This window comes from Hippocampus zosterae, chromosome 5 (assembly GCF_025434085.1).
Source record: "Hippocampus zosterae strain Florida chromosome 5, ASM2543408v3, whole genome shotgun sequence".
NCBI classification, from domain to species: domain Eukaryota; kingdom Metazoa; phylum Chordata; class Actinopteri; order Syngnathiformes; family Syngnathidae; genus Hippocampus; species Hippocampus zosterae.
The window spans coordinates 375,235-516,926 of record NC_067455.1 but is presented as its reverse complement, the minus strand read 5'-3'; the positions used below and the strand labels follow the sequence as shown (position 1 = coordinate 516,926).

General features: G+C 51.1%; 5 protein-coding genes and 1 long non-coding RNA gene across 6 annotated transcripts in view; 3 read left to right on the top strand and 3 right to left on the bottom strand.

Moving 5' to 3' along the window:
• Positions 1 to 70,266: 70,266 nt before the first annotated feature.
• On the bottom strand, positions 70,267 to 87,264 carry LOC127601046 (uncharacterized). The gene is made up of 3 exons (XR_007962477.1): positions 86,935 to 87,264; positions 82,705 to 82,788; positions 70,267 to 70,917 (listed from the first exon to the last, which is right to left on the bottom strand). It is a non-coding gene; the product is annotated as an uncharacterized LOC127601046 (long non-coding RNA).
• Positions 87,265 to 88,757: 1,493 nt separating this feature from the next.
• Positions 88,758 to 91,666, top strand: pou3f1 (POU class 3 homeobox 1). The gene has a single exon (XM_052065969.1). It carries the CDS (start codon positions 88,868 to 88,870, stop codon positions 90,086 to 90,088), a length of 1,221 nt encoding a protein of 406 aa, XP_051921929.1. The 5' UTR covers positions 88,758 to 88,867; the 3' UTR covers positions 90,089 to 91,666.
• Positions 91,667 to 106,100: 14,434 nt separating this feature from the next.
• Positions 106,101 to 108,223, bottom strand: utp11 (UTP11 small subunit processome component). Its single transcript, XM_052065993.1, has 8 exons — positions 108,015 to 108,223; positions 107,730 to 107,791; positions 107,547 to 107,649; positions 107,346 to 107,471; positions 106,990 to 107,083; positions 106,743 to 106,873; positions 106,536 to 106,646; positions 106,101 to 106,277 (listed from the first exon to the last, which is right to left on the bottom strand). The coding sequence occupies exons 1-8, from the start codon at positions 108,072 to 108,074 to the stop codon at positions 106,194 to 106,196; spliced, it is 771 nt and encodes a 256-aa protein (XP_051921953.1). The 5' UTR covers positions 108,075 to 108,223; the 3' UTR covers positions 106,101 to 106,193.
• Positions 108,224 to 110,972: 2,749 nt separating this feature from the next.
• On the top strand, positions 110,973 to 123,650 carry fhl3a (four and a half LIM domains 3a). Its single transcript, XM_052066011.1, has 6 exons — positions 110,973 to 111,163; positions 120,479 to 120,659; positions 120,946 to 121,120; positions 121,894 to 122,063; positions 122,180 to 122,366; positions 122,980 to 123,650. The coding sequence occupies exons 2-6, from the start codon at positions 120,504 to 120,506 to the stop codon at positions 123,129 to 123,131; spliced, it is 840 nt and encodes a 279-aa protein (XP_051921971.1). The 5' UTR covers positions 110,973 to 111,163; positions 120,479 to 120,503; the 3' UTR covers positions 123,132 to 123,650.
• Positions 123,651 to 126,867: 3,217 nt separating this feature from the next.
• Positions 126,868 to 131,204, bottom strand: rspo1 (R-spondin 1). The gene is made up of 5 exons (XM_052066023.1): positions 131,007 to 131,204; positions 130,493 to 130,690; positions 129,876 to 130,016; positions 129,275 to 129,466; positions 126,868 to 127,531 (listed from the first exon to the last, which is right to left on the bottom strand). The coding sequence occupies exons 1-5, from the start codon at positions 131,095 to 131,097 to the stop codon at positions 127,389 to 127,391; spliced, it is 765 nt and encodes a 254-aa protein (XP_051921983.1). The 5' UTR covers positions 131,098 to 131,204; the 3' UTR covers positions 126,868 to 127,388.
• Positions 131,205 to 141,002: 9,798 nt separating this feature from the next.
• The window catches only part of gnl2 (guanine nucleotide binding protein-like 2 (nucleolar)), a 5,771-nt gene continuing 5,081 nt past the window's right edge, over positions 141,003 to 141,692 (top strand). Inside the window, exon 1 of the mRNA XM_052065930.1 lies at positions 141,003 to 141,231. Coding sequence (XP_051921890.1) covers positions 141,168 to 141,231 — 64 coding nt within the window. The 5' untranslated portion in view covers positions 141,003 to 141,167. The remainder of the gene's footprint in view (positions 141,232 to 141,692) is intronic.

Sequence of the window (141,692 nt, the reverse complement as noted above, 5' to 3'; positions counted from 1 at the left end):
TGGTCGATTGTGTCAAAAGCGGAAGACAGATCTTAAAGAATGAATATTGATCTTTTCGGGGGGGCACGGGGTGGGGGGGGGGGCTTTACTCAGGCGACCTGCGGGAGGTCAGTCGGCGTAATGAGAGCGGCGGATGTCTGGCCGTGGGATGGGAGCCATCATATCATCTGCGTTTGTGCCATCCACCCGGCCGACCAATTTGAACGCTTTGGCTTTGTTTGTTGCTGTACTTTTTGACTTCTTCAAGATGTGTACAAGTGTACAGATAGATGGCCATTTTCATACTTTTCATTCTTGTTCTAGAGTGCTCTACAAATACACTTGAGTTAGGGTCCAGGTGAGATTTCATCGAGCCGTACTCGTTTCTGGTTGCTTTGCAAGATAGGACGAGGCCATATCGTGTATTTTTTGTCAAGCCGTTGTCGGTCTAAAAGCTGTCCATTTTTTTCCCCCCGTGCGGATGAAATGCAGAAAAGCAATCCAGAATGGCTTTCTTGACTAACTTTAGCGTGTTTCCAAAAGGTTGAACAATTCTGTTTTCCTGTCGGTGGCCCGCCAACAAAAATTTTTGGACAGCGGGAAGATGCATACCTGTCAACTTTTCAGAGCGCCAACCTGTATAAACTACCAAAAAAAAATCCCTATAAAGAGCAAAAAAATCCTTACAACATTCATTCATTCATTCATCTTCCGAGCCGCTTGATCCTCACTAGGGTCGCGGGGGGTGCTGGAGCCTATCCCAGCTGTCTCCGGGCAGTAGGCGGGGGACACCCTGAGTCGGTTGCCAGCCAATCGCAGGGCACACAGAGACCAACAACCATCCACGCTCACACTCACACCGCGGGACAATTTAGAGTGTTCAATCAGCCTGCCACGCATGCTCTTGGAATGTGGGAGGAAACGGGAGTACCCGGAGAAAACCCACGCAGGCCCGGGGAGAACATGCAAACTCCACACAGGGAGGCCGGAGCTGGAATCGAACCCGGTACCTCTGCACTGTGAAGCCCACGTGCTAACCACTGGACTACCGGGCCGCCTCCTTACAACATACCAAAGCATTTTATATGTCAAAATAACGGCCCCCCCCCATGAAATTTTTCAATATTTAGTGTCGATCTCCATCATACAACGTCTGCTTAATGTCTAATCATCATTCAACTTGGTGGCATGACTGTGATCAGAGTTGCATTCCTGCGTTACTTTTTTCACCAACTCCAAATCATTTGGAGTTGGTGAAAAAAAAAACATTCGGAAAATTCGGAAAATTTTCCGAATCTTTTGTGCGATGCGGCCATAGACGTAAGATTCCCCACAAAATCCGTGTGAACTACGGCTAAACCGTATGAGTTGACGGGTATCAAGATTTGTTCTGGTCCTTTTTGGTGCCGTCTTTGGAAACATTTGAAGGTCTTTGAATTGCTGTCAGAAGGGAGTACAATTGGACACGCGCAGAATGAAAGGGAGCAAATGCTCGCTTCTCTTCCTGTGCTCTCTTTCCGTCTCACTCTGAGTGTGTGTGTGTGTGTGTGTGTTTCAGTGGCTTGCCGCAGTTCTGGTTAGGTGCTTTGCAGGCTTGGTCAGAGGCCCGTGAAGCACACTCTTGCATCCCCAGCCTTGCGTCTTTTGTCCCGCTTGGCGCTTGACCGTCAATTGGGCCCCTTGTGTGCGAACACACACACACACACACACGTGCGCGCGCACACACACACAGGTTTATGGTAGAAGATACTCGACACCCCCACGTTGGCAGACAACGCCGCCGCCGCACTCGTGTCGGTTGTCACCGCCCGGGGACGTCTCATGGTAAGGTGAACTCAAAGTGAACCTGCTCCAAACATAAATAACATCGCTGGAGCATTTCCCCACCCGCTCCCTCTTTTTCTTTAGCCTCTGTCTATTTTTTTTTTTTTTTTTTTTTTTTTTTTTTAGTTGCCTTCCTCTTTTCATGTGAGCGCAAATAGAAGCACGGACGCCAATGGAGCCTACACGGCTGGCAATCCGCACGCACGCACTGCAAGTCAACTTGAGGAGCGCCCGAGCGAGGCCACCGAATTAGACGCCAGTTTCCGAGCGGTGTTGGAAAGATTCCATTTGATTCAACGATAGATTCTGACACGAGTCACGTTGCATGCCTCAACTGTTCAGTTACGACGTTTGAGCGATGCGCTGTTATTTCCGATATTTCCTTGAAGGAAAATGTGGGGAAGAATCGGAAGTCCGCAAAGAGTTCTACACTTGTACCTGCGTCCTCTATCCTAACACAAGAGGCATTTCTTGATAGTGCGTTCCCATTAGTGCTGTTTACCTGTCAGGGCTGGCTGCGAGAGAGCTTTGGGAGGGGGGGGGTTGGTAAAAAAAAGGACTCGGGACGGTTAACCGCTAATGGATGTTTACAGCCTCCCCAAATACCACCACTGTGTTTGCCACCACCTCTGCAGCTAAGCGCTATCCGCCATGTAGCTCGCGCAGACAGGCTAATTGCTACTGCATTGAGAGGCCAATCTGGGCCCTATTTGATTAACAGGGTGGGGGGGGGGGGGCGGAGATCACGGTTAAGGACAAAGTGTGGGGGAGGAATATGGTATTAGGGACTCGGCGGCTAGCATTTGGGGCTTGCCGAATCGATAAGTCCAAACGGGGGGCGGGGGGGTGTTCTCGGGACGGGCTGAGTGCAGATGTCGGGAGCTAAATGGAGCCCTGAAAGGGGGTACGCACGAGGGTCGTGACGTCAAAAGGATCTCTGAGAGTACTATTAGTGGTAGCGGTGAAGGGTAATGGCGCCATTAGAGCTCTAAGTGAGGCTAAATGGCTCAGCTACGGTGAAGAAAGCGGCGCACGCCGCCATGCAAATTGGCGATGGGGCGTCTTAATCGCCCGCAGATCCTTGAGCAAAGCGCCGATAATTGTCGGGATAGAGGACGAGCCGGAGCTGACTTCTTGCCGGACTCGTTTGTCTGCTTTCTCGAGGCCGGCAAACGCGGGAGGCGCCGCTCCTCCCGCTGACGGTATGGATCGCCTATCGCTCTTGGATTCCGCGCTCCCCCGGGGAAGATCAATTTGCGCCTTTATTAGATTATAACGGAAATCTTATAAGTGGCTGGATTAACCGTGGAAGGTATTTATCTGTTTATTGAACGGTCCGGGCTTGTAGCCTCACTCCTCCTTAGCTCCTCGCCGTCTTCTTCCCGAATCCCCGACGAGAGCGCTATGCCGACCGGACTCGGGCTGCACTGACATTCGCATTGGCGTGGTGACCTTTGACATTCTGACCAAAGCACCTCATGAGCTACAAAGTCTGCTAGCGAGAGTTTGTTAAGCATGGCGGGGACGCGGCCGGTTGCGGCAGGCTCATGTGACGTTGCGTCAAAAGCATGCCGCTAGCCAAAAGGCAAGCTGTTTGTTTGCGTACGCCGCTAGCTCGACTGCCAGGCAGTTGCCATGGTGACAAATCATTCTTAAAGGCGCTATCCACGGTATATCGGTACGTGTCGGCTACATGTGGCCGCATTTCAACAGCTAGCCAAAGTCAATCTGTCACGAGCGTCTTGCTCCTTTATTACCGTCGTCTTGACGGCTTACGGTGAACAGCTGCGACGGATCAGCTCGACGAAAAGCTGGCTTTTGCAAAAAGACAAATTGACTGGTGCCAAATTCCACTTGAGGTCTTCCAAAGGTAAACGAGGCATGTTGCCCATGTTTTCATTTGCTAATTCCATCGTTAGCATGTACTGCTATGCTCATACGTAGCGCTCCGAGCTAGCCAGTTTCAAGGATAGCCGAGTCGTTCACTGCCAAGTTGTCCTTACTACGCTCTGATCGTTCAAGACCCAAAAGAAGACGGCCTTTTGTCAGCCGAGTGCGCTGCCGAGGGTCCGACACGACTAATGCCGGGCGCTAGCGCTTTGCTCGTCCACCGCGTCTCCGTGCGGAGGCGTGTCATCAGCTCAGTATGCAACAGTTAGACGCCAGTCCCACAAACTGCTGCCATTGTCCCGTGTTGCTGCCGCATAGAGATATTGAATTTTCGCCCGGCCCCGGAATGACCCCAAGCACCGACAATGGTTTGGTTGTGTGACCAAAACAAAAATGGAGACAAGAATACGCATGTATTTAGATGCTAAAAACCTCAAATGGTCTTCAAGGGAACGGATGCGTTTTTCACTGCGGTTGACCATTGGTGATGTTTGTTCTAAACATCTTTGCATCTTGTAAACCAGCACACACATTCAGAGTCATTAATTTGACACGTTTTTGTTTTGCACGCGCGGACCCGCCCCATCTGATTAATTGCGTTCCCCCTACACCATTATTAAATCGCTGAGGCAAATGTACCACATACAATAAATCCCTCTCGGCCCACAATTAATCAAAAAAGGCAACGGAAAGAACCAAACCGGCGTCAGCTGGAGCCGGGCAGGTAGCGCGCGGCGGTGCTAAATCAACTTTATTGCACGGCGAGCAGCTTTGTTCTTGGCGCTGAAAAGGGCGGCCCTCGCCATCGGCCGGCGGATGGGACGCTTGGCCTCCCGGTTAGTTGGCGTGACCTTTTTGCGCCATTGATTGGCGGCGAGGCGGACGGGATGCCAACAAAATAGAGCGCGTGGTGGCCCGCTGATTTGAAGGCAGCAGCGGACGCCCCCCGTCAGCCCCGAAACGTCTCAGCCTCTCCCTTTGAGAAGCCCTTTGTCAACACCAATGCTCACATTCCGCCACAAACTTGCCCCGTGGTTGATGAACGAAGATGCGAGCGCTCCTGTGATGACCCAGAGTGACAGAGTTTTGAGTTTGGGCGCCGGCTTGTTTCCATCGGGCTCAAAAGTGCTGATGAGAGTGCCCCGTCGTCCGCCTGCATAATGCATGCGCCTGATTAATAGTGTGCGAGGGCGAGCGCAGGAGATGATTGCGCTGGAGCCTTTAACTTCACCTTATGTTAAACGCTAATTGATTGCAATGCATTTTAAACGCTTTCTAATTGGCGATTAAAAGTGCACCCCACACCCGCACCTCTTAAAAAAAAGGCGGGGGGGCGGAGGGGGGAGGCAGGCCCGATTCCGGGCTCGGTTGCAGAGTGCGTCGCCGATGAGAGTTTAAAGGGCATCGTCCTCTTGGCGTCCGCAAGCAAATGTCACGCTTGTCTGTCGGCGCGTCAAGCAAATCAAAGGCGCGCGGTGGCCGAGGCATGCTAAGTGACAAGTGACCTTGCCGTGGTGATGGAAGACCCACCCCCCCCCTCCCCCCCGGTTTCTGATCCGGCAGACGAGGAAACCCCGTCCGGCGGCCGCCTCCGGATCGACGCCCGAGCAATTAGAACACGAGATGGCGACTGACACTCGCCGCGCTTATCAAAACGCAGCTCCGAGTGCGCTCATGAATTCAAATGAAATGCGGCGCGCCCGACTCCAGACATGCCGAATGATGCTCGAGGCGGAGGTCAAAAGAGTTTTTTTTTCCAGACAAAGGCGAAGGATTGACTGAGCGCGGAGCTCAGCCAAGAACTCAAACAGCTGAGACTTCTTTACAGCTAAAAGACGACAACAAATTCGACACCCCCTCCCTAAACTCCAGTTCCGTCCAATTTCACCAGCCCTCGCCCCCAAAAACTTTCAAAAAATCAATTTGTGATTTCTCTCTCTCTATATATCTTTATATATATATTGCGCGTCGTCCCGCACGCGGTCTGTCCTTCCGTCTGTCCCTTTTCAAAACGTACCGACTTCACCGCGCCGCTCAGGCAGTGGCTCACTACGATCGCGCGGGCATCTTAGCGAAAAAATGTTGTCTGCCCACAAGCATTGCAATGAAATTGTTAGTTATTTAGTAGAGCTAAACATCTCTTTATTTTCGCGATAAGCAATAATGATGAACAAAAAGTTGAACCAAGCAACAACACTTTTGTGGGCCAAAGGCCCACCTTACCAGCCTTCCACAGGAACTAGCTGATGAGCCGCCTGGAGGGCGGCGAACCAGCTAGTATATACATAATTATAATGTCCTTTGGAAACATGGCAGCTTTCTGTGAAATTGTGACGGATTTTCCCTTTTGGTGCCATCGGTCAGATTTCATTCCTGCAAAGTACGCGTCTTGACTCGATACAGCTTGAGAAATGGCAGCCCGGACCGGCCCGTGGCGATATTTTCGACTGCGTTTGCATCCATTTCCCGTTTACAAACACGCGCGTGGCATTCTCTTCCAAATTCGGCGCTAAGAAATGCAGGCACACAGCGGCAAAAGGCTCCTCCCTCGCCCTCCTTGCAAATTACCAACGCAAAAGAGCCGACGCTCCCGTTTTTTCGCAAGCTCGCGCGCGTGCGCGGATACAAATGTGAAAAATCCCATTTACTGCGATGCTACGTGACTGAACATCGCTAGTCTAGCGCGCCCCGCCCGCTCTCTCTCGCCGCGGTAATGCCGCGTGGGATTTGCGAGGCGGCGCGGGCAGGGGGGGGGTGGCGAGCGCGGAAAAGGGGGCCCGGGCGCCTCGGATCTCTCGGTCATGCACCCCATTAGGTCGCGGCGCTATCAAAGCCCGAGTCGGCTGCTCAGCAGCGGGCTTTATGCCCGAGCACACCGGCGGAGACGGGGCCAGAAATCAGCCCCCGCCGCCGGGATGGGCCCATTTATTTTGGGAATTAGGATGCGGGAGGAGGAAATCTCAAGCTAACCGTCGGGTCACAAAACCCGAATAAGTTCACGTCTACTTGCGCACGTGCGTGTTGACGCGCACACACACACACACACACACACACCTGGCTTTGTCCCTAATGGTGCATTTTTTCTTTGAGGATTTCAGTTGCGGCGAAGCGTTTCAGCGTGCAAATGCATCTCCAGACTGAAGAATAGGACTCAAAAGCAAAACAAAAAAACATCCTGGAGAGGATCATTTGCCCTAAAGACAAACAAAAAATGATGAAAACGGGCAGAATGAGTCAGCGCGCCGCCTTGTGAATAGCCACTAATGTGTTTGGGTTTGGAGATAACGCGCACATGCACGCACACATGCGTGCACACTGCCCCCCCCCCCCCCCCCCCACACTAACAACAACAAAAAAGCCAATGACAGCTTTCACTTTGGCTCGCCGCTCGTCGTCATTGTCTCGGCGCGGCGCGAGGGCCACTCGGCTTTTCACGGCGCTGCCAACACGCGCGTATTTGCGGAGGTGAAGCTAACGCGCTTAGCCGCTGTTTTGCCCGCCTCGCTAATTCTTCGCCGGGACTTAGTTCTGGTGCGGATTTGCTCCCTCTGCACCCGGAGCGATGTGCCTGAGCGCCGACCGCCATTCAACGCCGTCCCTTTCTGTGGGCGCTGCTCTTCAGCAAAGTAAGATTTGCTTTGCTGGGGGAGCTCCATAGCTCCCCCCCCCCACCCGCCCCCCTTTTGATGATCTTTGGATTCCTTTTCTTCTTTCAGCCCCCTTCCTGCGTCTCATCCTCACGCACATCCAACCTGCTGGCTTTCTTCTGGGATGCCGCACTTTTCTTTGCGATGAACTCTTCTTGTCTGACTCCCAGATTTCTTTTTAACATCACGTCACCAATGATTTCAAATGCGGAAGACCGCACAGACGGCAAGCGGGCGTATCCGCTCTTCCTGCTCTTCTAGTCAATGGTGCAATCTTCTACTTCAACGCAACAATGTCGTCACCGACAAGAACTCTGCCTCCTCCAAGGTGGATGTCTGTTGCAGTACCAAGACCGACCTGCGTGAGGCAGCACGGTGCCTTGGCGCGGCGGCCCCCGACCTTTTATTTGTGACCCGTTGAGACACGCCGTCAGCGGGCCGCCGTCCATTCTTGTCATTGCTTTTGAATTGCCAGTTTTAAAGCACTTCTACCGACAACTATGATGATTATACTTCCAAAATGATGACGAAATATTTTTTTTCCCCCCATTCGCTTCAAAAAGTGTGATTGTAGTGTACCACAAATGTAGACTAAAATAACACCATGGACTTTGAAGAAATGGACCAATCACCACTACTGAGTATGCCTTATAATGTAAACGGAATCGTTTGAGTTACGATCGTCATTAGCATCATTGCGACTTGCTAATGTGACTTTGCGCGCGGGTGCTACTTGTTCCGACGATTCAACCGGTTTGTGGGCTGGCCCTTGTTTTTGACATGGGAGCACGCAAAACTTCATCATAATTCAAAACTTCTCATGTCCAAATGGCTTCGTCTTCCGAAGTCATCGTTGCGTGTTTAGCTAGCTGTCCGTTTGGCCAATCGGTGACCATTACTTTCTGCGTAGCGCTAGAGTCGCGCGCACGAGGTTGAACGTTGGCGATTGTCGGCCCGATTTCTGAGCACATCAAGACTTTGTTCTGAGCGCAGCCCACCTGACGGGTGTTTCAGAGACATCAACCAATACAGTTTCGGCTCCTCAGGTCTCCGCTCGTCTTTTAATATTCACGCCGGCGGCATCCTAATGTCCTAATGCGAGTTGGAGCACAGTACACTACGATCGTGGTTTTTTTTCCAGATGAACATTTTCTCAGCCGATTGAATTGGGAAATCGCTCTTGACATGCGCTCCAACACAAGCTCACCAACCAGGTGCAAAAAAAAAAACCCACAAAAGCGGCAGAGAGACAGCAAAGCGGACGCGACACAGTCAATGAAAAAAAAACAACAACAAGTGTAAGTGAGCAAAGGTTGCTCATGCGACTGCCAGCGTGCTCTTTATCCCTTTAGCGAAGCATGCGGCTTTTCCGTCTGCGGGAGGACTTGGGCGTGAAATTCGGGCTAAGCGTCGCACGGGAGCGGCGGACCGTAGAACAGGGATGAGCCGGGATTAGGGGCGTGCGAGCGGCTGCCTTTATCTGCACCTTGTCGGGCGTCCCGCCAACTGTGCGGTGCCAGGCCGGTCGCTGTCCACTCGCAGCGGGAACGGCGAAAAACCCCTCCACTTCTTTTCGATACCCTGATCCTGCTGATCTTCCATCCTGGTTACGCACACACACACACACATATATATCCATACACACACACACTCTTTGTGTTTGTTGTATGGTGGTGTCATGACATTCGGGCTTTTGTTTTTCGGCATGGACGTGACTTGTGGTTGTGAATTCGTCATCCGAGCCAAGCTGAGCCATTTGTAACATGCTATCCTTTGCCTTGAGTGCTCCTCGTCTCAACTATTTTAATTTTTTGGGGGGGGGGGGTCCGGGGGGGTCCTCACCTTAATGCCAGCACGCTTTTCATCCGCAGTCAATAGCTATTGAGCTGTTCATGAAAGGGAAATGACAGCCAGTTCATAACTTCCAAGCTCGATCAATATGTCGTTCTTCAAAGACCCACCCACCCCCACCCCGTCATACCCTCCAGTTGATCCCCCAGCGCTGCCTTTTCAAGCAGCGCATGCCTCATTATACTTAGTTGGGATTACATTCCAAAGCATGGGTCTTTGGGCTGATGATGATCCAGTTCAAGTCAAGCATTGGTTTTGATCCACGAGGACGATACAAATTGTAGATGCCATCAAAAATGAATACGGTACGGCGCATATCGTGGGTTTTTTATTTTATCATGATGATTTTTTTTTTTCAGTTTCTGCACAATATCAACATCCAAAATGGGCAACGCCACCTAACCGGATGCATGACAAAAGTGCTGACCCTGAGCCTTGAACACATTCGGTGTCGTAACACATGTAAACTAGCAATTAAATGCTTAAATACGTCGTCGATTATTGGGTTGATTTTCTATGACAATATTTTAACGTTTGTATTTTTTCCGTATGTAACGTTTGGTCAACATTTAGTTCGAGGCAGTGTCTTGGAGGAGCAGAAAAGCCGCAACAAAGACCCCCATCTCTCTGAAAACACCCGCGCACACACTTGCCCCCCCCCCCCCCCCAGTGTTGGGTCTGTCAATAGAGAAGGGCCACGTTAAGAAAGCGGCCGAGAAGTACCTAGCTCATGAGAGGAGGTCGCCCCCCCCCCCCAAAAAAAGATTGATAAATCAGTTTTGCTTGCTCTCTCAAACACGAGCGAGGCCCCGAAATGCTGGTGTCTGTCCAGCCAGCAGGCAGCTGAGCCTCAAGCTCGCTCGCTCTCTCGCTCTGTCGCCGTGTGTGTGTCTGATGCGCTCTCCCTCGACCTCCCGTTCAAAGGAAAGTTGGCTCCTTATTTATGTGCAAATTTGCTCTTAGGCCCTACGAGGGTGGCGCGCATGCTGAATCTCTCCTTTCTGGGCTTTAGCAGATTATCCCGCTGCTCCCTTTGGTCCCCGTCGCCCTAAGCCCAGCTGCCCCGACCTTTTGTCATTGAGACTTTTCTCTCCGCGCCGTGCTGTCTTTCTTTACCTCCGCGCCACCTACCCCCTCCTCCGCGTCCCTCCCACCACCGGGGCCCTCCTTCACTCCGCCGCCATCTCCCGTCTCCCCTCCTTCGCTCCCTCTCAAAGGGCCATTATATCGCTCTCGTCACGGACAAAGGGCCCCGGAGAGACAGAAGGGAGAAAGAGGGAGAGAGGGAGGGAACACTTGTGCTTTGCCTCTCGCTCCTTCCTAATCGATGAAAGTGGACCGCATGGAGCTCTGAAGGATAATCGATACCCCCCCACCCCCTCCCACACACACACACACACGCCTTCTTTTTTTCCCTAACTGTCCGATTTGTTGCTGAGTCTGATAAAATGCAGTAAGTGGTGTGTGTGTGTGTGTGTTGTGTGTGCACGTTGGAAGTGGACACCCCCTGATTGTTTCTGTCTTAGGGTCGGGGCCTGGTTTGGCATCGTTTGACCAAGTGAAGCTGACCTGAGCAAATAAACCCATGTTGTGGACTCTAAACTGCCAATTAGCTTTGTTGGTTGGCATTAAGATGGGAGCCAGGGGCAGCAAATACAATGAAAACCAAAGGGGCCCCCAAATTGAACCCTGCGGAACACCATACGGGGCAGAGTGGGCCTCAGAGCAACCAATGCCAACACAAAAAGCAGTGGTCCTTCAAAATGATTGGTCCGGTTACAGGAAGCTCCTTTGAACTCCTTCTACAAGACAGATGCGTGATGGTAAATGACATCGCTGACATGGAAGCCATCCTGCATGCGCACAGCATACGTTTTTTTGACATGATTGATTGGCGCCTCCTCCTCTCCATCCCAAGAGCAGCCTTCGCATCCCATTCCAACTGCTGACGCACGCCTCCGCCATATTCCCTCCAAGCCAGGTTAGCTTGCCGAGCAAACAAGAGGCTAAAGAGTGGGCTCTTCCCCCCTTGCCCCCCCCCACTCCCGCCCCCTCCCTCCTCCGTGCTCGCCGTGTGAGCACACGAAAGGATTTGGGAAGCCTCGGCCTCGCTAAGCCACTTCATTGTATTCTCCTCCATCGTCCCTCCTCGCCCTCCCCCCTTACGTCTTTGTTTGGCCGTTCCCACACTGTCTCGCTCCGAGCTGCCGTCTGCGCCGCACAGGTCAAAAAGCAGCGTTGTCATAGAATTACGACATGTATGTTTGACCTGAAAAAATTATGCAGATTTTTTTTTTAATTGCAAGGGAGCTGTAATTAATGTGGGTGAGGGTGGGGGAGTGCAAAGGGGGCATCCACTTGGATGTGTTCTGATTCTCCAAGCAGAGGTTCTGAACCTTCAAGTACAGTCATAGCACGGTTTTCGACAGTATTCAAAAACCGAAACCACGCTCTTTAAAAAAATAAACTAAAATAACAGTTAAATCTTTTCTCTAAATCCTTTTTTCTCCTTTTAGTACACTTTTTTTCTCTCATAAATCTAATTTAAAATACAGATCCATAGTGTCGCCCGTGACCTTAATGGTGCAGTCAAAGGCTGATCAAGAAGTTGCCTACTGGGATGCTTGAGTTGATCCCTTCATTCCAATGTCTTCAAAGTGAACATTGTTTTGAAGTGTACCGGGACGATCGGATGCCGATTTGTGTGTGTGCGGACACACATCTTAGCATGTCCCTCACCGCTACACACACACACAGACACTTGTCTTAACTAGATATCGAACAGCTTCCCGCCATCTCCTCCCACCCGAGCAGAGAGAAACAATTACGGCGGGCGGCGAGATGACAAACGCCGCATCCTCCTCGCTTTGCTCGGCTGGGGCTGTTAAACGTATGCGGTAATTACCTCTCGCCGGCAATCCCTCGCTGTCACTTTATTAGCTCGCCCCTAACAAGGCGTTTTATGCCATAAACAGGCGCCGATGAAATGGCAATTAACCTTGCAAATGGGTATAAATGAGCGTCCGCCGTCCACGCGGGTGTGGGGGACGTGTGGGATGGGATGGGGCGGGGCTAGCGGCGGGACGCTGGCGGGGCACGCCGGCGGCCACGGGCGAGCCGCTCCCACGCTCTTTGTTGTGTCTGCGCCCGGGCAATTGCTTGGGTGCCTATTAACCTCATGCCCCCCCCCACCCCCTCGCGCTGGCGAGCCGATTCAAAATGACAGACGTAGCCTGGTGACACGGGCGGCGAGAAGTGGTTCCAACAGGGGCTTCAGGACACGGGAGCGGCCCCCGCCGCCCACCATGTCTGCATAAATAAAGAGGGGCCGGATGAGGCGAACGCATGAGCGACGTGGCACTCGTTTTGGATTTTGCTGTTGCTAAGGGCGCCGGAATTGATGGCTCGGGATTTGCCTGGATTCGGCCGGGCGGAAAGTGTTGCCGGAGCGCATCCATCCACCCGTTTTGTCTGTGGTCGGCTGACGGGGGCGGCAGTGTCGGCACTTTCCCCAGCCGCTTCATCAAAGTCTTCCTTGGGATCACGAAAGTCATTGCAGGGCCGACGAGCCGGTGCGGTCGTCGACATTGTACCCAGAACACCTTACCAGCCTGGTGCTATATCAAAATGGGACAAAATATATTCAGATATTACAAATGATACATTTATTGGTTTTTGGTTGTCCGGTGGCTGAGCCTCAGCGGCTTTTGTTTTGGGAGCTCAACCGCTAAGACAAGCCTTTTGAAAATCACTATGTGTGTTTCCAGTACCAAATACATGGAAATCGTCAGCACATCTCCATATTTTCAAAGCACGTGTGTAGATCATAGCAAGCAAGTTAGGCTGGCGAGCTGTTGTCCAGTTCTTCAACATTCCTTCTCACTTTTTCGGGACTAAGTCGTGCTGACTTTTATCCCTGGAAAAAGGCCATGAGGAAAAAAAAGAACCTGTCACTTCACATGAAAACATCCACTTTGCTGACCCCCCCCCTCGCCCCACTACCGGGCCCACGGGGGCCTTACCTGTCCTCCCATCAAACTCTCACCACACATCGAGAGCTAGTGGGAAGAAGACGAGGATAAGCGCAGGAGCGCTAGCCCGGTGAGGATGAAGCGTGGGATTTAGAATCCTACGGGTCGGGAGGGATGGCAGATAGTCTCGCCCCAAAGTCGTGCGGATCACATGAAGCTGTCAAGCAGGGCGCTGCGAGACGAGAGCGGAAACGAGAGCCTCGCGGACGAGAGTCCCGGCTCCGGCAGAGCTTAGGCGGAGGATCAGGCTTGTTTTACCACATACTGTCAAAGGGTCGGGAAGAAGTAGGAGGAAGCCGGGCGTGTGTGTGTACGTGTGTGTGTGTGACCGGAGAACCAATCAGTGGGAGAGAGAATTGCAAGTTCGAGACTAAAAGGAGTCCCAACGAGAAAGGAGGAAACCGCCATGCAAAGTCGGCCAATGAAATGGACTTTGAAACGTGAACCTTTTCGGCTTGCTCACGACGAGGTTCCACGGTGATCGCTTTCTTGGCCCAATTGTTTTCCAAGCAGATCGGGAACAGGGACGTGCGGTCAGGGGAGGCAGGTGAGGCACAGCCTCACCTCTGAATGCGCATTGCATTGCGCAATCATCACAAACTGGGTTGATACATGCCACTTGGGCCTTTTCTGACTTTGAGTGGGGGAGGGGAGGGACCCAAAAAAAATTGCTTGTTTTGTCGTCGGTAGGACTACCCCCCCCCCCCCCCCCCCACACTTCGGATGACCGCGAGGGGCCCCGGCAGCTCCGATCCCGGCGTGGATTCGACGGGTCACGCCAGCCGCCTTTTAACACGTCGGGAGTTGCGTTAAATTACGCAGAAGGAGCCAGCGAGGCCTTGTCAGGACGCGGCCCGGGTGTTGGCGCGGGGGCACGGCGGATGGACGTGGCACCGCTCTCATGCCCTGCGGAATCTTCTGTCAAGACTCATGACCGCACCGGGCAAACGCACGCGTGCGCAGCGAGAGGCGGGCGGGCGTGAAAGGCCGAGCCAGCCAGGGCAAAGGCGCGCTCCTCCGTTTTGACTTTTCTCCGAGCGCTGCGACTGGTTTGAAGAGAAACCTATTAAGCCTTGCGACCTTGCACCTCGAAGGGCTCCCTTCATGCCGTCGAAGGGCCTTTGTTTGCGCCAAGGTGCTGCCTGATGCGAGTCAGCTGTCGGCCAGATGCTCCGATATGCTCTGTCAATCGCCCCAAAAAAAAAAAAGAAAAAAAAAAGCCTTGAGCTGCAAAGTTTGCACTCAAGTTTTTTTTTCTTTTGGGGGGGGGGGGGGGGGTCGTGAAGTGCACTTTATAATACGTTACAAATCCTTTTAATAAACGCTTAATGACTCTAAAAGGACATTCCTCGAACTGACTATTAACTGCTGCTTATGCCTTTTCAGTCACGCCTAATTGCATTGGCTTATTTTTATTATTTTTTTACTCTTGCCGCTGGTTTTTGTTCTTGTTTTGCGGGTAAAAACACTTCCGTTCCGCATGGCGATTCACTCTGCCGTGATTTTATTTACAGCTAATTGTCTTGAAGCCCAAGTGCTTTGCCTCACCCGCAACTGTCATGTGCACGGTTGCCGCGACCTTGAAAATGTGGAGAGGGAAACAAAACGGGAAGCTCATACAAATAAACGACAAACACAAAGGAGGAAATAAACAGAAACCAAATTTGTGTTCAAAAATCTTTTGAAATGAAAGGGCTCAATGGAAATATGTTGCCTATTTCGATATTCATTCAAAAAAAATTGTATAATCAGTGTACAGTTATTATCATGACTGTATGTCAGTGATTTATGATGATTGTGAAAAAAAAATCAACCAAAAAAGCTGAATTTAACAGCGCAACATTTTTTGCTGGACTATTTTATGTTCATTTAAATTTGGGAAACACATTTTGTTGTTTTCAATAAATATTTCTAAAAATGCAAAAAGGAGGATATAAACCAACACCAAGTTTATATCCATTTTTTAAAAATTAGGAACAAAAAAGTATTCAATTATTGCTTACCTATTTTAGCATTTACTTTAAACATCTATATCATTGCATATTTTTTTTTGTAACGTTTTGATTTTTGTACAATTATTGCATATTAATGATAGATGATTATGATTATTGTTAAAAAAAAGAAACACAAAAATGCTGGATTTCACTCCACATTTTTTGCTGTCCTGTTTTATGTTTACAAGAAATTTATTTTTCTCAACAAAATGTAAAAAGGAGTAAATAAACCAAAGCCAAATGTGTACAAAAAAAATTTAATTCACGTATACTAGTAATAGATGATGATGATGATTATTGTTAAAAAATAAATCAGCTAAAACAAACAACAAATGTATCAATTAAACAGTGCACATTTTTTTTGCTCTCCAGTTTTATGTAAACACGTTTTTAACATTATTCTAAAAAGAATTGGCACGTTTAATAATTATAAATATGCTAATTGCAGACGTTGCTAAAATAAAGTCGTTTTCATTTTTATGCTTGATTATATTGACAATATGTATTGTAGTGTCGCCGATTAGATTTCTGGATTTCATACGTTTGATTTGTTTTCTAAACAATGTCGTCATCCCGCATTTCACGCACAGTTGTCTGACGTCATAAAAGGCGCACAGATGAAAGGAGACAAAAAAAAACGAATGTTGTGAGCGCAGTGCAAGTTGAAGGTCTTCAAGAATTACGCAACTTCTGACTGCGGCTTTGAATGGAGCATTTCAACGAAGATGACATCAAAACCGCGTTGGCCGTCCCTTGAGTCCTCCGCGTGCAAATTTCGATCACATGTCGGCGTCTTCCTTCCCGTTGTGATTATAACGAAGCCAAGAGTGGCGCGTTACCTGTGGCGAGCCAAAGAGATAAAAGCCGAGGTATTTGTCCGCAGGCTACTGACCGAGCGCACAAAGCGCTCTTTGTTGTGTCCAACCCGAATACTTACTGACACGTGGCCGCCGTGGCCGCCGAGAGTAATTCGCCACGATTGGCCGCCTCTGCTGGGAGGCATGACTCCGGCCCCCCACCGCCTCCCCGTTGCCGCGGGGCGGCGTGGGAAGTCGTTAGCCTTGTCTGCTTTGGCGCCCCGGCGCCCGTTGGGACCAGTGATCGTGGAAGGCGATCAATATGTCTTCCAACAGTTGGCGTGGCCGTCTGTCCGCCCGCCCGTCCGTCCGTCCGTCCGACGTCGCCGTCTTGTCACGTTCTTTGCTCTGAGCGCCGCGTTAACGCGCTCATGCTAGCATGCGCGCCCCAGCATGTGCTCCTCGTTGCTCACTTGGTTTTGACACAAAAGCGCCCTCGGGCCAAAGTGGAGAGTGCGAAGGGATGCTTAGCCCGATTTCTTTCCCTCTCGATGCCCGTGCGGACGCCCCGCAGGCGAGAGAAACTCCACGTCGCGCGGCCTTCATTGCTCGCGTGCTACGTTAGCCGTCCCTGAACGCTTCACGGGCCATTGTTTCGACTGCATTTTCTCATCATCAAGGGCCGCGGACATTCTTTTGTGGCATTAAAATCGCCGCTCCTAAACCTTTTTTGCGCTACAGACCAGTCGCACGAAAAGAAAGCATTTTTTTCTTGTTGTTTGTCTTAGGATGCATTTGTATATATCTATATATATATATCTATATACATCTTTCTATTATCTATTTATCGATAGATAGACAGAAATATGTTTTTATATTATCTATCTATCTATCTTTTATATTTATCTATCTATATATCTATATTTATATAAGGTATGTATGTGTATGTGTATATATATATATATATATATAGATAGATATAGATATAGATAGATAGATAAATTGCATTATGTTTGTGATGAAATGCATTGCGTATTTAATGACTGAAGTTTCGAGAAAAAAAATCGGTGACCTCCAAGTGGGCTTAACTGAAACATTTTGTTTTTGACAAGAAGCGTTATTTATTTTTTGATTTTTTTGGGGGGGACTTTGAAATGAAGACTTGCCCTCCCTGGTTAGGAGCAATAAGCTGGCATGTTGCTTCACGGGCAAGTGATTGATGCCTCGCGACTTGGCACGCCGCGCCCTCCTTTGGGTGCCGACAGCTGCTTCTCGCCCGGCCTCCCCGCCGAGAAGCTCGCTGGCAAAGGAACGATAAGAGGCGTATCCCCCCGCCGCGCCGGCAACGTGATACGGCGGCGGGCGGGGATGAAAAAAAAAAAACAGCCGCCGATTATCCCCTAATTAACACTGATACCTCCCTCATGGACGATGTCCCATCTCATCAGCGAGCCGGCGCGTCTTAATGTTAGCCGCTAACGGCCTCGCTCGCATATGTCAGCCCTCGTTAAGGGACCGCGCTGGTAATTTCCTGCCGTTTAATAGCATGTAAAATGATGACTATTTGGCTTGCCTTCCTGGGCGTTACTCCCCCTCCCCAACCCCCATCCCGCTCGCCGACGCGGCCGTATGACAGATGCCGTATGACGGAGCAGCCTTTTGGGGGAGCCTAATTGTAGGCCCGACGACTACTCCGGCTGTTTGAGGCGAGATAACTACGAGGAGCTGCGGCTGCCTCCGCACTTTGGGTCGAGTCGCGTCTTGTCCGCCTCGGGCGGAGATGACAGCGAGCGTTCCAAATGATGAAGTGGCCGCCTCCCACTCCTGACCGGGTCTAAGTTGCTCGCCGCGTTTTTACCAAGAGCGCTGTGAGAATGCGGACGTTCCAAGAAATGTTTAGCGGGAAGCAGCTAACCATCTTTTTCGGCAGCTGGTTCAAGTCTCGCTTCTCCTTTCTCAAGAGCACTTTGAGGGACGGTCATTCACTCCTTGGCCATACCTTGGCCAGGTGACCGTCACGCGCTTGACTTTGGACCCAGCCGAGCCTCCATCGGGTGTCTCCAGTCGGTCCAGAGTGCTGCCGCTCGCCTCTAAACTGGTCTTCGTAAGAGGGAGCGCATCACGGCTCCTCCGGCGTCCCTTGAAATGGCCTGGAGCCACCTTCTGTCTGGGATTCCGTCCGCCTCTGCCCGGTGCCTGAGGTCTGAGGACCAGACACGATTAGAGCAATGAGAACCAGAGGGGGGGTGGAGCCTTTTTTCCATTGCCAGTCCCACTTTGTGGACTCGACGTTGAACAAGCGCCCTCTGTGCCCATCTCTCCTAAACACACCATTTTTATTCTTTGGCTTTTGCTCCGCATGCGACTTGATGTTTAGCCCGAGTGCTTTTGCCCTTTCTACTGTCTTTGTTACAAATTCATTTTTTAATTCTTTCTTGTTGTGCGAATTCTTTGTGGACAGCGGCGGTTGTTTTCAAGAGTTTTCGAAATACACTTGAGTGGAGTTTGCTCCGACCACCTCGTGTACAGTAGCAATGGCACGTGTGCGGAGGGTTGCTTATATAACAATGAAAGCTGTCCCCGCCCGAGTTGTCGTCAGCCCCCGCAAAGTGTTGAGAATGGCGCCTCGTGCAAAAATGTCACTCAAAGCCGAAGAGTTCATTGTTATCTCGGGTGACGAGCCGCACTCGGCCAACTTCTGCGCGTTCTTGTTGTGTTGTGAAAAAAGCCAAGATAATTCTTTTTGATTTCCCGGTTTGCCGCCCGAGCATTTGGTCCCAACACCTCCCCCCTCCCCCACCCCCCCGGCCCTCACTTGATTGAGGGCTAATGAAAAAGCTGTCCTGAGCGTGGCTGCCTCCCTTGTATCCATTAGGAATAATTAGACGGGAACAATTTTGATGCCTGTAACCTCGGCGAGTGTGGCTAATGGCGTTATAAATTGCTCCTTGTCCCGGACTCCGGCGAGCGGCGGCGCGCGAATGGCGGGGGCGAGAGACGCTTAATTCAAAAGCACTCTGTCAACAGCGCTGATTTGTGTGCTTAATGAGAGCGTTTAAAACAACAGGCGCGGCTCATGCATCCTAATGGCCGCGGCGGCAGCGGGTTCGATAAAGAGGCTTGTCCGCCGTAATTAGCTGCGACAAACGCCCGGCGTGAAGAGAGCGGGGAGGGGGCGGGGCGGAGGGTCTGCACTGGCGCGCCTTATAAAAATGGCCTTGGCTCTGACTGACTTTCTTGGCGACAGTCCTCCCCTCTTGAACGGGGCTGTGACTCGCCGTTTTATTAAATTTTTTTCTACTGAACCACAAAAACATGGCGTGATTGTCAAGGAAGAAGTGTATTGTAAAGAAAGTGTCTGTTTTTGGGCGAATGACAGAGGTCGCCATTCCCCGATTGCAAAAAACCGTCACCAGGCTTTGCGCTGCATGTTGTACAACATGTCGTACGTCAGGAAGTGGCAGAAAACACGGCGTGAAAGACATAAAAAAAAAAACAAGCCACCTCGTACGACATTGACGTCAGCGGCAGCTTCAAGCGGTGAAGGGCGTCTCCACTAGATGTTTTAATCACGTGTGTCGTGCTGAAGTTCTTGTAAAGGATTGTCTGGCGGACAGCCGCCTGTGAAGAATGGACGAGGAGAGTGTGACGCGCCCCCCCACCCCCCAACCCCACCCCCCACCCCTACCCACTCACACACAAAGTAAATGCATGCCGACAAGATTAATTGAGCATTGCAGATGGCAAAGTGTGAACCTCGCACCTCTAATAAAATGGCCTTCGCGTGCACACAACAAATAAACACACACACACACACACACACGCTTGCACCGCATTAAGAGAGAAGCCTGCGTAGCTTAGCGTCCACGCGTCTGGCCCGGCACAAATGACTTGATGGGCAGTTAAATGCAGGGGTCGGGGGTTAAATGAACACTGTTGTTTATGAGGATGCACTGTGAATCCATTTGCATGCTAATACTCGCTCGCTCTCCGCAAACGCACGCACGCACGCACCGATGAAGGCTCGCCCGGTGGGCAGCTTGTTTGGAAAGGAAGAAGGAAAAAAAAAAAATCTCATTATCGAGTTATTTATGGAATGCGCGGCCCGGCAACCTTCCGTGACCTTGTTTTGTTGAGTATGAACCCGACACCGTTGGGGCACGTGACGCCGCCCCGTTTACGCCGCCCCGTTTACGCCGCCCGTTACTTTCCATTTTCAGCGCAATTAAAATGTCGCTGAATTCAGCCTGAACGCGTTCAGTCGCTCGTCCGCTCGACCGACTTGCGCGATTTACGCACGGCGAGAACAATACCTGTCAGGGACAGGCGAATTTCAACAATGCCGAGTGAAAACTCCAACCTCCACACGCAATATTAGATATTTCCTTTCAAGTCTAAAAGGGCTTGCTTATTGTCTAGGACTGTGTAGTTACAATCTAAAACAATGTATGGCAAAAGGTTGAAGGTTTCGGGGGGTTGGGGTTGTTTGTTTAGTTTTTTTTTTTTTTGAGGAGAAAACGTCTTGGCTAGCTGACAATTTCGAATGTGCCTTCATTGTTGGTCCGAGCCGTCCCTCCTTCCATGTGACGCGTCAAAAAATAGCTAACCGGGTCAGGAAACCTTTCAAATGAGGCTGCGCTCCACCTTCACCTTCACCTTCAGAATAAGGCCGCCCGACCCGGCCAACAGTTTTGAGACGCGTCACAAAGAAGCAATGACGGCTCAGACGAAGACCGAAACTGTCAGCTCGCTAAGGCTTCACGGTCTCGAACTGCCCGGTCTGAGTCTTGATGATGTCTCCTGGAGCCCCGTTGTTATGGTCTCGGATTGCGCGCTCGCCGTCGAAAACAATCCGCGGTCACGGTCCGCAACGGCGTGCGGCCGTCCGTAGTCTGTGGCCATCAAAGCCAGCGTGGTCAAATATTCTTTGCGACATGACAAAACCTTTGCTAATGCCTGGCAAACGAATCCTGTTGAAAAAGCAACACGTGGGCCAACTCCTCCAGTCCGGAATGAGTTTGGACCAGGGTGCCGTGGAAACATACCTTGGTCACTGCCAAACAGCAAAAAGAGTCGAGCATAACTCATTCACTCCCAAAGACGTTTTTAAACGTCTTTTCGGATTTGGTCCAGAATTGGATGGTACTGAATGAGTTAACTTGGACCCCAAAGTTCTTTCACTTCACGTCACGTTTTATCAGCATTCAGCAAAACGGACTTCCGGAGGGCAAGTGTAGAAGCATGCACGGACACACGTCGCCTTCCCAAATGGGACATCATCATCATCATCATCATCATCATCATCCTCTCGCAGACGGGACACGCTTCCGACTCGTCGGTATTTGCGGCTCTTTGGCCGTTTAAGCCGGTCTTTACGGGCCGAGGGACGTGCGGGCGGGCGGGAGGAAAGCGACCTAAATGGTAACAAGCTCTTTAGCCCCTAATGCTCCTGTCGAAAGACGCGGGGATCATCGTTTTCCCCCTTTTTAGCCGGCAGCCTGCCGCATCAGTCAAGGAGCGCTCATTACGCGGAAACAAACGCCGGGATTAGTCACGCACATGCTCCCTCCGAAGTGCATCTTGTTGCTTTGGCGAGGTGAGGCCTTTTATCGCCACGGACACGGGCGGCGGATTATGCTAGCGCAGCCACTTGCTTCTTTGTCAGGATATTTGCGGAGCAAACTCGTGCCAAAAGCAAAGCCATCTTCTTCTCACTCACTTGGAACAGCTTTTAGTCAATTGTGGCCTTCCGTTTTGGAATCTTCCTCTCCTCGCGAGGTCGCGCTAGCCTATTGTCAATCGACATGATTTTTTAAAAATAAAAGCAGTAAGATCACAAATATTAAATACTGCATTTGTTTTTTTTTTTCAAAATAATTTGCTCCGTTATCAAAGTAAGTCGCTTTTGTACAGAGTAAATGAGTGACAGATAACGAGTCGGGAACGTCGCCGCGGGTTGCCGGCCTCGCGCGCCGTTCGTTATTCAGTGAGCACATCAACTCCCGCGCATTCTAACGTTTGCTAGCTAAGACTTGGAGCCAACGCCGAGCGCGCTGGGCCGGAACGGACGCGAGCCAATAGCGAAGCTGCCCGCTTGTACTTTGAGAGACCCGCCGAGTGCTTTGTTTGTTCTTTTGTTTTTTGTTTTTTGAGAAGGTCAAGGCCAAGGCATTAACATTTCGGCGAGCAATTCTGCGTGCCTCCCGTCTGTTGCTGGCAAAAGAATGAAGAGTTAATGATGTTAGACGTGAATCCATTATCCTTGGGCCGGTGCTACGACTGAAAGCGCGACCTTGACCCGCCACGCTCGGAACGCAATGATGTTTTCTTCACCTTCACGCCGGAGACAAAGCAAAGCAAATTCAAGCCGCCGGCGGAGGCCGAAGGGGCCCGCCTCCCCCTCGTGCCCATCGGCGGCATGTCAAAAACGGAAGGCGGGACGCGTATCCCGTGTTGAAGGAAGTCCTCGATTTCCGACAAGTGGTCGCCGGCAATGAATTTGCCGCGTTTGGTCTCCGACGACGAGTCGTGGAACTTTTGCTAGCGTGCTCGGCAAAGCGCCTCATTTCGAGCGGCATCCATATTGAGCTGCACTCGCGAGCCAAAAGAATTCGGACAACAGCGGGCTCTGTGTTAGCTGCCGCGCTAACGGTCAGGAAACATTGTGCAACAATCAACAAAAAAAAATCTTGGCTTTTTTTTTCAGGTCTTGGAGCTGCTGGTGGGGCGGCCCGGTAGTCCAGCGGTTAGCACGTCGGCTTCACAGTGCAGAGGTACCGGGTTCGATTCCAGCTCTGGCCTCCCTGTGTGGAGTTTGCATGTTCTCCCCGGGCCTGCGTGGGTTTTCTCCGGGTGCTCCGGTTTCCTCCCACATTCCAAAAACATGTGTGGCAGGCTAATTGAACACTCTAAAGTGTCCCTAGGTGTGAGTGTGAGTGCGAATGGTTGTTCGTCTCTGTGTGCCCTGCGATTGGCTGGCAACCGATTCAGGGTGTCCCCCGCCTACTGCCCGGAGACAGCTGGGATAGGCTCCAGCACCCCCAGCGACCCTAGTGAGGATCAAGCGGCTGGGAAGATGAATGAATGAATGAATGAGCTGCTGGTGTGAATTGGCGAAATGTCCTCCAATTCTGCGGCCGCGGTTGTTCAAGATCAGCGCCGCCTTGCCCAATAGAAAGAAAGCAAACTTGGAAAGCCGGCGGCCTCGCCATCAGCTCGAGCTTTTGGAAGGCTGCCCAGCCGCACCCTTTGCTAAATCATGATCCATGGCTTGCGTCCGGCCATCGTACTCCGTCAAGTGCCTTTGGCCGGCCGGAAGAGTCATTAGTGCAAATGGCATCGTGGCACTTGTAGCATGGAAGCTGGAGGGAGGCAGTGCGGGTCTCTCCTGCACCTTGTTTGGTGTCCCCGCCTAATCCTACACACACACAGCCTCTCCGCCCACCACCACCTTTCCTGCGGAGAAGGCAGGGTGTCTCCCTGCTCCCCGTGCACTCCCGCCACGGGGCGGGAAGTGCATCCTCACTTAATAATGTATCCGAGAGAAGACGGAGCCAGGCAGCGATCTGACCCGGACCAACGCAGCCCTCTCCATTATTTAGCATTTACCGACACCTTCCAACTCACTTCGGACGAGCGACTTAATGTAGCGCTACTCCAACGGGGAAATAGGGGGTGGGGGGGGGGGTGTCGTCCTGATTGTAGGTGCTTAGTGTGCATTGTTGCCCATTGAAAGTATTTGTATCCAAAAGGTAAAAGTGTGCATGGAAAACGTTTCTTGTGTGTGTGAAATGTGAAACTTCCTGTGAGGGATGAACGAGATGCGCTTATCTTTCAAGGCCCTCACCCCCCGTGCATTTTTTTAATGATTTTTTTTTAAAAACAAACAAGCAATCAATTCATCTGTAATACCGTAACATTTATGAAACATAAATGTTTGGTAGGTTAGGCTTGACGCTAATTTGTTCAATTCGACACGTGTTCGACCAGAAAGAATGATGCTTAAAAAAAAAAAATGATTCCGACAATTTCTTTCTTTCCTTATTATTTCTATCAAGATTTTCAACTGTTGTTTGCAACTTCCATGTCCCCCGCTGACGTTATCGTGGGTCGATTTTTTTTTTTTTTTTGTGTTCCTCTTGTTTTACTCCTGACTTTTTCCAAATCACACTGCTTTGCCATTTGTGAGACAGCAGCAAGCCTGCAGCAGGAAAAAGAAGGAAAAAAAAAATCTCCTCTTCGGGTTGCGTACGAGGCTGCTACAAAATAGCAGCTAAATGCCGTTGGAGCCGGGCTCCCCCCGTCATCTTTTTTACTTGACGAAAGATATCTACCGCTGCTTTATAAATGACTTGATAAAAAGAAACACGGATTAAAGCAGAACGCAGCCTTGCAAGACTGCTGTGGGCTCGTCGCAAACAATTTATGGGCAACGGCGCACAAGCCCTCCCTGCCTCCCTCCCGCCAGCCGAGTCAAAGCCGCTCGCGTGAAAGTCCCCATGAGTGACTTCCCTCGTCTCGTGTTGCTGTGTCAAACATGCCTCACCATTCACAAACGACGTCATTTTAATGGAAGGAAAGCTTCCCGTAAGGCACTTGGCTTTGGGGTGGGCCAATCCAGCAGATCTGGTGATGATCCAGGATCATCACGAGAACCCCCTCCTTCCATCATATCACCCCCATCCTCCCATCCGCTGGCTTCCTGTCAAATTTAGAATCAACTTCAAATGACTTCTCTATACATTCAAAGCCATCCATAACCTTGCGCCCCCCCCCCCCGCCATCTGTCAGATCTTCTTCAAATCTCCATTCCCTCTCGCTCACTCAGGTCCTCATCCTCCCTCCACCTTTTTCTACCCTCTGCCCGTCTCAGTACAATGGGGTGCAGAGCCTTCAGTCAACCTTAAATCTTTCTTTCTTTGTTTATTATTTTATCTGTGTTTTATTATTGTCCTTGAGTGTTATGAAAGGCACTTGCAAATGTAATGTGTTATTATTATTATTATTATTACGATCCTCCACCGAGCGTCTCCAGTTGGTCCAGAATGCCGCCGCTCGCCTCTTGACTGCTACTTGGCTCGAGATTTCATCGCCGGCAGCAATGAAAATGTTAAAAACCAGAGAGCATGTGTCAGATCAGGTTGTTCTAGGTTGTGTTTGCACATTTTGCTCCCCGAGATCCAGAATCAAGTAAGGAGAATCCCTTTTGGATGATTTTTCTCGGGATCGCCGAGCATATTTTCCCAACAATTAAAAAGCCAAAAGACATGTCTGCGCACGGAATGGTGACGCGCATAACAAATGGGAAATATGGCAACGTCCATGTACGGGCCACCCCTTCGTGTTGTCCCTCTGCCAACCCCCCCCCCCCCTCCCCTATGGAATCCATTTCACATCATAAAAGACCCTCAAATGAATTGGACCCTCAGGAAGAGTGGCTTTCCGCAAGGAGGCTGAGTATGGGCTATTGGTTGTTCAAGGAGCCCCTCCACCCCCCCCCCCCCCCCGAAGCCCTTCCTTCCTTTTACTTTGTTACCACAATTGTGTATGAGTGTATGTATCCGTATGTGGGGGGGCAACCCACCCTTAAGCGAGGTGGATCAATATCATCTCCGTTATTAATATCAAATGCACATTACTTAGTTTTGCGTCTGGCGGCGGGCCAAGATGGCTCAGAGGGGTCCCGGCCGACAGCCGCTTGCTTCCTGCCCCCCCCCCCCCCGCTCCCCCCCGCGTCACGCCCATCAGCGGCCGTTTACCGGGACTATAATTTACTTTGGTGAGTTTTTAAGGTATTGTTTTGTCAGGACCAATCAGGGCTGAGTAACAAATGATGCGGCGGGAGCGGCGCTACCCCCACCGACTCCCGAAGTCCCCCCCTTGCCGCCACCTAAGTGACACACGTGGCCAAATTCCCTTTGGAAAGTTTCACGTCGATTGCTTTTGTCCTTGAGTGAAGTAAAGGAAGGATGATGGTGGAGGGAAGCGGACGATGCGGCGACTAACATCCCCCCCACCCCCCGACCCCCCGGTGGAAATTGAAGCTGACGCTGTCTCTAATTGTTCCATTGAACTGAACGGCCCGAGAGGAGCTAAACAAATATTGAGTTTAGAGGTGAAATTGCTTTGCAAGATGACACGCAGTATTTACCTCGGAGCACAAAGCACCGACCTCCTTTTCCACTCGACGCTTTCCACCGGCAAATTTGCAAGCGCGGAAAGGTGCTATTTCCAGCACCTGCGCCATTGCGGCTTCCCACTTTTGTTGCAGAGACCACAGAGGCTTGGAAGGCGACATTACAAATCCCAGAGACGAGACTTCAATGGGCCTCTCAGGAGGAATCGGAATCCTTTGAATGTTCCCAAAGTTTCGGAAAGGTGCCTTGACGCATGTTGGGATTCCGCTTTCCCTTGGCTTACTCCTTCTCGGCCGACCTTGGCAAAACCAAAGGAGACACATTACCCATAATCGGCGACGGCAAATCGAGAGGAGCCAGATGAGGTGGCTTGGGCATCTGATTCGGATGCCTCCTGAACGCCTCCCTGGTGAGGTGTTCCGGGCATGTCCCACCAGGAGGAGACCCCGAGGAAGACCCAGGACACGCTGGAGAGACTATGTCACCCAGCTGACCTGGGAACGTCTCGGGATCCCCCGGGGAGAGCTGGAAGAAGTAGCTAGGGAGAGGGAAGTCTGGGCTTCCCTGCTAAAGCTGTTGCCCCCGCGACCCGGCCCCGGATAAGCGATAGATGATGGATGGATGGATGGATGGATGGGCGACGGCAAAAACCGGGCCGCTGGCGGTGACGTGTGGTTGGAACGTGGGAGTTGACTTGATTTGAAACGGTGCTTCCATATCGATGTTTGAAAGGAAGCACTTTGTCCTCCCAGAGCGGAAGGAAAGACGGCGCTAAGGCTCGCAGATTTGACATTGCCAAGCGGCACTTTGGCATCTTTGTCGGTCATGAGCACTCCAGTTTCAGTCGAAATTGGTACGGCAACGGCCAGTTATTTTTGCTTCGGCTCCGTCCGCAGAGAGCGTGAGAGTTTATAAAAAAAGTCATTTGGGTAAACGGGCTGTCATATTAGCTCATAATTTCAAATCTCTAACGTCGGGGCACCACTGCATTTTGTACAATTGGCTATCAAATACTCGCCAGATCAAGCAGCAGCAATTGTTGACACTCAAATTGTCCTGCGCACGCATAGTCAGGCGGTCTTTTTTCCTCCGCTCAAATGGTCTGCTTGGAAATTCTCATGAGAACCCGCCGGGACTGTCCCGATGCTTGGCATCCGTGGCACCGCCACATCGGCTCGCACTAATGAATACTCGGGAGCCTCCGTTGTCTTGTAATCCCGTCGCGCGTCACCATAGTGGGACAGCGGATGCCCACCCCCTCCCTCTGCGTCGCACAGTTGCAACCCAAAGGCGCTGAGAAGAGGTCCAAGCGTAGCGTGGATAACAGCAATGTGTCACTTAGGATCAAATATTTATTCAGGGCTGTTTGGTATCTTGCAGTCCTGTTCACCAGTGAGGGTAGGATGGAGCGGAGAGATCGACAGGCGGATCGGTGCGCTGTTTCCGTCTGTCGCGGTGAAGCAGGAGTTGAGCGGAAAAGGCGATGCTCTCGATTTACCGGTCGATCGACGTTCCTGCGGTCCTGCGTCGCGCCCGAAAGAACCAGATCCCGGATACGAGCGGCCCAAGTGCCTTCCCTCCGCCGGGAGTCCGGGCTTATCCCTTCGAGATAAGGTGAGCAGCTCGGACGTCCAGCCGCTTCTCCTCCGTGTTGAGAGGAACCAGATGAGGTGGCTCGGGCATCCAATCAGGATGCCTCCGGGACGCCTCCCTGGTGAGGTGTTTCAGGCATGGAGGCCCCCTGAGGACGATCCGTGACATGCTGGAGAGATGATTTCTCCCGGCCAGGCGGGCAACCCCTCGGTATCTACTAGTACTACTACCGCACAATGGTACGGAAAGCCTTCCCATACTTATTCGTCATGTCTTTGTTTATCGTAGTTGCTCGTTATTGATCATACTAGTACGGCCTGTTCTACCGGAGACAAATTCCTTCTGTGTTTCTACATACTTGGCCACTAAAGACGATTCTGATGAGCTGGAAAAAAACGTCTGGGTGGACGGGGAAGTCTGGGCTTCCGCGCTGAAGTTACCGGTTAAGCGGTAGAAAATGGTTTGGTGGGGGGGGGGGGTGTTTGTTAGTGATCCACATGCCGTACATCTTGGTGAGGGTGCATAACGCTTGGCTCTCATCTCCTGTCTATGTCTAGGCTACAAAGTCAGCCTTTTGGGCTTTGCTAATTGGTAGGTGGCTGTGTTTCTTTTAATGGCATTTTTTTTGTGGGGTGGGGGCAGTGGGACGATATGTGTAAGGGGTGTTTTATGCTACATCTGCTCGAACTGTGCAATCCCCTCACACTCATTTGGCCTCCAGATGCCGCCGGCTAGCTTCTCGCTCCATATTGATGGCGGGCTAGTTCGTGGGTGCCAATGTTCAAGGGCGGGGCGCTAATTTATGCCCCTTTGAGGGATGCCCGACACCAAACATTTTCACACTTGAGGAGCGGGTTTCTCTCAAGTGTGAAAAGTGTGCAAACGAGAGTCATCAGGTGTTGAAAAGAGAGACGAGCATGGCACGCAGGTCACGGTGCGATAGCCCGAGGCTGCGCAGTGTTCCCACGGCCGATGTCGTTGTGCTCAAGAGCGTCTCTGGTGGTCGCCGATGAGTAGTGCGCCCCGTTTTGACCTCCTGGTGATGAAAGACAATGTCAGGATTATACTTGAAATATTCCGATTTCCCAGATTTCGATGATGCGGCAACAAATGACCAACTGAGCGCTTTCATTTGACGGCTTCAAAACAAAAGCTAAAAATAACCCTCTTGATCGGCTGGTTGTCCTCGAAGTGAGAGCGCCCCCCTATCCGAAAGGTCCGTGCCGTCGTGGGGGAGAGCAAGGTGAGAGCGGGCCGGCAGGTGGTTGCCGTCACGCCACGTTTTGCTGTTTGACACGAGTGCACCGTGTCAATCAATGGCTTGCAGCGAGCTCCTCCTGCGGGGCCTTGTGCTGATCGATTTCGGAGCGTGTTCAGAAGCGCCGGCGGGTGCTCTCACCCGCCCGCACGCATCTCGGCTCCCCGAGTGTGAGGTGATGATGTTTCCGAGCAACGATGCTGGATCGGCAAGCGCCTCAACGTGGCGTGAGCGCATCGACGCCTGTCTGTCATCGCTCAAGATGAATCATTTGTTGACATCCAAATGATCCCGGTGGTCCGTATGTGAGAGGGAAATGCAGAAAGAAGGGGGGGGGGACCCCAACATACTGTAAATATGAGGATCAAAATACGAAATACTTGACAAAATGATGAAATCCCCCCCTCACCCCCCCCCCCTAAAAGTTCATTTTTCGAGATCGGCGCCTCATCGCCGGGAATTCACGCCGTCAGCGGCACGTGCGTGAAGTGAGGTCACGCAAATTGTCATGCAGAAGCCGGGCTGCTTCTACTTTTATCTCCATCAGTCGCTCTCCTTTTTTCTTCTCCGTCTTTCTCCTCACCACCCCCCCTCGTACTGCCTCCCTGCACAGTGGGAGGAAGATGCATCCCGGTGCCCAGGTGGCAAGCGGGCGGAATCAATAGCGAGGCCGTTTGAAGTTTTCTGAAAGAGTTCCCGGGGAAGGCGCTCTTGTCAGGCTGATAGATAAAGCTCGCACCTCAGTCAGCCCCACCCCCCACCCCCAGCTCTCCCCGAAAGATGCGGCCGCCGGAGACGGGTGCGCCTCACCTTTTTTAAGTGGGGGGGGGGGGGGGGCCGCTAATAAAACAGCATGAATAAAACATGGCGGCCGAAGCCGCGCGCCGCATTAGCGCCGCCGTCGTCCCGCCGTCGTCCCGCCGTTATAAATGATCCCGGTGGCCCCGCCGTCATTTGGGTAAAAGCCCGCAGCCTGGCTTAAAAAAAAAAAAAAAGAGGGGCCTCGCCGGATGGATTGATACGTGCGGCGCACCTATTTATTTTCATGTTAGGCGGCTGCAGGAAGAATGAGGACAAATTAGTGCCTTTTAGTGGCGCGTGCTGATTGAGTGTGAGCTCAGGACGTTTCCGGGCAAACGATGCGACGGCAGCTGAAGGAATGGCCGGCAAAACGACGGATGACTCGGGATCACCGTCAGCCTGGTTGGCGGTCAGAGACGAGTCAAAATGGGAGCATGAGAACCAGGGAGAGAATCATTATTTCTTTTTGGGGGGGGGGGGGGGGGTACAAAATAGATCATATAAAACATGAGACTAAAATACAGTTGGACAAGTACGAAAAATAGTGAAATGTAAATGAGAAAGTACAGAATAATCGCCAAAAATAGACAAACATCTGGCTAAGCTTTGAGAACAAGAAAAAAAACAATAACAAAAGGTCTCGGGTAAAAAGCACTGACAGTAAATTTTAGAAAATGGAACAAAAACAAGAAATAAGGCAAAAAAAAGAATATCGAAATATACAACAAAAAAAATCTGAAAATAACACAAACTATTGTGATTTTAAAAGATGATTTTATTTCACGGGTTCTTCAAACAAGAGTTTAGTAATTTAAATTGGACTACTATTTTTAGAAAACAGTCAAATCAAATATTCTGCAAAAAAAATGACAAAACTAATTTGAATTTATGTCCTGTTTCATGTGAAAAATAGAAAACAAAGAGCTGATCAACACATCCAAATCATTTACATTTTTTAAAAAAAATCAAACACCAATCATTAAAAATGCAAACATTGACAAAAATAGTCTGGAAAATAACATGAAAAGTGATTAGAAAAAAAAAACTAACTGAAATTTAGATTTTAGCTGATAAAAAAAAAACAACTGGCAATGAAGAGTTGGAACATTTGAAGCAGCGAAGGGAAAAAAAACAGCATTGGCTATAAAAATAAAAACTATTGACAAAACAATGGAAACAATGCAAAGGTAATAAAATGTTAGCAATAAATAAAGTAAAATAATTTTAAAAAAATTCCGTGGGAAAGAAAATGAAACGTCGCTGTTGAGAAGCTGCGGCACCTGATTATCCATCCCTTGGCTTCTTCGGCGGGTCAAAGTGCAAAAGCCTCCGCGGCGGGGTTGCGCAAATTCGTCATTGGTCACGCAACGAAAGCCCCGCTCGCCCTTCCGCCGGAAGGTCGTTAAACGCTTGGCCGGCGTCGACAGATTTCCCGTCTGCCGCCGCTGCCCTGACCTCGTTTGTCGGGCCGCGACCGTTCCTTCCCCCGCGACCACCGGGATCCGGCGAGCTCTCCCAGCCCGGGGGGTCAACGGGGTCAAGTGGCCCGTCGCCGGGGTCAACGGCCTTCAATAACCAAGCGCACCCGACCGGGTCAAAGGCTTGACCTGGCCCGCGACCGGCGGCCGGAGAGAGAGGTCGAGCCTTCGCCGCCTCCGTTGTCACTGCGCCGTAGCCCCTCCTGCGAAGGGAGCCCTCGGAAGCACCCTGGTGGCGACCGGACTCTCACTGATCCACCCCGCTTTGAATCTTTTCCAAGAACGGCAAACCCTGCCAAGGAATTGAAACTCCGGGAGAGAGCCTTTCGGATTGCCAGCCCTGTGAAGGAACATTTTTCTTTTGGCTTGGTTTGTGTGATTTTCCCAAAATGAACCGAACGGGCTGGCTGACTTTTCCCAGTTTCCTCCAAAAGTCAAAATGCTGACTTTTGGTACTGACGTGACACCCGCTGGTGTTTTCAGACACGCCCGCAGCACACGCTGCATGAAGCCGCGTGACATCACGGGCGGGGTGCCATTGATCGCCATTCGAGGTTCCGCTTCACACGAGTGTGTTTGCTCGCCAGAATTGATGGCGGCCCCGGAACTCCTCCTTCAAACGTGCGGCCGGGCGACAGTGAAAAGTGAGATAATAATGTCTCGCCGGTTGTTCCGCCCCCTCGCCCCACTCCTGCATGCGAGTCATTAACCTGGCCTCTTCATCACCGCGGTGGCCGCTCGGAATGGACAAAAGCGGCGTCCTTTCTGGGTGTTTGTTGGTCAGGGCAGTGGCTGTTTTCAAAACAGGTTGAGTTCCAAAGCAAAAGAGCGGCAATCTCAAAAGGTTTTCTTACCTTGATGTCGACCGTACACTCGACAATCGCTTGCTTACAAATGGCAGATGGCAACCCTCGCTCCTTTGGATCGATCGCCTTGGATAACACTTCCACCGTTTGTAGTCTTGTATCGCCAACTACTGGCCTGGCATGCACATTGCAATTGTTTTCAGTCTTTTTTGCTCGTCCGAGTGAGCGGATCACGAGACGGCGGATCGGAACAGCGGACTTTGCGGTGACCCGACGGTAAAGCAAAATGCGGTTGAAGGAAAAAAAAAGTGCTGTAGAAACTGTAGAATGTGAGCGTTTTATCCATTCGGTGGAATTTGACGAGAAGTGGGAATTTTTTTTTTTTTTAGCGCTGAGTGCTAGCGATCCAGCAGAAGGGCGAAGACCGTACGCCATGTAAACATTGAAGAAGCGCCGTTTGGGCTGTCACGAAGCTCCTGCCACCTCGGAGAAGAAAGAATTTTTTTCTTTTCCTCTTCCTCAACATCTTTAAAATTTTGAATTTTTAATCCCGACAGCGGCGGGAAAATAAATGCCTCTGTCCGCCAGGCTGTGGTAAATAATTAAAATTGAAAATTGATTGTTTGCACCAGAGCTGGGATTTATGGGATAGGGGACTCCACCGCGACTCACCCCCCTGGGGCAGCCCCCCCACCCCCTCCCACCCGGACACACCGGCCTTATTCCCGTGCGCTAAGCATTTCTTTTCCACATCATTCCTCCACCTAATATGCTAAGGGGAGTGTGTAAAAGGGGCTGAGGGAAAAGAAGAAGTGGAAGAAGAGTGCTTCGGAACACCGGCTGGCCCCCGGCCTCCCCCCGTTTTGTTTCCAGAAAAAATCAATAGCAAACTATTAGTATTTATCCCCATGCCCCAACTTTCAAGGACAAGTCGCGTTTAATTTAAAATCCGGGCAACGGCTAAAGTAGCGCGTCCGCTGACTCCCCAGCTCGGGCGGCTGCCCCGCGTCAGCATCAGCTGACTAATGAATGGAGGGCGGGTGTGGGGGGGGGGCGTACAAATAATGGCCCCCGCTGTTAAATTAATGAGGGCTGAAATGCACCTGCGTTTTCTTTTCTAACGCCGCTGACCGCCTTAACTGCACGCTACACGCGGGTGTCGGCCTTCATGCTAATTCAGCTCATGTCGCCGGCACGCACATGAAGATGGATCGACCTCGCCGCCCGTGGCTCCCGCTGCATTTGCGCGCCATCAATTAGTACTCGCTCCTCTTTCCCCCGCCATACGTAACACATATAAAAACAAAAAGCACATACTCGTCAATCGTGTGAGCGCTACGATAGTCTCGGGCTCTTCGCATCATGCTGAGGCTAATGTTTTGGATTCGGCTCATGGACAACAGCGGCAGAAATAAGTGCAATCGAAACCGATGAAACGGTTCATTTCACACTTGAACTCATTTGTTGCTCTTTCTGATGTTGGCCAACTGGAGGCAGTGCAAGACACACACATGCACCTGCTCAAATGGGCTTCTCAGTACGGCAGTAATATTCTTCTTTGCAGAGGACAAAGAACGTATGCCTCAAAGTTTTGCTATGTTCTGTCGACAAGAGTATGTGTTGCGATGTACGGTATGACGGCGTAATGCCCTGCAGCTTATGGCGTATGTTGGCCTTCAGCTAACGGAGGCTATTGAGTGGCTTCAAATACATGATGTGTCATTCTTGACACTTAATCTTCAGCTTTCAGAACAGACTTATGGGCTACTCATGTTGCCTTTGCTAACTCGTACCCGCCGGCGCCATTTCTTGTTGTCTTGGACAATGCACATTCATCGACAGAGCAAAACATGCTTCCACGTTAGCATCGTCTCGTTCGTCTTGCTCCATCCGCCCTCCTTCCGTGCGTCCGATTTTTTTTCTCGCCAGAAGCTTTCAATCAGAACGGCCTCCTTTCTCAATACAGTTCAACTTTGTCACTTCTGTCCTTCAACGCTTCACTGTTGCTGCGCGCACACACCCACACACCCACACACACACGTGCGGCAGTGCAGTTGCGAACATGCAAATGCGGGCGAGATAACCTCGGTACCTCGTGTCTTAATAATTAAAAGACAGCGATATGAAGTAGTGGGGCGGGCGCTTCTTTATTTATGAGAGCAGCGCGCACAGTGAAGTGATTGTGTTGAAACCAGGCAAGTCCTTGATCCCTGACATAAGGGTTTGTCTTTTCGGGGCCACATTTGAATATCAATGCGCAGACATGATCATCACCCCTGCTAGACAGACCACACACACACACACACACACACACACACACGGGCGCAGTGAAAGCGGCAGGCGCGTTTGAGTTCAAAGACAAGACGCCCCATCAAAACCACATCAATGGTGCGATTCACCGCATGTACTCGCATGGCTAATTCACGTCTCCCAACGCCGGCCGACAAACGTCGAAGGGTCAGTTGGGCGAGTGTTTGTTCATTGGCTTTGCTTCTGACAATTAGAATCCATTGCGAGTATGATCACGCCGGGCGGGATGTTTTTCAAACGGCGTTCGTCTCTCTTGCTGCTTTAATTGTCAGCTGCGGTTCATTCTGAAGCTCCTCGAGTGTGCGGCCACGCCAATCGATGGTGGAATTGCTGCGATTCTTTTTCCCGGTCACGTCGCAGCGTTACTTGGGCCCTCTAGGTGCTAAGCAGAATATGCCCGGGGGAGTGGGGGGCGACAATCAGTCATTCCCCACAGGCCAACGGATGACAGCGGCACGAAAGGAATTCCTACGTAAACAAACCTCGAGAAATCTTCATGGCACGCAACGCTTTGAGTCTGTTTTGACCTTGAGGAGCAAGGGGGTCTCAGTTTTGGGGTTTTTATGGCCAGTCCAGCCCAATTTGAAAAGATGCCTTCAAGTCGCTAATGTCAGACTACGGCTTTGATTTGACGCTGTCATCAAACGAGAAGCCCCTTCGTTGACTGACGCGCACCATCTCGATATCATTCGGGATGACCTCGTTCTGATGCTACGCTAAGACAAAATAATAGACGAGAAGCAGCCCGTTTTTTGGGGGGGGGCATGACCACAATGTACGACCGTCGTCCGCCGCGTGCTGTCGAGCCACCGCCTCGGCAAAAAACATCCAAGTGGCTGTAATTTAGCCACGCGTCAGTCCGACGTGCGCTTTGGCTCTGCTACGCGCAGAGCGCCGCGCAGAGCCTAGCGTGCCATCGGCGTCACTACTCTTGATAAAAATCAAAGACCCGCGCTGGCATGAAAGTCGTCGGCGTTGTAGGCCTGCGGGCCGGAGCGCGATGCAGAGAGGAGGTACGAGGTGGTCTCGCAAGGGGTCTTCAAAAAAGCCCATCTTCTCACATTAGCAGGCCAATACACTTCCCCGACTGTGCCCCGGGGCTACGCGCTCATTAGATCTGCATTAGCTCCTTTTCTCCGATTCAGAAGCGCAATTGGAAAACAATATCGAGCGCATATACAAGCGCAGTCTATTGCATGCTTCATTCATCACACTCAAGACGTTTTGCTCAGGCCTCCGACCTTGCGCGGTTGATTGATAGAGTTTGCTGTTTAACGGCTAGTCATCACATTTGGCCCAGCCCGGCGACGAAAACACTCTTCGCGATTTAGGCTCGCTCGTCCATCCAGTGAATGCACTTGAAATTTGGCTAGCAACAGGACAAAATGGCGGCTTTGGAGCAAAATGGCAATTTTCCCGCAAGTTGGGCTGTGTTCCGAGCACCGCAATACATCGCAGGTGTGTGGGAACATGCTAGCCCCCTCGTCGATGCTAATGGGGCCCATCTCCACGCCTCCCGATTTCCTATTGCCTCTTTTATCCGTGTTTTGAATCGATTGGTTTCTGATGTGATGACTTTCCCATAAGTAGACAAGATGTCCACCCCCCACCAAATCTCCCGTTGGTGGGGTGAAAAAACAAAACAATATATCCTCACAATGATTCACATTGTCCCACGCAAGCAAACGAATCCCATCCCAGGTTCCATCTTTAGATTGCTACGCTCTGAATATGCGCCAGCATTAGCATGCACAGAAAGCACCCCCCCCAGCCCCCGCCCCTCCACCGCCCGCACTATTAATAGTACGTGTCCAAATCACGGCTGTCACATTAGCAGCTAATCGCTACAGCACGTTGGGGGTTTAAGTGTTGCTAACCGAGCGTGCCTGCTTTATTATGCCTTGTGTGAATAATAAAATCATCACCGGCGCACCTCTTCCGCTCATTATATCCTTTCTCTCTCTCTCTCTCTCTCTCTCTCTCTCTCTCTTTCTCTCCTTCAAGCATCGTATTGTGACTATTTAACTTCCTAAAAAACTGTCTGCGATTGGCTAGTCCTCCGAGGGCTGTTAGAGAAAGTTATGACTATGCGATGCGACCATCAAACGAGAGTTTTATTGGCCACCTCAGCTCACTCAAGACAAGTTTCAAGTCAAGTTCAAATCCCACTCCCCAAACCGCCCAGTGATATTTTTAGCGGTGTACGTATATGGTTTCGCATTTAGGTTGAGGGTGTAATCAGTGCGCCTTCTTGCAAAGTGTCCTTCCACTAAACAGCGACTTGTGTGCTAATTGTAACTCGTCAGCGGCGAAGTGCGTGAAAGCCGTCTGAGCAGCTTTTACACGTGCGGTGGAGTGCGTTCAAAACAAGTTTTTTCAAAAGTAAAATAGATTGTCGAGGCCAAGTTGTATAGTGCGCAGGAATTTTCTCTGTATCGTTCCAAAAATAAGAAAATTGGAACGATACAGAGAAGATTCCTGCGCTGTATCGTTCCAATTTTCTTATTTGTGGAACGATACAGAGAAGATTCCTGCGCACGCATTTTTAGCATGGTCCCACCGTGCTAATCTCTGTATCGTTCCAATTTTCTTATTTTTGGAACGATGCATTTTTAGCATGGTGATACAGAGATTAGCATGGTGGGACCATGCTAAAAATGCGTGCGCAGGAATCTTCTCTGTATCATTCCACAAATAAGAAAATTGGAACGATACAGCGCAGGAATCTTCTCTGTATTGTTCCAATTTTCTTATTTTTGGAACGATACAGAGACGCATTTTTAGCATGGTCCCACCATGCTAATCTCTGTATCGTTATATAATTGTCGTGGCCAGTTGTGACACTGCTTTGACAATTTTGTTTGGATTCACACTGGAATAAGTGGGAAAAATAAACCTTTAACAATATATATGTAAGCACACAATTTGGGCCAATTCTAAGCTTGTATTAGCTTATTTAATTGAAATGAACTTTTTTTTTTTCTTGCTAGCCAACCCAATCAATTCGTCGTCTGGAAGAACATCTGGAAGAACATGATCAGAGCACAGTTTCAGCACGGAAGCCCAGACTTTCCTCTCCCCAGCCACTTGTTCCTGCTCTTCCCAAGCCACCTCCTAGACGCCTGAGAGACGCAGGCTCTGCAGCGCGTGTCCCGGCTCATCCTCCGAGCCTCCTACCAGTGGGACAGGCCCGCAAAAGCTCCGGGTAACATCCGAACGAGATGCCCGAGCCGCCTCATCCAGCAGCCGCTCGACTCTGAGCCCCTCCCACGCATCCAAGCTTCTCACCCTTTCGTAGTTTAAAGCCGGCCGCTCATTTTGGTCCACTTGTAACGGCAATCTTGTTCTTTTGGTTACCGGCTGCAGCCCGTGACCAAAGATGAGGCCAGGGACAAAGATTGTATCAAACTTGCTCAAAGCTCGTGGTTAGCTCACTTAAGTTCGGTATTTCCAACTCGAAGGCGCCCGGCATTCAAGGTTATAATTTCCCCTCCTGCGAAGACGTTGGAGGTCGCTCCTCAATCCCAGTCGCCTGTCAACGCCGAGCGGCAGGAAGGTCCTTGGATTCGCCGTGATCCTTGCATGAGGTCACAGCTTCAGAGCCAGGTCCCAAAACAGCAGCGGAGGAAGCTCACTGCCCCCCCACCCCTCCCCTACCCTCCATTCCTTCCTCCAGGAAATTGATTATTGATCGCGAGCAACAACATAACCGATTGAGGGTGGCAACAAGACAGGCAGAGCGAGGGGAGGAGCACGAGAGAGAGACGGCAGGTCGATAAAGAATGATTGAAGCGTGTCACGACGCATCGGATGGGCTCGGCCTCGCACTTTCTGTTGCTGTGACCTTTGCTCATGCGTCGGATTCAGATACGCCAAGGTGGAATGCCGTCTATCGGATTCTGTTTCCCATTTGTAGGCTTTGTGAAAACCTTTATTCCAACATAAAATGAATTTGATGGGGATGGAAACGGGAAGTTTTTTTTTTTTTATGAATCGTTAGGCGGGGGGGAAAACTCAAGCCTTTTAAAATAACTTGAGCGTGAATTCACAGAGCCTGAAAAGTGTTGGCTTTTGCCGTGTTTCAAGATAATATCGTGAAAACAGGCGAGATTGACAAGAGATCTCATGCCCGCCGACGCGGACGTGACAGCTTCGCGGCGCCACGTTGACGTGCGCACATCATGCCGAGAAAGACGGAATAACGCGAAGAAAAATTGGCATCGGAACAGGGGCTTTGCGCCGATGCGAACCTTTTACAGCGCCTCGGTGCTCGAGTGTGTCAAAGCCCTGCGACGACATCCAAACGCCCCCGACCAGAGCAAGGTAAAACACCACTAAAGCTTCGACAGTCGGAGCCCGACGTATTCCGGATGAAATATTCATCGACAAAGCTCTTAGTGCAATAATTGCACATAGGACAGGGACCACGAAGCCAGCCGGGCAGACAGGCGGGGCGTCAGCTCCAAGTGGGTAACAGGGGGAGGCCACTAATTATTTAAAGGTGGTTTATTTCCATTTGAGTCTCTTTAATATCCGTTACATCCCGATTTAATCGGCCCGCATAAATATTCACAGAGCGGCGAAGAGCCCCTTGTTCAACAGCCAATGTTTATTGATTCAAGTGTTACGAGACATGAATGAAATGCAATCGCCACCGAGGTGTGAGCCTGAGCGCGGACGGTTGTTGGTCTCTGCGTGCCCTGCGATTGGCTGACGAGACCTCAGGCGGCCATTTAAACTTTTGAAAAATAATAGCATCTTAAAACAAACCCTTCAATGTACTAAGCACCTAGTGAAGCGATGCCAGAGGGGGAGCGATGCGCTCCCTTTGATGGGTTCAAGTCAAGAGATGAACAGCATCATTTTGGACCCACTGGAGACGCCGGATGGAGGATTGGCCGGCTCCAATGGCACCATTTCAAAATCACTGTCCTTCCTTTACAGTTCTCCACACTTGACGATATTTCATGATGTACTGCGCTCGGCATCGCGGCTGCCGTGTGGAACAAGTGTGTCCACTACATCGCATAAAATTAAAAGATATATTGGGGGATATCTCGATAGATATACAGCGACAGAGAGAGAGAGAGAGACTCGTAGAATATTGTTCCCTTTCACGAGACAGCTGAGCTGTAATCGGCCTGAGGGGACACTTACAGACACGTGAATATGACCCGAGCCAGACACAAAGAGATGGCTTGCGTGAGTGCGTGCGCACACACACACACACACACACACACACACCTACACACACACACAGATGTACGTATATGCAGCAAGACAGACGCAAACACAGACAGCGTGGACATAAGCAAGCCTGCGCAAGGTGTTTGATGCATGCATAAATACACTCATGCATGCATGAGCGCTCGCACGCACACACGTACGGAGCCACACTGCTACTCACCTTAATTGGCCCACAGAGCAACACTTAAGATGCCTTCGAGAGGAATGCGCTGCGAGAGGAGGAGGAGGAGGAGGAGTGGCGGAAGTGAGTGAGGGTGTGAGGAGGAGTAGAAGAAGAAGAAGAAAGCTCCCTCTGCGTAATTACAGATGCAGATTTGCCACTTGCAACATGGCTGCCTTCATTTCGCATCTTCTTGCCCGCTCGCCGCCCCTGGGGAGGTGCAGACTTTACGTGTGTGTGGGGGGGGGGGGGGGGGTGATGCATGCATGCGCGCTGCCTCGTGTGTTGGACTTGGAGGAGGCAAAAATCTAGGAATCTGCTTAACAAGCCGGGAAAGAAGGAAGCAAATTGCAAGTGTGCCCGTGTCGTCGCGTGGGCAAGTATTTGGGCGCTTTTGCCCCCATCATGGATTTGCATGACGTTAATCAATTCTTTTATGATTGTTTGCAGATTTGTTTGGGCTTTGTTGGCGATGAGCTGAATTGGCCAAATATTGTTCTCTGAGCAAAGTCTTTTCCTTTCCTTTCTTAAAGTCGACGAAGGAGAAGAAAAAAAAACACACCAACTTTTTTTTGTTGTCGTTTTAATCTTCACATAAACGACCATACTGCGTGAGATACAAATTTAAATGAACAAATCCATCAATCCATTTTCCGATCCGCTTATCCGCACAAGGGCCGCGGCGGAGGTTGCCGGAGCCTCCCCCAAGCTTCAGGCAGTGGGCGGGGGACAACCCGAACCACTCGCAGGGCACACAAAAAAAAACAAACATCCACGCTCACACTCACACCGCGGGACAATTTAGTGTGCAATCAGCCTGCCACGCATGTTTTTGGAATGTGGGAGGAAACCGGAAAACCCGGAGAAAACCCACGCGGGCCCGGTGAGAACATGCAAATTCCTCACAGGGAGGCCAGAGCTGGAATTGAACCCTGCACCTCTGCACTGTTTGGTTGACGCGTGTTGTTGAATGAATAGATTTTGGTGTTTATTTGTGTCCACTGGGTGGCGCCTCTGGTCCCTATTCAAAGCATGCAGCTCAATGCATTTTGAAAATGCCGCTTTTTTTTAAAATCTCAGCATAAAAATAACCTCATCATTCATCATAAAAATTCAATTTCACGTTCTGTTTAATTTTTTCCAATCGTTTGTGCACCCAAGGGTGCTACTTTTTCTCTTTCAAAGCATGCAGCGCACGTAGGACACCTACTCGTATCTTCATAATGGTCATGATAATTGTATTTATTCAGCACAAAAAAATATCTTGGTGTTATCTGGTGCAACGTTATCTTGGTGATTCCACTCTACTTCCAGCTCGAGACAGTGCAGGTGTGCGCCTCAGTCTCAGCCTTCAGTGGCGTGGAGATTGATGGCCAGCTCCACACTGTTAACAGGATGCAGTCGTTAGATGCCAATTTTCACTTGTGAAGTCTATCGTGAGTCTCTCTGTCTCAGTTTTATATGCTGTGTAGTCACTGCGTGCGCACATGTACACACACACACACACAGGTCCCCATAAGACCACCTGGCTTCCCGCTAGCCATCCGCCAGCCAGCGGCTCGGCCCGATTAATTATCTCAGCGCTTAATTGAATGTAGAGGGACTCTGCAGGGATGGCTCATTAAACTGATGTTTGTCTCTGCTGTTTATCTACGCTCGGCTAAAAGATACACACACACACACACACAACGAACCGGTACAAGTGAACGATGAGCCGTTTTTAGGCGAAAAAAAACGACCATGTATAGTAAGGCGTTTTTAGCCTGAAAAAAAGACAATCATGTATATTAAGGCGTTTTTTTACTATACATGGTCGTTTTTTTCGGGCAAAAAACGCCTTACTATACATGGTCGTTTTTTTTTTCAGACTAAAAACGCCTTACTATACATGGTCGTTTTTTTCGGGCTAAAAACGCCTTACTATACATGGTCGTTTTTTTCGGGCTAAAAACGCCTTACTATACATGGTCGTTTTTTTCGGGCAAAAAACGCCTTACTATACATGGTCGTTTTTTTTTAGGCTAAAAACGCCTTACTATACATGGTCGGTTTTTTTCAGACTAAAAACGCCTTACTATACATGGTCGTGTTTTTTTCAGGCTAAAAACGCCTTACTATACATTGTCGGGTTTTTTTCGACTAAAAACGCCTTACTATACATGGTCGTTTTTTTCGGGCTAAAAACGCCTTACTATACATGGTCGTTTTTTTCGGGCTAAAAACGCCTTACTATACATGGTCGTTTTTTTCGGGCTAAAAACGCCTTACTATACATGGTCGGTTTTTTTTAGGCTAAAAACGCCTTACTATACATGGTCGGTTTTTTTTCAGACTAAAAACGCCTTACTATACATGGTCGTTTTTTTCGGGCTAAAAACGCCTTACTATACATGGTCGTTTTTTTCGGGCAAAAAACGCCTTACTATACATGGTCGTTTTTTTTTAGGCTAAAAACGCCTTACTATACATGGTCGGTTTTTTTCAGACTAAAAACGCCTTACTATACATGGTCGTTTTTTTCGGGCTAAAAACGCCTTACTATACATGGTCGTGTTTTTTTCAGGCTAAAAACGCCTTACTATACATTGTCGGGTTTTTTTCGACTAAAAACGCCTTACTATACATGGTCGTTTTTTTCGGGCTAAAAACGCCTTACTATACAAAAAACGACTTCAATAAGCCTTATTTATAATGTTGGTCAAAGAAAGAAGGGAAATGGTTGACACCTCTGGGGATTGAACACCAAACAACTAGCTTGGGAAATGGTTTCTCTACACCTGAGCTACACAACCACATAACTTCTTGGGCTTTTTTTGTGTTGTCTTCAATAAAGCTGCAAATGGTGGTTAAAGAAAGACGTGACCTTTTCGCAAACACTGGGAATTGAACACCCAACTGCTGGATTTGGGACTTCAGCTTTCTACCACTGAGCTAACCCAACACAATGAACCTTTGGGTTGTTCTGTGTTTTTTCTCTAAGTTGTATATGGTGGTTAAAAAGTAGACAGTTGCAACAAACAGGGATTGAACAATCAACCTCTAGTATGGCACTCCATTACTCTACCTCTGAGCCAAAGCACCACATAGAGCTGGGTAGTTGTGTTTTTTAATTAATCATGGTCGTTTTTTTTTCGTCTAAAGCCTTACTACACATGGTCGTTTTTTTCGGGCAAAAAACGCCTTACTATACATGGTCGTTTTTTTCGGCTAAAACTTGTGAAAATGTAGGTGATTGAACAGTCAGAGGTGCTGCCAAAAAGAACCCTTTCTGCACTGAAATACAATGAAATTAATTTTGATTCCGTTTGCTGCAATACAAACCGAATACTTTGTACTTGACCATCAAGTTAATTTAAAACGTGAGGTTCACAAATTATGATAATAAACATATTTTTACAACAGTTGTTTGTTTGTTTGTTTTTTAATGTGGGTCACATATGGCTCATGAAAGATGTGGCTTGGTTGAGGTTGAATTCGGGCTGATATCAGGAACCTGTTCTAGCCCAGCGTCGGGCCGGAGTAGGGCCAGATATGATTTTACAACGCGGCTCAGATCTGGGCCAAATGCGGCCCACATCATGGATGCCAGACGTGGGCCACCGCAGGACCGTCATTCATTGAGGTATGTGGGCCAAGTGTACGTGCCGTGTCTGCCCCAGAGCTGGGCCAGACCAATTTTGCTGACTGGGAGAAAGAAGAAAAGCCAAATGCTATGGCTTGATCTTGTCACCAACGCACTCCCAAATGGAGAAATGCCACCATTTTATCACTTTGGTTTCTTTATTGTCACAATTGACTTTTCTGAACCGTGGATTCGTCCACACGCCACGAAGCTGCGAGGCGTGATGGAAGCAATACGTTATTAATGGAGCCCATATGTGATGAGATGTAATTAATGCAAAGCACTTTAGGTGTGACAAGCAAGCAAGCCCTCCCTCGGTCTCGCCATTAAGCCTCCATTGTTGTCATGATAACAAGGATTCTCTCGGAGTAGGGGGGGTCAAAAGCCTCAGTCTTCCTCCCGTCTTTGTTTTTATCTCCTCCCTCACATTGTTATCCTCAATGCCGTGGCTCGCTAATGATGTCATTGCATACACACCGATTTGTTGACTTTGTCATCAGTGGAGCTGCTTTTTTTTTCTTTTTTTTACATGACTTCAGTTAGCTTCAATGACTCCTCATTTCTATCTGATTGATTTAAATACACAACATGCAATTCATTTTGTTTGATGTGTAGTTTGACAGTAAAACTCAATTTGGAGCGGCAGAAAAAATGTCCACTAACATGTAGTGAGAAGCTCAGTCATCGCGGAGCAGCTCAGAGTTGGGATTATTCTCTTCAATATCGAGAGGTGGCTCGGGAACCTGATTAGGACGCCTCCCTGTTGAGGTGTTCCGGGCACGGAGGCCCCGGTGATGACCCAGGCAATGATGGAGTGACGATGTCTCCCAGCTGGCCTAGGAAAACCTCGGGATCCCCCGGGGAGAGCAGGAAGAAGTGGCTGGGCTTCCCCGCTAAAGCCGTTGCCCTCGCGACCTGATAAGCGGTAGAAGATGGATGGACGGATGGATGTCTTCCAAACAGCTGCTTGTTGTGAAGTGACTTGAATTGAGTTCACTGGCACCGCCGGTTGTGGTCTTTGTCCTGGTTTTCAGTTCAGGTCAGTGTTCTTCAATCGCTTTCTGCTAGCCGGAAGCATCCCGGGCGCCGCTCGTTTCCAAAAATGATCCAAAGGTAACACCTCGGTCCGCCAGCCGAACTATGCGTCAAGATTGTCCAAATCAATGTTCTTCGCGGCGCCTCGGCAACTCTGAGCTCGGGCCGGTTCCTCTAAAAGCACCTCGAGGCCTCGTCAAGCCTGCCAGATCACCCGTTTCATTCCCATCTGGGGGCCATCCATCTCGGCGGGCCGCAGCCAGGCTCCATTACTCCCAGACGAGCTGTGAAATAGCCGTGATGTGTGGGCGGGCGCGTGAGAGGCGGGGCCTCGGATGCCAGGGAATGGGCCTCCGAGTCGGCTGTCAGCTTTTAGCGGCCGACGAGGGACCTCATTGGCGGAGTCGCAATCGCCCGCTTCGGCGGCGGAACGTCAACACGCAGGAATGGCGTCGCCTTGCCATTCGAGCCGCCGCGGGGCGCAAAGCGTCACAGTGGCTGCTTCAATGGCCACTTATTTTTACCAGCTAATTTTGGTGAGCCTGTGCCTGCCATTTCACACGTCAGCATTAAGCTAGTGGATTTGTGTTCTTAGACTTTGATTGAACATTTTCTTGTTTGAAAATACTGCACGTTTGCAGAACTGCAATGTTCAATTTTTGTTCATGTGGAGTTGTCACGATTGAAGAGTTTTAGAATCAAGTATTCGGAAAGTCTCCTAGTCTCGGACAGGTATTGTGAAGACTCCCTCCGGAGCGATTGAAAGAGTCCAGAGAAGGGTTTCCGCGTGAACCACTTTAGTCCAAGTTCTCCCAACAAGGTGTTACCGTTGGTCTTTGAAGTGTCACGCGGGAACCTCGAAACACAGAAAGAAGAGTCAGACAGAGCTCACAGACAGACCGTGAATACATTTGGAAGAGATCCGGACATATTCTCGGCCCGAGTCAGGATTGACCGTGTGCCGATCAAGTCTCAGTCTTTGAAATACTGCGCCAAAGCCGCTCCCGTCAGCCCCCCTTGTTACCCTAGTCCTCGTCTTCCAGCTCAACACCAGCAAAACCCGACTTGACCGCTCTGGTATTTCACCCGGACCTTTGAGGCACGCGGTTATAAATGGCGTGGGCTGGATAATGTCGATACTCGGTGATTGGACTGAGCCCGTCCGGTCGCTAAAGGTCACGGAGGGAACACGTTGCTTGATTGTTTTCCAAAAGCAGCCCGTTGAAGTTTGCCCCGATGGAGGTCGTTGGCTTTGAAAAGCCACTGGAAGGCAAAATCATCCATCCGTCTGTGTCATTGACGCCGCATCGGGCCGCGGCGCAATCGGCGAGCGGGGCCGGGCGTCTTTGGACGGACCTTTTCGGACGCCAGACGAATGATCCTAATCACGCTTTTGGGACGCGGCATATTGATTTCATTATCGTGAAACTCTCGGCGCAATTCAATGGCCTTTGGATTATGAAAACAATTCAGGATATTTTATCCTGATAGCATTTTCTTTAAACCCCCCCCCCCCAGCAGGGAATAAAAATGAAGTTCCATTTGGATGTTTTCTTCTCATCGCGGTGATGAGAAGGAGCATTTTCATTCCGTTTGGTCTTTGGGATTCGTCGGGATGGACGGCGATTGAAGCCTTGCCCTGCGACGGCTCACCGAATGCCCGTAAAAGATCAAGCAAGCGAGCTCTCGCGGCCCGTCCATTCGGCCTCATTGTGCAAATCCACTCGGGGGGGGGGGGGGGGGGGGGCGATGAGCCGCACTTTTAATTGCAAGGTGGATCTTTTGCTGCGCTATTGACGGACACCATTCAGAGGGCGGCTGTCGCGCGCGGACGTGCGCTCGCCTCGGCGCCTCTTCAAAGGCCTTGAGTGGCGCCCTTTGTGGCTCGCCGTCCCTTTTCAGCCGGGCTCCTTTTTGTCTTAGCATTTCATGTGTCATCGAGTCGGCCCCCGGCGAGCGGGAGGATACCTGAGGCCGGTGCGGGGGTGCCCGACGAAAGGACTCAAGCCGCCCCTCAAGTGTCTCCTCTGCCGCGCTCGCCGGCCGCATCCTCCCGCCCGCTCTCCTTTCAACACAATTTATGAGAGCATCAAAGGGAGCCGCGAAAAGCCTCCCCCCCGCCCCCCACCTTCCATTCTCTTAGAAGCTGCGGCTCACCTCACCCACGCTTGCTTGCTTGCTTGCTTTCAGGCAGGTGTTGACCCAAAAGGGACACTGAGGCGCAGGAGAGAGCTGAAATGAAGGTGCGCAATGGTCTCTATTGAGCACTTGAATTCCAATTCAAAGCTCTTTCAAAAGTGAGGACGGTTGACTTGGTGCTTGCTTGTGGCGTGAAAAGGGGAGGAGCTAAAGCCATCGAGGATTCCGGGACATTTGCCCCAAATGGCTTCTTCAACCCCAAATCACCGACTTTCTCTGGGTTTTGGCTTCTTGAGACTTTTTGGTGGGTCTACTAGATAAGGATATCTTATCTTATCTTACTAACGGTGTTCTCTGTTGTGTTGATTTTGACTTATTCATTTCTTTCTTTTGTCAATTCATACTTATTTGCCCACTGCAACCATCGAATCCTTCTCGTGGCTTTGCTCGGGCCAGCTGTCTTGTCTAATCAGTCCAAAGATTGCTGGGCGACTTTATTTGTCACTGACCAACGGAAATGGCCAAAAACGGCCGCTTCACACCCAAGAAGCAGACGCCTTGGGAAGATGAAGCTTCAAATGTGTTTCATGAACCGGTCGTATTTTGGACTCCACTAGATTACACTGTTGTTGCTTTACATTGAGAAGTTTAAGAAAGGCAAGCCCCACGAAATCAAAAGTATTTGAAGGCCCGTGATGGCGAGACAACAGGAAGCAGGCGAGTCAGAGGCAAAGTATGGAGCTGATTTTGGAGTTCGCTCCGCGTCAAGTTGCTTGCAAAGAGCAGGAACACACGCTCCCTATTGATCATCGGTCAATGATCAATTAAGCCAGCCGTTTGTCTAATTAGAGCAAACGGGTCCATCCGGACGGCCTCGTTGAGCCGTTTGATCGGCAAACGGTCGCGGAGGGAATGCGCGGCCCTGCCTGCGTAATTGATCGGTGGCAGGTCTTTTCACGCCGATGTCGTTGGCGTCACAGAGGCAGGCCTGCCCGCACTGATTCATGGCACACGTCGCCTCGTACAAACTTTTTTTTTCCTCCCCAAGCTTGACATGAGAGCTCGATAAACGAAGCAAATGCTCCTCTGATCGCCGGCCCATTGCGTTGATGCCGATGCCTGTGTGAGTCGCGTGCGGTGGCCGTCGACCACTTGAAGCCATTACTGTATCGATGAATTGCCGAACCGTCTGTCCGTCCGTCCTTTCATCCACCCATGCGTCCTCTCTTCAGTGTCAATGTATGTTCAGAGATATTGCCAAACATGCGTCTGCCATGGAATGGTGCCTCCACCCCCCTTGTCCATCCATTGAAAACCCATCATCAAAAAGGTCCAGCCATCCGGCCATGCAGCTATGGAGCCATCTAGCAACAACCCCATTTCGCTCAAAAATGGACCCAACGATGGATCCCTCACTTGGGATGTCCATCGTTGCATCCACCCGGTTATTGACCCGTCTCTCCATCCGTCCATCCGTGACGCTCCCCTCCAATCGCCATCCCCCCTCGACCGATCTATGCCGGAGATCCGCCCTGTAGCGTAGCTCCTGATCTCGCTTCCCATCTGTCATGTCCCATCCACCCCGTCTCTCGTCTCCTCCCGTTGCGTTTGGGCATCTCATCCTCTCCCATTGGCGTGAATATTTTGGTCCGGCAATAAAGGCGCCTATTCATGTGAGCATCCTGAACAGCAGCAACTCGGCCGCCCGTCCCCCCCCCCCTCCTCCTCCCCACTTCTTTTTTAGTGGCGAGGGATTGTTTATTTGGGTCAAATAGTCAGTTATCGCTGCAAGAAAGACTACCCCCACCCCCACAAAACCCAACAACAACAACAAGTGGGGGTATCTTCCACCCTCACTCTCTTAACTTGCCACTTTTTATTTTGCCATTTTCCCACCCTCCTCCTCTTCACCCCCGAGCGCCCCTTCATTTTAGGTCTCGGCCATTTAACCAGTCAGCAACAATCGGAGCTGACAGAGCGACGGGAAACAATCGAGGCGGGGTCATCGGAGGGGCTGACCTCCGAGGAGGGAGTGCGGGAGAAGCGGGGTGCCGCCCGCTTTCTTTGTCGCGGCCCACCGGTGAGAAAACGGCAGCGCTGGAGTCGGCCCTCGGCTTTCGGCTCGCCGATCGCCGCAATCTCGGCATTGTTGGGTCCCGCTTTGTCCACGGGCCGCTTCTGACCCATTTGCCCGCCTTCCTCGTCCTTGAGAGAGCCTCTGCGCCGACCGCCTGACACTCGGGTGATTGACAGTGGGCGTGGGACGAGACGGGGGTGGCGGGGGCGTAAGAGGAGGTGCGCGTCTACATGTCTGGACGCTCCGAGAGGGCCGACAGTGGGACTTTTTCGCTGAGGTTTGCGCAATAGGCTGTTTGTGGGGGCGGAGGATCGGAGGGGGGAGGGGGTTCCCACTCACACTCTCAGTGCCCCCCTCCCATTTGTTTGTCTGCGCGCCTCAACCGGTTTTCCCACGCGAAAGCCTCCCCCCCACCCCCCTCCCCATCACCGGCCGTTGGGCATCGCAGCGGTTCGGACCAGAGGCGCGACGGACGGACGGCCGAGACTGACAGCTGGGCGCCGAGGTTCGCGTGCCAATATTTGTTTTCCGCTAAACGAGACGCTGCAACTTACAGAAATGATTAGAATCAAATCAAATCAAGTTCATAAAATCCTGAAGAAAATTCATGACAAATATTACAATGAAAAAATAAACGCTGTTAAAAAAAAAGACAGATATTAAAACCAATAAGTACAAAATGTCAAATAGAAAACGAACCTGTAAAACAACTCGACTTGTATTTTGGGGGCTACTTAAAATTAGAAAACTTGAAAATTCAAATTATTTCACATTGAAGGCACCGAATGTAGTGAGCGCAACAAAGCAAGCAAGTTTTTTTGGGGGGGTGGGGGGGGCGATTTAAAATGTTGGGCCAATTGGCGGGACAACCCTTCTATCAATTGTTATGTGCGAAAGCCACTTTTCACAATGGCGCAACTTCAAATCTTGAACTCAAGATTTGAAGTTGCCCCACGTCAGATTTGATCAAAGGTTGTTGCCTTGAAATTTGAGTTTATTCAACTTTTTTTTTTTGAACAGTGTCATCGAACTCTGACAATTTTGAATGGAAAAAAAAAAGTTTTTACGCCACCTCTGGCGTAACTTCCTGCGGTCACGGTGCCGTGAAGTCATCCGCTATTGTGGCCCTAATGCCGGGACGATTTGTTAAGCAAATCAAAGTAATTGCTGCTTTATCTTGTGGAAAATGTCACGCTCGCTTGACTTCCTCCCCTGCCAAATATCAAACGCATACACGGCGCCACGCATAATTAGAGGTCGCGGCCGGGCCAATTAAACGGGTGTGCCTCGTTCTCTCCCTGGCAAATGGTCCGATCGTTTCTTCTTCTTTCTTTTTGGCCACCGGGCGTCACATGTGGCTGATTGATTGGCTATTGCGGAGGGAGGGAAACGAGGCATTCCTGGGCCGGGGGGGGGGGGGGCGGGAGGGGCCGACGAGCGGACGGTCGGCCGGCCGCGGGGAGAGACGGGCTTCCCCCCCCCGAGCGAGCGCCGAGACGGGGGACAGATGGCGTCCCTCGGTGGACCGAGCCCCGAGTCCCAGTTTTCACCTGCGGCCCCCATGGGAAAAATCCGCCTTCCCCACAAATGGGCCCATACAAGAGGCCCTGGAATGCGAAAACACTACAAGCGTAATGAAGGACGGATTCGGAGAAGGAAGGAGGGGGAGGCCAGGGGATGGGGGGGGGGGCGAGGGTTGCTGGACAAGTAGGGAAACGGGTCAGGGGGAGCAGAGGTTGGGGAGCAGAGGTTGGGGACCAGGCGAAATACATCATAGACGATTAAAATAATGCCCCCCCCCCCCCTGCCCCACAATTGTTTTTGTTTCCAAAATCAATACATGGAAGAAAGAGAATCAGCGGGGAAGCCTTCACACTGTTCAAAGCGCCCGCGGATACTTTCCGACTGACGGCGCAACACCTCTGTCATCCCTCCGTCCCCGTTCCTTGCCCCCCCCCCCCCATGACTGTTGGCTGATACAGATGGTGCTTTTGAGCCCTGTGAATGGGGTCAGGTCGGGTCGGAGTGGGGTGGGGTGGGGGGGACGCATAGGAGGAACCAGACAATAATGTAACGATTCGGCCCCCTCCTCTGACCAGCAGGGCGGCCACGGAGGAGAGTGAAAGTAAACAATGGTCCACGTTTCGGTGGGGGGGCGGCGGTTCAATCTCCCAGGGTCTTGACACAGGCCGCCGTCGGGAGCGGGTACCAAAAATGTGTGCCTTGGAGGGGGGGCAGGAGATAGCAAGTGTACAGCAGCCTTCTGCTGCACTCAGAAGTTGTCAGGCAGCGCGCTTTAGCATCCAAAAGACTTTTTTCAGACTCAAACGTCCAATCCAATGGCGGCGCCGTCAAGCCAAAGCCCTTCATGTCCAAACGCGGTCAATTTTTCCTCCGATTTTCCCTTCACAAAACAATATTAGTGGTCTGCCCCCACTTTGCCTGCTGTGGTTGCGCAATCCATTTCAAGGGGTGGAAATAGCTCGGGAACAGATGCCGTCGCTTTCCCGGACGCCTCAACGAGTGTTGCGGGAGCCGTACGGCGTGATGTCGATGTTGAGCGGTAACTGGTGAAAAGTTTGCTTTTTGTTCAAAATGGATCGCGGAACCAAGAGAGTTTGAGTTGAAAAACCTCTCGGGAAAAAAAGTGCAAATGTTTTTTGGAAGTGGATTTGCGCTGTTCGCAACCTTCCCCGCAAACACACAATGAGTAAAAAAAAAGAGATTTTGACGGCCTTAAGCGGGGGGCAAGGCCCAAAGTGGTCAAGCGTTGTTGCTAATGGTCTGGAATTGCCTTCAATCTTTGATTTTTAATTTGACAAATCTACCTTCAAATCCGCTCTCGGAGCAAGTCGAAAACGCATTGAAACATTTATGCCGTGCAACAAATCCCCGATTACAAATTCATGAGCGCTGAAGTGTGCGTGCCTCCCCCACCCCCGCCCCCAGCCCCCTTTTTACAAAAATCTCTTTTTTTTGTGTGTGTGGATCACTCCGAACGGAACGATCGCATTGCCGGCCGCGGCCAACTGCGTCGGCATTCGCTATCCGCGACGGTCAACACGTGGCTAAGCGGACCGAAAGACGCTCCATTGATCTCATTGGATGTGGAGCCGGCGATCGATGCCGGTGATCGGCTGGGCTCCCAGGTCCAGACTTCCATGCTTACGGGCCAAGCGCTCCCTTTTCTCGGTCCCGATCTCGCCTCGACCACATTCCGATGGAGCCGCGAGGTCTCAGCCGACAATTTTGACACCGAGGCACCGATGCAAATGATGGCAAACTTCGAAACGCTAACGATATCTAAGTTGCCCTCCGCCGTCCATCTGCGGCTCTTGATTGACAGCAAACAGAGATGGGAGGGGAGAGCCGGAGGGGGGCGGAGTCCCCCGGACCCGGGGTTTTGGGCTCCTCCCCCTCCGACCCCGGCCCGGCCGGGCTCAGACGCTCGCACGGGGCCACCGAGAAGAGCTTGTCGCTAGCGAGCGACTTTCCTTCACACGTCAGCGCTTAAAGTCAAGCAGTGTTGTGACACGAGTGACAGAAGCATAAATACAAGCGCGTCTCTCCTCAGCGAGGCGACGCCACGCGCGCTTCCATTTGCATGAGACGCCATAAAACATCCCCATGATTGCCTCGCTCAATCTGTCCCTCGCCTCCAAGCGACGACGTCGTCTGCCGGCGAGAGGACGCGTTTCGCCGCCACTTTGATGGCCAACGTCGCGAGGAGTCTCGCAAAATGATCAGCGCCTTCGCTCGCTCGGATGCTTGAAGGGGGCAACGCTGCGAGCGCCCAACGCTCGCCAAGGAAGAAGTCTGGCTGGATATTTGGGGACAGGATTGGGGACCGGATTGCCACCCTTTGGGACCTTTTGCCAATCACGGCGAGAGGGGCGGGCGAAGCCGATGGACCCAAGCCAATGAAAAGGCGCACAAAGCAATTTGGAGCGGGGTCCTTCAGGGACTTCTTGTTTTTGTGCCCCCTTGGCGGATTTCCTTGGTAGGAGCGCGTCAAAGGACAGCGCCGCAAATTGCAGACTTGCAGTTTTATTTCAGGCAATGGGTCCTTGAGACGTTTCCGCCATCTTGTGACGTCCGTCGGAGAAGCCGCTGTTGATTTCTTTTCAAATTTGCCAGTCAGAGCGAGTTTGGGCAGTGGGGCTTCATGTTTGTTTGATTTGTTACAACCAATCATTGTTGGGCATGTCCAGGGGTCCCCTAAAGGTGAATTCAGAGTGACACAAGTGTGATTTCTTGTTAGCGCTTCCCCATCCTCCAAAAATCAAAGAATCAGAAAGGCCAGTTGGCCCAGGTCAAAACGTCCACTTGACGCGAGTACCGAAACGCGGCTCCTCCGTCGTCGCCACCGCCGCCAATTTTCATGGCCTCCGTCACCCTCCTGACAGCGAGCGTTGCCAACAGCGCTCGGATTCAAGGAGAAACCCGATGAACGCTCGGCAACAGCCCGTTGTGATCCGGCCCACTCACGTCTCCATTTCACTCAGTCAATTGGCGCGGGGTTTCGACACCAACGGCGTTCCCGTGCGAGTGTTTTTTGGCGAATGCCTTTTGTTGGCTCCTCCCCGCCCTTTGGCTCCTCTGCCACGGCGCACACCCGCGACTAAAGCTCCGTCAATTGGGGCCCCGTTGATCCTTGCTCGAGTCCTTTCTGGCGCTTTTGTACGCGTATGATTGGCAGCCCGGCAGACGAGGATGTCCCTTTGGCAAGCTGGCCTTTGTGCGCTTTCGCCCGGCAACAAGGCGACGGAGACCATCCCAAAACACGCCGGCCGCGCCGGCCGGCCTTCCTCCGACGCTCGGGTGGCCCGACTCGGGACGCCCCGCTGATCTTTTCGGGATGAGAGAAAGTCGCCAGGGGTGACGATGGTCGGCGAGCAGATGCCGCATGCCCCGCCCCTAATTGATCTCTGGGTAGGCCGGAGCAGGGCCCGGCCTCGGGGGCCGCCGCGGGGGGCCTTGGAATGCAAATATGACGTGCTCACGAAAGCTCGCTTCCTCATTTGGTCTTCTTCCGAGTGCATCTTATTTCTTCTCGCGTCGGAGCTCTCACTCATGTCACGCAAGATGGATTTCGCCGCGAAACCAAAAAACTGATCTGGAATCCTCAAATGGTGAAAGACCGCCATTGAATCCTGCCAAGTTCCCGGCCTTGGCGTCAATCATCTTCAAATGTGCCTCTCGAAATCGCAATCATCTGGGGGGGGGGGGGGGGGGGGTAGCCTCTGCGAGTATCGCGGTAACAAGCGCCGACGATAATCAAAGACTTGGCGAGGCTACGCGCCCCCCCCCCCCCCCCCCATTCAAGCGAGGCTGGACCCTGGTGCCCTGGCGTCCCCCCCCCCCTTGTACACATTGCTCATTATTTGTCTTTTTCATGTCTTCCAAAAACAAGAGGCGAGAGTATCCATGGCAAGGGTTGGATGGACTGGGGGGGGGGGGGGGGGGGGGATCGTTGTTTCCTTCCCCCCTAATTGACGCGAGCAGTTCTTTTGACCCTAATTAGTGCTTTGTAATCTGGCATTTGCATATCACAAAGGCAACATCATTTGCATATTTGCAAACGAGATGGGTGTCCGCATCTGCATGCGTTCCCTTGTTTCCTCGCCTTTCTTCTTCCTCGCCCCCCCCCCCCACAGCCCCCACTCGTACAATGCCAGAAAGCGGCGACGAGAGGCACTGCCGGCGCACGCAAAACGAAGCCGTGCGCCAAACACAAAAAGTTGCAATGACGAGAAAGACGATTGATCAAAGTCGGTGCGTCACGGCAATGCGGCGGCAGTTTGGGGGGGGGGGGGGTCCTCGAAAAGTGGCCATTTTGGAGGCGCAAGGATTCCAGCCAAGTTTCTTCCGATTTTGAACAAAATTGGAGCAGAAACTCAAAACAACCCCCCCCCCCCCCACGACACTGCCATTTGTCTCTTTTTTATTTTATTTTTTTACAAGTCACGCCGATGTCTCCGTGAGAACCCCCCCAAAAAAATCCCCGCGTATTTGTTTGCCTTTGTCCTTCGCCTTTAATTTCCACAATGAATCGCCGGCGTTTGTCCCGCAAGGTCAACGCATCGATCAGAGCGTCGGCGCAGCGGGGCGGCGGCGTTCAAGACGCGCTTTGAAATTTGTCATGTGGGAGGCGGCGAGCCCTTGAAGTTCTCAGCGCGGCTGACGGCCTTTCAGCGCCTCGTCCTTCAAGTCGTCTTCCGCGAGTCGTCGTCGCCGCCGACCTCGGTCCGCCCGAACGGAGGGCGACGCCAACGGGGCCGCGCTCTTTGCGACCCGCTCTCCCCTTCCCCTCGTCGACAGGCCCCCCCGACGCTCTATGACTATGCTAATGGAGGCTAATTGAATGGCGAGCTGTAATGGAGAAGACAACACGGCCTACATTACGATAAGGAGCCTGCGCGGCGACCCATCTCGCCGCCCCTCAATCGGGCTTATGGGAGGATCGACGTCCTTCTGGCGCCCCTTTACCGCACCCCCGAACTTTATCCACTTGTATTCCTCTTGGTTTGCTCGTTCTGCGCTGGCAGCGATTTCTTGCCACGTTGCCAGATCAAGTGTTGGCGTGTTCGCCTTTTGGCTTTTCGCATTCAAAAACAATAAAGACTGTAAATAAATAATTCCGCCACCGGAAATCAAACGCGATCCTCGTTGATCTGCTGCAGTGCTGATGCACTCGGGTTGTTAAATTCAGCGACATGCTTGCATTTCAAAGGGGCCCACATTTTGCTGGCCACTCGTAGTATTTTGTTTTCTCGCGTTTTGCACGTCAGCTTGCAGCTGGTGTGCACGTTTTACCGGTCGGTGCTTTCAGGTTGCCACGCGTCAGCATAGCAACCGCTCGCTTCTTGGTTGAATTTGTACCTTAGGAACAGGACAAGATGGCAAATCAATTTCCATCGTCAGGTTTTCGTCGAAACTTTTAGCATTGAAAACGTATTCTATCAACTTTCTTTTGAAGCAGCAACGCGCGGAAGGTAAATGTCGTCAAAGTGTTAGCGGGCTGCCGTGTGCTTTGTGTACTCGCCCTACTTTCTCGCCGAGGCTCGACCTCAACACGCTCGGCTTCAAACTCTTTTTTTTTTAAATTCAGTCTGACCGATTTGCGCTTTCTACCGTCTTTGCGATTGACTCGTCGTTTTCTTCTTTGTCGTCATTGGAATGATTTTTTGCTCCGCGTCCAGCGCTTTGTAGACGGCGGCGCCTCGAGAAATACGGCCGAGCCGAGTGCAGTTGAGCTCTTCTGTGAGTTCAGAGAATGTAAACGGTGAAGCGGGCATTCATTTGCTCCCATTCCACAGGTTCACCTAATGTATTCAAGCGTGAAAGGTACTCCGTCAAAAGGAAGGGCAGCGGGCGGGGCTCGCCCCCCCCCCCCCCCCCCCCCCCGCCGGCGCGGTCCTCTTTGCATAGGCGGCCTCCTCCGATTGCCCCGTTTTGGGACGAGGCGTCTCGAAAGGCGCCGCTTTTTTCCCCATCCGCCCGCCCTTTAAATATTCACGAGGAAAATAAACAGTGGAGGAGGTTGCGGCGCGCCGTCGGCAATCCGGCGAGCGACGCAAGAAAATGCGGCAATTCCATTTGGAATCGCAGCTTCCGGTCCAGATTGTTTTGTTGCGGGGGGAGGAAGTCGCTTGCAACTCACTCCGTTCCATCGCGTTTGGCGCTTCTCATCCACGTCGAGATGAGTCGAGCTCGGGGGGGATGACGCGGCGTCGCACCTGACCTCACAGGGAGAGCCCGACACCCTGCGCAGGAAACTCAGTTAGGCCGCTCGGGATTTCCTGAGTCGGGTTTTTTTAGGGAAAGAGCCGATCTTTCAAATACCTGCAGAAAAAAAAAAAACGAGTGCCATATTGGGATGGTGATTTCCAATGTCCAAGATCGTAATCCTTTTTTTTTTTCCAAGATGGGGCCAGCGAGGGACACCACTTGGCCCAGCCCTCCCCACCTTCCGCTCTTTGTTGATGTGAAACACGGCGGCCATGCATAAAACATGTCATCCAACTCGGGGCGAGTCGACTTTTTCTTTATTTTTTTTTTTTTTTGGCTCCCCCTTTGGAGTCTTCAGACCCGCAGGACAACTTTTAGAAGTTGCCTCTCTTTAAAGCTTTTCTTTGGTGGTCATCCAAAGGAAGTGGCGCGCACGCCCGCTTCGTATTTGCCCCCCCCCCCCCGCCCCCCGCCAGGTCAAGGTGGGCAGCACCAAAAGAAGACGTTTTGCATCTCTTTCGCTTTTTTTCCGCCTCCTCCTTCTCGTCTTCATCTCGTGTTTTGCACCCCTGCTGGGGGCCCGCTGGCGCCCCCCCGCCTCCAGCGCATATTGGATCTCAGTTGGCTTTTTGTGCTTTTTCAAGGAAGAGGCAAATCAAGAAGGCCGAGGACCAATGGGAGGCGAGCGAAGGCGGGGACACGAGTAGCGGGGGAGCGGAGGCAATGGACGCACAAACACGGGAGTGGCTCGGAGCCTTGAGGATGGGGCGGGGGGGTGGGGTGAAACTCATTTCAATATGGCCTCCCGCCGCGCACCCCTGATGCAATGACCGGGAGACCCCTCGCCTGCAGAGCCAGCGGTCTGTGATAAACAGCCCATTTTGCATGGCGGCCGTCCTCCGCCCAGTTGAAAATCCAATTCCAAGCGACCCCCCGTCCTCAGCGGCCCAAATTGCTTCGAGGTCTTTTCCCATGCGCGCGCATTTTGCCGCATAAAGACTTCTTTAAATGAAAGCAAGTCGCACGGATTACTGCAAGCTCAAGAAAAAAAAAAAAACAAGAGTGGCCACTTTTTTGCGTTTTCCCCAAATAAATGTTGGGATGGTTTATTCCGGAAAACACGGCGCTTCATTTTACGACCAGGAAATCGTCCAACGGAAGCCCGGACGGGTCGGCGACGCGTCGGCCGTTCTTTCGTTTGCTATTAATACTTGTGTCAATCAAAACTGGGCGCCATAATCAGAATGTTGAGACATCTTTTATATGGAGTGGACCGTCGCGTTTATCGCATACGGCGCCGGAAGCCGTTGGCAAGAACTTATCAGATGATGTGGACCACAATGAGAAACATCAATCACGCCGCCAACTTGAAGCTTCCCGTTAACCTTGACTATTTGCTTGAAGTGGCGTCATCAATCAGAACACGGCGAGAGAGGCTGTCCTTTGCTGCCTTGATTACTAATTGGCGGTGTCTGAAAGCCAAATTTGGGTTGGGGAGGGGGGGGGGGTCATCATAGAAATACGTCATGGAGACTTGAATGTCCAGGTTGGAGTATCAAGGTGGGATGCCCATGCCACGGTGGTTCGGTTGCATATGGAAGAGGGGTTGGGGGGGGGGGGGTCTCCAATAAGGGCCGCTAAAATATTTATCCTCTCTCTTCCCTTCCTACAACTGGATGGTGACACACACACACACACACACACACACACACACACAGTAGCTCCCACCGGCTCCCTCACCGAGCCTGCAGAGGGCCCTGAAATATTAATGCTCAAAGTAAATTAAAGCTGCAACAAAAAGAAATGCAAGGGGGTGGGGGTCGGGTGGGGGGGGGGGGCTTCTTATTCTGTACCCCTGTATATCTGAATGTCTGTTCTTTATGACTGGGTGGAAGGGAGAAGGGTTGGGGGGGGAGCCGGGTTTGCAAGAGAGGGATGGGGTGGGTCGGGGAAAGAAGGGAGGAGATGGGGTGAGGATGAAAACACAATCCCGTGCAAGCCCATTTCCAAAGTTTTATCTTCCAGACAATTGAGAAGGTGTCAAAAATGAGGGCTGGAGCTGTCGAAACTTTTTCCAAAGGTCACGGCGAGGTTGGAGACGGTCGAAAGCAGCCCGGAAAGGCCTCGGACCAAAATTTTGGTCAACCTATTTTGCAGTCTGCTTTTTTTTTTTCTCTCCACAGTTCCTGTCCAACTAATGACGTTGAAGGACTTTAGACAATCGCTTCTTCCACGCATAAGTTTCTCGATACGTTTCGAGTTTTTGTCCGCTTTGTCCCTTTCACACACGACTCATGATATCGTACATCCGGGCGTTGGCTTTTCAAACGCGGGCTCTCGAGACTTTTCCCCGTGGCTCCTCGCGAACCAAAATTCATGAGAACTTTTCATTCAAAAGGAGGTCACATCCGGTCACCGTGCTCATCGGCTTGGCGGTGAAAGAAATGTTGCCTTGTTATTTTTCCCTTGGACAGAACCACACGGTGAGAGCAGGGCGCCGACCTTTGGACCTCCACACAATGACCCGTGACCCCTTTGAAACTGACTGACGGCTCAAACACGGCGAGTGGATGGAGGGAACGCACGCACCCGAACACGCACGCGTGCGCACATGCACGCACACAAACACACACTGTTCAGTTAATTCCGTTTTTCATAGGGATCGTCGGTCAGCATGGAAGGATGACTCTTTCTGTACTTTTTTGGATACATTTATTGGAGCACTTTGCAGCACAAGTAGTAGATGTAGCAGGTGATAACCTAAAGCACACATAAATGCAGTAAAAAAAAAAAATATATATATATATAATGCATCTTTCTGCATCACGGTGTAAATATGTATATAATTGACATTAATTCATACTTTTATTTTAAACAATACATTTAATACTTTAAAACAACCATGATTTCACTATTATTATTGCCATCATTCATTAATTTAAAGGTAAGAAACCAGATAGCACAAACCTATCAAGTCGACTCGAAGAAAAGAACTACAAGTCCCAAAGGTCCAACCCGGAAGTGGAGTGCCGCCATGATGAAGCCCAGCTGCAACGCGATTGTTGACTTCGTTCAAACATCCAATTGCATCCGGACAAACATGACAACTATGCATAATGAGTTCAATCAAGACACCGCCGTTTCAGCAACACTTTAGCCCGCGCCGTTTACATTGCCGATTGCAATGCAAAGCAGACAAACCAAGCAACCGATCGTGATCGAATCGAAAGCTAACTTTAGATATCCGGTAAATAAAAGCACAAGCGTAGCTTACCTTCGGGCCATGCCGACGACGAAGCCAGTGTATTCACTAATGAAACAAAACTGGGATGCTGCTTTTTTTAGACGTCGCGCGACGGTCACCTGTCAGTGACGGCCCCGCCCCTTTTAAAGCGACAGGTGAATCCAACGCACACACACACACACACACACACACACACACGCTGCACGCCTTTCCGGAGTTTTCTGCAAATACACTTTGGGCTCATTCATCACGTGTTGCTTCTTTGCTATACGCCAATCATGCTCATGGGTCGACTTATGCAAAATGATCTGTAAAAAAAAAAAAAAATCAAATATTGGATCATCACTAAAATGAAATTGTAAGCATTTTCAAACTTGGGGTTTGGATGTTCATTCTTTCAGATGACCTTCATCATTCGCATTTCAAAAAGAAAATAAAATAAAACAATATGCATGTTTAGCCATCGGTAAGAAAAATAATCCTGTTGTTGAATGAAGACCAAAGCATTTTGATGTGGATGGCTGCGTTTAGCCGTCAACCCGCAAGTGACACGAAGCAATGGGCCTTTCTCTTACATTTGCTCATTTCAGCCTCGCTGCGACGTTTCAGCGTCGGTAACGGAGCGATCAAAATCGTCAGGAGAATAACGATGACCCATTTGAACGTTGTCCGCCCCATCCGATTCTTGAAATCCATCAGCAGTTTGACCTGCGGCACGACGGCAGTCGACGAGGCGCTCGACAATTGCGCCTGCTCTGGCTTCTCCGCTAAAATGGCCACCTGATCAAAGACGCAACATTGATATGATCCATAAATCCCTCCCCGGCTCATTCTGGATGACGCGCGCATGCGCACACACAGGCACCCCTGCGCGCGCCACCATAGACTTTATCTCCACCATCAATTTGCGCTTTGTGCATATGGCTGCTCGCTGCTTATGCTTGGGATGCCGAGCTGCACTTTATCAAAGGGCCCCGTCCTGACTCGTGGCCATGCATTATTAAACACGCGCGCGCAGTAAAACGCAAACCCGGTTTCACAGGGCCTTTGGCTGCCGGACAGCTATGCGCACGCATACACACACACACAGCGCAGGTGACGGAGGGCATCCGGCACCGGAAAGGCCATCAATTCCAGTGAGACTGGCTTCTTCCGTCCTGGACTTTGATGCAGAGGCCAGCAGCGAAATCAGAAAGTTGCAGGTCCATTTTTAATACTGAGGTCCGCCGAGTTTTGCAACTATCGCCTTCGTCTTCGACTTTCTTCCTTTCATAAGTTTGCTGCTGTAAATTAGGAAGGTCTCCGTTGTGAAAGAAATATGCGGATGGGGAACTGGGAGTCGCAGCTTGGAGTTTGAAGCGGATTACGTGGCACAGGAGAAGTGCACTCATCTCTTTTCGTCAATGGAGGCTACAGCTTGGTGTTTGCTTTCCAAACTTAGCTTGTAGCAGACGTGTGCACCTCTTCGGCATGACGTCTCTGATCCACTGGTGAAAGGACACTTTGATCCTCTCCTCTTTCAGCGATAACTGCTTCAGACAACAAAGCGTGTGATGGAAAAATGGTTAGAACTGCACGACTGTCCATGTTAAAAATGTTATGTGTTGTGCTCTTTTGACTTCAAAAATGGCGCCGCGAGAGTGGCTGCCTTTCCAGCAGCTCCTACATTTTCTTCTTCTACTTCTTTCTTTCGTAACTTTGCTGCTGTGAATTGGGAATTTCTCCATTGTGAGACTAATAAAGGTTTTCTTATCTTTTCTTATTCCCTTTTAACAAACCAGAACTCAAAGTCCTTCTTGCGAAATGGAAAAATGAGTCCAAACGTATCCATACGGTAACGTATACAATACAATACAATACAATACATGCTGATTTATATAGCGCTTTCACAACAGCGGCAGCTGTAACAAAGCGCTTTACAAAACAGTTAACATAAAGTAAAATAATAAACACAACACATAACATAGAACACGGACAGTCGTGCAGTCCTAACCACTTTTCCGTCACACGCTTTGTTGTTTGAAGCGGTTTGAGATGAAAGAGGAGAGAATCAAAGTGTCCTTTAACCAGTGGATCAGAGACGTCATGCTCAAAATGTGCACACGTCGGCTACAAGCTAAGTTTCAAAGTCAACAAGAAGCTGTAGCATCCATTGACGAAAAAAGAGATTGGTTCACTTCTCCTGTCCCATGGAAATCCATTTCAATTCCAAGCGGCGACTCACGGTTCCAAATACGCATCGGTGCTCTTCGCCAACGCTCCTCTCTCCTCATCCGAAAACTTCAGCGGCCATCCATCCAGCCGCACCGACGCCGACTGTCCAACAGCGCTGACATAGCCACTGAACAAATCGGGGTTGTGAAAAATGCTGCCCATTACTGGCGCAAAAAACACAAGCGCCCCAGGTCTGTCCAGCACCGACAGTCAATGGCGCCGACATTCCTCCCAATCAAAATCTGTGCTGGTACAGGCGTGCTGCCGAGAAGGCGCAACCACCAAGCACAGATACTGCTCCTTTGATGAATGTCGTGGCCAAAAAGCGCTGAAAACAGTCCATATCAGGTCCACACAATGAAACAACAAACAACATGTGACAAAACAAAAGACAAAAACAGCAAAAAAGAACAAAAAAGCAAGGCTCTTGAAGAGCACTTGCCAAAGGCTGCCTACTCGGGCGCCATCTTGGAAAAAAAAAAAAAAACGTATATATATGGCAAGGGCCTGGCTTATGTGCCGTGTAGCTCAAAAGGAGAATTTCCTGCTAAAATGTGCCCCCGCACAGCCCAAAAGTACATTTGACAATCGGCATGCACGGCAACTTCTCAGGCAGCGTTATTTGTCATTGACCCCCACAGAGGACAGACAGTCACTCCACTCCTGTCACGCAACGGTTATTTGGGACACGGTTGCAAAGTCGGGGGCGGAGCGCATTAATATTTAGAAGCCGGCCAAGCGCCTCAAGGGGAAGTGTCGCCTGTGCCCATGATCTCATATCGTCGGCCTTCAACTCTGACCCGTGCGGAGGAGCGGAATAACGCCGCCGAGAGCTTCATTGAGGAGAGGGCGGCGGGCGCCTGCTCCGTTCTTCGCCTCGCGCCTCCGTCAAGGCTTCTGCAAATCAGGAGGCCATGGGCATGGGCTTTCGACGGTGGGAGCGCACCCCCGGCAAGGTTCGCTCGGGTTCCTGAGTTCCCTCGATGTTTGTCGTCGGAGTAATGCGGATGTGATCCCTTGCATCAAACGGGAAAAAGAGCATTCACGAGGCGTCTTTGCAAAAAGCCTCTTCTTGAATACGGGGTAGCAAGTTCCACCGACGTTGGGCTTTGACGTCGGCGAGATTTGCCATCCTCGGTTTCCGGAAGCCGCTTGACATAATCCCGCCCTCCGCGATCTTGAAAAGCTACATCTGCACTCGCCTTTCACAAAAGATGTGCATTAAAATCCTTCGTTTGCTAACACAGGCGGCAGATCTTGTGTTGCGATTGCAAGCCGTCTCCAAATCGGGAGCGTGCCAACGACACCAAGGCGGTGCCGCCCTTGTGGCCAAGGTGTCTTGGTGCACTGGAGGCCAATTGAGCCTCGCGCGTTGCATTTGCCTCATTGCACCCGCGCCCAAGCGGCAACGTGCTTGCTTTCCCCAACAACATGAAAAATCAATATCTGCCCCCCCCCAACCCCCACCACCACCACCACCACAGACGCCGTCTTTTGCGGCACAATTGAAGCTGACACGGCGATCTCTCCGTGTGAGTCATGTTACTTCCACCGACTTGGCTTAAGCGGTCCATTCGTCAACGGGCGAGCGGGCGCGACACCTCGGACGGCACCTCGCAGTCAACGGCCACGAAAGTCAAGCGACGGCCATTGAACAAGTACTCGTTTGGCCTCTTCACCAAAAGACTGAGCTCGCCATTGACCGGGAAAGAAAACATTTGTGCTCGGTAGGTAAGCCCTCGGTTTTCTATCCAAAATGTCCTCATCCGTCTCTGGAGCGACTGGAGCCTTTCTCTTGTCACAAACTGTTCAAAGTCAAATTTGCACTGACGGACGCTTTAAATCTTTAGGAACTCTGCGGGAGTGTTTTTGCAATGCACAAAAGAGCTTTGGTTGTTGGGAGGTTGTTGTGAGATTGGTCATTAGAGAGGGAGGTGGAAGGCATTGATTTTTCATTGCGACATGCAAATTTGTTTGCCAAAGCTAATTGACCCGCTCGCGTTGTTCTCGACGCTTCTGGTTTGGAAGCGACTGCGTCGTTTGCTCCGTGTGCAGCAGCGGCTTTGCGTCACACACAGCGGAATCGAAATCAAAATTGTGGAACGCGCTGAGCGGCCGTCCGCTTTGTCAAAATGCGCTCGAGCTCGCTTGCCACCTCAAGTCCGGGACGCTTGGCGAGTGAGAGCGGTCCGCATAATCACGTTCAGATGTTCCCTTTGGGCCTCACTGACTGAAAGGGTCCCTCGAGCGACGGTCTTCCGACCGCACTCCCTCAGAAGAGGCTCAAACAGCCGCGGGACATTCAGAATTCGTTTTGCCGAACGTACATCTGGCTGGACTCGCAACTGAAAAAGTACACCGGGCACTTTAGGGACGCTGGCAAAAGTGACGAGAGGCCGCGGCATCCGTAACGATGAAGACATCCGTCCCGATGACATCCCGCGGAAGGACGGCGACAAGATCCCGAGCGTATGGACACGTTTGACACCTACTCATTCCTCGCCGCCGGCGTCACCGACGGCACTTTGTCACCTCGGTGACAGCGCGTTGGGAGGGCTGCGAACGGCGACGCTTGGATTAGCTATCATAATATGATGACAGTAATTGAGCTCGTCATAATTGCTCAACTGCCGATCCTCCCCCCCACCCCCCACCCCCCCTGAGGGCTTGAGAGGCAACAGTTAGTGCTGCGCAAGGCTTCATTACGAGGGTGTGATATCGTGATAATTCACTTACAATACAGCATGACTGGCAGAGATGGCTGAGCGCACGCTGCCGACTCATACATCACACGCGCTTAACTTGATGGAGTCATTCAGGAAGCAGAGAATGGACGAGAAGTGATTTTCAAAATTGGGGATGTTCCAGAGATGGGATTGGGATTCCTTGAAAGTAGCGGTGGGCGGGTCGCAATAGCGTGAAGGCTGCCAAAACGGACCACTGGTACTTAAGGCAAAAAAAAAATTAGAAATCTGTCATCATGAGGGTCAACAGGTTCAACATTTTAGATGCGAAAAACACTCGCACTGTCAGTACTTGGTAGTGGTGCGCATCTTCGGACTGATATGGGCATGAAAAAAGAAGGAGCCTTCAACATCCGTGTCCCTTAATCATCGAATTTCGGGGCACTCGGTGTAGAAATGGCCGCAAAATGAAGATGTGGCCGGGGCGAGTCGAGTCCAGCGCGTTTGGGGCCGTTTTGCACACGCTGCCTCGCCCCCGACACATCTGACAATTTGCCAACAGAAAGCAGACTCGGCATTGTCCAGATTGGCACTGAGGTGAATGGAGGAAATGGATGAAAGGGTTTCATTTTGCACCTTCCCGCAAACCACAAATCAACATTTTAGGAAAAAAAAAATCAAATGAACCATTGACGCTGTTGGAAATGACCAAAAAAGCGGCAACTCGAATCGTCGAGGGATGCCCCTAAAATGCTCTGCACCTGCACGGCAAAGTTGGGGTGAAAAAATCATGTCAAGGGGTCATTGGCGCTTCCTAAGAAAGAAAGAAAAGCGTGTTGGACCTTTTGTAGCTTACAGTATGTCGAGATTTTAAGTTGCAGCCAAAAGAAGTTGGGAGCCCATTTCAGGATTTTCCACCTGATTGGTTTTGTGAATCATGCAGAGGGGCAGCGTTACCGCTTGCAAAGTGTGAGATATTGCTTTCCCCACAGACCGATGCTTGAGGAAGCCTGCACAATGTGAGTGAGAGGGGAGAGAAGGGGGGGGGGGGGGGGGGCAGATTGCCTTCATGGAGGAATTGATCAGATATTCACTGGCTGGAATCTAGACCAAACCTTCTCTTCTTCCTCCCTCGCCACAAATGAGAGGATGGAGAAGCGCGGGGGGGGGGGGGGGGGGGGGGGGAGTAGGGAACCCCACAACAACACAAAATTGGAAAAAAAACAGCTGAGGGTGTAAATAATTCATGCAGACAATATGACTTTTTTATGTAAATGCGGTGCATTAACCCTCTATTATAATGATGGACGACAGATACGTGTGATGTTTCCTTGGTAAGAGCTAATGGATGACCATCATAAATTCACCGCACATTTTATTGTGTTGCAGAGGAAAATTGTGCCTGCAGGCAACGTTGTTTACTTTTATGTCGGGGAGGAGGAGCAAGACAACAAAACAAGCAAACAAAAATCCTCGCGCCATCAAAAGGAGAACGTGGGCAAAAGGCGTCCAAAATCATGCTAATAATGCTAATGGGGGCGGGGGGGGGGGGGGGGGGGGGTTGTGGGGGGGGCACGTCCCTCAGCTTCTCCTCGGCGAGCGCTTCTCACCGCGGCTCGCGATGACACACGACCACATTTGGACTTTCGGGGAGGTAAAGAGGTGTCGTTTTTCATCAGAGGCCCAAAAGCCCGCCGATGCTGTTTTGGCTTCTTAACTTGTGCACTATCGATGAGGAGAAGCGGGCGCCGCTTGGCCCGTCGATCATCCCCGACGCCCACTCCTCCCCCCCCCCTTGCGCCGTAGGCTGCCCCCGGGCCCCCGGCAAATCAACACCCTCTCCTCCTTGCTCTTCCTCCTCCATCTTTGATTCATCTTGTAATCTGGGCTGCCTAATTAACAGGAGAGCCCGCGCGTCTCCCGTGACTTGTTTCCAAGCGGATTCCAGCACGCTCAACCCTCCCTTTTGCCAGCCCCCCCCCCCCCCCCCCCCCCGCTGCGCCTCTCGCTCTCAATTTCCCCGAGTCCCGAGCTGACGTACCCCCGACGCTCCATCGCGTTGCTTTTTCAGAAACGAACAAGCCGCCGGACAAGGTAGCTGTCCGTCCATCCGTCCGTCTTCTTTGGCGCTCGCCCTCATTAGGGTCGCGGGGTGAGGCGGAGCCTATCCCGCCCGCATCGCTCGGTGGCCAGATAATTGCGCTCACGCTCGCATTCCCGCCGATGGACAATTTGGACCCTTCCAGAAAGCCGCCGCCTCATCGAACTGAAAAGCCGCAGGTTAGCTTGCGCCGTTTGACTCCCAAATTGATCTTCACTTCCAGATTGTGCCATGCATCCAAACATCGTTTTTTGGGGATCATCAAAAGCAAACAGACTGATGGGTGATGCGAAATTCCACGGGATTTCTCCGCCCCCCCCCCCATGACTGAAATCGAACTGCAAGTCAGCCGTTTTGGTTAAAAGTAAGCATTTTCGGGCAAGTTCCAAGACTTGAACTGAGAGGGGAGGGGCGAGCAGTGACACACGCCAACGAGAGTTAGCCTAGCATACGTGTATGCATGCCTGATTTTTAATGCTGACTAAATTGCAAAGTGCCCGCCCGGTGCCACGTCCCATCACGGCGCCGGCTCCTCGGAGAGCGCCTCCGCCCGCCGACGGCTAATTTCTCAATTTGTCCGCCGCGTTGGCCGTCTCTCGCTTTTCGCGCGCTTCACCTTTCCCGTCCACTAATGCGCGCCTTTTGTCAGAGGCGGGCCAAAGTCACGCCTCCCTTAACGATTCACTTAGCGTGCCGGCGCGCCCGTTCTTCTCATGAACAAATGCCAGCCTCAGCGGGGAATTGGCCGATTATTATGGTGTGCATAAGGAATTGACAAAGCCAACCAATAATACGCTTTTCTTCAAATGGCCTAGCGAGCCCTGCTAAGGTGTTTAGCGGCTTTTGTTTGTGCTTTACAACTTCCATCCGGCGCCTCGGGCAAAGACGACACTTTGTTCCGCGCGGGACCGGCGCACGGGGAGGCCCCGGCGAGCGTCGGGGGAGCCCCCCCCCCACCCCCGCCCACCATGCCTCCTTCCCGTCTTCAGCGCAATCGCTGGAGGAAAACCAAAGCTCGGCGCCGATTCCCCCTCTTGTTTGCTGGCACGCGGAGGGTGTTTATCGAGAAAAGAATGACTTGTTTTATTCATGTCGGCGTTGGAAGGCGCTGCGGCCTCCCGAGACGGAGGGGGGGGCTCGGATGGGGTTCGGGGGGCTGGGGCGCGCTTGCTTTTATCGTCAAACTCCGGCGAATGCGCGCGTACGGTGTAGCGCGTGGAAGCCTCCGGCATTGAGCCCAGTGGCTACAATTTGCTTGTCTATTTTTTTTTTGTGGGTTGAGTCGTCCGGGGGGGGTCTTGAAAGAAGCGCCGTATCAATTGACTCTCGTGTACAGTGGGGGGCAATCGCAAGCATGGTCCACCCCCCCCCACCCCCCGTCCCCACCCCAATATCCCGCGCTAAACTGGACGTGAGAATCCATTTTTGACCTTTTGACCTCTGTTCAATGCCAGTCAAAAGACGTCGGGGGCAACACCTCAGCAACGAGGCTTCGTTCAGAACGCCGCAACTACCAACGTCCAAAATCGTCACTCAAGCCTGAGTTTCCACAAACACTTTTTAACACGGCCGCCTTTGGAGTCCAAAAATATGTTGGCCGAATGCCGTCGCTTGTTGCCGAGCGTTTACGAGCGACGAGGACAGGAGCGCTTTGAAAACGCCAACACGGGGTCGCGGCCGGACCCGGCGAGCGCCCCTGGCATTTCATGGCCGCCAATTAAAATAGGAATCGGGGCCGAGTGCTAATTGAGGCGCTTAAGAGCCGGCTGGCGTTTTATTAGCGCCGCCGTTTGGCCGTGGTTAAGCGACGAGCCAAATGGGGCCACTCTTGGAGAAAAAGACGATAATTGGCTTTGGCAATCCATTTTCAGCGGCGCAACATCGTCTCACCCGCGCCCACGCTGACCCATCAATAATTGATCTAATTACTGATATAGTGGCAGGAGTCACTCCCCGTTCAGGAGGCAAACATGATTATTTAATCATAATAATGCTTCCAAAGATATGCCACGTCTCCTGACCTGTCTACTTAACTCAATTTTTAATGACGTGGTCACACAAAGAGCTTGGGGAACCTTTGAAAAAACAAAAAACAAAAAATAAGGAATCCACCTTTCCTGAGACAATCCACTAAATGTCAATCTCAAAATGCTCCGCACTGACTTAAGCGACAATAAGACGTCAACGTTTGATTGCAGTCGGACAAGGTCGGCTGTTGAAAGACTGCGAATGGCAAAACCATTCCAAAATGGCAGCCGCCAACACCAACGGCGGACTTTCGGTGCCTCGGTCAGTGAGATTGATGGATTGATCGATTTGGGTGGGTGTTCTCGCCATGGACGTCCCCACCGAATTTCAAGTTGCTATCCGACCTCGCCTCCGAGCAGGGTTACGGGCCGTTTCGTGGTTCGGCGTGCCGCGCCCACACGCGGTGATGAAAAGTTTATTTGTTTATTTAGCGCCGCCGATCTGTCCAGGATCGTTCAAATCAAATTTGTCACAAATCAGACATCTGAAGAGAGAATTGGTCAAAATTGGCCCAAAAAAAAAAAAATACCCCCAAAGGTCACTTTCAAACCACAACGACAGAATTTTTGTGTCTTTTTTGGTGTGGCCGCTTGTCTCGGGCCTTTCTCTCAAATTTCAGATTAAACTGGCTTGAGGGAATTTTCAAAGGACTCTGGGTGGGCTGCTGCCGTGCCAAAAAAACAGAAGAGGGTTGTAGTTGGGGGGGGCTGAACACTATCCACATCCCATAATGATCCCAATAATAACCCCTGACAACACATGCGAGCATAAAAAAAAATGTGCGCAAGTGTGTGGCTGGGATTATGAGGCGCAGTAAAACACGGAGAAACTCAGTGAATACGCTGGAGGTAAATGAAGTCCCAAGGGTGTCATATTCACCTCGCCGTAATAATTCTGCCTCTGTCAAACGCCAGCCAGCTTTTGCTCCAAGTGTGTGTGGGTGTGCATGTTTGTGTGCGTGCGTGCCGGAAACACACACACACACACACACTCTGTTCCTCTCTTAGCTCGTTCTTTTCCCTCTCGGTGGCGACAACTCTGAGCAGTACCTCAGCGGGAGGAAGTTGTCATTCATCACGTACGGTTGTTAGTGTGCATGTGTGTGTGTGTGTGCGTGTTGATTTCGCCGGCAAGAAGCGGCAAAACGCGTCTATTTCCATCTCCTCGGATGACTGAGGACGGCTCGGGCAAAAGGAAAGAGGCTGCCCACTGAGGGACACACTGGCTTGCATTGTGGGGCTTCGGGGCGGCAAAGCGCATGGATCCATTAAACGTGTGTGCGTGACATTTTTTGTCTATGTGTGTGTGTGTGTGTGTGTGTGTGTGTGTGCAATGAATGGCGCTCATTAGCCCCGTGTTAGCCTTGCTAGCTGCAAAATGCCCCGTGGCAATGAGGTCATCGCCAAGGTCGGGACTTGATTACATGCTAATGCACTCATGTGCTCCTGTGTTCTCGTAACACGCATGCACGCACACACACACACACACACACACACACACACACGCACGCACACACACAATTTTCTTCCAAAGATGTTTGTTTATTTATTTAATCAATGATTTTTTTTAGTACATGATAAGAAGCTGACAGAATATTGAAGGGAGCAGGAACTGTTCTGCAAATCGAAAAGATGTTTGTTACCCACATCAAGAAAGATGAAAATCAATCCTGAAAGCGAGTTAGCTTCCCGTGGTTCATCGTACCGAAGGGCCTTTTCACTATTTGGTGGGAAAAATATCCAGGTCGTTCTTATGAAGTTGAAGTCGTGAAGGTGTTTGCTGTAAGCAAAATCGGCCAATGGAAAATGAATGACGTGAAATCGGGACTTTGTGAACGTCACGGCGGCGAAAACCTTTGCACACCCGTTCTTGGTCGTCGCCCAGTATGGGGCTCGACGGAAAGAAAGGCTTTCCCGCTGTCGCTTTGCAGCCGGTGCTGATGGTTGCAGAAAACATGAATGAAATGTCAAGTCAAGTCAAGCGTCGTGAGGCGATTGCAAGGTGAGTTGCGCGCGACCTGGCAGTGTAAATCCATCCCGGTTTGAACCCGCAGCTCTACGAGTGTAAGGCAAAGCTAGCCGCAGGTGGAAACAACGGGCCCAAAGGAGAACATTAACCAGGAAGCGGCTCTGAATAAGATTAGAAGAACATGCCTCAGCTTCCCTTCCAAAACAGCTGATTGTCAAACTCATGACAGGTGCACTGCTGGAGGCCCCGCCCACCAACTCCTCACTCAGCCGCTGAAAAAAAAAAAAGCCACAAAGTCAAAAGGAAGACCTCACAACTTTTTTTCACCCGGCTGTTGTTTCCGCTGGAGTGGACGAAACCGCACAATAAATGGAGGCAAACCACAAATGGAGCATCTCACAAATACTATTGCTCGAAAAACCTGAAAAACGATTAAAACAAGAATGTATGTGTGCGTGTATTTGTGTTTGTGTGTGTGTGTGTGTGTGTTAGTTTTTATCAGTTAGTGGGGACCAGACAGCCCCAAGCAAAAGGCCTTTCGAGAGAGGCAAAGAGGCGTGTGTTGGTGGTTGGCGCTCCCTTGACTCTTGTCCTGGAGCCGCTAACGGTGTAGCTGAGGTGATGGGTTGCACCATGACGTTCATCTTGTCTTCATATTACTCAACTCAAGTGTATTTCTCGAGCCCTTTCAAACAGCCATCGCTGCATACAAAGTGCTGCACTTGGAGCAATTAACATATCCAACAAACAGTAAAGCAAATCGGTAACAAACACGGTAGAAAGATGGAGGTGTCTCTTCAGCCTTCGCCTGGGCTCTCAGTGTCATGGCTGTCTTGGGACGGGTCTAAAAAAAACAGCTGACCGTGTCAGGAAACCTTCCAAATCAGACTCCGCGGTCCAGTCCGTCAATTGAATAGAAGTTGAAAAGGATTGGCAAATAATTGTCTTGTTGCGTATGTTTCCATTTGCCGCAACGTCACATCACACCAGTGGAATTTGCAAAATGATGACTTTCTAGCGCAACGTTGTGTGAGCGTTTTTTTTCCCCCTTGCTTCCCGCTGCTCTGCTGCTGTTGTTTTTTTTCTCTCTCTCTCTCTTTCTTTTGGCTCGTGTGTGGGTGTTAAAAAAATGTTCAATGCCTGATGTGCTGTAAGTGAATAGTGGCCCATCTGCTGGGATGTTGATCCTCTTGTTTTTGGTGTTTGCGCGCGTGTGTGAAGATGCGTTCATGCTTGTCTGTTTGCACGTGTCTGATGTCAACTCAATATGTGTTTAGAAATGTGTGTGTGTGTGTGTGTTCAAGTGGCTTGGATGCCCCCCCCCTCCTCCCCATTTCCTTCCCGCCACCCCCGTTTTGGCGGGCAGGCCATCCAAGGCAGAAGGCGGCTGCGTTTCATGCTTAATTCTGTGTCAATTAGCGGGCCCGTTACCTTCCCTCCAGCGAGAGGGAGCGGGAGAGAAACACGAGCCCACAGAAAACGTCGAGGCTTTGACAGGCGCGGTGTTCAATCATTTATCCCCAGGCCCCGGGGCCACTGAGCCCTGTCAACAAACATTCCATTGAAATCATATCAAGCCGGGTACCCCCCCCCCCCCATCTTCGCCTGGCGCTTTATCACTTTCATTCTTCACCCGACGCTTCCTCCCTCGCCTTCACCCGCCTTCGCTGGGCTTTCTTCCTCCCTCCTCCTCGTCGGCTCGCGGGCCTTCTCCACCTCTTCGGTCGACGCTTGCGCGTTCTTCCGGTAAGCCTCCTTGGCGGGGTCGAGCGGCCAGACATGGCGGACGCCGCCGATGCCGTCAAGGCATTGCTAAGCGACGCCTTCTCCCAATTTCAACGTACAGCACGTTGCCATTTTCAGTCCAGCCGCCGTAACTCTTTGACCTTTGACTCTTTGATGAACAAAATCCTGGAACGGCACCACCAAGTCATCCAAGTCTCATTTTTAGTTTTTCACCCAGAAAACGGAAGTCAAGCAGTTGCATTTGAGCGGGATCTTCTGGAGGAAACGTTTTGCCCCCAACAAATCTTTTCAGCCGACGCGCTTGTCCAGTATTTCGGAAACACTCTTTGAGTCGCTCGCAAAACAGTCTCAGTCCATAGGAAGGACACGGCCATGTTGTCGTTCATGCCGGAGGAAATCGGAATGCTTTTGCGGCAACATTTGGAATCAACTTTTCCGCCTTGCCCCAAACGTCCTTGGCTGGCGAGGAAGACATGAAAAGATGTTTTCTTTTTTTGTTTTTGGCACTCCTGAAAAGGAGCATTCAAAGACCACCGTTTTTTTTTCGTGCCGGGGAGGCGGCGGGGCGGGGGTTGATGGCTGTCATGAAGGAAGGTGGGCGAGCAGGAGTGTGTCGGGCTGCCAGCTGGCACGGGAAGCGTCCCCGAGACGAGCGAAGGGCCAGCTGGAACGCCGCCGAGAGCGTGAACAAACTCGGTGGGCCCGTCCTGTTACAAGTGACACAACACAAGACTAATTGTGCATTAATCAGCGCCGTGGCTGCTCTCCATTTGTGCGGCGCTCCCGGGAGTCGGCGTTTTGGCTTACAGTTTGCCGGCTGCGCTCGGGGTCCGCTTCTCAAATTGCGTCAAATTCTGAGGGACCATCACGTGCTATTCTGCACAAAAAAAAAAAACAAAAAAAAAACTTGGATGACTCCTGTTATCTTTCTCCATTGAAATGAATGGAATCCCCATTCATCTGTTGCCCCGCCCCCTCCCCCAAAAAATGGTTCTTGAACTCCGATTCTGCCATGTGGAGACAACTTGCATGTGACATTTAAAGGGAATGAAAGGAGCAGCTACGATCGGTCAGGATTCAAATGTGCCGGAAGCACTCCCACAGCGGCGCAGCGCTCCCTTTTTCGCTGGCTTGTGCCCGTTTGCAAAATGTAATCAGCGCACGTATTTACATTGTCCGCAAAAGTCGAGGCCAAACAGAGCAGCCACGCACACATACCGAACATCAAAGAGTACAATTCCGTGGATAAATAAAAAATCAATTGATGAATGAATGAAATCATTTCTTTTGGGATCCCGTTAGGCTTCCGACTGTAAAGAATTACAGCAGCAAGGTTAGCTGGTTTGCAACACTGCCCTTTTCTACTTAAGTCTGTTCAAATTGAATTTAGAGAATACAATCAATGACAATTTTTTTTTTGTTTGGTTTTGTTTTTTAACTGTAGCCTCTATTTGTGGTGTCTGTTGTAATGTTAGTGTGTTGAAAAACATGCAAAAGAAGGGCAAACATTTTGTTGAAAAAAATTACTCATCGGCCAATTCATCGGTCAGGCTTTTGTTTGAATTCAGTCCGATTCTACACGTTGCCGTTCGGCATCTCAAAAAAAAAAAAGGTCAATCGGCATTTCCATCGATTGCAATAGCGAACGTTGATTTGAGTTGCGAGCGTGGCCACTGAACCAACAAAACGCTCAAGTCAAGGCACCACTTTGTGATGATGATGAGGATGATGAGGCACTGCCCCCTCTCGCAAGGGTCCGTCAATATCAGTGAGATTTGCTCCCGTGCCAAACCCGAAAATCATCCGAGCGCCGCTTTGTACGCGGAAAATGGAGTCACTCGTACCTCAAGGCACCGCCGGCACGTGAAGGCTAAACCGCAAAATTGAGGCTAGGGAACACCCCGCCCTCAAAAATCATATGCCCTTTGTTAGCAGGCTAACACCCCCCGCCCCCCCCCAGACGTCCCAGGGAAGACCCAAGTCTCCTCTGCCTCCCCCGTGGAATCAGCAAAGATTAAAATTTCGGGGATTAGGTTCCCCTGCTCGGCCTGTAATCCGAGCAAACAATGCTCCCCGACACCGAGTGTCAGCTCCCGAGGCGTGGCTAAATCCTGCGTGTCAGTTATTCCTTATGGAAGGGTTCTCTCGCCCCCCCCCCAAAAAAAAAAAAACAAAGACGCGCCCGCCACCTTCTTTCCTCGCCGTAGCCCAACCCAGCCGCCACTGTAATGAGGCAACGTGGGAGATGGTATCGGGGGGTCTGGGGGCTTTCTATCCACTAATAGGGTCAATGGAATAAACTGTTTACCAGGAGGTGGGGTGGGGGGGTGCTCAGTGTTGGCCCGAACGTTCCTCTTGTCTGGTTCAAGTCTGCTCTTTTGGGGACTGACTATTAGGGTGAGAAGGCCCTGTTGGAATCGCGCCTTTTTGGTGGGACGGACATCTTATTTGAAACTTTTGCCAGTTTAGGCACAAGAAATATCCGTCAGGAGCGGATGCACCAAAAAGAAATGTCAAGTAGCCAAGCTTGAGAAGAAAGAGTGGCCATTCGGGGCTCATCTTGGCCTCTTCCGCCATCCTGAAAAGGCTTCGTCTTTGAGATTTTTGCCCCAAAAATGAATTTGAAGTTTCACTTGGCAACGCATCGTTTGGGACGAGTCTCTCGGAAGAGTATAGCCACCAAAAAAAAAAAAGTCTCAAGAAACTATTCCTGAAATCGACCCTCCAAATCAGTTTCACTTGGCTAGACCTCATTTGCTCCGCACATCTGTTCCGAGTAGACCCACAAAAAAGGAGCCTGCTGTTTTGGCTAGCGGCAGCCATTTTGGGAACGTTTTGCCCATTTGCAGGGCTCCGTCCAACACAAACGCCAACAAATTTGGAGTAACACAGCTCGACAGAGGGGTAGGCGCTTACGATATGCTGAAAAAAAAAACGTGACTTGAAAAACCATGATGCTAGCGTTGGAGGTGGGGGGGGGGGGGCTCACGTTGCTGCTTTTGCGTCTTTTTCTTCCACCTTATCAAACGTCAGCGTCAGCCATCCAATAAGAGGCCAAGAGATGGAAGGCCGAGCCAACCGAGGTCCTCTTTTAAATACGTCAGTGTCGAGCAAGCGCCGAGCTCCAGCCGGCCACGGCGTGCGCTCCTTTAATTTCATTGCTATGTCAGCGTTTATTAAAAGCCATTCGTCACGAGCGGGGGGAGGGGGAGGGGGGTGGGGGGGTTAAAATAGTGAGAGGAACGGCAAAGACACAAATGAGAGAAATGCAGGCATAGCGACGGGGCCAGACCAAGAAGGATGACTTCCTCGGGACAGATAACGGCATGGTCATATTTTGGGGAGGGGGGAGGGGGCAGGTGGCGCTCATGCTTCACCGTCACCTTGGGGAGTCTTTTAGGTAGAAGATGAGGGGGGGTGGGGGACAGCAGGTGTGATAAATGACAACCCCCCTTCACCCCCAAAACCTCCTTCAGTTGCCCTAGACTGTGGCGGCGGCGGCCAGGCTTTTGGGGCTCATTTCGAAGTGTCTTGGGAGGGGCCCGCTGACGTGCAGCCTCATTCTCCTGAAGGGAAGCGCAAAGACGTAAAACGCGTCACATCCAAAGACGAAGGCGAGCGTCACGAAAATGAACGCAGGGCGCAACACAACATGTTTGGGTCCCTCTCCAGCGCGCATGCCGAGGGTCTCGGCGTTTCCTGCCCCACAAAAGCGGTCCTCTCAATTAACGTCGTCGACCTCTCGGATTAGGCGCTGCGCAGAAACGCGGCTCATTTTTGTCGCTTTGTTTGTTTGCCTTTGTTCAGCACTTTGAAGAAAGGTCCGAGTCTTTGACTCGCAAATCCGGTGCCGTCAAGCGCCTCCCGGCGTCATTCCGAGATGACATCAAAGCGGAATGCGATCCCACGTGGCGCGGCGCGGTGCGGCGCAGCCCGTACAGTAGCGACTGTACCATCAAAAGGAACGCAAACGACTGATTTCCGTGCCGCAAAGTCAAAACGTGAAAAATGAAAGACAAGGAAGGGCTTCCAGAAACACTTGCGCGACGCCTTCTACCCATCTGCCCTCCTCGCCGGCCGGCTCTGGAAGCGACTGGCGCATGATAGCGCTCGGCGGAGGAAAGAGAAGGAGAGGAAATAAAATCAAGTGTGACAACATATGAATTTCAAATTTCTCGGGCGACATCAAAGTGCGCCGTGCGGGGTGCCTCTCCGACAAGGGCACTTTCAGATTTTGCCGTCCTCTCGATGGTATCGCCGAGGCCCCTAACCAGGATCCCACCGAAAGCAGCGAGCGGCATCCGGCGGACAGAGATAGAGCGGCCAGGAAAAAAGGGGGCGCAGACACGACTGGGGGGGTGAAGAGAAGATGGAGAGAGGAAAGCAGGGGATCATCCAAAGAGTTGGCGGTCGCGCTCTTTGTTGTCCGAGTGATCAGAGCCAGCCTTTCATCACATGCAGAGGAGGGAGAAGAAAGGCAGACGGGCAAACGGCCGCGAGAGGCCGCGCTCGTCCTTCCGACGACTCGGCGGCTTCGTGTCGTCATCACCGACGAGGCCCGTTCGCTACCTGTCGGTGCCGCTCGGCGCGATAGTGGGCCAACTCCGGTTTTTGCGGGGTTGCTTTGCTATTTCATTGTTGTTTTGTTTTGAGATGTATTTCGAGATCGACGCTGGCTTGGATCTTGAAATCCTGTACGGTCAACTCCAAGCCGCCTTCACGGTGCGAAATGCGCAAGGGTCATTTTCGATACGGCAAGAAAGAATCTCCGAATTCGGTTGACAGGCTCTCAGAGTAAATGGCCGAGATGATCCGTAGTGACGCAATTTCTGTCGTCCTTGCCCTGACCAAATGGTTGGTCTCCTGCTTCATGAGCAGCCCAAAAATCAGGCGGTACACAAAAGCACAAAAGCCAAATGAAAACACTCGCGAGGAGCGACTGCGACTGTCAGACATTGACCGCCAACGACAGTCGGTCCCTGACGCCACCTGGCCACTCCCTCCAAAGGCAGACGCCCAACGCTCGAATCGTACAGTCGGACAAAAGGGACTTGACATTCTGAACCCCCCCTGAAATGCATTCGCTCAGTTCTCGAGTGGATTTCTCGCCCAATACTTCCTTTTATCGAAGGATTGATTGGTGTCGAGGGGTTGCTTGCTACTCGGACTCGAGGGCAATATTTGGCTCCTCTAGCCACCTGGGGTGATGAAATCCGATAACGCTGCACGTTTACCCGGCGCGTCAACACAAACATTGGGATCGGCGCCGCTCGGATTTTTTGGGCCGCAGGCGCCGAATTGCCTGCGAGCTTTCTCGGCGGGAGGCCGGCCAGCCCTCTGGCAAGGCTGCGCCTCTGGCAGCGTCGCGAGACGGGCCGGGGGTCTGCCGAGCCCAAAGGGGGCCTGTGACACCCCCCAAGAGCCACCCTCCCTCCCCCGGAGGCCCCTTTGGAAGCGGATGCTGAGCTCCGGGGGGAAGCCGGTGGAAAAGAGCGGAAAGGTCACGCGGGCGGCGTGTACCTCGGTGATGAGGCGACTCCCTCCCAGGAGTCGCCTAGCAACCAGACACCAAAGTGAACGGCGTTTTGGCTTTCCGGCATGACGTCGCAAAGGCGCCGATTGAGGTAACAAACGACTGACGGGGTTCTCAATGCCTGCGATGTCACCAGCCATCCTTCCCATGTCACACAATAGACGCGGCGTTGCTTTGACCCAACCTGAAAGTTTTTCGGGATACGGGCCGTCGCTCGACGGGTCTTATTGCTTGAACCGGAGAGCAAAAATTGAGCGCCGCACGGCGGTAAGAGACTCATCCGGTGTCACAACGCGGAGCGGTTTTGGCACTTGGTTAAGCATTCTGCTACAAATGGGCTTTTTTATTGCTACCCCCAATTGAGGTTGAGCCAAAATAAACATCAAATGAAAATAATTGTCAGCCAGGCAAGTCCGCTTCGGTTAAATCGAACAAGTAAGCTAACACATAGCATCCGTCTTATGGCAACGGATACAGAATGGAACGCAAACGACGGACCGCTACGTGGCGACAGGCAAAACCGACAACTGGTACTCGTGGGAAAAACGCCGCTGATATTCTTGCAATTCGTTGAGCGTAGTTGCGACGATCCCGTCGTGTGCCCGCTGGCGGGTGGTCTTAGGTGTGCTTTTGTAAGTTATGGGCTGCATTGATGGATGAACGGCCCTCGGCCCACTCCCGGGGCAACGAATCCCATTCTGAAGTCACCCGTCGCAAAGCAACCAATGACATCCCTTTTGACGCGTCCGCACGTTCTGTTCAAGGGTCTTCCTGAAGCTCTTGTTTCATTTTCTTTTGTTTTTGCAACCGCGCTGGTTTTTCAAATGCTCTGAAAGTAAAACGGAGTCAAGATTTTTTTTTTGTTGCGTGAGAATTGGGAATGAAGACAGAAGGTCTCACGCGCAGACGAGGCCCCTCCTGCACGGCCAAGCAGCTGAGCGACGTGCAGCCACAATGGCCCTTTCGGGCGAGACGGGACTAATCCGCCCTCACCCCCCCCCCGTCCTACTGCGCCGGTGAAAGGGGGCCTGTCAATCATAGCGTTACACCCTCGGGTCCCCGAGATGGATGTGTTCAGATTGGAGGACTTACTGTACCCACTCTTTTTTTTTGGTTGTTGTTGGGGGGGCAAAGGGGGGGGGGCTGATTAAGAAGCTCCTTGCAGACGCCACCGAGAGACAACATGCGCCCTGACATTTAACACGCAGGTTGCCTGCATGTTGGCGACAAATCATCTCCAGCATACACCTTTTTATTTTGATTTTTTGCCCATGTATGTTGCATTGCAGAGCTGTTTATCTCTATGTGACATCATCAACAAGAGCATTAGCTCCTATCGTGGCTTCCATATGATGAAGGAGCACGATTTTTTTTTTAACTCACGAGTTAATGAGGAAGACAGCCATGAACACGGGCCAGGGATGGAGGATGAGGAGGGTTTCCTACGGCCACGCTCGCACACACACACACACACACACACACACACAGAGTTGTGTTGAAGCTGTGAAGGCAAACACACTCTGACCTCCACAGAGTAAACACGTATTTGGAGGTGTCAGACGCCGAGCGCAATATCCTCTGGCACAGTACAGCCGAGCGCGAACGCTTACGCGTGTGCGTGTTAGCCGTCAGCTGAGCCGTGCACTGTCCGTCTCAGCTGGGTGACGCTGATCAAATGGAGCAGACGGCGAGGACCCCGGTGCACTTTGTGCCTCACAGACATTGGCCGGGGGAGGGGGGGCAGAGGGGTACATACAAGGAGGAGGCGGGGGGGGCAGGGACAGGGCGCTAGAGCGAGAGCCCTACGACCGCCTCCGGCCAGCATTATCTCCTCGGTGCGGGGGCGGGACCGTGTGTCCGTGACAGTGTGACAAACTCGTGCTTAGTCACAAGCGTGCGTTTGTCTGCTCGCTCGTGTTCAATCGTGTGCAATATGCTGGCGCTCATACTTCAGTTGGCGGGGCCAAACGTCGCGTCAGCGCAGAGGCCCGGCCGAGCGCAACTCGAGGGACGCCTTGGAGAGAGAAGCGCTGGACAAAACGGAGCCACCATATTGCAGATAGGCCCAAACCCAGTTGGACTTTTTCAAGCCACTTATGAGATTGAGCAAATTGTGCGCCGCGATTAATGCGATTAATTGCGCGATTAATCGCTTTCAGTGATCTGCACTCTCTGAGGCTTTCAACTCTGAAATCAAACTTGAGGGATTTGACGTGTGAAACTTGAGCATATCTTGCGGCCTCCGTCACGAGGGTGAGAGACGCACACCCGTATAAAAAAGAAGACCATCCGGAAGAGAAATTAAGAGGCGACACTGCGCGACGAGCGACTGACTATTTTGGAGCCCCAAGCAAGCGTGTGCGTGCACTTGATCTGCCCCATCCTCGTTTTCTGCTTTTTTTTTTTTTTTTGCCAAGCTTTCCTACTCCGCCACTCTCCCCCCACCCCCCACCCCTTCCCTCCCACATTGCGCCTTAATGGTAAATCAACAAAGGGCTCACATGAAAGCGAGGCTCGCTCTCTCCTTTTTTTTTTTTTTTTTTTAGCCGGCGAATTATTCATCAGCGCCAGGCGCGCGTTGGCACTGCGGGCGAAAATCCTGCAGCGGTGGGCGCTCCCATTTTAATTGCCAGAAAAAGATACGGGGAGAAGGCCGAGCCGAGGAAGGGAAAATGCCAGGTCTGAAGAAAGAAAAGAGGGTGACCCCCCCCCCTCGGCCCCCCCAAAAAAAGATGAAAAAATGGCAATCACAAGTGAAGTGCCTCTCCACCCTGAGCAACCCCCACGAAAAGACAGATAGTGGCGGGCGCGCGGGGGGAAAGCGCACCCCCCCCCCAAAAAAAAAAAAGAGGTGGGATTAGGTCTGAGAGACAGTTTACTCGGCTCTTTTTGTGCGGCCAACCTGCAGGATTAGAGATAACAAATGTTAGCCGAGGACGGGCACCTGCTGCGACAGCCGCAGGAGGAAGGAGCCAGAGGAGAGAGCCCGGCTGAAACGGCCCCACTACGGCACGAGTTGGGGCTGGCGGGGACAAAGAAGGCGGACCAAATCCAGTTGCGTCTGATTTCTGGAGCTCATCGCCGAGCGGCTAATCTGACCTTGCCGCCCTCAGAAGCGTCTTTGCGACCTTATCTGCAGACCCGAAGCACATCCCGAGCCACTTCCTCACAGCCGCGACCCTTTTCCACACTTGGGACTGAGATTTCAATATTCCTCCGCTAATGTTAGGCGCCCCTCCAAAAATGGTTTGCTTTTCTTTTGTTTTCATCGGAGTTCATTCAACCCCCCCCCCCCCCAAAAAAAAAATCAAACAGCCTTTTCCGTTCTCGATCAATCGTCAGGAGCACCCAAAACGTTGCCCGCCTTCTGTTTCTCATCCAAAAATTGCATTCAAAAGGAGCGTTTTGGTGTTGGGACAAAAGGTGCTCACCCCAGCCTTGTGGCCCCGCACTTCAGACCTGACGGCTTTCACCTCCCCCGTTTAGCATTCGGTCCCGGGTCTGACCTTTCAATTTGTGAATTTACAGTCTGAGCGCTCGGCCTGGACGCTCGGGGAAATGGCTCAATGAGGAAACATTGCGCATGTAAAACTTGCCTCACTCACGTTTTTTGTTGTTCTCTTCTTTTTTTGAGGCGGCCGGGGAGATATTACAAAAAAATAAGTCAATTAAAAAATCAAAAATATTTAAACAAAAAAAAAACAAAAGCAAGCGGATAACTGCAGGGGCTGCTAAACGAAGCAAAAAGACCCCGAGTGACCGAGGGGAATTATTTGGCTCCATTAAGCAGGCATTAACATGAATTACTATCTAATTAAAATTAAACAGCTCATTAATAACTTTGCGGCAGGGGCCATAGCGCGGAAGTCCTCTCGAGTGAGTTTACGTGTGTGTGTGTGTGTGTGTGTGTGTGTGTGTGTGTGTGTCGGGCCAAGAGAGCAATCGAGTGGGATAAAAGCCAGCAGCTGCTCCACGGGAGGCTCTGAGGGTCTTGGAGATGGGGGCCCGCTCATCAAGGCGACAGCCGAACCTAAAAAAATGCGTATGTGTATTTTATATACTGTATATATCTATACAGTGTATATACACACATATAAAATGTTTCTCTTGTTTCATTTCTGTCCTGTTTCAATATTTACAGCCACCCATTGAGGCAAACAATTTGGGGCTAAATTGGTTGTGGGTGGGGCCGGTGACCTTGATTGCTGTCGAGTAGGTTATTACTGAGTTTTCGAGTAGTTTTACTTTCTTTGGTTTTATTTTAGTTCAGTATGGACTCTTCCATGCGGTTTTCATATTTCTACCGCAGCCCGTTTAGGCAGCAAACAATTTCTATTTAATCGGTAGGCCGCGGATGCATGTCGAGACAAAGACAATAATATGAGTTTTCCGAATGGTCTGGCCAAATCTCTTGTTTCTGTTTACTTGCAGTTCAGCCCGTTTAGGCGGCAAACTATTTTGGGCTGCATTGGTTGCCTAACTTCCCCGAGTCAGCAGTCCTCTGAGCCTTACTATCAAATAGACACAGAAACCTTTTCTTGAACTGTTTGAATCGACTTCCGAGTCACTCCTACAGCAGCCCGTCGAGGCGGGTGATTGGAAATCTGTTTTCCCTCTTGCAAATTAACAAACCCACAAGTGACACTCACCTTCATTGCAAACAAAGCCAGCGAGTGAACAAGAAAGAGCGTGACGCACACACGCACGCGCACACACACACACACACAGACACACACACACAGACACACACACACACACTTGTTGGCAAGGAGCTGTTTACCTCTGTATCCGTGCTGTTGTCTAGAAGTAGAGACCCAATCCATATTCACTGGGCTGAAATTCCTCTGCTTATCTTCACCCGAACCTAAAAAAGAAAGAGAAACAAGCTCAGCATCTTCCCCTGTGCGCGCGCACGCACGCACGCACACATCCATCCATAAACATGTCGTTGCGGAGGCAAGAGGCCAGCGCGTCGGACCAGGAGGGCGGCGGGCATAAGAATCACCTTGAATTGAAAAGAGAGGATCGCACCTCCTCGGCACAGAGCGGATATGGACGTGCGGGCCGCCTCGCAGGTGGACCGAGGAAGCGTTCGGGGGGAGGCGGGTGGGGGGCATGAGTGTGTTCTGAGGGGGCACGGTTGCTGAATTTCCAAAGTGCGGAGAGTGATGCTTTGGAGGAATTGACTGGCCTGCAATATCAGGGGCAGTTTAGTACGCTTGATCATGTGTCGAGACTGTGGGGAATGGAAATCATTTGTCAACGCAAATTTAAAGAAATACATCAAAGAACATTTCACTGAAAAGAGAAAAAAAACTAAATAATTTGGGGGGGGGGGTGCCAGTTTTGTGGAGTTTGTTGTCTGAGGTTAACCTCATTTGTTGTGTGTACGTTTGGGATGATTCTTCATTTGAAAGCAAAAAAGGACGACGGTGGCATGGAAAGTCGACTAGAACATGGAAGCTTTCCAGGCACTACTTTGCCATTCACTGATTGCGGATTCAATGTTTTTGACTTTGCAGCAGGGTTTCGGTATCGGTTTCGGGATCGCCGCATTTGGGAGAAATCAAAGCCGCTTGAAATCCTGGCGGGTGCGCGTTGCCTCCTTCTCCACATGAGCTTGAATGTGATCGGTTGCATCCGCTGCGTGATCCCAGTTCTTGTAATTTTTTTTTGTAATGATTAAAGGTCCCATGAATCCTGGGAAAAGTTTTGATCAGAAAAAAAAAGTCTGGCCATGGAACAGGGACGTGTGGACTTTCTACATCGGCTACGCGCTGCTGCAGGCTGACGTTTTGACTCGCGACCGAGTTTCGACAGACTGGCCCATTAACGGGGAAGCGCTGGATTATTGACCGAGGGTGCAAATGGAGTAAATGCCGCATTCCAAACGGTCCTCGGCGTTATCGAGGAGTGTCTCCCGTTCGGTGTGAAGACAAATGTCCAAATGGGAATCTCGGCCCCATTTGGAGGTGCCGGAGGCACTTCATTGGATCGGCCGTCTTCCCGTACGTGAAGTGGACTTGGGTGGGCGTCGAGGAGGGGGAGTCGCCACACACCGGCGCCCCGAGTGGTCCTCAAAGAGTGCTCTGGCTTGGCTTCGCTTGAAAGGGGATGGGAAGGGGGGGGCGGCTTAGTCATCACGGGTGCCTGTTCCGTCGCGAGTCGGCCGCCTTCTTGTTTGGGAGCTTCAAGTCGGGGAAACTCTGACGACTAATTGCGCGGCGGTGCCGGCCATGAATATTCATGCTGCTGTGTTCAGACCCCGTCTAATTAGTGGAGAGTTAGAGGAAGAAACTGGCACCTCGCATACGCATACGCCGGGGAAGCGCGCCCACCCCAACGCCACCCCGCCGTCCTCCCCACTTCTCCCACCACGCAGCTCTCAAGGGAATGCTGGCAGGGTAGCCGCAGTTCATTAGTTAAAAAAAAAAAAAAAGGGAAGAAAGAAAAGTTACCTGAAAAGCACATATTTGGTCTTCAAAAAAAATGGACGGGCAGAGAGACTTTTTTTCTTTTTGCATATTTGGGGGCCTATTATGCATGTCCATCAAAGAACAGGCACACACAATTATCAAGTGGAGAATTTCAAAAATGTAAACATGGGAGAGGCAAGCGTTGGGAGAGGCTGGGCGGCTCACCTTAAATATCCAATGAAACCCTTTCAACAAAAGTCATACTTTGGGACTTACCTGTGGAAAGTATTTCAGAAAAAGAAAAAAAAACTACGAATCGCTTCCAATCAAATGTTTTGCCTACTTTTGTCCTTGAGACAAGGATAGAATAAGTTTTGTTTTTCAACTTGACTATTAAATCAATTCATCAAATTGGTCCAAATCGCAGGTGGGTCTTGTTTTGCCCCAAGCGAGCTTATTTTTTAGTATTTACAGTGAGCATTTTTGTTTTTTGCGGAGGATAAAGACTATATGCCTGTGAGTATATCGCTACAATGCCTGTCTACATGTGTTTTGGTGTACAGGTTTACCACCCGCGTTCAAATCTCCCTCGCTTCAAGCGGGCACGGATCATTCGATTGACGGCTTGAGCTCTAGCCACAAGCGAGACGACTTTCCGTGTCCATGATGGTCACAAATTCTCTTGACCGAAGCCCCACTCGGCAAAATATATTTTTTTGCATTCCGATGATTATTATCTTTGCACAATATGGACCAAGTAGCAAAATCCAGCCGTTTTTGTCCTTCTCGGGGGGGGGGGGGACTTTACCGCGGAGCGTCCATGACGTCACAGTTGCCATGGGTGCTTTTTATTGCTCAATCGCAACACCGTAAATGCAATACTCATCATAATGCTGCATGTGTTTAGGGACACAGATTGCGATTGTTCTCGATTCAGCTCAGCTGCATTTCCGCAGCCGCCGTCGCCCAAAGAGCAAAAATAAGTCACACAACAATAAACAAGAAATAACCACGTCAGCAGAAAGCACAAAAACGGTCCAACTCAAGTCTCATGCGGAGGCAAAGAAGAAAAATGACGAGTTGGGGGCTCACCCGACGTTCATTCTAAAGAGCAGAAAAGGCGGCGGCCCCTCTGAGCTTAAGTTCTCGCTACCTGGAACGGCGCCTGGTCCCATGCAGATCAGAGGTCAGGTGGGGCCGGGCCATTTGGGCATTGGAAAACAAATCTTCAAAAGAGCTCCCGAACGTACACGGATGCCAGAGCAGAGGATGCGCGGCGGCATTCTGGACCCGCTGGAGATGCTCGATGGAGGATCGTTGAGCGTCTGATGCTTGTCGCTAAAGTTCACGGCCACCGACGTGATTTGGAGGGAATTCTTTTTGCTCGCAGTTTAAGACAAAAATTTGGCCCAAGGGACGGCCTGTATCCCGAAAAACCCGTCGTTGCACCCTGTCTGTGCCCCCCCACCCTTTTGCTCACATCCTGCATGTTGACCTGATGTCAAGTCATGTCATGCAAGAAACTATAAATTGACACGATGGAGAATTTGACCCAACAAAGAAGACCTTCATATATGTGGGGGGAGGGAGGGAGGTGCCCCCCCCGCAGCACCCCCCCTACTTTTTTTGTGTTCATCATCTCCCAGATTGGTCCTCGTGGTCTTTGGCTTCTGTGGGCTCCCTTTCATGGCGCGCACCATGGAGACGCGGTTGGCCGTGGCAAAAATGCACCGAGGGTGCGGGGGGGGCACCATTCCTCCACAAAACATGCCCCCTCACCTCATGCCCCCCCCCCCCCTTCCCTGCCCCGCTGAGCATCTGGATGTCCCTTTTCCTTCCACGCGCGCACAAGAGTGACGCTATGCGGCGTGCTTTTTACAGACGGGGGCAACAAATGACCCCCACAGGCAGCCAAAAAAGAGGAAGAGTCCTCAAAAGATATGGAAGTCATGCGAAGAGAAAATGCGGTCGTGCAACAAATCTGCAGGAAACACGCAACAAATTTACAAAATTACGCATCGTGTTGCACGTCCGTAGAAAGCGCCGCGTGAATGGTAGTGGGGCTGCACCGGGGTTCAGGCGCTTCTCTTGAGTAAGCAGCGTTTTAGCTGTGAACGCTCCACAAAATTTGCTTTCGGCGTGAGATAGACGCCACCAAAATATTGTCGTTGCAGCAGCCATGCAAATGTCAAGTCAAGTGTATTCGTAGAACACTTGCAAATGTGCGATGAAACAATTGCGGTCAAAACTAGCGGCGAACCAAGCGCTTGCTTCCCCCAAACACAACGACGAACTCCATGCTGGCACTCACAAAAAGAATGTTTCAATTCAAGAAAGAAGTCAACTAGTTGTAAAAGACTGTTACCAAAAAATCGCAATGAAAAAAAAAACAGAGCTCAGCCAAATTCCGCCACATTCATTAAAGCTGCAAACGGTCGCATTGCAAGCACACGCCATTGTCATCGATTGACCCTCAAGCATGCCGTGCACAGTCGGGAAAGAACGGCGTGGCCATGTTGACTCTCCCCCCCCCCCCCCCACACACACACACACACACACTTTCTCCCACGCGTTTAATGAGCGCTCAGCCTTACCTTTCAAAGCTGCCCCCAAAATATGTCTCGTGCGCCCCAACGCCGCTGTCAATAAATCGACTGCGCACGCGTCAAGGTTGGCGTGCGTGGCGACGACGACCACGAAGAAGAAAAAGAAGAAGAAGAAGAAGAAGAAGGAGAAGAAGGAGGAAAGCGAGTTGAACGGCAGCACTTTGGCGTCCGCGAGGAGGGCGACGTGCGGCCCACTGGCCACTTTTGAGGCGAATGCGACGCCAGAGATGGAAGATTTGTTTCAAGCCCCGCATTTCCATTTAAGGACGTGATTGTGTTTGCAAAAGATCCCTTTCAATCTTTTGCATGCCCACCCCAGCCCCCCTCCCTCTCTCACTCGCTCTCTTACCGTGCGTGCGTGCGTGCGTGCACGCCTGTGTGTACGCGTGTGTGTGTGTGTGTGTACGCCCTCAGCGTCTCGGAGGCTGCTTTGCAATTCATAGAATTGGTAATTTGCTATTGGGACAAAACGTGAAGGGAAAAAATAATCAGATCAAGCAGGGGAAGGAAAGGAGAGACGCGTGCGCGAGTGCGTGCGCGCGCGCGTAGGATGGCTGTGGGTGTGCGCGCGCGTGTTGGCAATGGATTGCCCTCCTGCGTGCGTGCGCGCGTGGATGAAGAGTGTGTGCGTGTGTGTGTATGTGTGTGCGCATATCCTCAAATAATATGCGTAAATTATATTGATTTGTTTTTTTGGGGGGTGGGGGGGTTCTTGTATATTAAATTCAAGCAGATGTTGACATGACATAACACTCCAAACGAAATGAAGGCCTCGAGTGACCAATTCAAGAGTCGCAATATTAGGAACAGCTCAGCGTCAAGCAGTCCGGCCTCAACCTCCCCCCCCCCCCCCCCACTCAAAAACAAACCAAAGCGAAGCGCTGTTAAATTGCAGGCGTCCTTATTTTTATTACAGCCCAATAAGGCCTTTTTTATTTTTTTTTCACCTGACTCACGTTTGCTTCTGTTCTCTTTTTACCGAGCACAAACAATTTGAAGGGCATCCTTGGCCCAGCGTGACGTCAATTTTATTTGATTTTTTTTTAAATCAATTAGGAATCGTTTTTAGATTTAGATTTGGACATGCGTCCGGAAGGCGGCAAAACCGATTTTCAAAGTGTATTTTCCTCCCTCTCCCGTATAAGTGCTTTGCCGAATTTAGCAACGTGAGAGGGCATCACCCCTGACCCCCACCCCCGAAAAGTCTTGTCACCTCGTGACGCATGGCGCTGTGCAACACGCAGATGGATGGATGGAAGGAAGGATGGAGGGGCGAATGCAACGCGCTGCACGTCTTGAATGTGAAAAATCGAACACAGTGGGGACCCGCGCGCTTGCTTTTCAGGTGGAGAAGCGTCCCGCCCACCCCACCGCCGGTCTCTGTTTGATTTGAATTGTTGCGAAAGAAGAAGAAGTCGTCCGCAATCTCCTTTGAGGTGAATAAGAGTCGGATAAGAAGGATTCAAAATAAAAGAAAAGAAAATAAAATCAAATGAGCCGAGTGGCGTTACGCTCAAGTCACCAAGGGGCACGTCATGTCATTGGGGTGTACACAAAGCGTCAATTGCGCTTCCTGTTTTGTTATGATTGTCATTGAAGTTAATGTAAAAAGGAAGCGAGAGAGAGAGGTGCGTGCGCGCACGTTTGGACTTTTTAAGGTGAAGTAACTGGGGCGCGCGCGCGCACAACCGAACGTGAGAGAAAAGCGCCGTGGCGCGCGCGCCAGATCCGCCCCTCCCCGCCCGAGTCGGCCAGGCGCGCGCGCGCGCGCCAACGCAGCGCGTCCCCGCCGGCCAATGCTCGCCCGGCGGAGGCGTGTCCTCGCGCCGGCCCAAGACCTCCCCGAGCCTCCGCCGACGCGGTCCGGGGCTCTAAAGCCCGCAGAGCTCCGAGGCGGCCGCCACTTCTCCGAGTCGGAGCCATGGCGACAACAGCTCAGTACATCCCGCGGAGTAACTCCTTGCCGTCCAACCCGCTCATGCACCCGGACTCGGACCGCATGCACCAGGGGACCACCTACCGGGAGGTGCAGAAAATGATGCACCACGAGTACCTGCAGGGGCTGGCGGCCACCAACACGGGACACCCGATGAGCCTGACGCACCACCAGTGGCTGCCGGCGTCCAACGGCGACTGGTCCGGCGGCACGCACCTGGGCCAGCAGGAGCACAAAGGCGGCGCGGTGGGGGCGAGCCGCGAGGACCTGGCGGTCGCCGGCTTCCACCACAGAGCGCACCTGGTGCACCAGCAGCCGCCGGGCGCCCACCACGGCGCCTGGGCGGCGGCGGCCGGTGCGCATCACCTGTCCCCGCTGTCGCCAGCGTCGGGCGGCGGCGGCGGAGGCGGCGCAGGCGGCGGCGGCGGCGGTGGCGGAGGCGGTGGCACGGGCGGCACCGGCGGCGGACACCACCACCAGGCTCTGCTCTACTCGCAGCCCGGCTACACGAACCTGAACGCCATGCTCGGCAGCCCCCAGCCGGGCGCCCTGCACCACGGCATGCGAGAGCCGCTCCACGACGACGCGGCGGCGGTGCACGACGGCCACATGGAGTCCCCGCAGCAGGCCTTCGGACACCACCAGGAGCACTCGGACGAGGACGCGCCCAGCTCCGACGACCTGGAGCAGTTCGCCAAGCAGTTCAAGCAGCGGCGCATCAAGCTGGGCTTCACGCAGGCGGACGTGGGCCTGGCCCTGGGGACCCTGTACGGCAACGTCTTCTCGCAGACCACCATCTGCCGCTTCGAGGCGCTGCAGCTCAGCTTCAAGAACATGTGCAAGCTAAAGCCGCTGCTGAACAAGTGGCTGGAGGAGACCGACTCCAACACGGGCAGCCCCACCAACCTGGACAAGATCGCCGCGCAGGGCCGCAAGCGCAAGAAGCGCACCTCCATCGAGGTGGGCGTCAAGGGGGCGCTGGAGAACCACTTCCTCAAGTGCCCCAAGCCCTCGGCGCACGAGATCAGCACTTTGGCCGGCACGCTGCAGCTGGAGAAGGAGGTGGTGCGCGTTTGGTTTTGCAACCGGAGACAGAAGGAGAAGCGCATGACGCCCGTCGGGGTCCCGCACCCCAACATGGACGACGTATATTCCCAAGCCGAGACCCCCCCGCTGCACCGCTCGCTGCACAGCCCCGTGCAGTGACCCCCCGGACGAGCCCGACCGTCGCCGTCTTGGTCGCCCTTTCCCGCCCCGCCCCGCCCCGCCGCCGCCGCGCGGGCTCCTCGACCGACAAGGGGGACTTTGTGGAGTTTACACCAAGGTTCGGACTTGTTTGGGGTTTTTTTTTAAACTTGGCATCGGGGACAACAAATGTTGAAAAAAAAAAACCACGCACGCGCACAGTTAGCGACAAATATTTCATTGAATGCGAGACGAAGATTTATCGACCAAATTAAAGCGGAGGGAATGGAAGGAGACTCGGCATCTCTTCACTCCCTTTTGGGGGAACCTGAACGCATCACACGCCTACAAAAAAAAACGAGAAAAAAAAAACACTGGAGGTCAAAAGTCAGCACTGAATGAACTTTTTTTTTTTAATTTATGGCTTATTATTATTTATTTCGTCTTTTATTTTTGCTTTTTCAATTCCAAGGGGAACCCGAGTGCGCTGTCATTTTTTATATTTGCAGTCGAAAACGCTGCGAAAAGAACCAATATTCCAAATGCATCGGGACTGACATGTTCTGATTTTTTTTTAAAAAGCCTTAATTTAATTTTCTTCCTCCTCCCAACACACACGTCGCAATTTCTAAAAGAAAAGCAGCACTGTGGCGTTTTCCTCGATTTTTTCCCCTCCTTCTTTCTTTGCATGGAGCACTTACTTTGTAGATGTGAATGCGACATTTCCACACACGCCCCCCCCCCTTCCGACCCCACGCGAAGTTGGAGCAACTCAGGTAACTTTCAGTGTCCCCCCCCCCCACCTCCCCGACCCAGTACCCCCAATGTCAAAAGCTGACTTTCTGTGATACTTAAAAAGCCGTGGGGCCCTGAAGGCAACGCGGCCAAAGGACTTTTGTTGTTGTTGTTGTTTGTTCGGTTTTTGGGTTTGTTTGGTTTTATTTGCGCGCGCGCGCGTGTGTGTGTGTGTGTGTGTGAGAGAGAGAGAGAGTGTGTCAGTGTGTACGTGTGTGTGTGTGTGTGTGTGTGTGCGCGCGCGAGCGTCCGTGTTCTACTTTTCCAATTATATTTATTTGACATCGTTGTGTGCATAAGGCCCCCCCCCCCTACTCCCCAAAAACTGAAACTCGCAGTGCTATTGACCGGGATTTTCCTCCCCAAGAAAAACATGACAATTATTAAAAAACGAAAGGAGAAAAAGTTTTAAAGGTGATTTTAGAGAAAATGTGTAAATATGTCCAATATGTAAAACTTGTATTTGTTCTGAAATCTGTTTTTCTTTGCTTTCTTTTCCGGGCAGTTTTGTACACTTACTAATAATATCCCAGAAGATATTTTAATATGATTTTTTGATTTATTTGATGACTCGTTTCTAAATATATATTTATTATTTCTTCGACGTGTTTTCTTTTCTTTTCTTTTCTTTTTTTGTTGATCTATCTATCTCTCAATATGTTGCAGTGGATGATTTCGCTCTCTTTCTTCATCGGTCGTTACACGTTGATTGCTCTGCAAATGTCGACTGCCAAGTCACATTTCTATTTATGTTATAGTCATATTTTATTACTGACATAAAAAGCGAATATTCCGGAAAATGTGCTGTGTTGTTGTCGCTGTGCTTTCTTTTGTCTGCGGGCCGCGTTTGTTGCTGTTGTTGTTGTCAACGACACGATCCGGTTGACGACAAAGTGCTCTTGATGATTTTTTTTCCCGATTTTTCGTCGGGTCTCCCGCATCAAGTCGAGCGACGTTGATCTCGAATTTGGGCGTTTTTAATCGACGATCACCGCTGACATTGAGCAGTGCCGCTCAGCGCTTCCGCTCAGGACCCCCCCCCCCCTCCACCAAAAAAAAAAATCACAAGCAAAGTGTCTTTTCTAATCTGTCGAAAAAGTCTGTGCGGACGTTTTGTATTTTTTTCCGCGCCCCCACCCCACGCCACCCTTAATCGAGATGCGTCGTTTGGTTTTGGAGAATCCCTCCTGAAAGGCCTTGGAGCTGAAAAGCGCATCTCGGCCTATCAAAGGCGATTGTTTGCTCTTGACTGCGTGCGCAAAAGATTTATTTCCTTGTAGTCGTTGGTCAAAATACATCCGGAGCGCTTTGCGTCCAAGTGGGCCGAATTCCTTTTGGCGGAAATAAAGACTTGGAAAGAAACTGTCCCGGAGCTGACAGAAAGCCTCCAACGGCAATAAAATAAAATAAAATAACATTAAAAAAACGCAACCGCGGTGACTCGAGAGCGAAAGGTTGCACCAAAACCTCCGATCAAGTGCCCGCATTTTTAATTTCATTGATTTATTTGCGTGCTATCTCATATTTTTCTTTGTGTGTCTCGGAAGGCCGCCACACCTGCACTTGAAGAGGATGACGCGTCCCTCGAAATAAAATTCAAAAGACGATATTTCGTCCTGGCATTGGCACATTGTTCGTCGCGACTCGCAACGCATTTGAAAAGAAATCCGACCAAAAGCTCCATTTTGCCACCTTTTTTTAAATCCGGAAAAAAAACTGCGCATTGCATTGCGGTGAAACGTGTCAAATCCACAGTGGGTGTCGGACGAGCGTACCTAGCTCCCAAAAAGAAAAGAAGGATGATGGCAGGGGGGCTAGGAGACAAACGCGTGCGCGCGTTTGCAGACGCTCAAGCGGTCCCAACTCCAGCCGGCGGCGGCAGGCCAAGCCAACTCACACGAGTGAAGCGAAGGCGACTCCCGGCGGTGGCTCGATGCTACTGCACGCCGGCAAACTGGCTGCTGCACAAAACAAAAAAAAAGGGGTTGGAAACTTTTTTTGCGGAATGGGAGCTCACGGGAGACTTCATCAGGCAAACAAATCCAAATGTTGACTTTTTTTGACATTTATTTCTACTTATCACGTGTGAAGTACGTGTGTGTGGTCCACTCGCCAAACTTGTGTGTACGCAGCATGGGATCGGTTAGCACTCACTGACAGTGTGCTTGTGGCCGCGAATGGTCGTTTTTCTCTGTATGTGCCCTGCGACTGACTGGCGACCAGTTCAGAGGGGGGTGATGAGCCTTTCGCCCAAAGTCAGCTGGGAAAGGCTCCGTGCAGCAACCCCCCCGCGACACTCTGCAGGATAAGTGGTGTTGAAAATGGCTCGACAGATAGATAGATAGATAGATAGATAGATAGATAGATAGATAGATAGATAGATAGATAGATAGATAGATAGATAGATAGATAGATAGATAGATAGATAGATAGATAGATAGATAGATAGATAGATAGATAGATAGATAGATAGATAGATAGATAGATAGATAGATAGATAGATAGATAGATAGATAGATAGATAGATAGATAGATAGATAGACAGATAGATAGATAGACAGATAGATAGACAGATAGATAGACAGATAGATAGACAGACAGACAGATAGACAGATAGATAGATAGATAGATAGATAGATAGATAGATAGATAGATAGATAGATAGATAGATAGATTTTTTTAAATAACAAATGTAGTTCATTTTCTAAATACACACAACCAAATATTCAAGGATGCCCGATGTGTTAGCATGAATGTTTCATTGGACAACAACATGGCGTGTGCTGAATTTGAGCTCACTGAATGTGACAAGACCAAAATGTCAGAGCGGGCTCTCCGTTTCCCAGAACTACAATAAAAAGAAGATTTGGTAGCTGCGCTGAAAAAAAGTTGTTGAATGTCGTCCCAACATTGCAGATTGTCCCATCAGGGGTCACTGTGGTGAGTCATGTGCTATCATTGATTGATTGATTGATTGATTGATTGATTGATTGATTGATTGATTGATTGATTGATTGGCTGCAAGACAAAGAGGTTGGATTCACTGAAATCTGCAATTTCTGTTGTGTACCTGCAGAGAGAGAGAGACAACCTCCATTCTACACTGAAATCAATTTGACATGAGTGCGACTCCCGAAACCACAGCAAACCGCTTGCTGACCAACCCGCAAACCCCTCACACACACACACACACACACACACGCCTGAAAGTCGAGCCGCTCGCGAGCGCCACCTGTCGGGCCAGTGGAAACATGGTCGTGGGCCGCACGTCCGCCTCGGCGACGTGGCTTAGAGCTGATTAGCGGCTTTATGAGTGGTTCACGGTGGCAAAATACATCAGGAGCCATTGTTGGCTGCGCAGAACGGCGACGGACGGGGGCTATTTTGCTCACGCTGGCGGATTCGCATTGATCCGCAGCAAATGAACGAGGATTAGCGGCATCCGGCTATCCGCCGACAGATAAATAACGTTGAGAGTATTCCGCGCCGTCATCTCCCACGAATGACGCATCGGCGGCGGCAATTATGGAAATATGGGAAATGGCGGGATGCCAAATCTTCCTTGCGTCTCGCGCCTTCGTGTATCGCCGTGGTCGTGTTCGGTCAAAGTGTTCTGAATGACTTTTTCGCCGGGGCATTTCGGCCTCGGAGACGTTTCTCGAGAGCGGCTTGGAAAGAGCTCGGCTCCAAAAACGGGGCCATTCCCGCATCGGGCGCCAACAGCCTCTCCAAATATCCCCACACCGAATCAAACGCCATCACTGCGTCTTGCTAGCAGGTTTGTCGCCTGTTGGCAAGACGCACGGCGGCGCACAGAGGGGGGGGGGGGGGGTCGCTCCCCGCCTTTGCTCGCGGGCATGTTTTGGAAATGCGGGAGGACGCCCGAGTGGCTGAAGAAAAGTCAGAACAAGGCCAAGGCCACACTTGGGACCTTCCAAGCGTGAGCCAAACGCATGCAAAAGGGTGGCGCCGAATTCTACTTTTGACCATTTATGGAATAAACGCTCAAGTCTGGCAGCGAGGAAGGTAAGGAGGCGAAATGGAGGCTTTTAAGAAAAAAACAACAACAACAACAAAAGAGTCAAATAATGCATTCCCCCCCCCCCCCCCCCCATCAACAATTCCCTGTGTTGTGTTTGCCGAGCTGAAGGTTTCCTTGCCGTAGCCACTTGAAAAGCCGGCCAACAATGCGGCCGCTCCGAGAAACGTCTCGTTAGCATATGAAACCGGAGGAGGCGGCGAGAACGCGCACCCCGGCGCCGGCTCTTGTGTTATTTATGATAGCGGGCCGCGGCCGGCCCGCCCTTCCCTCGCCTTCATGTTGCTCGGGCCTCCCGGAAGAGCGCCGCGGGAGGGGCCGTCTTGGCCCACTTCACAGAGCGTTTGAAGAAGAGAGGCGCTCCCGTCTGCCTTTTGCGCACCTTTCCGTAGCGCCTCGGGTGTCTGTCAAGAGCCGCTCGGAGAGCTTTGACTTTTCGGGGGACCTTGTCGCGCTCGGAAGCGAACGGGGTCCGGGCTTGGCGCCTCTCCTCCCTCTGGTGGCCGCTTTGGGTCGGCGCCTCGGTCACATCTGGGCCGGATGACTTTGGAGTGGGCTCCATCCTCCATCCGCCGTCTCCAGCGGCTCCGCAACGCTGCCACTCGGAAGACGCCCGTTGCATACCTGCAACAAGTTTACAAAAAATGGCGCCTTGCTGTCATCGAATGAAGATTTTTTATTATTATTATTATTTTATTATTTTTGCCTACTTGGGGAAAAGTCCTTGCGTTTGATTCCTCAATACCTTGGGGCCATGTGTGACGCTGGAGCGGATAGAAGAAGGATGTCTTTATGCTTGGGGCCTTCTAAGACTTTGACGAGCACATGGCGCAGCTGACAAAAGCCTTTTGGACTTTGCCTGCGCAAGGTTGCGCAGTTAATTGGCGCGTCGGAAAGTACATACAAAAGTACCAACCCCCCCCCCCACCAACCTTGGCACTAAAGGTTGCACTCCCTCCGCCCCCTCGGAGCTCCGCTTTTGTGTCAGCTATACGGCAAAAAGCGCCTTCTTGTCTTCGATCGCAAGGTTGCTCCCCACAGAGGAGGACGGCGAGAGAGCGAGAGAGGAAAAAAAAATCATAAAAGACGAGAGAGGCCTTGAGCGCGAGCGCCTTGCGAGGGCCGCACGAAGGCTTTTCAAAGGAAGGACAGGGTGGCGCCATTGTGCCCCTTTCGCATTCATTCCCAGGATCACCTGAGTGCTTCCTTCAGGAGGCTTTCCATGCGCTCAAGGAAGCGGGCACATTCGGACGCACTTTCAAGTCCCATCTTGGATGGAATATCAGAACAAACACACACACACACACACACGTAGACGTGCGTGTCTGATTAAAAAGGTACGCTAGCCCAACGACATTTGATCTCATCCATCTCGACGAGACGCCCCCAAGCCCATTTCCACGCCATGGAAAGGATGCTCCCGACTGATTGATTGATTGATTGATTGATTGATTGATTGATTGATTGATTGATTGATTGATTGATTGATTGATTGATTGATTGATTGACACGGTGGAATGTTTATTTATTTATTTTTCGTTATAAAGACCGCGACAAACAGTCGCGTACTTGAATGGTGGAAATCGACCTTTTGTCTTCTTTAAAAGTCAGAAAGGGCTCCCCCGACCCCCCCCCCCCCCCCCGGGATGAGAAGCGGGTTGGACGCAGGACGAGGGGCTGAATGTAGGGGGTTGGGGGTGGGGGGGGTGTATGGGCGTTAATCCACGGCACCGTCTGACCCTCGACCTCGTCGGCTGTGGGGTTGGGCTCTGTTTTTGTGTGTGTGTGTGTGTGTGTGTGTGTGTGTGTGTGAAAGTCAGGCCGCCCCCTCCCGGTAACGATTTATTGGGCAGGGCGCCATCGACGCACGCTGGGCCCGAGGGATGAGGCTAAATGCTGCTTTTGACACGCGGGTTAAAGGTGATCAATAACAAGAGCGGACAGAGCAGACGTTGAGCTCGGAGGAAGGCAAAGGCGCTTGTGCTCATGACGCCGCTCTTTGTCCACCGTCGGCGCTTTGGTCAACGTCCCTGACCGAGCGTGCGTGGTGACACCAGGCGCTTCTTCTTCTTCTTCTTCTTCTTCTAATGACGCGATGGCGTGAGCGCACCGTGACGGACGGCAAAAGCTCACGACTGCCGCGTCGAAGCGCGGGGGGGCAACGGAGCGTGATGCCCGGCGTGAGTTTCAACGGGAGCAAATTGTTGTTTTATTTCCTCGTGCTTTGGAGCCGTTTACCTTCAGCTGGAAGCGGCTAGCAGAAAAACATTTGAAGTCGCAGTCGTTGCTAGCGGCAAACCTTCAGGCTTCAGGAAAAGCCTTCAAGAGCAACTCAAATGTGTTTGCAGAAGAAAAGGGGGCGGGACAACTCTGTTGGGGTCATGATTGGATTTGTGACCAACAGGGGGCACTGTTGGGCTCCCCCTGCAGCCGCACACCTGTTGCTCATGAGGTCATCGGTGCTTTCAAGGGACTCCCAGTCGCCTCATTGTTTGCTCTTGGCCACTGTCGTGTTTGTTTGCTGCCATCAGGTTTGTTTCTGTCATGTTTTGCTTGTTGTTATCTTTTGTCTTCACTCATGATTTTTCTTTGATACTTTCTTGGTTTTGGATTTCGTTTTCTCCATACGGGACAGCTGGGATGTGTGAGGCGGCTGCATGGCTTCCAAAAAGTTTCCAAAAGGGGGAACTCGTGGAGGAGAGTCGATGCGCGTCTGTATTTGGATTTGCTGAGGGGGCGTGCCCACTGCCAGCTCTCTGGGAACCGCGGAGGCGGGGCCTGACGTCAAATGCTGGTGGCAAATTTGTTTGGAGTTTTTTCTTTTTAAAATGGGGCAAAGACTACTCTGCGGTACGAATTGCATTTTGACTCGCCGTAGTCGCATTTGCGTCGACGTACCGACAGTGCCGCTCGAGCGTTTTCAAGGGACTTGTTGAAATACTGGAAAGCGTCGTAGAGGGGCCGCATTGTTGCCGCCGTTGAATCGCTGCCATTCATGTGACCGCGGCGCGTAGGCCAGGCCTCCGGCGCATTTCCCCCGTGGCCGTCACAACACTTTCCATTCATCCGGAGCTTTCTCTGCGTTTCTCACCCCTCCGAGCCTTCTCGAGCCACGCAAGCGTCCAAGCGCGCACGCGCGCACGCGCACCCGCGCAGCGCTAAATGCCAGAGTCCAGAATCAGAAGGGCATCAGAGATGGCCGTTGTGTATGTACGCCCATGTGCGCCTCGGCGTGAATGGGATCGATTGGGAGGGGCGGGGGGCGATCCTTTGATACGGCATATTGGCCGGCGGGGGTGGCGCATAGCTCAGCCCCCCCGGCCGACGGTTGGGCGACGAGCCCCCGAGGTTTCGCGGCCGAGCGAGTCGACCCCGTTGGCATTCCTCGCGCCGCCGTGACGTGGGCGGCCCGCGGGGACCTCTGACCCACAGGAGCCCCCCCCCCTGTGTTTCAAGGCAAAGTTATCACCATCTACGGCATAGGTGTCAAAGTCAGGTCCCAGAAGGCCGCTGTCCCGCAACACACCCAATTCCCTGCTCCTCCCTGCCTCCCTGCTTTTTGGGGGGCGCAAAACATGACACTCTCCAGTCTACAAGACATGTCCGGCCCGCTCGGTACTCGGTGTCCGGAGTGGCCATCGTGTCCCGTGAGAACAACGTGAGCGCTTGTCGGTGGGAGCCAGAGGGCAGAGTCTCCGCTTTCTTCCCGTTCCTTCATTCGGCCCCCGCCCCCACCCCCGCCCCCGCCCTCCGAGTCAGCGGCGAGGCCGGGCCGAGTTCAAGCTCGGCCACGTGTCGGCCATCTCACTCCCACGATGACCCTGTTGAGCTCAACATTTGGAGTCCCATAAAAACATTATTGTCCCCCTCCTGGGATCATTTGTCCACAATTACAAAGGCTCGGACACAAGGCAAAATGTTAACCACGACAGTTTTGCAGAGGGCCATTTTTCAAATTCTGCACCCCCCCCCCACCCCGATCCCACACAGCCAGCGCCACATAGCACCCATGCTGACGTAGGAAGCATTTATTATAATGTTCTCCTCTCGTTTGTTGTCACGCACCCATTTGCCCCCCCCCCACACCCCCACTTTCCTGATGCGTCATTACGACGGCAGGCCGCAACCGCTGAAAGTCCGTAATGGCCTCTAAATATGTCCATTCCGCGTCGTCTGGGCTCCTTTTACCTGGCCGGCCGACGGGCAAGGTCGCGCCAAACGATTAGCCATATTCAAAAAGCGCTCCATTATGCTAATGGGGGGGGGGGGGGTCTAATGCACGCACGGCTTGCTGAGCGTCCGCATATTAGTGCTGACGGATGACTCCGCCGCGAGCGCGGCGAGGTTGGGCGCAGTTCAGTTGCCGCCGCTCGGCGCCTTGACCTCCGGGGGGGTCGCTCGGGCCGCTGATTTTCCGCCACTTCATTCCTGACCAAACGCGGGCGGCATTATGCGCGAGGACATTTGCCGTTCGGTGCCACGGCCGTAAGACATTTGTCTCGGCCGGATGAGCGCTTGCCGCTTCCAGATCTTTCTTTTGCGGCTTGTGTCTCCAACTGACCTTTCCCCGTCTAAAATCTTCATCAATCGTCTGCGATTTGGATCGGTTAGCTTGCGCCGGAGCCTGCCTATCCGCCAACGAGCACGCTTGGCTTACCATTGAGTTGCTGCCATTTCTTTGGATGTGGGAAGTCGAGAATTTTCTGGGCACAGAATGCTCCCGCTCGTCGAAACGCGGGCATCCGATTCAGATTGCAGCGGTGCAATATGAGCCTGTCATGATTGGGTTTAGGGACCAGCGGGTGGCGCTGTAGGGCTCCCCCTGCAGCCGCACACCTGTTGCTGATGAGGTCATTAGGGCTTGAAAAGGACTCCCAGCCCGACCGCTCGGTGTCGGCTCATTGGATTAGTTTTGGTTGTTAGCACTTTGTTTGTTTTGGATTCGCTTTTTAAAATATCAAGTTCACCCTGCTCGTCCCTCCTGCCTGCTTTTGGGGTCCACCACCGCCTTGCTACGTGACACAGCCAAGGGCGGCACGCTGGCCCACGGGTGAGCACGTCCGTGTCCATTCCAGGCGCCGGCCTTCCCGTGTGAACATGTTCTCGCCGTGCCTGTGTGGCTTTTCTCCGGGTACTCTGGCCTCCCCCTGCATTCCCCAAAACATGCACAGTCGGTTAAACGGAAGACGCGAAACAACGGGTGTCAAACTCAAGGCCCGGGGCCCAGATCTGGTCAACTCCCGAATCCCAAAGTTATTCATCCAGGGAGAGGCGAAGAGCGAGCGTCGCCGGCCGGTCCGAGCAGCGACGGCACTAACAACATGGGCGAGGGAAAACGGCGCGTCATTAAAGCCCACCATCTGTCCCGGGCCATCTTGCACCCCGCGCCCCGTTTCCCCCCGGTCTCGCCGGCAAGCCCGACCGGCGTTGCCCTTCTCCCGGCCTGGGGAAAGGGATCGCGTTCCCCTTTCATCCTGACTTAGAGGACAAACATCAGCGGCATCTCGCCGCCCGTGCATATTCATGAGGCGCTTATAAATATCTGATGGGGGGGCGCGCGCTACAGCTGTTTCGCTGGAGAGCACACAAGCGACACTCCCGCCGAGAGCGCGCGTGCATTCTCGCGCGACAAACCGCTCAGAGCCCCCCCCCCCTGGTCCCCGAGCGGTTCTACCCCCTCACCTCCCGATAGCATCGGCTCATTGCTAGGATATCGGCCTCCTTCGTTCGATTGCGACCGCAAAAAAGAGGCCAGAATGCTTAAGTGGCTCCAACTATTTTGCGTTTGTTCCTCCGACGGGCCTTATCAGTGCAATGCGGCCAGATAAGCAAAGTCGGGGGACGGCGACCTCTCGAAAGGCCCGGCTAATGACTTTGGCCCCAACGCGAGCTACGCAAGAAACCGAGCGTCTTCATTCCAGTCCCAAATTGTGGCGTCACTCGTCCGGCGCTGCCTCCCGGTGGCGATAAAGCGCCGTTCGCCAATCGCTCCCACGCCACTCGCGACTCAACTTTGGCCGTTTCTGTCACTGACCGTGGCGATCGAGCAAGACGGTCAAAGGCGACTTGCTCGCTCGGTGTATCGCTACCGTGCCGGCCCCCCTTATTGTCTACAGCGCGGCTCGGCGGGATGTCAAAAGTGTCCAATATTGTTGGCTTCCAAAACGCAAAGCGTGCTTTTCCCTCATCGCTTGCCGTAGCCCAAGCCGGCCAGCTCGTCATCTTAGACCCGGGGTCGGCAACACTCGGCTCTCGAGGCCCCATGCATGGCTATTTAGCGCCCTCTAGTGGCTCCCTGGAGCTTTTTCAAATATGTTTGAAAATGGAAAAAGATGGGAGGGAAATATCTATTTTTTGTTTGAATCTGTTTTCTGTCAGAGGACAAACATTACACAAACACGTTTTCCGATGCTGTAAAAATAAATATTAAATGTCAACATATTTCTATTAGCTGGGCGGGATATTAGTCAGGGGGCTGTTGTAAAATAAAAAAGAATGCTCGTTGTGTATTTGTAGCCAACGTAGTCATGTTGATTGCAGGCTAATGTAGCTCATTTCGCTACATCCAGCAGTGTTGCCTTCATTATCAGGCTTTTCATATTTTGCGGCTGCAGTCATATTTCTTTTTGTTTATTTCGGTCCAACGTGGCTCTTTCAGCATTTTGTCTTAGACAGGCGGGCGACGGCAAATGGGAAGGCTTTCCCATCATATAATGTGGCCGAGCGCGGCATAAAAATCTGAAGATCGTTTGGAGGATTTGCCATAAAAAAAAGGGGGGTCGCGCTGGTGCTTTCTTTCATCGCTGCTTTCAGCTTTCCTTTTGCTTTTAGTGTCACTTTGCCAACGAAGGAAACCTCGCAAGCGCAATGAGTGTCCCCAGCGTGATTTCCCTTTTACATAATTTTGTCCCAGCCTCGCAGTAATTGAATTGGATGTGACATTTGCCCATTTTCTTGGGGGTTAACCTTTCCCGCCGGATAAAAAGCACGTCATGTAAAGTTATCTTTCCATTTGTTTGCCGTTTACAATGCGGAAGCCATATATGTGCGGGAGGTCGGCTTTTTTCATAGATCACGTCCCCGCGACCGACGCCGTTTGCCAGTGAAGAAATTTCAACTAAACGGAAGGTGGAGAATGTGAACGGTCGAGAGGCTTGGTTTCAGATAGCTAGCGCTCCTCATTAGCCTTGCACTGCATCTTGGCTGCTCTCCCGCATCTCACGGCTCATCATCAGCATCATCATCGTGGCCCCCGCCCTGGCTGCTGGCGCAAAAAAAAAAAAAAACCCAACCCCATCCCTCCCTCCCTCCCCTTGCAGCCCCTGTAATCACACCCGCAATCACAGCATCTAATTAGCTTAATTAATTTGTATCAGCCCTTGTAGGGACTTGGCTGATGAGCCAGCCATAATGGTCTCCATAACGCACCCCCTCCCGTCTTCCTTCCATTGCAACAAAAAAAGGGGGGTGGGGGGGAGGGGCGCAACCCTGTCAAGATGAGCCGATATAAAGCACGGAATCACCTTTGCCACCTCCTGCAGCCACTTTTTCATGCATTTCATTTTTATTGACACCGACGCACCGCATCCGGGCGCGCCCATTTGGTTGCGTCCCCCGAAATGGAAGCGCGTCCACTTTGCGTGGACAAGTGCTTGTTTGTTTACACTGGTGCGGCGGTGTTCCCGAAGAGGCCCGGCAACAGCGCCCAAAAAGTGAACGGCGGCACGCTAATGATTCTCTTGGCAGTTTGTCTCCGCCGTCGTCGGCGTGGCATTACAATCAGCGGCCCTCATCAGGCCACTGACGAAGCCACGCTGATTAACACCCCGCGCTCCCTCCCGCCCTCGTATGATTACTGCAATCACACGGGATAACCGTGCCTGCACTGTACCGAAAACCCACAACCCCCTCACCGCCACCCATCTAGTCACACACACACACGCACACATGCAAAACCTTGCTGAGCAGAAACGCGCCTACAAAAGCCCGCTCAAAATCCTTTGACAAGGTGAGCGACGCCACAGACGGCGGTTTCTTCGGCATTTCTTTTGAAATGCCCTTTTTAAAATGGCTCTTGGGCCCGTCGCTTGTCGCTAGGCAGAATTGGCCCCAACAACAACCAAAACATGTCAGTCACACCTACGATGCTGTTTCCGAGGCAACACGTGGATGCGAGCTCCACTGCTGAGAAAGGACAGGGAGAGGCGGCAGGGACAGGAAGGAAGTCCCAAATGTGGTTTCCCAAATACGCACACTGTCATCAGGGCATAGACTTGCATATTTTGGGGTCTTCTTCTACCTGTCTCACCATTTTGCAGGAGTTGTTTCCAACACTACGGTAGTAAGTGATCCCCATTGTAATTCCTTTTTCAGTATTTCTCAACAAATTACTTGGACTGTTCGAGTGAGCAAACGTGCTCGCTTGTCTTCTCTATTTCATATAAAACGAGCACATCGGATGATAAACACACTGACACAATCAAAGAGAGACAACGACAGGAAGAGGCTGCCAGACAAGGACGCATCCGCTCGTTAAAAGCTAATGAACAAGGTGGGTCCCATCTACCCAAATGATGGCCTGACGGCAATAGTGTGGGGGCGAGGGGGGCAGACGGGTGCGCTCCTCAACGCTCTGCCTATACACACACGCACACCCCAGCTGCTGCCCCTCACCCCTGCAGGGTGTTACCCCCCCCCCCCCTGATGCGGAGGTGTCGCGGCAAGTCACAGGGTGCTGTGTGTGCGTGTGTATAGCTTGAGGGCGGGTGGGGTGCTGGAGGCCCCCGTCATGATTTAGGCTCCCATGCAAATTTAATCAATTGGAGTACTTGTCGGCAGCCAGGGCTCATTAGCAAGCCGTTTGTTTTTGTTGTTTTTCTTTCAAAGAAGGTTGGGTGACCCCCAACTTTGCACGAAACACACACGCGTGCACACACACACACACTCGCATTCAAAGGTTCCCCAAAAAGTACATCACACGCGTCGAGGGGGCTTCTGTCAAGATTTTCCGTCACGTGTCTCGCCCCTGGAACGGTACTCATCTCCCCCCCCCCCCCCACCCTTTCTCTCGGGTACCTCCGCTCGATCCGCTACTTCAAAAGGCCCGTGACACCCGGCGTCAAGTTAAAAGAGGGAAGGGCGAGCCTTCAGGAACGTCCTCCCCCTCACCTTTCCAGACATGCTGCAAGCCCACGTCGGCCATCTTAAATGAAGTGGCACAGAGATCACATCGCATGTAAACAGTCGATGAGAGATCAATCAGAATGATGAAAAAAAAAAAAGGCTGCATATCGACCTGGCTACAGTCATTCCGGTACGCGACGCTGTGCCGATTCCTTTTTTGGCCTGTCTCCAATCCTCTCAAGTCTGCCCGGCAACAAGAGGCCAATCAAACGCGTGACGTAAGCCCAAACACAAATTCGAATCAAATCTGAGCGACTCTTCATCTGTTGTTGCCTTCTAATTGCCGTTCCGAACTTTTCGATTGAATGGCAAATGATGTCCGGGGTGAATGACGTCCATGTCTTCCTCGCGTCACTCTGCGAGAGAGCGTGCGTGCATCGAGACCCTCGAGACCCTCGGGCCCGGCCTCCATAAACCGAGGGGGTGGAGGTCAAAACACTATGTGCGCAGTTCCGGACCCCCGCTATCTCTCCCCGCACAGACACGCCACTGTTCCTGCTCAGGCTGTCCTTTCATTGTCTCGCATTGCCCCCCCCCCACACACAGACCCTTTCTCAAGCCATGGGACTCTTCGCAGGGACGCAGTGCTGGCATTCAGCGAGCCTTTGATTTTGAAGATTTTGATGTGCATTCCTTCAGTGTGGCCTCATCCTTCATCAAGTTCATGACTGAGGCTTGCTAAGAAAGTTCAAAACATTTATGTGGGGAGGGGCTGCGAGTTCAGCTGCAGGGAGTGTGGCACTGTCCAGAAGACTGCCTTTTGTGTTTGACTTTTTCTTTCGCCTTTTTTGTGCTATAGTTTTTCTTTAAATTCTTAATTTCAAAAGATGGACTTGGCAGTTTGGCTATTTCTATTCCGTATTTTTTTTTTTTACATAATCATTTTTACGTTGTTTTTTTTTTTTACATAATTGTTCTGTTTCTACTAAGTAGCACGTTTTTTTACACAGTAGTTTTCACATTTTCACATGATACGTTTCAGGGGGGGTTGTTCTTGGTGTTTGCGTCGAAAACAGTACTGCGCTGAACTTACAGGTTCATAAAGGACATGTACCATGCTCATTTCCCAAATGAGGAATTTCTCTTATCAGGACAAATTGGACAGCGCAAACACGAGTCCGTACTAGAGAATATATAATGTATTCATTTAGTTGTCGCGGTGCATTGTGGGAACAGACGCCATGTTTCATCAGACGAGTCATTACAGAGAGCCTGACCGTGGTCGTTGCAACTGGTCCTCCTGAGTTATATTCCTTTCGTTTCACCTTCGAAAGCAATGGCTGTAAGTCTGCTCGTGTTTAGAATTATTTAGAAATGCGTTTCGGAGATCGTTTTCCCTCAATTGTTGTCATTGGAAACTCGCTAGCTCGTTAGTAGTACTGCTAACGACGTAGCGACGATGCTAAATCAGTGCTAACAGCTAGTTAGCATGCGAAGGTACCGCGAAGACGCATTGTTTATCGTCGTTTGTCACATTGTGAGCTGCACTTATGTTCTTTGTTAAACACCTGACGATTTGTGTACACAATATTAATGCGTGTTTTAAATCTGTTCATTTCAGTTTCATTGAGCTGATGTCACAGTTGTTCACTGTACACCGTCAAGAAGACCGCAATAAAGGCGCAAGACGCTCAGTTTCCTGGCTCATGACTAAATGAGTTTGGCTTGCTGTTGACCTACGTAGCGATAAGAGTCCGAGCTCCAATCGGAGAGATCGATCATAATTCTGATTTCAGTGTCGTGGTGGACTGTAAACTGTTTCTGATCATACTGAGAGTGCTCGTTCTTATATATCAATCGGTTACTTGGCGTTTGTGGCACTTTTCCATCTCATCCGATGAAGTGCACGGATCTCAAGTTGTGTTGATTGGTGTCATTTCCACACAGCTCAATGACGCCATCTAGCGCCACAAAATACAATTGACGGCTACATCCTCCACAGGTTTCTTTTTTCTTTCTCAGATCTGAGTCAGATGTAATTCCTAAATCTGATAAACCGATCACACGTGAGTCCGATCAATTTTCAATATTTAATTTTGGCAAATACAAAAAAAAAGGACAAAATGAGCCGAAGGAGAAGGTCCACCCGTGAGTCAACTTGGTCTCGACTCAGCGTTTCCGCTTGGTCTCAAACTTGTAGATGGCCGGAGCATTCCGCGTCTCATTCTTCACTTTGATCTTCTTGTTTCTATCCTGTAGGAAACATGGAAAATATTGTTTTCACTTGTCAGCGAAACTCCATGCCAGACTTAACCGTACATTCCAGACACACTCGCAAAAGTAGTTTTAGATGACATTTCATGAAAAGGGAGGTGTAAAAAAAATGATCGCTGCAAAGGGCCTATTTCTGCAATAGAGCAGGGATTGACTTGACAGAAAGGTAGACCAAAAAAGGACAATCTCGCAAGGTAGGCGAATCCCGTCTTGATTCTCATGCAGGCAATAGGTGACCTGAAGATCCTGGCGCATCTGAAGCTTCTGGCTGATGACAAACAATTTCTTCTCCCGATCGATGCGTTGGGCCAGACGCATGTACTCGTGCTTGCGTTGCTTGGACAGCTTCTGCGACGCACAAGTAGAAGGAGAACACGGAGACGTCACCCGACGAGATCTTTTTCTGGTTTTGAGGCTCGGGGGTTCTTGGAGACGGACGCAGACCTTTTGGGCGCGAGGCTGTACGGCTCCCAGGACGTGCCCTTTGCTCAGCGTGTCTACCGTGGGCCTGTTGTACACGCGGTCCACCAGCTCGGGGACGGTGTTCAGGTGCTCGGACAAGTCGAACGACTGCACTGGAAATCAACAGCCGACGTTGGGAGAGGATTAGTACTTGGCTACGGCGCGTTACGCAAACCCCAAAGAAAATGCTTGTTCTCGCGCTCACGACGTTACATTTGTGAATGATTACCGTCTTTTTTGGAATCCACAAAAAAAGTGTGCTTGTTTTTCTTTCTGCTGACTACATCCAGAAGATGGAGACTTCCTTTCAGCCTCTCAATTTTCTGGGGAGAAAAAAACTATTGTTATTGACACGGGAGTCTTTGGAATGACATCCCACCGAACAATCGGCAAGCTTATCTTTCAAACTCGTCTCAAAACTCGGTAGTATTCTTTGGCTTCTAAGACTTCATTTTTAGTTTGACTATTTTTGTGCTTTCTATGAATTGATTGTTTATATGAAATGTGCTCCATGTACAGCACTTCCTGTTGGATGGTTATCGTCACACTCATCCATTATCTGTTGTCCTCCACGTGCGAACTGACCCCGACTTCCGCAAGCCTCTTCATCTCGACGTATTTTATGTCTTGCGTGGTCATCACTTTCTTCTGCTCCTCTGTCACCTCAGGGTCCTCTTCCTTTTTTCCCTTTTTGCTCACGTGGGCTCCATCCTGTCCGTGACACGCATGATCAGCTCAACCCAACGGGCTACCAAATGGTAAGAACACATCTGTCGTCCGTGTTACCTTCAGCTGCGAGTTGATCATGTGGTAGTAAAACTCGTCCGGATTCTTCTCCAAAGCCTTCTTGCGAAGAGCGAGCAGCGTGTTTTGTTTCTTGTGGTAGTCACTGTTCAAAAGCAACACGTGGAATGAATATAGGAGGTTTATTTATGCCTGTACACGTTGCTGGCATTTGACTTCACTTACTCGGCACGCTTTTTGTAGTCTTTCTTCTTCTCAAGCAAGCCCAAGTGCTTCCTAAATCCAGGCTGATAAAAAAAAAAGCAAACGCGCTCAACGGGTCCATTTAGTCGTGCGCGTGAAGAAAGCCCTGATATGCTAGTGGGGTGGCATCGTTATTGGCGTTGATCTTCTTCGTCTGTCACGTATTCAATTTCGATCATATTGCTACATTATTGTTGTGTTTGTACCCATCTTCTGTACGGTACGCCCCGCCTGCTTCGTCGGCGAAAAACTCCCCAAAAAGCTCACCTGAGATCTTTCTTGGTGGTTTCGTTGTCGGGATTTCAGCGCTTTCCTGAACGACGACATGTCCGAGAAGTGTTCTAAAACAGATGCTCGTACAACACGAACCTTTTCAAATGGACTATTTTAGACTGAATCGATCCGAATGGAGGCTAGACCCCACGTCGTTTCCCCCTTCAGCAAAACACATGGTTTCCGGTTTCCGCGTTAGCTTTTCGCAGATTCGCCACAAATATAAAATGATCTTTACACCGTTTCGTTATTAGCCGCGAGTGTCACGCGACGTATGAAATCCTCATATCAATAAATTAATTTTAATGTAACGTTTAGAGCCGCGCAGAATTTGGAATAAATTCTCTGATGCCAATATTTGTTCATGTTGTAATATTGCACTAGAGGCGAGAGAGGTCGCTGTTGCACCGTTTGGGCCTGCTTTGCTCGGGAGCGGGAATTAAAAATGTCATCAAAATGCAATTCTATGACTCCAATTTACAGTCTGTGTCGTTATATTTGACAAATAATTCGTTTAACGTTTTAGCATTTTTTAATGTTGCCATTCAAAACAATACAACAAAAACACCATTTTGACTTACTGTAAAAAAGAACAACAACAAGAAAAGAAAAATATCCCTTTGATATTATGGTAGTATTCACGACTAAATCCAGATCCAACATGTCAAGATTAAAACGATATTTTTTAGGTTGCCTTGACAACATACATTTCAACGACAGCTGTCTGTAATTTAGGCATTTTACAACTTGCACTTGTTTGTCAATATAATTATGTTTTAGTGTTGTCAATTTCAGAGATTTTGGTCCAATTTCAACATTTTGGGTTGCCGACCCCTGCGCATGGCGGCGTCAACAAATTGACTGGGGAATCAGTTATGTGATGTCTAGAAGATGATTGAAAGGAGAATAAAAGAATTTAAAATTGAAAATTGGCCATCTGTCTCCTGCACCTGCTTTCCATTGGGGTTCACTTGGTCGAGTTTCCCCGATGGAGTTTTTGAAAGTACGATCCCTGGATTTCATCAATCATCCCACTTCAAACCAAAACCACTGACTTCCTGTTCAGTTTTGCGCATGGCTCTATCAGTTTTTTTTTCTGTGAGTCGCTTATGATTGTAACGTCCCATCAAATTAATTTGAATCCGCCGCGTACAACTTTTGTCAGAGCCCAAAAAATGCTGAGTATTCAGGGTCTCCAAAAAAGCCGATTCATACTCAATAATAGCCGACGATTCAAAGAGGCCTTCGCGCTGCCTGGTGCTTAGGCCCCCCAAAAAACAAAAACACGATGACATGGCATGACTAAAAGAGCCACAACCATGGTGCACCTTTGAATTTGGAGTATATTTACACTGTGGTCTTTTAAAAGCAACTCACACACTTGTGGCGAAGTTCATTGGCTGTGTGTTCATTGGCTGCTCCGGCCGGCGCATACCCTGGGTGGGATTTTCACCCAGGGACCGAGGGAAAGAGGCAGAGAGCACCTCTAACACCACACAATCTTGTAAAGCCGAAATTGTTGACAATTAAGCACAAATATACTGCTCGTTTCCTCGGCTCGAGTTCTGCAAGTGTATATAGAACCATGATGGCGGAGACGTCATGGGTGGCATCGGCGTCAAGTGCGAGAAAAGTTGGCCATAAAAGTCACACCCTGGTGTTCTGATGACATATCTCCAGAAAGGATGTTTTGTTGTGTGGCCGCAAAAGGGAGGCATAGTGTAACAAGTTGGACCTTGGTGTTACCGATGTACCGCTTTTAACAGTCATCTTGGTCCATTAGTTGACTGCTTGGGGGGGGGGGGGGGGGGGGGGTCATGATGCTCATTACAGTTCACTACGTTCAAATAGTATATTTCTGTGTTTTTTATTTCTCACACACAAAAGTTCATCAAACCCATTTCAATATCACACAGAAATTTATTGCAGTTTCTATCAGAAGCGCCTTTATTGTAATTGTATAGAATACAATGACATTTGGATGCCGCTCCTTAGTGCATTTTGTAAAGAAAAAAGAATAGAATAAAATAACGGTTAAATCAATACAAAACTCAACAACACACAACAACAACGGCGGCAGCAGTAGCGTGGACTGAGGCTTATATTGGGACACATATTGCACATGCCATGAAATGGCTGAGATATTGCTCATTATTGCACAAGTGATGCATGCCAATTCATTCAGGCACAGAAAAAAAAAATCCCAAACTACTTGTCCCTGTGTGAAAAAGTATTTGCCACCCGCCCCCGCCAGCCAGCGATGTTGGACGGCGTGTGTCGTGTCCCAAAACCACTTTGACGTCATGACTGACGGTGCAGCAATGTTGTCAAATGGGGTGCGGCTTCTGTCGGCACCCTCCCGGGGTGATGAGTCAAACGAGCATCATGTAGCTTTCCTTGTGGCCGGAGGACACAAGAGCGTGCCCCCCCCCCCCCTCGACTGCCTGATTCACTTCTCAGGAGAGAAGTGAAACACGGCGCCCGCATTTCAGTTGAGAAGTGAAAGAAATAATCCAGGTCATACATAATTTATGGATCAATAGAAAAGATGCACACGGCGCAGCCGCCAACCTCCAAAATTATCATTTGTGATCGCTCCATGAGATCGACGCCATTCTTGTTGTTTCTGTTCAGACAGCAGAGCTGAATATTTATAAAAGACTGTTCATATATGAAAAGTGAAACAGCGATAATGGGGACAGGGCACACATAGTAAAAGTTTCTACTTCTTCCGACTTCTTTTCAAATTGTAAAGAATCACGGATGTGTCACACAAAAAAGCAACCAACGAGACGAGTCAGTTGCTCTTCACAATCGGAGGAGAAAAGTATCAAGAGGGTGCGGGGGCGTGGGGGTGGAGAGATCTTCCTTATTTGGAGAGTGAGTGACAGAGGAGAAGGGGGCGGGCTCTTGTGACTCACTTCCGGAGTAGTAAAAAAAAAAAGTAGCCGGCAACTTTTTGTCCAGCACACACACTCACACACTTGGAGCGACGTGGTTTTTTTTCCCTCCCCCTTCAACAGCCGCAGCAGGCGGGCGACACCGGACCGGAGCGACCTCCGCACTGAAGCCCGCCCCGCAGCGCTCGACTGGCGGCTACGTGACACCCGGGCGGCCCGCTGTCAGCTCCCGCTTCATACCTGGTAGGACGTGGCGACATTTAGCGCTTTCTTCATCAATATTCTTACTTGGACGGCTTCACCAGCTGTAGCGCTGCGTTTGGACGAACGTATTGCTCAGACGTGCCTGTTATTACCACGTAAACGTCATTCAAAGTGAACTTTCCAGTGGGAAGAACTTGGAAAAGGAACGAGATCGTGGTTACTTGTCGCTTGCGTCGGTTTTCGCTGCAAAGTTCTCGATCATCAGTAATCACGTATCAACGTATTTTGGGAGCTCTTCTCTTTTCACGAAAAGAAGAAAACGGGAAAAGGGGAAGTCAAGTCAGCTTTGATGATCAAATGGGCAACATAGAGTGCACTAAATTTGTTTATTTCATTTCAATATGATTATTATGGACATGTATGTCATCAACAATACACTATTTAAAAATATATATATATATATATAGTGTATATATCCACATCCATTTTCCAATCCGCTTCGTCCTCACAAGGGTCGCAGGGGGTGCCGGGGCCTATCCGAGCCGTCTTCGGGCAGTTGGCGGGGGACACCCTGAACCGGTTGCCAGCCAATCGCTGAGCACACCGAGACGAACAAGCATCCGCACTCACACTCACATCTCGGGACAATTTAGAGTGTTCAAACAGCTTGCCACGCATGCTCTTGGAATGTGGGAGGAAACCGGAGCACCCGGAGAAACCCCACGCACGCCCGGGGAGAACATGCAAACTCCACACAGGAAGGCCGAGGGCAGGATCGAACCCATGACCTCTGCACTGTGAAGTTGACAGAGGGATAATATATATATACACACACTTTTTAAAAATAATTCTTGTAAATATGGAACATTGGCAATAATCGTCCATAAATAGTTGAATCCTCACATTTTGTTTGTTTTTCTCTTTACACCCCTGAAAAAGACATTTTCGGAATTTAAAAAAAAAAATCAATTTTGATCCATTTCAGTCCAAAATGTCCCCCCCCCCCTCCCCCATCACACATGCTTTTCATTAGACAAGCATTTGGTCATATTGTTGCCTTCTGGTTACATTTGCCACAACGAAAGCAGACGCAGGCGTGCCGAGGCTTGATGAGGCCTTTTCGTACGTCAGAGCTTCGTCAAATTTGCACCGGCTCCCCGGGGCAAAAAAATAAGAGGCTTCCTGCGAAGAGGGCCGGACGACGTCTCGGCCTTGGTGTTTTCATTCTTGATTTCCCTCTCTTGTGTCTTTGAGGTTGGGCCATGCGACATGAGCTCCCAGGCTTGTGTGCGGGAGGGGGGGGGGGGGGGAGTCCCTCGGGCTAAACTGCTCTTTTGGCCTGAGGCAGGATGTGGACGGCCTCGCGCCCCGCTCACCCCCATTACGTTTTCAAACTTGGCCAAATGCTACGGTGGCTAAACTTGGAGAATTCCAAAGAGGCCCTCGCATCCTTGCCTTTTTATGAACGGAAAGGATGCAGTTGGCGCGTTCTCGACTTGCTCTTTGTTGAAGAGAAGAAAGCAGGCAGGCCTTTGAGTCCGTTTTCAAGCGCCGGCCGCGCAAAATCGCCTCCGAGCTGCCAAGAGGCCGTCTTTCTGTCCCCGTTTTAGCATCTCGGACGCTCCGTCACCAGAGTCCGCCTTGACTCCGTAAGGCGCGAATCTTGAAGCGATGGCGTGGCTTCCACCATGGAATTCCCACAACACCGTCGACGAGCAGGAAGTGGATGTTTTGCGTCCGTCGCGCACGAAAGGGCTTCACGCTTCGATTCAATCTGTCGCTTACCAGGAACACAGTGGGTGCACATGGAAGATATTTCACCAATGGCTCTCGTCCAATCGGTGTTTCCCCATCTGCCGGCCCACATGAAACAGATGTTTGGATGCGCTCATGGTCTGTCCATGCGCCCATGTCCATGTCTCCTCAATGAGTCAGCCGCGACTGCTTTCCCGCACCTTGGCCTTGAGGGATGAGGCAACCATCTTCTTGTCTTTTTTTTTTTTTTTTAACAGTTGCGATAATGTATCGCTCTTCTTTGCTGCTCTGTGTGTAAGGTACCAGCAGCCAATGGGTGCAAGAAGCAATTTCCTCGACTTCGGAGGTCGTATCAGCAATGTAACAGAAGCCATTTGAGTTTGCCCATCCACCCCCCCGTGCTCTGCTCTGTGTGAAAGGTACTAAGTGACAGTTCCAGCATGAAGGCAAGCTGGCAGCTGTTGGCGTCTGAGGTCGAATTGGAGCTGGAACGGGAGCCGCTTTTGTCCGAGCTGTGACGGAAACCCCTTTCACGCTGCCGGCCGGCCAGCCAAAGCTAGCTTTTCCAATGCCCAATTGTAATACTCAACGTCACATTTGGGTCAAGAAGACAAATCGACTTGAACGTGACCTTGACGTGACCTTGACAGCGTCACCGTCCTCCCCCTTGCTTCATGTTGGTGCCCGTTGACGTCACGGGGCAGAACATGCGGCACGCGTACTCAACCGAGGCCCCGATGTTCCTCGCCGAGCGACGTACATCTTTCCTAAAAAGATGATTTGATTTGCTTTTCAATACACGGGGTGCAAAAGGACCAGAGGACTGCTCCATTTGAAAGTGGAACCATTCAATTCTCTTTCATGTGCTGGCATCTTATCAAAAAAAAAAATCGGATTATGCAATTCCAAAACGCACACACAGAAAGCATCTCTATTGGTCTGACTGAGAGTAGGTCGGCATGATGCCAGCAGTGTTCTTGCGGAATCCTTGTGCCGTGGCTCTTTCTTTCAGTCAAGTATTGACAAGCTTTTGGCGTCGGCGCTTTCACTTTTTCGTCCCGGCCGAGTGGCAGGCGGCTGAGCGGCAGGCTTCGACAAGGTCGGCGCCGCACGCCGACGTGAGCGTCCGAGTCAATCGTGCGATTGTAAACGAGGTGACGCGCACGGCCCGTCAAAAGAACTGCAAGGCGGGTACCGTGCCGCTCGCACCCCCCCCCCCCCCGCCCCCCCCGCCCACAACCTTCATGTGATGCTCAACTTAAATGGCTCCATAAATGGCATAAAGTGTCCTTGGCGTGGCTATAAAAGGACTTTGGGCTCGTCGACGAGTGGCTGCTTTGCAGATTTACGACGGGGACGAGCTCAACGGGGATTTTCTTGGCTTGTCGCGGGCACTAATAGGCGACAACGAAGGGACGGCTTACGGAGAGGAGAGGCCCGGGCGCGTCGCGGTCGCCCGCAGGCCCGTCTGTCATCGGCCTGTCAAGGGGTGGGGCCTGGGGGGGGGCCTTAATCAACATCAAATACGAGGCCTGCGCGGTGGAGTTGATTTAGCGTGTGTACTCCCTCTTCACCCTGGAGAGGTTTTCAAAACTATGTGCACTTGAAACTAAGGAGGTCTTGAACTGAGCTGCGGATTGTTGCTTCCCGCACACGTATTTGCCACCGCAAGTGGCAAAAGCTTGACTCAAGCAGGAGTACCGATCAAGAAAACTCTAGGATACCAAAGTACGGGCACGTCTTTTCAAAAGTCAACTCCTGAGAGAAATAAGTGCCAAAGTTGGGACCCATACCCGGAATAAAAAAAAGCTCTGTACGCGCCACCAATTTTGACCCCCATCTAGTCTATACCGCTTACCTGGAGTCAGGTCGTGGGCGCAACAGCTTCAGCAGGGAATCCCGGACCTCCCTCTCCCCAGCCGCTTCTTCCAGCCCCCCCCCCGGGGTGGAGCCGAGAGAGATCTTTTTCTTCTCCGGTGGGTCCCGGGGCCTCCTGCCACCGGGACATACCCGGAACACCTCACCGGGGTAGCCGTCCCGGAGACATCCTAATCGGATGCCCGAGCCACCTCATCTGGCTCCACCCCCAATGTGGAGGAGATGCGCCTCAACTCTGAGCCCTTACCTCTCAGGGAGAGCCCGGACACCCTGCGGAGAAAAGCCATTTTGTCCACTCGTATCCGAGATCTGGTTCTTCCCGTGACAACTCACAGCTCATGAGCATAGGTGCGGGCAGGAAGCGAGATCCACCGCTAAATGGAGAGCTTCACCTTTTGGCCGCCCCTGCCTCAGAGCGTAGGAGTCATTTGCCACATATTTGTGCGGATTGATCAATAGGACGAAGGACTAAGAGCCTGACCGCTTCCCCTTTGAATATTTGCGAGAGCAGCACTGGCGCCTGATCAAGTTGGAAGTGATGAAATTGGACGACAAAAGACATGGGGGGGGGGGGGGGGGGCTCCAAGTCAACTATTTCGTCAGTCGGGGGGAGAATAAATGGCTTTGATGACAAGAAGATATGTCACAGGCACGCATGCTTTCTGCCATTTGACAGCAAATGCTGAGCTGAGCGAATAAGATGCGTTCTTTTGCCCTTTTGTCCGAATGCGTTGGTGAATGAGGCAAACTGCACGTAGCGCGGCCCAGCTTCTATCTCGTGTGTCGGGTTGGGAGGGTGGGGGGGGGGGGGGGGGGTTCTGCAAACTCGGTGAAAGCTTTGAATCACGGAGAAGGCGTTGCTCGCTGAGTAAACGGCGCGGGAGGAGGCTCGCCCGCTTCGCAGCTGTCACCACATTTCTGTGAAAGTCATGAGTCGTTTTCCGCAGGCCCTCCGGTGGGCCGCAAACCGCTCGCTGCTAAATTCTGTTTGGCGAAGCCACAAAGGCGCAGATGCGCAAACGCCGCAGCGCTCGATGAAAGGAGAGAATCGCACCGAGCCGGGTTGTGACCCGCGCTCCGCTTGGAGCTTTTCAATTTGAGACCAAATGAAGCGTCCTCCATAGAGACGGCGCACTCCCGTTCCGACGAGAGCAAATTTCGTACGGGGGGCCGCAACACCGACCCGGACCACTGCAGCGGAAGGAGTCGAAATCAAGTGTAAACGGAATCTTTTAGCCACGTTCCAGTTATCTTTTTTTGCGAGAGTCTCGTTAAATATTTGGTTTGTGGGTTTGTCTTCAGCAATGGGGGGGGGGCAAAAAACTGCGATCCGCATTCCTCTCATGGGTCTGGCAAACATCACCAAATCGTTTTCACCTCTTTGTTTCATACGTTAGCAATTCTGCCCCCACCGGCTCCCCCTCTCGCCCTGCTTTTAATGGGCCAAGACATCCCAGTCCCCCCCCCCCCCTCCCCCCCCCCCCCCACCACTTCCAACGCTGCCCGTGGAAGTGAGCCCAAAGAGTTAAATAGAGGCCAGACGGTGAGCGAAGCAAAGCGAGCGAGGGTCTATGACACAAGCGGCATGACTTCACCGTGGAAGTATTCCCCCCTCCCCTCAACCCTCCCCGCACCTCATCCCCTTTTTGCATGCTGAGTGGAAAGACTTTTTGCTTTAATTAACGCCAGAGAACAAATTGAGGCCAAATGACAAGTCACGCATGATGATGATGATGATGATGATGACCAACGGCCGCATGTTAGCGCTAGTCAGTGCGAGTGCTAACACGTGCCTGTTGCGCGCGCGTCGGTGTGCGTTTTGTGTGTTTTTTACATTTTTCGCTTTGGAATCCAAAGAGCTGTTTCACTGCAAAGAGGCGCCAGGGTCCAGAAAGCCCGTCTTCCCCCATCTATTTCCATTTTCAAACATTTTTGAAAAAGCTCCAGGGAGCCGCGGGTTGCCCAACCCCCTCAGGTTATAACGTCCCCGCACGGATGCCGTTTGTTAGCCTGTCTGTGCCGTGTTGGATTGGAAGGTCAACGCACTGATGCAAAGCTTTTGCATCTCTCTCTGTTTTGTGAACAAGGCCCGGCGGGGGTTGGGGGGGTATGGGAACGGCGGCCGAGACTTTTTGCAATGAGTTTGTCGCGGAAGACGAATGGCGTTTTCCATGCTTGCGTGATAAAGAAAATGCGCGTGACACGGGGAAGATAAGGGCCTGATGGATGGCGATTGGCCTTTGGCAAAAGTCGCCACCTCGCCACCCGCTCGTGCGCGGGCCCAAACAAAATGGCTGATAAATGGGCTCCCGTCTATCGCGCGCCAAAGGGAGTTTTGTTCACCTTTTGATAGCGCTCGTCGCTTGGAGGTCGTTATTCTGCTCTGCCCACGTCTTTCTACATTGACCTTTTCCGCCCGGTCACCGCAAAAGCTACTGCACAAAAATGTATCGGATGGAGCGAGCCCACCTCGCTCGACCACCTCGCTCGACCACCTCGCTCGACCGCCTCCCCCATTTGACCCGATTCCCCAAATATGCATTAGGGTTTTTTTTTTTTTTCCTTTCCGGGATCGGCCGGTCCGTTTGCGCCGTTTTATGCGGGCCGAGCGCCCTTGCTGTGAACCGAGCGGCCGAGGAGTTGATGACGGTGCGGCGCAAAGATGTGTTTGTACGTTGCCGCGGTGACACGCCTCCTAAAAGGGGGGGACTCAGAGAGAGTCACTCCGAGTCTCTTCGACTGAGGTTGGCGGCAAACGCTGAAAGAGCGGCACCAGAGAGAAGAGAGGAAAAATAGCAGGCGTGTGAGAAAAGACCCATGTCGGGTGTCACCAAAGCTCTCTTCGAAATCCCCTTCAGACCAACGTCCCCCCCCCCCCCCCCCAAAAAAAAAATCAGGCGCTCTTTACGTTGACTGTGACACTTGTAGCTTTTGTTTTTATTGTTGTCGTTGCCTTTGGCCGTGCGTTCATTGGCTGGTGTCGGAAAGAGCAACGTTTGGGCTTGAGAAGGGCGTGGGAACGACGCCGCCGAGGATCCTTCCGGGGGCGCAGGAAGACGGAGCGGCAAGGCGGGGAAAATCTTGTTTGCTTTGGCTTTGGAGATGGAGCTTCCACCAAGTTACGGAAGGTGAAGGTTCAAGCTGAAGGCCCACAGGAAAGAAAATCAACATGAACCGAGCCAGCGCAGCGATGCTAGAAGTAGCGGCAGCCGCCGCATCAGCCGCCGGCGTTCCGGAGCTCCCGCCTTGGGCTTTGCCATCGTGGCGTCGTAGCTTTTCTTTGGCCTTTTTTGTGTTGCTGAACCCGCCTTGATCCTCAGATTGCCAGAAGTACAAATGAAAAGCGACTTGCTCAGATTCCAATGGCAAGACTCCGAGTCCCATTTCTCCATTTGGGCTCCGTGCTAGCATATTTGCTAGCATATTTGCTAGCACGCGACTCGCTTCCCCTCCCGAGGTGTGTTTTGCAGATCTGCGCCGTCTTTTCTCGCCCTTTCCCCGCTCATTCTTTTGCCGCCTCAACATATAAAGTAGCGTCCGGGAAAGAAGAAAGGAGAGAAGAAAAAGGCAACCTTGCGTTCTCCGACTCTCCCAAAAAGTGGGAGACACACAGGAGTCCTCTGCATAGTTTCTCCAATGCAAACCAGATGTCAGGCACCAAAAGCGTGGCAGCTCTGGCAGCTCTTTTTTTCTCTCTCAGAGGAAGACAAACGTAAAAATCAATTGGTGGCCATTCCACAGATCCTCAAGCATCCTTCACGCCGGCGTGATTGTTGCTTGAAATGGAGACGAGGGCCTTGTCGCAAGGAAATTAGCGCCACGCTCTTTGTCTCCTGCTTCCACTTCGGTTGCGGCTTTTCCTTTGTCGCGGCACTGCGCTTTGCCCGTCCGAAGCGGAGTCAAGCGTCAACAAAATGGCCGCCGGGGCCTTCGCGGAAAGCCTTTCTCGTCAAGGTTTGGCGCGAGCGGGTGCCGCCGCCAGACCGAACGTGCCGCCGATTGATTGTTTGCGGCGTTCATTCGGCTTGGACCGGTCGCCGTCAATAACCGACGAGGCGGCGTTGCGTGACATCAATGGCGTGACGCGTCTAATTTGCCGGCGCGCGTGCTCCGGCCTGCCCGGGAATGATCGGCGCGCGTTGGCTGCTATTGTGCAAGGTGGAAGCTCCCGCAGGGCGGCGGCGAGAGAAGCCATGCCCGTGCGGGGGCCCCGCCCCCTCGCGCCTTTTCGCTCGATTGATTTGTGGCAGGCATTGAGGTGGCGAGCGTGACCTTCGGGTCATGGCGTGACCTCGGCGCAGGGAATGGCGTCCGGCTCTGTGGCGGCCTTGCTGCGTTTACGCCATCGGGTCATCGTGAAAACGTCTGTGGCCTTTTCCCTTCAGCGCCCGTTGCACCACGTTGGCCTCGCCGCCGTGCTTTTCCTTCCTCGCGACTCTTTCATTTAGCCGCGAAGCTTTGGCGACCGCATGGCTTTTGCCACCTTTTGATTTGTTCTCAAATATCCGTCTGCCAGATGGAGGAATGCCAAGGTCGCGGGATTGCACCCGTGGTTCCGCGCGCCCCTCCCGGCCGGGTTGGCTAGCCGGGGAAAGTTCAGGGCCGGGCGGCGTCGCAAGCGCGTCCGCTGCGGGCTGCTCCCGACCGGCGAGCCCGTGAACGGCCGGCAGCACAAACTCATTTGCCGCTCCGTTTGATTCCAAATGTGTTTGCAGAGCGGAGAAAAGAAACCGGCTGCTCCTTCCTCATTCCCTACTCGTGAGTCAAAACAATCACCCCCCCTTGCAACTCCCCCTCACCCAGAAAGTGTTTTACAAGAACTAGACAAAGCATCCGTCAGGCTGTTGTATCAACAGGGAGATCATCTTGACCGCAACGGGCGTGACTGAGTCTTACGAAAAGGAAACCGCGGCGCGCACGCTCGAGCGTCTCGTCGCTCTCTGTGGCAAAAAGTGCCGCACGTGCCACATGATGAAGTGCTGCCTCCACCAGTGAAAATGCAATTCACGCTTTGACTGTTTGGTTTTCAAGCACAAATAACGGCTTAGCTTTGAATCTCTGAGTACGGTTTGGAAACATTTCTTTTGAAACAATAGTTTTTTGTTTTGTTTTTTTTCCTCCAAGCAATACATTTGATTTGAATCTTGATTTATAAAGGGGGGGGGGGGTCAAATCAAAACATTTCTTGGCAATAGTTTCTGCGTGGCCCAATTAGTCGTCACAACCCCCCCAGTTCCTCCCGTGATGATAACTTCCTGTTGATGCAATAAAAGTGCTCCCTGGTTTTGGATGCAAACCACCAAAACGCGTCCTTAAGTCCAAATGGGGCAGGGAGACGAAATCCAGGCCGGTTCTTGGAAACGCTGACTTTCCAGTTGATGTCATGGCCTTTATGGCAGACTAATCAATGTTGAAACACTTTCAGGAAAAGAAAAGCGCGGCGACGTCACGCCGCCCCCCCACGTATCGCGGCCGCGTCCAATATTTGACTTTCCGTCTTGGAACAAACGCCCCCGCGGGAACGTCTGCAAAAAAAAAAAGAATTCTTGGTCCCGAGCCCCGTTTTGGAGCCCGCTCGTCATCCGGCGCGCACTCCTCAGCTGCGATTTCCTGGCAGCTCGAGTATCGGGCAAGGTTCCCGGCCTCTCTGTGCGAGGCCGCGTCCTCGAGTGCCGGCGGCACCCCTGATCGCAATTTCCTCTCGCCCCTCCCCCGGTTCAGGCCGGCGACCGGGGCGAGCGCCGCCATGGCCGAGCGCTTCGACTGCGACAACTGCAAAGAGTCCCTGTACGGCCGCAAGTACATCCAGTCGGACGAGAGCCCCTACTGCATCCCGTGCTACGACAGCCTCTTCTCCAACACCTGCCACGAGTGCAAGGAGCTCATCGGCCACGACGCCCGCGTGAGTGCCGCCGGCAAACTGCCTTGCTTTTGAGGACGCGAGGAAGCTTTTACCTCTCGCGGTTTTTGGTTTCTGTCGACGCCGGTTACGAAGGTTAATTGTGAATTGATGGGAGTGTCGGGCTTTGTCAAATTGATCAGTCATTTTTTTTGTCCGACATCCCAAAAAAATCATTCACCCAAATTTGTTCCCCGCCGGTAAGCCGCGAATTCCGATTGACCATTGTCACTACCGATTCACTTGGACTCCCTTCCTTCCATTTCCGCCCCCCCTCCCCCCCCTTTAGGAACTCTTCTACGAGGACCGGCACTACCATGAGCACTGCTTCCGCTGTTTCCGCTGCGAGCGCTCGTTGGCGGACGAGCCCTTCACCAACCAGGAGGACGCGCTGCTCTGCAACGACTGCTACTGCAACGAGTTCTCGTCCAAGTGCGTCGCCTGCGACAAGATCGTCATGCCAGGCGAGCCAGCCGCCGCCGTCGCCCGTTTGCGCTTTTGAGACTTTTCTGAACAAAATATCCGTGGCCAGCCTGCGCTCGTGAAAGTTGTTGTCCTTTTTCTCGGCCGAGGAACCACGGTCGCTGCGGTCGTGTTGGGAAGGGATGCAAAACTCCCCGCGATCGGGCACTCGGACGACTTGTACCCATCTCATTTCACAAAACAATTGAAGGGGGGGGGGAATAGCGGCGACGTTAATGCAACAACTCTTCCCAAAACGTTGACGGTGACGATGCTCGGTGGGCCGCATTGAAGAACCCGGCTGACCCTGTGTGGCCCGCGGGCCACGCTTTGCTCACCGCTGCTTGTCCACATGTAACTTCAGCGGAGTTTGCCAAACGGAGGAATGCTTTGTTTTTGTGATTTTTTTTTCTTTTCTTTTTCCACACGCGTGTGAGTTTTCCGAGGACGGAGAAGAAAAAATCGGCGCGACCTCAAAACCACCAAGTATCTTTTTTTTTTTTTTTAAAGAAAGAAAAACAAGTACCAAAGTGGGAGAAGACGAATGATTCAGTGGGGCAAACTGCAGGGGTTGGGGGGGTTGCATGATCCGTTCCTGTCCGGCCAGCTGCATGGTTTCCAGCAGTGCGTGTCGGGCCTGCGGTGTTTTCATTTCCAATAAATCCAAAGGGCTTTTTCTCGCCCTTCGAGCACATGATTTCAAGGTTAGCGCGCACCACGGTTTGATTGCGTTTTTTTTTTTTTTTTTGACACGTTGCGTCTTCCCCCGCGTCAGGTACGAGGAAGCTGGAGTACGCCGGCTCCACGTGGCACGAAGGCTGCTTCGTGTGCCGCGCCTGCGAGCAGCCCATCGGCTCCAAGTCCTTCATCCCCGAGAAGGACGAGCACTACTGCGTGCCGTGCTACGAGGACAAGTTTGCACCGCGCTGCACGCGCTGTCAGAAGGTTGGCCCACGCCTCGCCGACGGCTACGACGCGGGCCCCTTCTCGGGTCTTCGCCGAGCGCGATGGGGATTCCGCCACGCTGGAGCCGACTGACCGCAGCGTCCCGGTCTTTTCAGAGCCTGGCCAAAGGCGGCGTGACCTACCGGGACGAGCCGTGGCACAAGGAGTGTTTCGTGTGCAGCGGCTGTAAAACGCAGCTGGCCGGCCAGCACTTCACCTCGCGCGACGACAGCCCCTACTGCCTCAAGTGCTTCGGGAGCCTCTACGCCAAGAAGTGCGAGGCCTGCGGCAAACCCATCACAGGCAAGAGCGTCGCCACGAGTCTCCCGTGTCGCTAGCTCGACCGCGGAGCTTCACAAATGCGCGCGCTTCACTCGGTCGTTTGTTGCCTACTGCACGCGCTAACAATTGAACCGGTCTCGCCTCCGTTTCCACGCCGCGGAAATGATTGGGCGATGTTTCAAATTTCAAATGAAAAGGACAAAAATGTGACTTTGAAGTATCTTTCCCGCTGTTTTGTTGATTGTTCATTTTAGCTCACGAATTAGCCGCCAGTTGACTGAATTCAATGCGATGCACATCATCACTTGTTGTCATCGGCTAGGTGCTTTGTTAGCCACTAGCTCGCTAACTAGCTGACTGGACGACTTTGCCTCGGTCTTTTTTTTTTTTGATGGGCAGCAAAGGTTCTCAGCTGCCCACTTTCTATCTGCTACGCACGTTATCACTCGCGATCATCAGCCGGATGTTTAATCCTCTTCTGCTAGCTCGCTAACTTAGCGCCGACTGGCTAACTGCTTTTTAAGTCGTCACTTGTAGTCAGCGGCACGAATGTTTTACCGACTGCTAAGATGATCCGACGTCATTGTGACGCCGCGGTTTGTCGACCTCGACGGTCGTGTCCCTCTTTGTCCAGGTTTCGGCGGAGGCAAATACATCTCGTTCGAGGAGCGCCAGTGGCACCAGCCGTGCTTCACCTGCACGCAGTGCTCCGTGTCGCTGGTGGGCGCCGGCTTCTTCCCCGACGGCGAGCGCATCCTGTGCCGCGACTGTCACAACGGCCTCTAAAGACCCCCGCGCTCCCCCCCTTGCATTCCACTCGAGTCACGTCATAGCCAAAGGCTTGTGTAGACCCAGCCAGGTGATACACACAAAAACCACAAGGCACTTTTTCCAAAGTGGACCGCCGCCAAACGCCTTGATACGGCCTAGTGCCCGAGCGCAACTTGTTACGTAATTCCGAACGACATAATTCTTGAATTTATTTGTTGAAAGACTAATGATCAAAGGGAGCCCATAATCATCATGTTTTCACTACATTTTGAATGTCACTTTTCTCTCTCTCGCACACAAAGATCACGATGCATTATCTCTGATCATCTTGACCAGGTCACTGTATATAACGACACAAAAATTAGTACAACATCCAATCAACATTTTTTTTTTTTAGAAAACCTACTTTCTGACAGCCTTGTGTTCTCGCCATAGAACAATATAAATAAGGTTAATTTTGCACTTTTTGAACAAGAGACTCTCATGTTACCATGTTGTGTGCACATAAATAAAACACAAAAACATGGCACAAAACCACTATTTTATCTGATGCTGAACCTTTTTACTTGTTTTTTCCCCCCTTAATTATCTGCTTTTTTGGGTGGGGAGTAGGGGTTTTTTTTCCACCACATTTCTCCCAGGGACCTTTTTTTTTTTTTTAGCTCATCCTGTAATACCGGTTTATGCCTCTTGAGATGCTAGAGTATCAGTAGAGAAGAATTTAAAGGATGTAAACATTTCTTCTCTGGCTTCCACGTTTGGGGCCATGTGTTGTTTGAGTCGAAAGAAAAAAAGAAAAGTTGAATTTTTGTTATGAGGTTGCATCATGTGACACTTTTGGTATGCCAGCGTTTTCTCAAAAATTCCGAATCGTTGTGTACAAAGTGTTTTTATTTTATAGTGATAGAATATTCCATCACTGTGTCCAAAATAAAAACATTTTGGACAAACTGATGGAATATTCTGCCACTCTGCTGCTCCCAGAAGGTTTGAAGCATTTCCCTATTGCTGTGTCATTTTTATGTACGGTCTGAGTATGCATGTCTTACTTTATTTTGTATGGTTGTTGCTCTATCTCTGAATTTGGTGTCTGTATGTGTGTGTGTGGTGGGGGGGCGTTGTAAAATTAACAAATGCCTCTTAAGACATTGTGAATCATTCTGAAATATTTTGAGGGAAAGTACAGTCCATTATTTTGAAAGATTTTTGGTTTTGATTTTTTTAGGATTTGGGTGTTTAGTTTGAATATTTGTTTTTTTTTCATTTTGTTTTGTCATTAAATAACTATTTGGTTTGTATTTTTAGCTTTGGAGGTTTTTATACATTTCTTTTTTTTTCATTTTATCTGTTTATTTTTAGTTTTTTTTTTGTGTAGTTGGAAAACATTGAGTGTAGGACGTCTCATAATTCAGCAACAAGGTGGAAGCGTGAAAGGTAACATGGGCTCATGAGGTGGTAAGACTTTGATCGATTAATAACTACTTCATTAAAAAAACATGGGTATGCAAAATATATATATATATTTTTTAGATGAACGATTGAACACAAAATTCTGAGATTCTTGCCGTTTCTATTAAATCTCTTTTCTCCTTTTTCTATGTGAAAAACGTATTAAAGCGTCTGCATGTGTATACATATACATACATATACATACATATATATATATATATATCAGTGGTGTTCCGTCAGGGCCAGCAAGGCCTTCTCTGCTGGCCTATACATTCTCAGAAAAGTAAATGTAATAAATTAGCTTTTCTGAGAATAAAATAAATTTAATGTATTTTATTTTCATAAATATGTAAACAAAATTATTCTCTGTATTCTTTACGTCATATTATTTCCACTTAGTTGAGTGGCTTATTTTAAAGAACATTGAAAGCCACTCGATAAGTAACTTATTTATTAGGTTGCGTTTTTAACCAATCCTATTTCAGCTAGATTGTGTTGCCACGTCAACTCAACTTGCTCGGGGCCTTCAGATGAAACAGAGCAGGCCCCTGTGCGCTGTAAATGAACGGGCACAGTAAGCTTGCAATAGCCAATCAGATCACGAGTCTGCCCGGCCTTACGTCGACACTGGACGTGCGCGTTCTGTGAATGGATGAGCGCCCGCTAGAGGGAGCTGTCGTTGCATTTTGACCCAAAATGGCCGAAGGAGAAGACGTTGATCTGGTTGCAGGACTACTTTCCAAACAATTGTCAAGACGGACCTTCCGCTGGATTTACCAATTGAAGTTGTTTTACCAAGGCGGCAAGGAAACATCAGAGCACGGCCGGGCACTTGCAAGCTACGGTGCGTTTCAAAACGTTTGGGGACACTCGCGTGGATCTGCAGCTCAGTGAACAGGCACTACATTGGTGAGTACATGAATTTTAATTTACATTTCTTCTTGTTATTTCATTTCGTAAGTATTAATGGTCACGAAATAAAATGACAAAGATGCAAAAATGCATCAAATAAATCGGCTCACCTGCAATTTCTAATGGCACGCTGTAGTCAGCTTCTTGCACTAAAATTCATTCCATCTCAGCTGCTCAACATTTTCAGTTATTTGCTGTTGTCTAGCCTATTCTCAAAATCCAAATGATATGTTCATTTTATTTTCAAAGAATAGTTTGTTTTGTTATTGTGTGGTTGATGTCTTATATGAAACTGTGACATTGCGCCATTTATTGGATAGACTTGTTGACGATCACACAGCGTCATTTGGGTGGCATTTTATTTAGTATTTTTAAAATATTTTTATTTTTGAAAATATCTGTCCATTGAGTTTCCTGCTCTTAATTGTGAGTGCATATTTGATAGTTTGAAATGCTCCTGAAATGAAGTGCTGCCTGACGAGCCTATATTGTGTTCATGTATGTGACGTCACTGAAGGCCTAAGGTTGAAATGCACGGCCCGCCACTGGTGAGTCAGAGTTGGCTAATACACATTTTTTTATTTTTAAATGAGGGGTGGGGGTCGGGTTAACGATTGTTTCGTCCAAATCCCGGTGTGAATGAACGGAATGGAGGATTTATGTGTGGTCAATAAATGGAATGATGTGGATGAGATGGCGTGCCGTCCTGCCTTGTCTTGAAAATGGTCGCCCACTCTCGAATGCGGGGCGATATTGATGCTGAGTCGGCTGTTTGACCACCTTGCTGGAGTACACGCGGAATAACAGACGCGCACTCCCCGCCGCCGTTTGAGATTTTTTCACCAAAAAAGGAAATGGAAAACTCGCAGCGGCTCGGGTGGAGGAAGAGGAAGAGGCGGGGGGGTGGAAGTGTGGGAGCGAGGAGGAGAAGGGAGGATGTTCACATCTGGACTCGACACTTTCGGCGGGGGTCAGCTTTTTTTTTTGTTGGGGGGGGGGAAGGGGGCGGCAGAGGAGAGCAGACGAAAAGCAGCCTTACGCATGCGAACGTCGGTTCGCCACCACGTTGCCGCCGTTTCCTCGAGAAAGTCACTTGGATTCTGACCTGACCTGATGACTTGACTTTAAAAGTACCTCAGTTAAGTTAGTGATGTTAAGTGGCTAACTTCCTGTTCCGTTTCAGCCAAGCGTTCTTTGATCCTCTTTCGCGTGTTCTGGTATGAATGACGCATGTCATGTCATGCCATGCACGAAATGACTGATTTAAAGTGGCCAACGACTTGTTCACTTTCTGGCATGGGTTCTTCAGACTTTGTTCTTTTTTTTAGTCTCCTGTTATGATCAACATGGCCACAGAATTTTGTGTTGATAGGTGGAACTGGTATTAAGCTGTTTTATTTGTTTTATCTTTCCTTTGAAACCTTAAAATAATCAGCAGAGGTCTACCCCCCCCCCCCCCCGTTACACTGATATGATGACTCATAATGCATTTTTAAGTACAAGTTGCATCAAAACAATGTCGACTCGAATGTGTCACGGCTTGTTTCTGAGTCTGCTGATTGAATATAATGTTTGTATGGCACCCTCTTGTGGCCAGTCGTTTACTTACATATACTGTACATCCATCCATTTTCCGATGCGCTTTATTCTCACAAGCGGCTCGCTCTGCCTCTTTGCGCCCAGTCGCAAAAAGACAGCCCGGCGTTGTTTCCGTCACAATCGGTCTCGTCTGTCTGTCTGTCCGACACCTCGGACGATGTCAAAGCGAGGTGCGGTCTCCCGTGATGGTGATTGCGGAAACCTGCAGCGTCAGCCCGGAGAAGCGGCACTCGGCGACATTTTCTCAACAAGATGGCAGCTTGGCTTCACGTCATCTCAGGAGGGTTTTTCCTGGGAGGAATCCTTCCGCCTTTAAGTGACGGAGCTGGTGGACACGTTGGGAACGACGGTGGTCCTGCTTTGGCCTTTGCGCCTCCTCCCGCCACCGCCACCGCCATCGCCCCCTCCTTCTCCTCCAGCTTCGCTCAGCGGCCGGCCTCCCTCGGTCTTCTTCTCTGATGAGACAAAAAAATGTCCGGGACACTATGCATCTGTCGCTCTTCGGACCTTGGTTTCAAAGTACGTTCAAATACAACAACTTGCTGGCAGTAAAAATTGAAACGTTTACAGTTTGGTTTTTTTTTTTTAGAAGCGTGTCAAAAAATACAAATCTTGTCAAAACAATCATCCCATCTGACTTGGGGCAGTGGGCGGAGTACGCCATCAACTGGTCGCCGGGCGATCGGAGGACACACATCGTCAAACAACCGTCGCGCTGAGGGACTCTTGTGTCATGACGTCATGACTCATCGATCAAGCAACTCGCGTGGTCGAGGCGCTCGTCGTCTCCGTTTAGTCCAAACAACAAGCGCCTGACAAATGCAATAACGTGTCCAGGGAACCGCCATCTTCTTTTTTTTCCCCCTTTCTTAATTTCGCGTGAGAGGTTGGGAGGATGACGCGAGTGCCACTAAATCAGCCACTGTTATACAAGCTGCGTCCCCCAGAGTGTCCCACTCCCCCGGACGAGCCCGCAGCTGCTCCCTCCGTCTCCAAATGATCCCTTCGTCAGAGACGCCGCTCGGGGCCCTCGTTATGACATGAGAGTGAAAGCTTAGCGAGGGAGCCAGTTCAGGCAGCTTTTTCAAAGTGACAAGATTACACATTCTAGTCTGGAAAATCTCCTTTCATTCTTCTACGTATGCCAGAGGAGGAGTTATACGCTCCCCCTTACGAGCACGGTAGCAGTCAAAAGGCGAGTCGCGGCATTCTGGAGCAACTGGACACGCCGGATGGAGGATCGGCTTGGCAAATAATCCAAAATAGAGCCGAGCAATTGTGAAAAAGGTGGCGCGGTGGGCACCGGTTAGCGCGTCTGCCTCACCGTGCAGATGTGCGTGGTTCGATTCCGGCCGTGGCCTTCCTGAAGGTGAATGGAACACTCAAAGTTGTTCCTCGGTGCGAGTGTCATTTTTTATCTATATTTTGTAAGTGTGCCGTGAATCTGGAATTGCGAGACTCGTAAAGGTTTTCTTCGACTAGCGTCCAAGCTCACCGTTTTGTTTGTGCCAAATAGTTTAACTGCCGAATGCAGCAGTTTATGCAACAAGGGTTTACCATTGGCCACGTGCTCGACGCCGCTCTTCATTTGAAGTGCGTCGTCGCCATCTTGTGGCAATGACTTGCAACGACAAATCCCCTTTTGAATACCTGCAGCTTTCCACCCTGCTCCTGTTGGACGACATCTGCGATGGCTCTTGAGGCGAATCGCGGTCGCGCCTCATCCCGAGTCTTCCGCAACTTGAACGTTTGTCATTTTTCACCGCTAATTGTTTTTCCCGACCCCCGAGATGAGATTCTTTCCAGGGTGAATTCACACGCAGCTCATTTGTCGACGGACGGACTCCGTTCACACGCGTGCTCTGCAGCCACAGGAACGCGGACACTCGATTCCCCGAAAAGGAAGAAAACCTTTTTCTCTTTTGTCCTTTGGTGTCGATTGAATCCCCATTTCTCGGTTGGACAATTGACCGCTCGCACTTGATTTCAATGTGCCGAAGCCGTTCTTGTTCGACAAGACTTCATTCCGTGTTGACTGGGGGCGGGTGGCCCGTTTGTAGCCAACCTTCCTCATTTGTGGGACTTGAAAATGCCGCAAAAGCCCGAGAATATGTGAAGAGGGGCCCCTGTCGCGGGCGGACGGCGATTGTCTGATGGCATCGTACCAGTCGTGAAAGTGGCGTAGTGTACCGCCGTACCTTGAGCTCTCTTGCAGGGCGTCTTTGGCGCGGCGCATTTCCTCCTCTGGGTCTGCGGCGCGCACGTCCGGGAGGGCGGCTCCCGCGGCCGCAGCGGTCGTCGCACCCGAGAGCGAGTGGCCTTTTTCGAGCCGCGCGGCTTGCCGGTCTTCGCGCACGCCCCCCACTGGCTCCACTCGGACAGCCGGCACTCTGCAAAACCGGGCGGGAGCATCAAGACGGAGGGCTCGATGCCGCCGCGTCGACTCGCTCGCTCTTTTTGGCTGCGTTGCGGCAACGGCGCTGAAGTTCCCGTCGAAAAACAACAAGTGACTGAAGCGGTTCCCGAGGTCACTCAAGCTGTCATTAGCGCAAATGCCACCAGGGGGAGCCACGCGATCTTTTTTTTTTTTTTCAAATACACCAGAGGCACTGGGAGTTCAAGTGCCAGTTGGCGGCAACCATTTTGCATTCACGCCACAAATAAATGCTGTGCTATCCACACACACACACACACACACACACACACACACACACACACACACACACACACACACACACACATGGGCTTATTAAAAAAAATAATCATCATAAAAAGAAGAATGAGATAGCGGTGACTCACCCACACACTCCATGGTGTCGTCGGCCGGGTGCAGGCCCGGAGGGCAAGTGGCGTAACATTTTCCGTTGGCCAAATACAAGCCCTCCTTGCATTTGATGCAAAACCTGCGGTCGAAGCACACGTCGCAGTCCACGTCGCATTCTGCAAGACACGGACGGAGAAGCAAAGCCTTTCGGCGACTCGACTCGACCGGGCCCTTTCAAACAACCCCCGCTGTCTGCAAAGCGGGTGGCGCGCAGCGAAAAGAATTTGAGAGAACGATGACGGCGGCGAGCACCAAAACGGTCCCACTCCAGATCAGAGTCCAAAGCCAAAGAATCCAAATGAGTTGGAGAGCGCCGAGTCGGCTGCTTGTGGCTCGTGGCCACCCTGACATAAACACGAGGGGGTGTTTCAAAGAACCTTTTGTTGGAATGCGGGAGAAAGTCCATAGCGGGCTTCCGCTGTTGTCAAACACAATCACGGCGAGAAGAAAAGAGCGCAGCCAAATTATCAAGCGTCAAAGAAATGAACGATGACCGTCGCACACGTGCCGTCAGACGAGCTGCACTTTTTTTGTTCACTTTTTAAATGCACTTTTTGCGAGAAGGAAAGCGAAGGGAGCCAGCAGCACTCACGGGAACATCTGTTGTTGCCTCCGTGGACCCTGACGCCAAAGTATCCGGCGGGACAGGAGGCCAAGCACACGCCCACTTGGCTCAGGTGGCTGCGGGCCAAGAACATGAAGAGCTTGGCCTGGCATCGCACGCAGCCGTTGTACTCGGAGCAGCGCTCGCAGCCTTTGGGGCAAGAAGGCCAAGAGCCCTCGCCGCTCGCTGGCCGCAAACAAAACAAACATTTCAAAAGCCGGCAAGTCCTTAACATCCCATTTGCAGCGGCGTCTCAAGTAGTCGACCCGTTAAAATACAAATTTCTTTTATAATCGGCATGCTAATATGTTGTGCGTAAAAAAAAAAAAAAAAGAGCATGGCGTGGCGCTTGAAAGAAATTTGGAGAGAGCCGCAAAATGATCCGGAAGAAGCCACTTTTCAGTCCAAAGCGGCGCCGGAGAAACGCCGCGAGGGACTCGATGGGAAAAACACCACAGCTTTTGTTGCAAAGCGCCTTTCCCGCTCCACTCGGGTCACTCACCCCGTCTCTGCCGTCTGCTCTTGAAAGCTTTGGCGACGTGGGCGTCACCCACGGAACTGAGGAAGACCAGCGCCAGCAGCCTCAGCCACATGCTCCCTGTTGCTTTGGCGGCCACGCGGCGTCCCCGCCGGACCGGGAGCAGCGGGTCCTTTCCTCCGCCAGACGCGTCAATGCGTCCCTTCTTCTGGGCAGATGGCCAATTGGAGCGGCCGATTCAGCCGGTGGTCCAACATCTTCCTCTTTTCTCGCCGTCGTCGGCGTTCAGAGATGACGGGGGTTCGGCGGCGCGCTCCTGGCGACAAACTGCGAAGGCACCGTTCAAATCATTCGGCAAGGCTCAGAAATGGGAAGCGCCGCGCCGCTCATTTGCCACTCGAAACTTCAAGGTGGGAACCGGAGGCCAGTCTACGCTTCGTACATCTGCGTGCCCACTGGCGCTCACGTACGCTAGCTTAGCGTGTTAGCTTAGCGCGCTAGCACGACTTCTGCCGCCTCCTTGCTTTCTTCCTGCTGTTGAAGCTGCCGGTTGAAGCTTGGCGCTCACGTACGCTAGCTTAGCATGTTAGCTTAGCGCGCTAGCAAAACTTCTGCCACCTCCCCGCTTTCCTCCTGCTGTTGAAGCTCGAAGATAAAATGCTGAGTTGAGAGCGACTCAAATCTGGGCATCAGCGACTCCCGCCTGTCACTCAACTCTTCCGGCTCGCCGCTTTCACGCTCCCGCCCGCTTCATTGTCGCATTGGTCTCGAGTCGAGCGATCGCAGACATCAAAAGGCTGGTTAGCTGAGCACCGCGCGAGCGACTCTTCCGGTTCGCTTTCATCTCCGCAGGAGTCTCTCGAGAGTCGAGCGGGATCGTCATCTCTGAGCGCACCTTTAAGATTTTTTTTTCCGTTGCCACCTCTAACACTGGAATCGTCAACGATCAATCGGGAAAGCAAGAAGTATCATGAGGTCAGCTTGCCTCGTTGAGCGACGGCAAGGTTTTTCAAAATATTCCAAGATGATTAGCTGCAAACTGCAAGCACAACAATACGAGCGAAAGGAAGACGAGCTCTCTGACGGCGCCGACGTGCGACAACAAAGCTCAAAGCTGCTCGCCAAAGAAAATCTCGGCGCTCTTCTGACTTTGCCACAAAAGTGGGACGGCTCATCGATAAAGAAGGCGCAACCCACCTGCGTAACGGCGTCCGCTGGTCACACTTGATTTTTCTTTTTTTTAAAAACATGTACTGTATATGTATCGATAAATGTATATGGGAAGCTTCCTGAGCATAAGAATGGAAATTAAATGGAATGATGTCAGAATGTCATAAAAGCGCCTCAGCCGGGCAAAAAGTCAAAAAGAAGAGCAAAAGAATCTGATTCCACCGCGACGAGGCCGCTTGGCGTTTCCCCCCCTTTTTTTCCGCCCTCCGGTTCGGGGTCGTTGGCTTCCCGCCGCGCTCCACCGAGTCGGAGTGCGTGCGGGAGAGTGTGAGATGGAGGTGATCTTTGCGTCCCCCGCCCGCAGCGCAAGCCGCACCCACCGGCTCCGCGCTGCGCCGAGACCCAAGAAAAGCCGCGCCCCGCGCCCCCATTGGACCGCTGGTGGCTCCGTTTGCGTTCCGTTTGGATTCGACTCCCGGGAACGCGCTTTGCATCCATTTGGGAAAACAAGCGGCGAATGAGAGAAATGCTCCGAGGGGCCCCGTAAAATTCGCAAGCCAAGCTCCAGAAGAAATTTGTCGCCGTTCACCCAATGGATCTTATTTGTCATGACAAAGGTTTTTGGCTCAACGGGCGCTTCCCCCGAGGCAGCTCCTGGCTTTGTTTTCGAATTAAAGCAGCGCAAAGAGCTAAGAGACGGAAAGCCTGCTTGACACAAGTGCTGCTTTTAATCAGCGGCTGTGAGGCGACGGAGCCAGCCGGCGACGGAGCGAGCCGGCGGTGTCACCGCGCCACTCGCCACTCGTCACATCACCTTGAATGGGACAAAGTCAAAATGAAACCCAAACTTTGGCTTGTCTTTGTCTTCTAGTTGATGTCCGAACCCTGTACACCGAGGAAACGACAAGAGCGGAGTTCAGATCGGCGACGCCGTCTGCTGGCATCACCAAAAGTGCCCGCGGATTCCATCCATCTCCGAGTTTGACCTCCAACTTGCTCAATTTTGAAGCTAATTGCAGCATTTGCCGGCCGGCTTCCTCTCATAATTCAGATTTTGCCATCTGATCCATTCGGCCGTTAGCCGAGTCGCTCCGGCCTCATGGCAAGCGTGCCGGAGCCCATCTTGGGCCAGCGGGCGGGGACGCGCCCTCAACGGCTCGCTCGGCAACGGCAGGGCACGCAAACGATAACAACCGGCGACGGGGCCGCGTGGAAGATCTTCCCCAGAAAACGTTTGCGTTCCGATCGAACTGTGATTGCCTTTGAAAGCCTTCTGTGCTTTTCTTCTTTTCGTAATTAGAAACATGACGGTTGCACTCGCTATTTTCCAATCATGTCCAAACGCCGCTTTTGGGCCTCGTCATCTCGCTGAATGTGTGCCCACCTTTGATGTGTTACAGTCTCGGGGTAGCGCAATGATATTGGACACGACAATGCAACTGACAACCAAAAAGCTTTTGTCCAAACCACATCACCATTTCAGAATGTGACATTGTCCCGTGCACGGCGTGACACGACTCGAGATTTATCCCGAGAATGAAGTCACGCCAAAGTCGGGTTTTTTTTTTCTTTCCTCATCACGCAGGGAAGAAAAATGGGAATTTCAAGCCCAGCCGCATATCATGGCTTGATCTCCGTGGCTTCCAGTCAAGCATTTTCATGCATACGACGACAGACAAATAGACGCGTGGGAATTCCACCCAGCGCGCAAGTGTGGAAATATACGCGCTTGTTTGACGGCTCATTTTGCCGTCCCACTATGCGCGTTTCTTGTGCACATTTGTTGAGATGAGAGCGCCACGCCCGCGGCGCGCTACACGAGCCAGTTGCGAGGCTCTGGGTTCAACTCTCGGCCCGGGCCCTCCTATTCGCCGTTTTGCCTTCGGGGGCGTCTTCCCAGATTGCAAAACCCTGCGGCTTAGCTGCATCCGAAAAACCAAAGTCAACCCCAGCCGAACCCTTAACAGGGGACAGCTTATCATGTTATCAGGTTAAAAAGTGCATGGAAGGGTTGAAGGGGGAGCCTCGAAGCCTCGAACCCTGAAGTGAGCCAACACAACCACGACCCTAAAGCGCAAATAGAAAGTGGATGAACGGAGCCCAAGAGCGATGACGTCAGCTTCCGTCCAAAACAAAGCGGTTGATTCAGAATTTGCCAGCCCCTTTTGTATTTCTTTCTTTTTCAACAAACGGCACGGAAGGGTGATCCGAAAGCCGAGGCAGAACGTTTCTTTCCGTGTCCGTTACGAGATGGCGTTGGCATCCAAAGACCGTCAAAAGTCCACGACTTTCTGAAGGTCATCATTTCTGCTCTGGCCTCAAAGCCGGGACAGAACGGCAGGCAATTGAGAATAGCCTTGAAGCTAAATCGAGCTTGAAGGAAGACCTTCGGTCATGAGAGCAACGAGGCGAATCGTGGACGGCGCCAGGTAAAAGGCCGGCGTGTGCTTCACCTTGAACCTTCAAGTACACGTGATGCCTTCACAAGTGAATCTGTTGCACGATGAGACAGAACAGCCTGTACTTTGAAATTATCGCCTGACATTTTTTGTCAAGTTCATCATGTTCCGAAACGGCCACAAAAATTGCCCCAATTCCAAAGCTGGCAGTGACTCCGTCACACTTGACAAGTCCAATTAGACGCTTTCCACCTCCAGAGTGATTTCATCCATTAATGGTGCAAATCTGGCTCTTCTCTCCCATTTCTACCGGCTGCTTACCAGGCCCCTTCATCTCACCAGTTACACTCTTCCTCCATTTTGCGCGTGACGGCGACAAGCCGTTGATCTTCCTCGAATAGAACCGGGTGCGCTCCAGCCAACGCTGCCACACTATCGGTCACAACTGGCCGCTTCTATTCCAACTTCTCTATCAAGTCAAAGGGGATGGAGAGTTTCAGACTCCGAACCGATGCCATGCCTCTGGTGTGGCCCAGGGTTCCGTCCCGGGGCCCCTTCTCTCTTCATCATCTACACTGTCCCTCTTGGCCACATTTCTCGCCAAAAGCCGGCAAAGCAGAGATTCTCTTCCACGGATTATTTCGGCCCAAGATAACATTTTTTTTTCAGCCGCAGGTTGACAATGTCCACACACAACTCCTGAGAGAAGGAGAAACGGGAACGCATCTTCAGTGCCCAAACTGATAATGATCCTTGAATGAGCTATCTATCAATCACGCAAAAACGATGACCCTTCTCCTTTGTCCACTGCGCACCCCAGGGCTCTGTCCCTGATTCCCGCCTCCTCATCTACACTCTCCCTCGAAGCGGCGGTTCTCTTCCGAACGCGATAAACTTGGTGGGATCAAATCCACTTTGGCCCAATCTTGACAATTCAACCTACGCAGATCCTCTGGGAACCTGAGATGATTCTTCGAAAGAGCAGATAGTCGCAGCCTCGAAATGTATGTCAGTGCGCTTGATCCAGACCACATGGCGTCAAAAGGCTCCACGCCTTCCGAGAAAACGCTTGATCTGGCACTTCCATTGAGGCAGCAGCAAACAAGGTGACGATGAAGTATCGTACCGATGCGGTTCGACACCTGCATCCCAAAGTAGACGCTTGGTTCATTCTCATCTGCAGCGTGGGGTGCGGGGAGGGGAGGTTGCCGTTCTGAGTCCGCGAGACCCTGTATTGTCCCAACATTGAATAACTGAACATCCATACACGGCTGGGAACAAATATTTTGAATCAAATCAACAGCTAGCAGGAGGACAAGCGGTGCGAGTGCCAAGACCTCCATCTGGTGGCCAGACATCTGCTACAGCCGGGATAAGACGGCAACCGTGCTCAGATACGAAACTTAATCCGCCAAGGAAGAACTGTGGAAGAACCGTCAAACTCAAACTCTGATCTCGTGCCGAGTCAAAAGCCAAAGAATAAAAATGAGGCGTTTGAAAGACGGATAGCGAGGGGGCTCGCTCAACGTTCATTCCGAAGAGAGGGGGCGGCGACAGAAAAAGCTCCGTCCCCTTGGAGCCTTGGTACCTTTAATCGCGTCTGGTCGGTAGACCTCAGGTGAGCAGCTCCAAGAAGTAAGGTGCAGCCAGGTCATTTCGAGATTTATTCAAGAAATAATCAACTCTTCAAAAGAACTCTAAAATGTAGCCAGCGAAGGGATGCCAGAGCAGGAGCCACGTGCTCCCTCTTACGAGTACCAGCGGCATTGTGGAGCAACTGGAGATGCTTAGCGGAGGTTCGGCCGACTCCAAAGGGAAGCGCGTGAGGTGTGACGAAGACTCGAACGACGCTTTCAAAATGCTCACTCGAGAAAGGAGAAGCTTGACTTGATGTCAAGGGAGTTGACTCACTGGAAATGGCACGCCGTGATGCCGGCTCTCCACGAAACTCGTCGTCATTTGAATCCACGTCAAGCGCACGACTGTTCGTCGTATCACGCTCTGCTGTCGTTATCTCCTTCACCAAAGTGGGACTGTCACGGTGCTCGTGCGAGGCCTGCTGTGCTCGCTGCAGCGCCAGCTACGTGAACGCTCGTCGTCTTGGTCGTCGACTCAGCATGACTTAGATTTGTTCTTGATTTTACTGCTTGGTGCTTTCTACCGCCTTTATTACCGATTGGTCTTACTGTTTATTGTGTATGTTAAATCGCTCCATGTTCAGCACTTTGTATGCAGCCATGGCTGTTTGAAAGTGCTCCAGAAATACTCTTGACTTGACTTGACTTGTTGAATTCAAGCTATTTATGTTTCTTTGATGTTTTTCAAAGGTTGAAATTCGACTTCCTTGCTCCTCGGGACCTTGACAAAAGGGACTTATGTTCTCCTGCGTACAGTCAAGCTGACACTCTTTGCTTTCTGATTTTTTTTCTTTTGGAAGCGAAATCTTCAGCGCGTATGTTGAACTCATGTCGCGGCCGTGTTGCTGCGAGTTTGATGTGATTGATGTCAGGGACACAAACTGTTCGCTGCCCGCTGCTTCGCTTGTCATCAACATCAGCAGTGCAGCATTTTATCGCAATTCCTCAATCTCATAAAATCGTAAAAATGCCAAGTGAAAACCAGACTATTTCTTCTTCTTTGGAATCATTTCATATTTCAAACAATGACAAACAGGAGGCTGCCAACATGTTTTTGCCATAGTGGCTTTGGCCGACCCAAGCCGCCCGGTATCACCTTACTGCAAGGCGCGCTGCTCGCACGCCTGTGAAGGTTGCACACCGATGACGCTTTGTTGCGTGGCTTCAACTGTCCACTGATTTTGATTCTTTTTCTCTCTTTTTTGAGTGGTTTGTGTTTAACTGAAGAAAGATGTACGCCACTTGGAAAGCCAATGGCTCTAAACGGCCCAGTGAGTCACGGATGCAGCCTTGGTCTCAAAACTCCTGATCCGATTGAAGCCGGCGTGTCAAATTAGCCGGCAATTAGCTGTCCCAGAGGCCGGGAAAAATATTTTCCTCTTATTTTTTTCGTCTCCGTTTCCAAAGCAGTGTTGTCGGGATGAAATATTCATCCAGACGGGGTAAAAGCCATTAATGCCGTCAAGAGCTTGATGATAATAGGCTGGCCTTTCGGAAGTGAAGACAATGGGGGAGCGGGGCCATATGCGGTGAAACGATATGTGGACTTTTCCAGTGAAACAGATGATCAAACATGTAGGACCTTCTCCCTCGTGCCTGTCTGGAAAACAAATGGTCAATATATCAACTCTTCATCTTTTTTTTTCTCCATGTAGAGTCTGAAATCCATTGATCTACCCGTTAGCATACAGCCCGAGTTAGCCGAGCAAACTTCAACGTATGTTGTACTTCATGTTGCTTACGTTGGTACACGTTCCCTTTTCAGAAGAGAATGTGTACCACTGGATTCAATGGAGCGCTGCCTAAAATTTGTCAGAGCCACTTCAGTGCTGCGCCGGCGAATGGGCCGTCTCCGTTTCTGGGCGTGGCTTAGCGGGGGGGAGTAAACACACGGGATTTTCAAGGGGTTCACAAATGGGCCAGCCCGAATTTAAACGTGCGCTATCCTTGGTAAATCTGATTACAATGTGTTGACATTTTTTACAGCGCGCAAGCCTGCAAAGCGTGAGCGAAGAAATCGTACGTCTGTGCGCAACAAACTAAAAAAAAGAAAAAATGGAAGGCTTCTTTCTGGGAGGAGCTCAGGTGAGAAAGAGCATCGTCATAGGTGACCAAGCGGGGGATATTAGGCAATGTGGATCGTGATCAAACTTGGCTTGGTAGATGGCAATGTTGCCAAAGGTCTCCAGTTCGGAGGTCACCGACGGTACGTTGCTCCTCCGTTACGGTGTGAAGGCAAGAGATTAAGATGGAAGAAAATTGCCCGCCTGCAATTTCCCCATCGAAACATCTGCAGGGGCGGCTCGCTCGGCCTTCGCGAGCACCGAGATGACGTGTTTGTTTTGTCACGAAACACCTCGAGTGCGGCTGTAAAATGACTCTGACCCGCACGCTTCGTTGCGGAGCCTAATTTCAATCATAAGTCAGCTTTCCGTCGCCGTTGCCAGGACGTCGTCTCCTTGCTCCAACTTTGCTTCGACTCAGTCAAGCGCTCAGAGTGGCCTTCCAGCGCCTACTCTTCTGGCAGCTTTCTCACAAGCACTCAAAAGCACCTACCTCGGAACAGGTTGTGAAAGTCAAATGGCCGTGAAGGGTGGCCCCGCCGGGTGTCGTTTGGTCACGGAAATGTGAGCTGGCCCCAAGTGGCCAAGCTCAGAGCTGGGAAGCCATTAAAAAAAGAAAAGAAAAGAAAAGCACCATCAGGTTCGTATCTTCTCTGATGTAACGGCTAGATGCTCGAGGTCAGAAAGAAGGGGAGGAAAATCATCTGATTTTGTTGTCGTCTGCAGGATCGAGTACAAAATGACCCTTTTCTATTTCGGCGGACTCCAAAAAAACCCCAAAACAAACACGTACAAGTCTGTGAATACTTGCCCGGCCAACAGGGGGTGCTGTCATCCCAAACAACCATGCGAATTGGGGGCCTGCTTTCTCACAGAGATCAGCTTGGAGCTGTGGCCTTAGACCCTGCTCAGTCAGTGTCGACAGGTTCCGGGTGGCCTCGCTTTTGATCCTCAGCGGCCCGGATCCCCGGGAAAGATCAGCCGCTCCACCGCTTGCGTTTTGCGGGTTGCCGCGGGGGGGAAACGGTAGCGCCTCGCTTCCCCTGATGCCTCATCTGTGGCAGCTCTCGCTGGGCCGCAGAGCTCCCGACGGAGAGGCCCGTCCGTCATCCCTATCGAATCGAAAGGGCGGCAGCAGATAGACACCGAAGACGCCGGAGAGAGGAAAGGCCCAACACTGCTTCCATTCAGCCAGAGAACCTCGCTGGCGAGAGGCACTCTGGCACGCCAATCCGCTCTTCCGCTCGCCGCTTATGTTGCTGGCAAATTCTTGGTTACTGGGCTCAAATCCATTTTTCATGGAGCTGTTTTGTAGCTTTTTGACTCAAAGCAGAGACACCGCGAGTGTTGAAAGTGTTTCCATGTCACACTGACCTCGCTTAACTCGACTGCGGAGGGATTCCGAGGACCTCCACCGCACGAACAAACATCATATATTTGTCATATGTCCTTCAATGTTTCCCAAGCAAACGCCCAGCGCAGTAAATAATCTCCTCACAGAGAGGCATTCCGCAAACGGCACTTAAAGTGCATTGTTCGCGAAGCATCGCGTACTGGCTGTAAATTACCGTGTTTTTGTTATTCTATTGGAAATTTTGCAAGAATGCACTTATCTGCACTGTAGTGGATCATATGCGGCGTGTTTCTGTCGGGACGTTGCGAAACAGTCCTTGCGGCTGCACCGCCGTTAAGCAGAACCATAAACATTCATCCTTTTTTCTATAGCGTTTATCCTCTCGGGTCGCGAGAGCGCTGCCTTTGAACTCTTAAGCTACGACTTGAGTCCGGTCGTAGTTTAGAGTCACTTGACATATTCATAAGTGTAGAAAGAGCGATTGATTTGAATACTTGGCGGCTTAAGCTTCGGCAAAGCTGTTTTGGGGGTCACGTAGCAGATCTCAAACTGCATTGTGCACCGGGAGAAAGGAATGGAATGGCCCCGCTGAGCGTTATTTATTTACTTATTTTTGTTCCGACTTGCATTTGAAGATATTTGCTGTTGTTATTCTCCCCAAAAAGATCTCGGGGGAAGGAATGCGAGAAGAGCCTCAGTCTGCTCAACCCTGTGGAATAATTAGCAACAGCTATTTGCACTGGCAACTCCACCGCTTGGTGTTCACGTTTAGTTTTTTAAGCGACATTTGGCCTCCGCCGGAAAATTCAAGGAGATATATCATATCTCTCGATTGACGGGAACCCGCAGAGACAGTCTCGATCGATCATATCTCCCGCCTTCCTGTGTGGAGTTTGCATGTTCTCCCCATGCCCGCTTGGGTTTTCTCCGGTCACACCGCTTTCCTCCGCGTTTCAAAAACATGCGTGGCAGGTTAAAGGAAAACTTGTCCCTAGATGTGAGTGTGAGCGTGCATGGTTGTGCATCTCTGTGTGCCCTGCAATTGGCTGGCAACCATTTCAGGGTGTACCCCGCCTACTGCTCCAGCACGCCCGTGAGCTTCGTCAGGATAAACGGATTAGAAAATGGATGGATCAAAAGAAGAAGAACTGAAAGAAGTATTTTAATTCTGCTCTTGAGTAAACTGGCTCACAAAATACTGTATATTTTAGAAACCAAATATTTTTTTTTAATCACTAAATAAAAATGCAGTTAAATACAATATTTGTGGTGATGTATTCACGTTTTACCTAACTTTAGACTTTAAACGAATTATCTATATTTTTTATGAAAATATGACACGATTTACGTTCATTGACCGCCCCGCTCTTTGATTGGCCATTTTTGTCGTCGCCCTTGGATGACGTCTTTCCGGCGCATGTCACCGAACACGTGTGTCGCACCGAGTAGCGCTAAGGAGGTGGAGGGAGGAAAACAAGTTCACTTTATTGGCACGCTCATTTGGGGGCCGTTGTTGTTGTTTTTCCGACATTGTTGACGGCTTTGCCGGATAAACGGTCAAGATGGTGAAGCCTCAGTTCAAGGGGAAAAGCTCGATTAATCCCTCCACGTCCAGCAGCAACCCGGGTAAGTAAGCTAACCCCGTTAGCCTTACGGTTTGTTTATAGTTCGCCAACTGACATTTAAACCTTTGTGAGGACGACAATGGTCAAAGTGGCATCGTTTCTGCAGCACTAGTAGATATGCAAAAAAACAAACACAAAAAAGAGCCTGCGAAGATGACGACTTAAACGATTTAAGTTAAAAGCGAATGTCTTGGATGTAGCCCTTGGTAGTTTTTGAACAATCGAAGTTCTACCAGTAACCTTATTGCCACTGGAATGAGATCTGCTCCTGTGTTTATTTTAAGTCATCGAATCACCCCTCGACACGCGTTTGTCACTTTCACGCACAGCCATCTCTTACACACATTTACAGAAACACAAAAATGGCTACAACGTTTATTTATCCTTGCGGTGATGTAGTTGTATACCGCTGCAAACTACAACCACAATAACACACCTTTGTGAGAAGGATCATTCGCTTGA

Bases quoted from the DNA above. Each gene is read 5' to 3' on its own strand.
- pou3f1 (XM_052065969.1), top strand. From the start codon at position 88,868: ATGGCGACAACAGCTCAGTACATCCCGCGGAGTAACTCCTTGCCGTCC.
- utp11 (XM_052065993.1), bottom strand. From the start codon at position 108,074: ATGTCGTCGTTCAGGAAAGCGCTGAAATCCCGACAACGAAACCACCAA. The intron at 107,792-108,014 runs GTGAGCTTTTTG...TTTTTTTATCAG, and splicing joins ACCACCAAGAAAGATCTCAG to CCTGGATTTAGGAAGCACTT. The intron at 107,472-107,546 runs GTAACACGGACG...TGTCACGGACAG, and splicing joins TGATCAACTCGCAGCTGAAG to GATGGAGCCCACGTGAGCAA.
- fhl3a (XM_052066011.1), top strand. From the start codon at position 120,504: ATGGCCGAGCGCTTCGACTGCGACAACTGCAAAGAGTCCCTGTACGGC. The intron at 122,064-122,179 runs GTTGGCCCACGC...CGGTCTTTTCAG, and splicing joins GCTGCACGCGCTGTCAGAAG to AGCCTGGCCAAAGGCGGCGT. The intron at 122,367-122,979 runs GCAAGAGCGTCG...CTCTTTGTCCAG, and splicing joins CTGCGGCAAACCCATCACAG to GTTTCGGCGGAGGCAAATAC.
- rspo1 (XM_052066023.1), bottom strand. From the start codon at position 131,097: ATGTGGCTGAGGCTGCTGGCGCTGGTCTTCCTCAGTTCCGTGGGTGAC. The intron at 129,467-129,875 runs GTGAGTCACCGC...CCGGTTTTGCAG, and splicing joins CGACACCATGGAGTGTGTGG to AGTGCCGGCTGTCCGAGTGG. The intron at 127,532-129,274 runs GTACGGCGGTAC...TTGTCTCATCAG, and splicing joins GCCCTGCAAGAGAGCTCAAG to AGAAGAAGACCGAGGGAGGC.